Genomic DNA, 121,896 nt, shown 5'->3' on the forward strand with positions numbered 1-121,896 from the left:
TCCCTCGCCCCCCCCCCCAGACGCCCTGCTTTTCCTGAGGGATGCTAGCCCAGAGCGACATGGAAGAGAGAGACCCTCCTAGCGCCCACCCAGGCTGGGCCCCCTCAGCGGTCACATTCACGCAGGGCAGCCCTGGGCCTCAGTGGCCTGCTCTTGGCGGGGGTAGGGGAGGGGGGCATTAGGCAATAATAGCTCGTCCTGAGTTGAAGGGGGTACCACCCACATCACAGAACGAATCGGCAACGTTTTAAAATAAACCGGTGGGAACTCATGAGCGTGAGTGAGTGTCTCCGGGGGCAGAAGGGGTTAAGGCGCTGGCCTTGCATGTGCTGGCTGCCTGGGCACCTCCCGGGGTCACTTCTGTGCACACAGCCAGGAACCCACTCCCCAGCGCTGCTGGGCGTGGCCCCAACACCTCCCAGACAGAAAACAAAGGTTCTAGGCCCTGCCTGCTTGGAGCTTCCCAACGCTGATTCGGTCTTGGTAGTGGGGGCAGCTGGGGGGCAGGCGCTGTTTTTATCTGCAGTTCTCCAGGCCAGGCCCTGGGTGCTGAGAGAGGGTGAGACACTTCTCTGAGGTCCCACAGCGAATCGCCTGGTCTCAAATTCCAGGGTTCCCTTTGGCTTTTGTTTGTTTGGGGGCCACACCTGGAGGCGCTCAGGGCTTACTCAGGGCTACTCCTGGCTCTGCACTCAGGGGTCACTCCTGCTGGTGCCCTGGGGACCCGCTGGGGTCCTGGGGGATGGAACTGTGCGCAAGGCAAGCGCCTTATCTCTAGATGCTCAGCCCAACGCCTGGGTCCTGAACCCCCTGCTGAGTGGCTGGGGCAAGTGGATCGATTGGGCCAAGGGCAGCCTATCCCGAGAGGGACCTGGAACCAACCCCCACAAGGAAGCAGCAGGGCAGGGCGGGGTGTGGCGAGTGGGCCAGGAGACCACCTGCTTCAAGGTGGGCGGGGCGAATCAGGACCCCGCTGTCACCTGGGCCAAGGCGGGGGTGGGGGGCTGGGGACATGCTAGAAGATGAAGTGTGGGGGCTGGAGCAATAGCACAGCGGGTAGGGCATTTGCCTTGCACGCGGCCGACCTAGGTTCGATTCCAGCATCCCATATGGTCCCCTGAGCACCGCCAGGGGTGATTCCTGAGTGCAGAGCCAGGAATAACCCCTGTGCATCGCCAGCTGTGACCCAAAAAGAAAAAAAAAAAAAAGATGAAGTGTGGGGGCTGGAGCGATAGCACAGCGGGGAGGGTGTTTGCCTTGCATGTGGCCTACCCAGGTCCGATTCCCAGATCTCATATGGTCCCCTGAGCACTGCCAGGAGTAATTCCTGAGTGCAGAGCCAGGAGTAGCCCCTGTGCATCGCCGGGTGTGACCCAAAAGGCAAAAAAAAAAAAAAAAGGAGATGAAGTGTGGTGGGTGGGCTGCGGCCAGGGGCCTGGGGCAGAGGGAGCCTGGTCTGTCCCGTCCCGGCCTCCAGAGCACCGGGGCCACCGGGCTGACTCCAGGGAGGAGCAAGGACAGAGACCAGGCGTGGAGACCAGGAGAAGGTGCTGGAACGTGCTCCAGGAGCAGGGGGCGCCGAGTGCAGCTCACTCTGGCTGAGTCTGCGCTCTCCGGAGTCCCCGAGAGGAGACAAGGGGACATCTCTGCCACCCTCTCCCGGGAGGCATCTCAGCCCAGGGTAAGATCGACCCCAAGTCCCCGTCCTGCCGTGGCCACCACCTCGCCAGCATCTCCCCAGACGGGAGCCTGCTGAAATTTTCAGATACACCAGGTTGTTTTTAAATTTTTTCTTTTTACATTATCTGAAAACGCCAGGCCTTTTCGGAGTCAGGGTGGTGCACCCCCCACCTCCCCGTGTTCCCTGAAGCCCTGGCAGCCACCCCGACACGTTCCACGGCTGCCGCTGTGTAAACTCATCTACCGGCCTCTTCCCAGAGACTCGGAATTAAATCTCGAAAGACGTCAACTCGCCACAAAACTTTTTTGGAGACGGACTGCCCAGTTAGAGACTCTGGCTTCTCGGGAGCGACGTCTCCAGATTCTACAACACTAACATCCCAGTCGGAGCCTCGCCCCAGATTGGGTAGGAATGCAGCCAGCCCAGAGCGCCTAGCCAAAACACTAACAAAGAAGGCTTCCCCGCAACACAGTAACAGCGCAGTAAGAAAGTAACAGCTCAGCCCCTAAACGGGGACTTCGTGTCCCCATGGTGAAATGCAACAATTTTTACAAATTTTCTTTTACTGAAGTATTTTCGGTTGGTCCCGTTCGCCACTTAATGGTAACAAGCAATCTAAAATAAATCACTGTGGGCCTGCTGTGGGGGCAGGCTTGAGGGGTGCCTGGGAAAATGGGGACAACATGGAGGAAGGTGACAGTGAAGGTGGGATTGGGGTTGGGGCACTGAAAAACTGTAACAAGTCACCGTGAGCAACTTTGTAAATGTCGTGTTTAAATAAAGCTTAGGGGCTGGAGAGATAGCACAGCGGGGAGGGCGTTTGGGGCTGACCCAGGTTCGATTCCCAGCATCCCATAGGGTCCCCTGAGCACCGCCAGGAGTAATTCCTGAGTGTATGAGCCAGGAGTCAACCCTGAGCATCGCCGGATGTGACCCAAAAAGCAATATATATATATATATATATATATATATATATATATATATACATATATATATACATATATATATGTGTGTATATATATAAATAATTCAAGGGGCTGGAGTGATAGCACAGCGGGTAGGGCGTTTGCCTTGCACGCGGCCGACCCAGGTTCAATTCCCAGCATCCCATAGGGTCCCCTGAGCACCGCCAGGGGTAATTCCTGAGTGCAGAGCCAGGAGTGACCCCTGAGCATTGCCGGGTGTGACCCAAAAAGCAAAATAATAATAATAATAATAATAATAATAATAATAATAATAATAATAATTCAAAGTAAATAAAGTTTAAATAAAGGACAACCCTTCCCCACAAGACACCGGCTCTCGCATGGATGGTCTGCACCCCAGAATTCTTGGGGTGTGCGTGACTGGGCGTCTCGGATTCTCCCAGGGCACAGGCGCCAAGGGCTGGGAGGGTGGTGGGAGAGGGTGGCCAGGTCTGGAAGGCCGAGCCCCGGGTGTCCACTCCCCGCCCCACTGCGCGGTGTCTGGGCCCCGCGACCCTCTCCCGGGCGGGCGCAGGAAAGCTGCTCTCGCCGAGCGAGCAGGGGACCTGGCGCCGCTATCTCGGGCCCGGGAAGGCTGCCAGCTGCCACCCTGAGGAATTCCATGCGGGCGCCCAGCCCTGAGTCCCCCGGGCAGGTGAGATCAGTGGAGGCGAACTGCGGAAGGGAGAGCAGCCACATGACGTTGATCAAGGGAACGGCCACGGCTGGTCAGGGTCGCCCTCAGCGTCCACACAGCCTGGCCTTGGGATGAGGAAAGCGCGTTTCTGTTCTGGGCGTTTCTGGCAGGAGGCTCAGGGATTCTTCTCTCTGAAGAAAACGCCACCAAGCCCCTCCCTACTCTGGTCCCCCGGGAGCTCAGGGGCCCGGCCGACGTGACACACGTGCGTAGGCATCCGTTTCTCTCAGAAGACGAACCCTGGCCAAGCCCCGCAGGCCACTTTGGGGGACCAGGAGAGTGTGAGCAGCAGGACGCCGAGGGGCCATGACCCAGGGACCCCCACATCCCGGCCCCCTCGGCCCTGGGGGGTCCGTTCCACCTGCGCCATACATTTACATGGTGACACCAAGAAGGAGGCCCAGTGACTGAGGAAACCCGTATGCCACCTGGAAAGCCTCCGGCCTCCCACTACACAGGCAGCTAGCGGCTGGGGTTGAACATCCAAGCTGGCAGGCGCGCAGAGAGCCCTACAGGCTAGGCCTGGCGACCCCGAGCTCTCCACGGTGTCCGAGCGTGTGCGTGAAGATGACACCACACAACTGTGTAGAGTCGGTGGATTCCAGGATACTCACAGCCCCGTTACTTGATTTCAGAAATTGTTTTCGTTCTTTGGTTTGGTGTTTGGGGGCCACGACCCACCAGTGCTCGGGGCTTTCTCCCGGCTCTGCACCCAGAGATGCCTCCAGTCAGGGCTCAGGAAACCATACGGGGGGTGAGGGGTGGGGCAGAGATTGACCCTGGGTTGGTTGCAGGCAAGGCAAGGGCCCTACACTTGGTGCTAGAGTTCCAGGTCCTAGTACCGTGGTTTTAAATGGCAGGTCGAGACCTGTTATTTATTGTTTAGAAAGAGCATTTCTTTTTTTTTTTCCTTTTGGGTCACACCTGGCAATGCTCAGGGGTTATTCCTGGCTCTGCACTCAGGAATTACTCCTGGCAGTGCTCGGGGGAGCCTATGGGATGCTGGGAATTGAACCCAGGTTGGCCACATTGCAAGGTAAACGCCCTCCCCACTGTGTTATCGCTCCAGCTCCAAGAGCATTGATTTCTAGCGACCAAATTAAACGCAACACAACGTGAAACTTGAAATCCCGCCACAATACTAGCCTCACAGATGTGTTGAAAGATTTGACGCCACTGGCAAAGAAAACAAGGCAAAAACACAACCGGGATTACATCAGAAAATGCTTCTACTCAGTGAAAAAAAAAAACCTCCCGTGAACACAACAAAGGCCTCCATCTGAATGGGAAGAAAGGCTCGCACACCGTACTCAGATTTCATTCTCTTTTTATCATTTTTTTAAGCTTGGGTCATACCTGGCAATGCACAGGGGCTGCTCCTGGCTCTGTACTCAGGAATTACTCCTGGCTGTGCTCAGGGGACCCTATGGGATGCTGGGAATCGAACCCAGGTCGGCTGTGTGTAAGGCAAACGCTTGCTATGCTATGGCTGTGCTATGGCTCCAGCCCCACGCACACCGTACTCAGAACTAAGGGCTGGTACCCAAGATCTATAAGTCACTCACAAAACTCAGTAAAAAAACAATGAAACAACATCCGAATCCAAGAGCTAAGTCTTTTCACGGAGAAAGATGTACAGATGTTTAATGGCATGTGATAAGGTTGCTCATTATCACTTCTTATCGGGGAAATGCAAACACAGAGGCGGTATTTCCCGACACCTGTGAGAATGGCTGTCCCGGGAAAGGGGGAGAGCAGACATTAAGAAGCTAGTTTTGCATGTCGCTGACCCTGCCTGGCTTCCTGGCACCACACAGGGTCCCCTAGGACCTGCCAGGAGTGATCCCTGAGCACGGAGCCAGGAGGAAGCCCTGAGCACCACTGGATAGGGGCTCCTGTCCCCAAAAGAAACGTTTGTTTTTTCCTTGAGAATGGCCTCTCTCATGAGGCCTGAACTCACAAGTATTGTTGGTGATGTGGGGCAAGGAGCCTTCATATGCTGCTGGGACTGCAAAGTGGCCCTGCCCCTACGGTAGGAAGATTTCTTAACAAAGCACTGTAGCACTGACGTCTGTTGTTCATTGATTTGCTCGAGCGGGCACCAGTAACGTCTCCATTGTGAGACTTGTTGTTACTGTTTTTGGCATATTGAATACGCCACGGGTAGCTCGCCAGGCTCTGCCATGCGGGCAGGGTACTCTCGGTAGCTTGTCTGGCTCTCCGTGAGGGGCGAAGGAATCGAACCCGGGTCGGCCCCATGCAAGGCAAACACCCTACCTGCTGTGCTATTGCTCTAGTTGAAACTAGAACAACGATATGATCCAGTCATTACAATTCAATCCAAAGGACACAGAAATTTGAGTGAAAATAAACACACACACACACACACACACACACACACACACACACACACACACACATACACACACACCTATTTTCATCACAGCACGACTCACAATATCTGGGAACAACCCGAGCACCCCACGATGGGTAAATGGATCAAGAAGATGGGGTTCACACACGCAATGGGGGGCTACGCAGCTAGAAGCCAAGGTGAACCCTGCCTTTGGCTACCACGTGGACGGAAGCGGCGGGCAGGCCGGGAGGGGGCCACGCTGAGGAAATAAGTCAGAAGGATCAAGACAGACCAGCAGATGATCTCACTCGGTGGGAAAAATCAAAGCGACACAGCAAGAGAACAGACAGTAGCCAATGAAAACACCTCCCTAGACTGATGGAGCTGAGGTCACCCAGAGGGCTGGGAGTGCCCTCGGGGACTGGGGGGGTTGGGGAGGCTGGGGGGAATGGGGAGGGCGGGTGTCCTCAGACGGTGGTGGAGAGAGCAGGGCTGGTGGGTGGGTGTAGGGTGGAAACTCCGGATCCCTAAAGCACGTAAACACGTACAGTCTTGTAAGCGAACTTACCCCAATAAAAACAAGGAATCAGCGCCCCTGGCCATGCAAGGCGGCCTCCCTCTCTCCTTCCTGTGGCCCGCTGGCGATGTGGGCATCACTTTCATTCCCCTTCGGGCGTCTAAGCCCCTGTCAGAGCATGAAGCAGCCCTCTCCCCCGGGGGCGGCTCAGAAGCACCCCGGACAAAACCCCATGTTCCACACAGGAAGGACCTGGGACCCCCGGGGTCTCTCCTTGTCATTCCTAACACTTGGGGAAGGCACCTCTTCGGCCATCTGTGTGGACAGTCACCCCACCCCACGCCATCTCACGCACACCCTCCTCCTGCTCCCTCAAGATCTGCAAATTCACTGCCCCCCCCCCCCACCAAACTTGCTGGTGGCTTTCGAGTTATCAAGATATCTCCCTGTCTCCCATCCCCTGTGATTCTCATTCATGCCTTGTCCACAAAGCCACAGGTCAGACCAAAACCCTTGTCCGACCACCTTGCGTTGTGTGTGGCCTCCAGTTATCTCCTCTGCTCCTTTATGGATGACCAGAGAGGCTAAGAGACTTGGCCAACATCACACAGCCTGCAGGTGGCAGGACTGGAAGAGCACTGGGGTGGCAGAGGGATGGTACAGGAGTTAAGGCACTTGTCTTGAACGCACCAGACCTGGGTTCGATCCCCAGCACCCCAAGCAGTGTCCTGAGCTTGCCAACAGTGATCCCTGAGCACAGAACCAGGACTAACCATTGAACGTAGCTGGGTGTGGCCCCCAAAACCGAACTAAATGCAAATGGGAGAGAGCCGGGTGCTTCACTTCCCAGTGGGCTGCGCCCATAGCTTCTCCGCAAGGTGATGCAGAGCTTGGTTTCAGCCACGTGACTGTGACTTGTCGGACTGCCTTGAGGAGAATGTTCTAGAAGAGAACCTCTGGGTCAGAGACATAGCACAGCAGGTTGGGGCCTTGCCTTGCACACAGCTGACCCAGGTTCAATCTCGGGCACCCCCTAGGGTCCCCCCGAGCCTCACCAGGAGTGGCCCCGGAGTGCAGGGCCAGGAGGAGGCCCTGAGCACCACGGGGTGTGGCCCCCAAACAAAAACCCAGGAAAAGGAATCCTCCCCGCCCCTGGGTCCCCGCCAGCCCAAACGGTAAGAAGCACGAGCCTGCCTGCCTGCAGCCGACGCGCCTGCTACACGTCGTCGGAACTGTGTTTCAAAAAGGCTGGGTCGTCCCGGAAACCAGCAGAGCCAGAGAGGAAGACGCAGTTCCGTGGGGCTGCTTTGTCCTGGGAGCTGCAGACTGTCCCCTCTAGTGGCCCCGAAAGCAAACAGCTTCTGGAAAACGGCTCTTCGAGGCCTGGCACTGAGGACGCTAGTGGGGAGGGGTCTCGGCCGCCTCGTGGGCCCAGAGCACTGGGTGGCCGCCAGGCAGTGCTGCGGGCAGCGGCTGGGCACAGCGCCTCCTTCCACGCTGCCCGTGACTTTGGATCAGACGGCCCCATCTCCTTAGTTACTGCAGTTAACCACCCCGAACGCATGCGTGCCTGCCTGCACGCACAGGCACGCACACATGCGAGCGCACAAACACACACACACACACACACACACACACACACTTGAGCACACACACACGCACACACACACTTACAAGCACACACACACGAGAGCACACACACACACACATACACACACACACACGCACTTACAAGCACACACAGAAGTACTCGAGCACAAACACAAATAAACCCCGCCGGGGTCCACAAAACAGAGGCGGTGGCAAAGGCGTCTCATCTCCTCCACAGCCATGGTCTTCTCTGTGAAAGAATAAGTCAATTTTCTTGACCTTCACTTTTCAGTTCTGGCGTTCTTCGAGGGAAAAGAAACAGCCATTGGTTCATTTGCTGAAGCTTAAAACACGTTTCTTTTCTTCTTTTTTTTTTTTTTGAAATAAGTAGATTTTATTTAGAGGTTTCTGAGGGAAGGAGGAAGGGATAAGTGGGAGAGAGAATAGTGAAAATAACGCGCTCAAGAGAGAACGCGGGCTTCTCCAAGGGTGGAGGAAGCGCCTACACATAACCGAGCTTTAGACACAAAAGTATGAAAGCGTGAAAGTACACATCTCAAGAGGGGAGATGCGGGCAACACATGTGCTCGGGCAACACATGTGCTCGGCCACAAGGGCGCAAGCAGCACATGGGCTCAGGCAGCATATGTGCTTAAAACACGTTTCTAGGTCCCCAGAGAAGGCTGGGGCACTCAGCCCTTGGGTGGAAAGCTAGACTTCTTTTACTTCAATAAATTTTGATTGTTTGTCGTTTGTTTTTTGCTTTTTGGGTCACACCCAGCAATGCACAGGGGTTACTCCTGGCTCTGCACTCAGGAATTACTCCTTATTCCTGGCGGTGCTCGGGGAACCCTATGGGATGCTGGGAATTGAACCCGGGTCAACCGCGTGCAAGCCAAATGCCCTCCCTGCTGTGCTGTCACTCCAGCCCCCAAATCTGTTTGCTATTCCTTTGATTTTGGAGCCATACCAGCCACACTTGGGGGCTCCCTCCCGGAGTGCTCAGTGGATGCCACGGTGCTGGGCACCCAACCGGGGTGTCCCGTGTGCAAAGCCTGTGCTCCACGGAAACGGGACCTCCTGAGGGAATTCTCTGGATCGCTGAGGCGCGCCTGTGAAAGTGTGGGAAAGAGAGGAAAGGAGGGAAGAAGAGGGGAACACAGCCCAGCGCAGTGCTGGAACAGCCGGGCATGTGTGTGCATGAGCAGCCCGCGGCACTGGTACGGGCGACATGGTCGCGGAGAGCCAGCTGAGAGGTCAGAGAGGTCAGCACAGTGGAGGAGGCCGTGCGGGCAGCCAACCGGGGTCATTCCCTGGTATCCCACATAGTCCCCAAGCCCCTGGAGTGATCCCTGAACACAGCTGAGTGTGGCCCCCAAAGCAGTAAGATAATAGCACTGTAGCACTGCACTGCAGCACTGTCATCCCATTGTTCATTGATTTGCTCGAGCAGGCACCAGTAACGTCTCCATTGTGAGACTTGTTGTTACTGTTTTTGGCATATCGAGTACACCACGGGGAGCTTGCCAGGCTCTGCTGTGAGGGCGGGATACTCTCGGTAGCTTGCCAGGCTCTGCTGTGAGGGCGGGATACTCTCGGTAGCTTGCCAGGCTCTCCAAGACGAACGGAGGAATCGAACCCGGGTCGGCCGTGTGCAAGGCAAACACCCTAACGGCTGTTATTGTAATAAAAATTACCGCGGAGGGGAGTTGGACGGGGTCTCCCTGCATAACCCTGGCCTGGGAGGGCCCGCGGGGCACTGGGCGCCCACCACCTCCCTGGCAGCGGGTGGGCGGATAATGCGAGCACACGTGGTCACAGGAGTGTGGTGGCCCGACGCCTGCCCTCGTCTGCGGGCAGGACAGGACCGCCATGAGGTCCGGCCCGAGCCAGGTGGGCCGGGGGGGAAGGCCCAGGCCGTGCGGGCGGGTCCCTCTCCCACCCGAGGGGTGAGGGGCTCGTAACCGGCTGGGGTTGGTGTTGGAGAAACAGGAGTGTGTGTGGCTCAGCCTCGTGTCTCGGGACGGTGGCCTCCGTGGCCTGGGGAAGCATGACTGGCTGCGGGGCCGTGGCTCCCTGTGAAACCGTCGCTCGCCGTGGAACCACGGCAGCAGGGCCCGTGGGGATTCTCTGGGCTCCTCCCTCTCACGGCGCCTTCATCTCTGCGGGACTCATCCGTCTGAACCAGCCTCGTTGACAGTGGGGCGTGTTGCCCGGCTACCCAGAGGGCCTCAGGAACGGCTCCTGGTGGTGCTCTGGGGGCAGTGCTCCAGGGTCGTGCCAGCCTCAGGCAAAGCACATGCTGGGGATGGAGAGGGCAGACAGATACACGGGTGTCTGCCTCGCATGCAGCCAACTGGGGTTCGAGCCCCGGCACCCTGTATGGTCCTGTGCACCTCCAGAAGTGAATCCTGAGCACAGAGGCGGGAGTAGCCTCTGAGCACTGCTGGGGGGTGGCTCCCAAACAAAACAAAACAAAAGCCAAAAGAAACGAGGCTGGTGCTGTCCCTGCCATGCCAGCCTTGCCCCCCGCTAGTGGGCGCCACCAGCCTCGGGCTCCCCTGCGAGCCCCACTCTCCTGCCACGACGGACTCAAACACGGGCCGGGCCTGTGTGCGCAGGGGGCACCGCCAGCCTGCACAGGGACAATGACTTCACTGGTGTGACCCCCGGCCAGGAGGGCCCAGAGGGGCGACTGCGGAGCTGGGGTCTCCCGGTGAACAGATGGAGGCTTTGGGGCGCTGAGTCCGCAAGGGCCGCTGTGCCAAAAGGTGGTGTGCGTGTGGGCAGTCTGGAAGGCTGAGAAGCCAGAGAGTGTGTGTGTCTGTGGGTGTGAGAGTGTGTGTCTCTCTCTGTGTGTATGTGTGTGTCTGTGTGTCTGTGTGTGTCTGTGTGTTGTGCCTCTGTGTCTATGTGAGTGTGTGTCTGAGTGTGTCTGTGTGAGTGTGTCTATGTGTGTCAGTATGAGTGTGTGTCTGCTTATATGTATGTGTGTCTGTGTGTGTCTGTGGGTGTGAGAATGTATGTGTATGTTTCTCTGTGTGTCTGTACGAGTGTGTGTTTCTATGTCTGTGTATGTCTGTGTGTGTGAATCTGTGTCTGTTTCTGTGTCTGTGTGAGTGTGTGTCTGTGTGTGTCAGTGTGTCTCGGTGGATGTGAGAGTGTGTGTGTCTCTGTGTGTATATATGTCTGTATGTCTGTGTATGTGTGTGTCTCTCTGTGTGTCTGTTTGTGTGTGTGTATGTGTGAGTGCCTTGTGAATGTACGAATGTGTGTGTGTCTGTGTGTGAGTGTGTAAGTGAGTGTGGGGGGGCACTTCCTTCTGGACAGACGCCCGCTCATCCGAGATGTAAGCTGCTGGGCCATGAAAACAGCACAGCAAGGAGGGGAGCTGAGGGCACCCCAGGTGCCGAGATGTCAGGAGCACCCCCTAAGGAGCACTGGCAGGAAACGCTTGTCCTGCCCATTTCCCGGAAGAAGGGAGGAAAGAAGGAGGAGGTTGCGGGGCCTTGGCCAGAGGGCCAGCGTGAGAAGGGCCAGCCTGGCGCTGGGTGCGGGGGGAACCACGGGCCAGGCGGGGGTGGGCTGGACAGGGAGGGAGGCCGAGGGGCTTACGGGGATGGGGCGGGGCAGCAGGCGGCCCCAAGGGGCGGCCCTCACATTCGAGGTTCTCGGGCCTTCGCCACGACATAAATGAAGCACTGGATGTTCTTCAAAAGTTGCCTTCGGGGGGCTGGAGCGATAGCACAGCGGGTAGGGCGCTAGCCTTGCACGTAGCCGACCTGGGTTCGATTCCCAGCATCCCATATGGTCCCCTGAGCATGGCCAGGGGTAATTCCTGAGTGCAGAGCTAGGAGTAACCCCTGTGCATTGCCAGGTGTGACCCAAAAAGCAAAAAAAAAAAAAAAAAAAAAAAAGGTGCCTTTGGGATGGCCGCACCAGGCGGAAGTGAGTACGAAGCTTCCCAAAGAGGTTCACGCCTGGATCTGACTTAATTCACGTGGTCAGTAAGAGTCCAGGGGTCGTGAGTGTACACCGCGACGAGTCCGGCCAGGCGGGGCCGGGTGGAAGTGTGCCGGGTGCTCACCTGGGATGGGGCGCCCCACGCTGAGGTACTTTCGAGACACAGCCGCGGCTGGCCAGTGACCGCAGCGTCCAGCGGGTCCCCACTTACAGCAGAGGCGACTGGCGTTGCCGGCAGCCCCGGCGGGCATGGGGGCAGCTCCGGAGAAGACAGTCGGGGCCGGCCTGCAGCAAGGCCAGCAGCCATCCCTGGGCCGAATGTGACAGCTGGCCCGCTCACGCCTCAGACCCACACCTTCCTCCTGTGCGCTGGGTTCTGTCTGGGGGCCACACCAGGCTGTGCTCCTGCCGCTGCACTCGGGGATCACTCCTGGGAGGACTGGGGGGCATAGGGGGTGCCGGGGAGGGGACTCAGGTGAGCCATGTGCAAGGCGAGCATGTCCCTGCCGAACTAGCTCTCCGGGCCCCCTTCATGGTTTTATACCTGCCAGCTGGCCTGCGGGCGTGGCCTGCCCTCCCTGCAGCCCCGCAGATGCCTGGGCAGTCACGCCGGCACCTCTCTCTCCTTCCTCCCTCCCCCTCCCTCGGGGAAAGGCAGCATTTGAATTTGGGAGCCGATGGATTCGCCGTCAGTTTTCCACAATGCATCCCAGGTCCGTTATTTTGCTTCTCTTTTTAAGACGTGAGAGACCTTCCACGAGAAGTTTCTAGAATCTTTTTATTTCTCCCTTCCTTTCTAAGGAGTGTGGGTTGAAACGTTTCTTTAGTTTCTGGCATTTGCAATGAACGTATGTCATATGGCTCTTAAAAATATTGTGACTCATCCACCGGGAGAATTCATAAAACATGTAAGTATCGGTATAAAACAAAGATACTGTACTTATAAAGGATAAATAGTAAGAAATAAGCTGGAGGGGTGAGAGAGAGGGAGTACAGGCCTTGGGTAAGACAGGGTAAGGCCTTGCATGTGGCCAACCCCCAAAATGTTTTTTTTTGGGGGGGGCAACACGCAGTGGGCTGACTCCTGGTTCTGTGCCCTGTGGTCACTCCTGGCAGGGTGCAGGGGACCATATGGGGTCAAACCTGGGCTGGCCGAGTGCCAGGCAAGCAAGCGTCCTACCCATTGCATCATCTCTTTGGCCCCAGTTATGTCTTTTCTGTCTCCCTTTATGTATGTCTGTGTGTTTTTTTGCATGTCACAGCTCCCCAGATACCTGCAGATGCTCACTGCGGGTTCCTTTCTTCCCTTCTGCTTCCTGTCCTGACTCCTTCTCCCGGGTCATTCTTTTTTTTTTTTTTTTTTTTGCTTTTTGGGTCACACCCAGCGATGCACAGGGGTTACTCCTGGCTCCGAATTCAGGAATTGCTCCTGGCGCTGCTCAGGGGACCATATGAGATGCTGGGAATCAAACCCGGGTCGGCCACGTGCAAGGCTAATGCCCTCCCCGCTGTGCTATGGCTCCAGCTCACTGCCCCCACCCCGCCCCGCACCGGGTCATTCTCGCGCTTATTTTTATCTAGCTCTCACACCGTGCCCTTTCTTTAAATATCTGGTTGTCTCCTCTTCAGAATGACATGACAAGATGCTCTTTCCTGCCTCTCCCTGCCTCTCCCTCGCCCTCCCATCCGCCTGCCCCTCTGTGCATCCCTCCCGGAGAGCCTTATCAGCCTGAGCTGCACGGTGATCTGCCTCTGCCAGCGAGGTACTGTGTGACCTCGGGCACCCACCTGACCCCTCTGTGCTCCGCTTTCTTCCACGAGTCATTGCAAATCATACATGAATGAACTGGGCTGGAGAACAGTGTGTGTCTGTGGGGGGGTGGGGGGTGGGGGGGAGCTTGCCTTGCAGGCAGCTGACCTGAGTTGGATCCTCGGCATCCCACAGGGTCCCCCAAGCCCCGCCAGGGGTGATCTCTGAGCACAGAGCCGGGAGTAAAGCCCTGAGCACCTCGGGGTGTGGCCCTCGAGCCAAAAGAGAAATAACTAAGAATAAATGAATGACCGGGAACATTCCCGGCACGGAGCTCCTACTCGCCGCTTCCACTTACTGTCACGCTGATTTCTTGGCAGAGACCCTTGGGTTTTGCTGCAGAACTCCGAGCTGCCAACAAGTCAGAGACCTTCTCTTTGAGCCACTACATTTCGTAGGAGTTGGGGGGAGGGGGCACGAGTGAAAGCGGGGTGGGCGGGGGAGCCAATGAGGCTCAATCGGCTCCTTTGTGCTCTTATCCAGCCCCATCGTGTCCCCCTGTCACTGGCACAGCTGACGCTTATGAATTGTCTGGTGTCCCCAGTTCTGCCTTGCACAAGGTCTCCTGGGCCAGCCTTCCGCTCACATCATCTAAATCAGCTTCTCCTGGGTGCCCGTCGCTCCTCCACCCCCTGCCTACCCCTCCCCAACCCTCACACCTGGGAATTCTCTGAAAATCACACCCATCACTTTGGAAGTGCTTTTATGCACCTGGGCGGGGGGGGGGGGGGGAGGTCTGAGGGAGGAGCAAATCAGACCTGCTGAATGGACCATCTTTCACCCGACAGCACTGCCAGACGTGCCGCCAGGGCCCAGAGAGCTGAGCTCTCTGCAGCGTTGGCCCCGTAAGCTTGGACAAAACACAGGTGAGGGCGGGAGGGAGGGGGGGAAAGTGGTAGCCAAAGTGACTGGCTTGCCGAAAGGCTAATGCAGCCTCCCCGCCTGGGAAGGGTGCTGAACGCGAGAGGGTTTTAGGCAAAGGTTCAGGAAAGATGCTGCAAGTCGAGATAAAAATAAATCACCGGAGGAGAAAGATGTGAATCACTTCCAAGTCCCGACGTTCACCCGCGCATCTCGCATCTCTGACGGTAACCACCACGGGGTCATTCCTCCGTGACCCTTTGCCGGGCGGCACGGCACAGCGGCCCAAGGATGAACGCAGGCTACTCCTGCAAAAAGTCGTAAGTGGGACGTGCTAGGTGAATCACAAGCCCGCACCGGCTTATGATTCACCATCTCCAGCCCGTTTGTCACACGGAGGTGCTGGGTAGCAACTGGCCCGCAGCTTTGAGGATGGCGAGGGCGGAATTTGCAATTGGCAGCCCTGAGCTGCAAAGGCACCAGACAGGGAATAACAACTTCCATAGGTGAAACCGCCCGTCAAAGAAATAACTGCCCCGACCACAGGCTGGCGGGCCCCCTTCCTAATTAAGGAATTTGCTGAACCCGAATGAATGCAGGTCGCAGGAAAACGGCTCTGAACCGTGACCCGTTTCCCACCGTGCATCCAGCCGGAACAATAGAGCCCAGGAAGCACACAGAGAAGGGGGGTGTGGGGGGAGTTGAGCGGAAAGCTGGGGCGATGGGGCGGCAGAGGATCTGGGGGGGCCCTTGCACTGGACACCCCGGGTGCCCAGGGCCTGCGCCTTGTGGGTTCTCCCGGCAGGGCGGCAGCCTCGCTAGAGAACTTCTCCGAGGCCAGGAGACCCTGAGGCCCAAGCTTGGCCCTTTCCTTCCTGGCGCTGGCCGAGCCCCGCTGGGCAGAACCTGCGAGTGTGGGCCCAGGGACTGTGTGTGAGGCGCCACCCGGCATTCCTCGGGCTGACGCTGAGATGTGCATCTCTGCATTGCGGAAACGTACGCGTTTATGCCTCTGTGATGAGTGTATGTGTGTGTGTGTGTGTGTGTGAGAGAGAGAGAGAGAGAGAGAGAGAGAGAGACAGAGAGAGACAGAGACAGAGACAGAGAGAGACAGAGAGAGCTTTCAGGGGTCCGAGGCCACTCCTGGCTACACCTGGCCTAACTATGGGGGTCAGATGGCTCCGCTGGGGGAGAAGCACCCAGGCAGTGCTGGGGGGTGCTGGGAGGCCTGTCCCCAGCGGGTGACAGGGCTGGAACTTCAGGCCCACGCATTCCCCATGCCCGCCAGGCGCCCCGGCCCCAGGATGGGCGTGCAGACTCCAGGGAGCCATCAACTGCCGCTGACCTGGCTATCGGCCCTCCATTGTCCACTAAACCATACTCAGTCCTTTTGTTTGTGAACAGGGGTCACTCGTGGTGAGCTCAGAGGTGCCGGGCACCCAAAGCCCTGGCAACGGGAAGCATGTGCTCTACCACTCGTGTCCTCTCTCCAACGGGACATTTTTTAAAAAAATTTGTTTTTTGGCTACACCCAGCAGTGCTCAGGGCTCAGTCCTCGTTCTGGGCTCAGGGTCACTCCTGGAACTGCTCGGAGGACCAGATGTACAGGGACTGCACCCGGGCCGGCCCCGCCCTCTGCACCATCTCTCCAGCTCCCGACAATTTTTTTTTTTTGCCTTTTGGGTCATACCCGGCGATGCACAGGGGTTACTCCTGGCTCATGCACTCAGGAATTACTCCTGGCGATGCTCGGGGGACCATATGGGATGCTGGGAATCAAACCTGGGTCAGCCGCGTGCAAGGCAAACGCCCTACCCGCTGTGCTATCGCTCCAGCCCCGTCCCCGACAATTTTTAATGTTCTGAATCAAGGAACGCCCTACGCGGCTGCCTTGGGCCATGAAGCCGGCCCCGTCCTCTCGCCCCAGCTCTGCCCGCACAGGGAAGCCCTCGTCTCACACACTCGGGCCCTGGCGCACGGGGGCTGCGCAGCTCTCAGCAGGGACCACCGGGACAGCCGAGGTAGGACGGCAGGAGAACAGCACATGACAGCCGGCTCCCTGACACTCCGCCACCCCCCCCCCCCGCCCCCAGCTTGCCGGCTGAGGAAGCGCTGAGCCGGCTGTCTGCTCGTGCCCGCCCGCCCGTTTCTTCTGGCAGCGGGCAGGGTCAGACGGGAGTGCAGGCTGAGCCGCTGCAGCCCATGGGGGCTGTAGGGAGGGGGAAGGGGGGAGGGGAGCGGCGAGTCTCAGACTCCGAGGAGCAGCGAGAGGGCAGGAAAATCCCAGGCTGGAGGCCACCGCTGCCACTGGCCAGTGCTCTCTCTCGAGAGTCTGGCTGGCTCCATGGGCAGGTGTCGTGGGGTGGCGGGGACAGGGAGGGGGGTCTCCACTTCCTCCCCTTCCTAGGTGCTCTGAGCCCCTGTGTCGCACTGCCTCGACTCCTCCAGCAAGGCCCTGTAATCCCCGAGGAGAGAAAACCCTGCCTCGCCCTGCCCCAGTTTTTTGCAGAGGCATCAGAGCTTCCAAGAACAAGCCAGAGTGGCCCAGTTATGTGTGTGTGTGTGTGTGTGTGTGTGAGGGGGCGGGGGCTCCTCCACCCAGTCCTCCTCTGAACGCCTAGAGCGCCTGGGTGTGAGTGAGGAGAGCTGTCAGGTTAGAAAATGCTTTAGTGGGGGCTGGAGCAATAGCACAGCGGGTAGGGCGTTTGCCTTGCATGCGGCTAACCCGGGTTCTGGATTCGATTCCCAGCATCCCATAGGGTCCCCTGAGCACCACCAGGAGTAATTCCTGAGTGCATCGCCAGGTGTGACCCAAAAAGAAAAAAAAAAGCTTTAGTGGCCTGAAGCCCCCCTGAAGCCCCCCAGGCACGAAAAGCCGTGCTCAGTCCGGAGTCTCTCGCCTTGCGGCCCCAGATGTGCATTCTGGGGTGGTGCCTGCTGCGATACCCGCGATGTCCCGAGATGGCTGCGTGCAGACAGGAGGGAGCACCCCCACCTAGTGCCCTGCCCTGCCAGCGGGCACAGAGGGTAGACTCACTGGGACTCTGCCATCTCGGACAGTGGGGAGAGGTGCACTACGCAACGGCCACAGTGCGGGGGTGTTCGGACGGAAGTCACGCGGTCAGTGTGGCCCCGCCCACGTATCTGTGCCCCGCCCCCCGTGCCTCCCACACCCACACTCACCCTCACCCAGCAGCTCTTCTGAATCTACGTGCGGGGCCCCTGCAGGTGACGAGTGGATGAAACAGGGTCACAGTCGTGGCACAGAGGCACTGTCTGCGGGGGCGGGAGGTGGCCGGGAAGGAAAAGGCGCGCCCCCCTCCCCCCGCCACCCCTGGAAGGAGCTCGAGTGGGCGGGCAGGACAGCATCCTTTTCTGTGCTCACTAGCTCAGACGCCTCCCCCTCCCCACGGACAGAGACCCTGGTCCTCGGCACAGGGGCCCCAGATGCCGTCCAGGCCCGAGCACGGTCCGTGGGGGCAGCCGGTGGTCACTGCACAGCCCTCAGGACTGACCCGACCCCACCGGCACGCCCAAGGGCATCTTCTGGCTTGTTTGGGGGCCGCGCCTGGCGGTGCTGGGGGCTCACTCCTGGCTCAGGTCCCTCCTGGCAGGCCTTGGGGGCGGGGGGGCATAAATGATGTCGGAGACCAAACTGGGGTCCGCCTCACTCCTGGCCACTGCCTGACCACTGTGCTCTCTGGGCCTGCCAGCAGCTCCCACCGCCGGCCACCTCTCAGCTGTCCTGCGCCCCGGGGTGAAATCCTGTCCCTGTCCCACAGCCAACAGCACAGGCTCTTCCCAGAGGGGACCCACCTCGCACAGGCCTGTCTGCACAGCACCTTTCTCTGGCCCCGTTCTCAGAAGCGCCTCTAGGGGGCGCTGCACGGTCAGAGCCCCGGGGAGACAGCCCCGAGGGAGGGACAGGACCAGCTCCGGGAAACACAGCCTCGCACACACCTGGATGGCGGCCTGGCGACCTGCCTCAGAGGGACCGGGAAGCTGAAAGGTTTGCTCACGGCATTTGAGCCAACTCTGCAGTCATGTGCCGGTGCCGCCAGGGGAATCTGGCCCAGGGCTGACAAGATCGGTGCTGACTGTAGGGAAGGCTTCTCGCCCGCCACCGCACCAGCAGAGGCCCACCTGGGTCCCCCCGGGCACCTGGAGTCCTTCTTGCACCTCGGACACAGGTTAGGGCCACGTCCCCCATGAGCCACTTTCCTTTGTTTTAGTTTTTTTAATCAATAATAATAATTATTATTATTGTTGGACAGGAGCAATAGCACAGCGGGTAGGGCGTTTACCTTGCACGCGGCCGACCCAGGTTCAATTCCTCCGTCCCCCTCAAAGAGCCTGGCAAGGTGCCGGGAGTATCCCGCCTGCACAGCAGAGCCTGGCAAGCTCCCCATGGCATATTCGATATGCCAAAAACAGTAACAACAAGTTTCACAATGGAGATGTTACTGGTGCCCACCCGAGCAAATTGATGAACAACGGGGGGGATGGCAGTGCTACAGTGCTATTATTATTATTTTTGGGGGGCGGCTGGAGTGATAGCACAGCAGTTGGGCTTTCGCCTTTCGTGCGGCTAACCCATGTTCGATTCCTCCGCCCCTCTCGGAGAGCCCAGCAAGCTACTGAGAGTATGGAGCCCGCACAGCAGAGCCTGGCAAGCTACCCGTGCGTATTGGATATGCCAAAAACAGTAACAATAAGTCTCACATTGAGAGACGTTACTGGTGCCTGCTCAAACAAATCGATGAGCAACGGGATGACAGTGACAGTGATTATTATTATTTGCTTTTTGGCCACACCCGGCAATGCTCAGGGGTTCCTCCTAGCTCTGCACTCAGGAACTACTGCTAGAGGTGCTCGGGGAACCATACGGGATGCCAGGGTTCCAACCCAGGTGGGCCACAGGCAAGGCAAACGCCCTCCCCACTGTGCTATTGCTCCTGCCCGCCCACGTTCCGTTGCCACTTGTCCTTCCTGCGCTGAAGGCTCACAGACGTCTCTCCCTGGCTCCCAGCCTCACCCATGCTCACTCCCACCCACGCTGCCCACAGCCCAGCCCTATGCTTTTTTTTTTTCTCTTTGGGTCACACCCGGTGATGCACAGGGGTTACTCCTGACTCTGCACTCAGGAATTACTCCCGGCAGTGCTCGAAGGACCTTATGGGATGCTGGGAATCGAACCCGGGTCAGCTGCATGCCAGGCAAACGCCCTCCCCGCTGTGCTATGGCTCCAGTCCCACAGCCCTACGCTTTCGGTGTTGCATGCTGACTGTCTGCCTGTCGGTGTGCGGACTGCTGAGTCATCTCCTCTTCCTGGTGGTGCTGATGAATTCTGCCGCCAAAAAAGCCTCTGTCTAACCCGGGGCTCCCGAGCACCGCGTTTCTGCAGAGAGCGAATGTCTGCATGGCTCCAGGGTCTGTGCTCAGGAGCGGGAGCGAATGTCTGCATGGCTCCAGGGTCTGTGCTCAGGAGCGGGAGCGAATGTCTGCGTGGCTTCAGGGTCTGTGCTCAGGAGCGGGAGCGAATGTCTGCGTGGCTTCAGGGTCTGTGCTCAGGAGCGGGAGCGAATGTCTGCATGGCTTCAGGGTCTGTGCTCAGGAGCGCCCACTGGGTTCTGAGGGGATCTTACGATCCACGTTTTGGGAAACTGCCAAAGTGTTCTCGAAAGTGACTTCAGAGTTCCGCAGGCGCCCCCGCCCAGAGGGAGGCGTGTTCGAGTGTCCCCGCAGCCTCGTGGACACGCATGCGGCTCTGGGCGCAGCCGGCCGTGGGGTGCGGAGTGAGCGCTCGCGGTGGGTGGGATTCGCGTCGGCCTGATGGTTGGGTGTGGATCTTCTCGTGCCGGGGGTCGCTGCCTGCAGATCTCTCTTCGAGAAACACTGGCGCCTTTGCCACTGTTTGCAAGGGGCTGTGTCTGCCGTTTCATTACGGAGTCGGAAGACTCTGAACGCGGTCTTTGGTTAGTCACCACTTAACTTCTACTCCTTGCCTAAATTATAAGAAAACAGAAGTGAAGGGTCTGGGTGATCAACCCAGAAGAGCACTGGAGAGCATGCTCTGAGCGTGGAGAGCCCAGGTTTGAGCCCTGGTGCCCTGCGGTCCCCTTGGCACTGTCAGGAGGGTCCTCTGAGTAGCAAGCCAGGAGTACTCCCTGAGCACTATCTGGCACGGCCCCAGCCCAGACAAACCCAAACAAGTAAAACTGGAGAATATGAAACCTGGACTGTATATCTAGGTAAGTGGGTTAAATATTCAAAAGGGTGTTATGGGACTCTAACATGTCAGTGGTGTGTACGGAACAGATTTAAACAAATCACTTCACCTCTCTAGGTCTCAATCTCCTGATGCCGGGGCTCGGGGTCAGCTGGAGAACTTTCTGGAATCTGCCCTCAATCCCCCTCAAAGTTCACTGCCACACCAGCCCGGAACTAGTAGAATCGTGACAGAAGCTCAGGCCATTCCTGGGAGCGTAAGTCAGGCTGAGAGACAAGTCAAGTATGTGCAGCGTAGAATCGTCTGTACGTCTGTCTGTCTGTCTGCCTTGAGGCCACGCCGGTGAGCCCACCCCCCCTGCCAGTAGGTCCCTCTCATGCCATCCCACACGCGGCAGAGCACAGCTGGCGGACCCCAGTCCGTACCTGAACTTCTTTCCTGGTGGATTCACCTGCCCGTTCAACAGCTCCTCTGGTCTCACTTCCAACAGGCCCCACGGAAAATTCTCGATTCACCACACCTCTCCAGACATGCTCCCCTGCTGCCGGGCCCCTAGAGGGCCCCTAATTTCAGCAAATGGTCCCACCACCCTTGAGATACCAGGCAAAAACCATCGGGAGGTTCCTAATTGCCCTCGTCCCTCTGTAAGTTATCCAGGTGGTTTAAAGGCCTAATCACGTTTATCCCACGAGATAACCCCAAATCCAGCCTCTGACCCTTCCTCTTGGGGGCTGGAGCCATTGGATTCTCTGGGCCACTTTCCTCCAGTTCCTCTCTCCCTTGGCTTCCCCAGCCTGTTGGATCTCCCCAGACCCCTCTCACAGCATCCCCTGGGGACTTAAGCCAAATCATACCATTCCCTTGGTTAGAACTTTCAAAGACCTCCCATTTCGAGAGATGAATCCAAATTCTTTTTTTAAAAAAAAAGTAATTCCTGGGGGCTGGAATGATAGCACAGTGGGCAGGGCAGCGGCCGACCCGGGTTCGATTCCCAGCATCCCATATGGTCCTCTGAGCACCGCCAGGGGTGATTCCTGAGTGCAGATCCAGGAGTAACCCCTGTGCATTGCCAGGTGTGACCCAAAAAGCAAAAAAAAAAAAAAAGTAATTCCTTTTTACAATAGTGTTGCTACTTATGCTTTCAGAGTGCCAAGCTCCAGCACCTCCATCACCACGGAAGGGCTAAAAGCTCTCCACGACAGTCCCGTGTCCATCTAGTCCATCCCATCCCGCCCTGCTCACTTATACTGTCAGAGCTCAGGGGTTTGCTTCCATTCCCCGTGGCCCAGTCCTTGTTTGGCTTCTTCAGACACCACAGGTGAGTGAGATCCTTCTCCGTCTGACTGATTTTACTTAACACGATCCCCTCTAGTTTCATCCAAGTTGCAGCAGGACTCGGAATTTTGTCTTTGCTCACAGCCGAGTAATATTCCACCTTGTGTACAGGTACTGCAGAGCGTGCATCTGTCTGTCAGAGCACCTGGGCTGTTTCCAGCTCTTGGCCATAGTACACAGCATGGCGGTGAACATAGCATGCAGCTCTCTTCTCAGATTAATGTTCTGTGTTCTTTGGGGTACAGCCAAGGAAGGAGTCCCTGGGTCATATGGAGGCTCTGTTCTAGGTTTTCTGAGAAGTCTCCATAGAGGCTGACGCAGACACCATCCCCGACAACAGGGAATGAGGGTTCCTTCTTGCTGCATCCCTGCCAGCACTGGGAGTTCTGGGAGTTCTGACATAGGGAATTCTCACTGGCATGAGGTGGTATGTCCATGTTGTTTTCATTTGCACCTTCCTGATGCTGAGTGACAATAAACCCCCCCCTTTTTTTTTCAAATTCCCACTGGCCATCTGTCTTCTTTGAGGAAGTATCTATTTCTCTCCTCTCCTTATTTCTGGTGAGGCGGTTTGCTTTGCTGGTGCTGCTGAGTGCCCTGTGAGTGCTCCATGAGTGCTCTGTGAGTGCTCCGTGAGTGCTCTGTGAGTGCTCCGTGAGTGCCCTGTGACTGCTCCGTGACTGCTCCGTGAGTGCTCCGTGAGTGCCCTGTGAGTGCTCCGTGAGTGCTCCGTGAGTGCTCCGTGAGTGCTCTGTGAGTGCTCCGTGAGTGCTCTGTGTGTTTTGGGTATTAGCCCTTTGTCAGAGAGATGACGTGCAAATGTTTTCTCCTGTACAGTAAGGTATCTTATTTTACGTCCTCGTTTCCTTGCAGGGAAGAAACTTTTTGGTTTGGCGCATCCCCATTTGTTTTTATCTTCGTTGATGTCCTTTGCCAACAGAGCTGACGCGCCGACGACATCTCTGAAGTCCACGTCAGGGCACCTTCTGCCAGTGCCTTCCTCTGTGCACTTTGTGAATCCAGGATGAACACCAAGGTCTTTAACCCCGTCCTGAATGAGGTCTTGTGCACAGTGTGAAACGGGACCCGATTCTTTCCACTCCCCCCGCTCCACCCCTGCCCCACGTGGCTGGTCGGTTTCTCCAAGCCCATTCCTCGAAGAGGCCCCACCTGTTCCATGCGATACTCTTAGCGCCTCTGTCACTGATGGTCGATACCGCTGAGCACTTACATCGGGGCTCTCAGTTCCAGTCATCGGTCAGAGTCTGTTTCCCCTCTACCCGCACTGCTCTGATAACTGCAGCGAGGGCCAGAGATAGCACCGAGGGTGTGGCACTCGCCGTGGGCAGCTCCCGTGGCCGCGTGCCTGTTTCTAATTCCCAGTGTCACAGACGGTCCCTGAGCACCATGAGGGAGGACTCCCGAGCTCAGAGCAAGGAGCCGCCCCTGAGCAATGCCAGGTGTGGCCCAGCCCTCCCCCCCTACCCTTCCCCCCCCCCCCCCGCCCACGAATCCTGTATTCTGATGACCGTAGCCTTATAGTACCGTTTAAAGCCAGGGACTGCAGTGCCCGGGAGACGGCATAGAGGTTAAGGCGCGTGCCTTCCATGCAGTTATGGCCGTGAACCTGGTTCAAATCCCCACACTTCGTCCCCTAACAGAGAGTCAGGACTGGTCCCTGAGCTTTGCTCAGTGTGTGGGACTCCTCCCCTGCTCCCAGAAACTTCAAGATTAGCAGTGCCGCCCATCTTTTTTTTTTTTTCCCTCTCAGAATTACTTAGGAGTTTTGAGTTTTGTTCGTTCCAAAGTCTTATCAGAGCCTAGAAGGCTCAAGCAATCTGTTCCTGGCTTCTTTCCTCCTTTCTCTGACTTATAGCTCCAGTCCCACTTTGCTGACCTGCTCAATGTCCTTAAACATCCCCAGCATGCTCTACCTCCGGGCCTTTGCACCTGCTGCTTGTTGGTGGGGGATGTTCAGCACAGCTCACTCTCGTTCCATCTGAGTCTCTGTAAATGACACCACTTCCTTTTAAAGAAATCCCTTCTGATATATATAAAACCTTACAGTACTTGTACCACAAACCAGAATGATCAAAAGAGGAAAGAGAAAGAAAAAGGAGAGAAAGAGACAGAGAACTCTGATGTAGAAGTAGACTGGGGGATGGGGATGGAAGGAGGGAAACTGGGAACACTGGTGGTGGGAAATGTGCACTGGTGACAGGACGGGTGTCCAAACATTGTGTGACTGAAATCCAACTGTGAACAACCTTGTAATTGTTTAGCTCACAGTGATTTAATTAAAATTTTGAAAAAGAAAAAAATAACCAGCTCCCTTCTGCAACTCACTGTCCCCTGATTCTTTTCTGTTTGGTTTGGCTTGGGGGCCACACCCAGCTGTGCTCAGGGCTGACTCCTGGCTCTGTGCTCAGGGCTGACTCCTGGCGCTGCTGTGGTGCCAAGGATCAAACTAGGGTCAGCGTGTGTCAGGACATGCCTTAGCCCTGAATGTTCTATCTGCTCCCGCCCCTATGCTGGTGCTCCTTCCTGGACGTGTTCCCTCAGGCGGGGACGTCTCCGTGGGAGGGCCCCGAGTCTGACCCCCTGCCTGCACTGCCAGGCCGTGCCACCCAGCGCCAGACCGGCACGGCTGTGCACAGCCCCGCTTCAGAGAGGAAACACGCAGACACCGTCTGCATGCCGTACTCAGTGCAGGACAAAGACTGTCACCCCACGCGCCCTCCGTGAAACAGCTCGCTGACGGAGAATGCCGCTCTGGAGACAAAGGAGAGGAACGAAGGCCTTTCAGAGCGGCAGACTCGGCGGGCTGGGCCGGCCGCAGCCGGAAACCCCGGCCGGGAGCTCCTACTTCCCATTCAGCTCAGACGCGCGGACCTGCGGGGAGCAGCAGGGTGGGCGAGAGCGATTCAAGACGACCTCCGTGCTGTCTGTCCCACACTGGGACTCTCGGCAGTCATTTCCTTTACTGCTCTCTGCTCAGCACAACCCCCCACTCCCCTACACACATGCATGCACACACACACATGGACACATGTACATGTATACACAGGCACACACATACACATGTGCACATGCACACACATACACATGCACACACACGTACACATGCACAGGCACACACATGCACACCCCGCAAATGCACACATGCATGCACACATGCATGCACATGTGCCCACACAGGCATGCACACAAGCATGCACATGTGCCCACACAGGCACACACACACACATGCTTGCATAATCATATACATGTGCACACACCCACATACATGCACGCACACTTACATGTGCACATATATGCACAAATGCACATGTACACACGTACACACACGCACATACATGTGTACACACACTTATGGCAGCATCTTGAGGATGGGCCTCTCTACACGTTCTGACAGGCAAAGATCTCCGATACATGCGGTGGAGGAAAGAATCAGACACACACGAGCAACACTGTTCCCGTGTGGAGGAAAAGCAATGGCTGGAAGTCAGGGCGGGGCAGCCCCTGGGGCTTCGGCAGCCTTCGGGAGTGCTCCCCGTGCAGAGGCAGGAGAGGGCCCTGAGCTCTGCCGGAGTGCTCCCTAGGCAGAGGCGAGAGTCCTGAGCCCGCCAGGAGAGCTTGGCTGTGCCCCGTCATGTCCGGCCACGGGTTCCCCTGCAAGGCAGGCGTTGGGAGCGAGTGTCCGGGACAGGGACCCGCTACGCCCCGCGGCAGCCCCGCTCAAGCTCAGAAAGCCACGTCCCAGCACAGAGGAGACAGAGGCGGGCAGGTCTCCACACAGGCCCGGACCGGGCTGCCACCAGCGGGGGGCCTGGGCAGGGCTGGGGAGCACGTGCTTCCCGCAGGGCTCAGCGCTCTCGCCAGAGAGAGAAGGAGAAGCCCGAGGGCTGGGGGTGGCGTGGAGGGGCGGGGGGCTCCCGGGGCACCCGGACAGGCGGGGGCCGGGGCTGGTGGCGTGCCGGGCGGTCCCTGTGGCGGGTGGACCTAGAGCAAACAGAGGGGCGGGAGGACGGGCAGGGCGCGGCTGCGAGGAGCCGAGGGACGCGGGAGTGGCAGGCTAGCACGGGAGGGCACCTGCTCGCACACGGCCCACCAGGCTCCGTCCCCGACACCAGGTGGCCTCTGAGCACCCCAGGAGCGATCCCCGCGCAGAACAGTGGGAGCCGGGCCGTGTGGGGCAAGGGACCCAAACAGGCCACAGGGGAGAACGTCACTTCCCAGAGCAGCAGCAGCGGGGGCCTGGGCTGGGCGGACACGCGGGGCGGCTCACGGGGCGGCTCACGCCACACCACGACACATGGCCCTGGGCGGCCGCAGCCCCCAGGGCTCACACAGCTGCGGCCCGCAGAGCTGCCCTGGTCTGCCCCGACTCCCTCCCTGGCCCTGACCCGAGTGCTCCCAGAGCGCCCGCAACCCCCCCCCCCCCGCCGCCCCGGGCTGCTCAAGCCAGGCCACTCCCACCTTCCCTGTCTGCCTGCCGCCCCCAGACACACACTATACACACACACACACACACACACATTACATCATTACACACACCACACACACCCACTACACACATACACACACAAACACACTACACACACCACACACACACACTACACACATACACCCAAACACACATACTACACACAACACACATACCCACTAAACACATACACACTACACACACTACACATACAACACACACTACGCACAAACACACTATACACATACACACTACACACAACACACACTACACACAACATACATACTCACTACACACATACACACTACACACAACACACACTACACACACAACACACAAACACTACACACAACATGCACAAACACATACAACACACATACACACTACACACAAACACATATACTACACACAACACACACCACTATACACATACACACTATACACATACTATACACAACACACACTACACATATACACACTACACACATACATACTACACACATCACACAAGCACCTACACTACACACAACACACACCACTACACACATACACACTACACATAATGCACACAATGCACACACTAGACACAATACACACAAACACATACACTACACAGAACACACACCCACTACATACATACACACTACACACACTATACACACAACACACAACACACACTACACACACAATGTACACACTACATACATACTACACACAACATACTACACAAACTACACACACCACTATACACATACACACTATACACACTACACACAACACACCAACACACACTACACACAAGTACACAGTATACAACCACACACAGATACACTACATACTACACACAACATACACAAACACATAAACACACACTACACATGCACTATACACATACACTACACACACATACACAAATACACAAACTCAAACACACACAAAAGCACATGACATACAACACACATTACACACACACTACACACACACATACACAAACTGCAGCCTCGGGCCACTCTACACACGAGGAGCCCAGGAAGCAGCACCCCCCTCCCCAGGCGGCGTCTCTGCGTGTCCTCGTGTGTGCACACGCCACTCCTCACACGGCGTGGAGCTGGGCCTGGAGCGGCCGTCCTGAAGAGGGGGCAGGCGTGAGCTCCCAGCATGGTGGGGTCCGGTGGGGGACAGGGGAGAGCCTCTCCTATGGAGAGGCCCATGTGCACGGGCAGGAAGGCTGGGGCTGGGCGAGGCTCCCCCCTGTGGGACCCCGGGCCTCTCAGCCAGCCGGACGCCAGAGGGAGGCCTGGAACACTCTCCCGGCAGCCTGGGAGAAGCCAGTGGGGCCCACACCACACGGGCTTCCTGGCGCCCGCACCCTGGAATCCATTTCTGCCGGCGTGGCAAGGCCCCGGCCACACCCCTCATTTGTGGGGCCGCCTCCCCCGCCCCAAGGGGTGTGAGGGGCTCTGGCCACTACGCCACTCCTGCAGGTGGTCAGGCCCGTGCCCGCTCCGTCTGCCCACCGACCCCAACACCACCGGGGTCCAGAGGCACGGGAGGAAACACCTGGGGCACGTGGACAGAGGCAGGCAGGCTCTGGGGTCCCACGCGGGCCCCTGCACGCGGGGCTGTGGGTTCCCCGGCTGATGCAGTCCAACAGCCTGACAGGATGGTGAGCCGAGAGCCACCGTCAGAGAGGGCCAGGGAAGGAAGCCACGCGCCCACAGGCCACCCGCCCCCGGGGGCCTCCTGTCAGGGAGCATGCCGGCCAGTGACTCAGGACTGGCGGGAAGGCCAGGCCTCCCTGGGTCACTTCCATCACCGCCAGATGTGCCCCACCTAGCACCTGCCCCACCTAGCACCTGCCCCTAGCACCTGCCCCTCGGGAGCTCAGATCCCTGCAAACATGCCCCCTCCCCTGCTCTGGGCACTGAGGACACTCGTGTGCACATCTAGGATCCATGAACCACGTCTGAGTATATGATCATATGAATCTCGGAACCACAAACCACATCTGGATACACAAGCATGTGAACCTGGGAACCACCACTGCATCTGAATATATGATCACGTGAATCTAGGAACTATGGACCACGTCTGAATATATGATCATAGAATCTTGGAACCACAAGCCACGTCTGGATACGCAAACATGAATCTAGGAACCACGAACCAAGTGTGGAGACACAAGTACATGAATCTAGGACCATGAACCAAGTGTGGAGACACAACCATATGAATCTAGGAGCCATGAACCAAGTGTGGAGACACAACCATATGAACCTAGGAACCACGGGCCACATCTGAATATATGATTGTGTAAATCTAGGAACCATGAGCCACGTCTGAATATATGATTCAGATATCTGAATATATGATTCTGAATATACGATCGTGTGAACCAAGGAACCATGAACCATGTCTGAATATACAATCATACGAGTCTAGGAGCCATGAGCCATGTGTGGATACATGAACATACGTATCTCAGAACCACAAACCACATCTGGATACATGAATGTGCACCTAGGAACCACGAACCACATCTGAGTGCAAACCAGCCCCCTGAGGCTGCCCATCCTCGTCTGCACCGGGGAGACGATGCCACGGGGCCTTCCCGTCCTTCCCTCGCCTCCAGGCCCCTGGCGGTGGCTGCCCACCTGGCACCACGGTTCCGAGCTGGCGTGTCCTGTTCCATCGAGAGGGGGATCCCACGTCGTGAAGACCAACAGGCGTGATACTTCCGGTCATCCGCGCGCCTGACACTGAGTGGGAGCGTCTCCCTCCAGGAGGGGCTGGGCCACACTGCCCTCCACGCCACAGAGGGCACTGTTCTAAGTCCCACTGCTGGACGGTGTGACGGGGAGGCAGGTGGGGTCCGCTGTCCTTGATTCCTGTCCTCATCTGTACTTTCGGTTTGCTTGGGGGACGACCCCCGGCAGTGGGTTTCCTCCGGGCTCTGTGCTCAGGGTTCACTCCTGGCACTGGTCAGGGGACCGGCCACGTGCAGGCAAGCGCCTTCACTCCTCAACTGTCTCCCTGACCCGCTGGTCTGTACTTTGGGGGCAGCGGTTCCAGGCTAGCATGTGCTGGTGCACGCGTGTCTTCACAAGCCAAAGGCGGCGGCTCAGCGCCCGCACCCAGAAGGCAGGGGGTCTCGGTGGGCTTGCTTACGAGCACAGTGCCCGAGCTCGGTGCATGCAAGGGTGGGGTGGGAGGGGCGGGGGCAGGACGGGGGAGCAGGAGCACCTGGAGGGTGCCCGCCACAAGCCTGCGGGCGGCAGAGAAATTCCCCAAACAGCCGTCTGGGCTGCGCCCGGGAGAGCCGGAGGAGGCTGAGTCACGGGAAGAAAGTGGGGCAGGGGTTCCCGGCACCGTGGCGGGGGTCGGCAGGGGAGAGTGACAGGAGGCGGCGGTTCATGAGGGGCCTGGAGCGCTGGTGTCCAGCCTGGCCTAAGGGCAGGAGTGACCGGGGGGGGGGGTGTTGGCAGCCGGGGAGGGGCCTGGCCGCGTGTGCCTCGGTGAAGTCCCCCACGTGGGCAGGGTGGAGGGCGACGGGGCACCAGAGAGGGGCTGGACTCCGTGACTGACTTGGGCGGTGGCATCTGGGTGGCCACGGGGCTGGGGAGCAGGGCCAGGGAGTCGGGGTGAGCGCCCCAATCTGAGTGGCAAGGGAGGGGGTGGCATTTGGGATAAGAGGGGCGACTGGGTCAGAGGATCCCCCCTAAGCAGGCGGGAGGGGAGGCTGGAGCCGGGAACGGCAGGACCCAGCCCAGGGCTGCTGCGAGAGAAACACCATCGGGGGTCCCCATGACACAGGAAGGGGCCGAGCCAGGAGTGTGGGGGTACAGGGGCTCGGGGCTCGGACACCCTTCCCCCGGAGGGAAGGGGCAGCAGGGGAGGTGACTCTGAGGGCCCTGGAGAAGTGTCCGGAAGAATCCCGGCTCTTCTGGGAGTGCCCCCCGCCCCCCGCCCGCGTCATTTGAGGACCTGCAGCGACGAGTGCAGAGGGGCCCCTCGCACCCGCCCGCGCTGCCCTCGCCCGCCGACGTCACTTCTGCTTTAGATGTAGAGTGACGTCCAGTTCTGATCCAGGCTGGCGTCCGTGACACCACCCCCGCCTGCTGACCACGCCTGCGGGGGCGTCTCGTAACCCCCTTGTGGGTGTTTGGGGACCCTGATGTTTGGGGGGAAGCTCCGGTCGAGGGCACGAGGCTGTCCGACGTCCCTCGCTCTGGCTCTGCCCGACGTTCTCACAGGGACGCGGGGGCCACTGGTTCCGGGGACGAGGACTCGCAGTCAAGCTGTGGCGGCACCACGGCTGGGCTAGCGTGCTAGCGTGGCTGAGGCTGTCTGGCTCCTCCCAGGCCATGTTCCTCGACTGCCCCCTGCCCCTGGGGAGGGAGCCCCGTGTGAACCCCGTCCTGCCTGCCCGGCTCGAGGGAGCGTGTCCCCAGCGGGGAGAGCCTTCTCTCGGGCGTTCTCGTAAGAAAGCACAGGCCGCCCACCCTGTGGCCTGCCTGGAGGAGACCCTGGCGAGGAGGGGCTGGTGGAGAGTCCAGATGCCACATCACGAGGACGACGCGGTGGCAGGGGGCCGGCTCCCGCCCCCAGCCCCCACACTCCCCAGGAAGCGTCCGAGTAGAAGAGCAAAGCAAGCGTTCATCCCAGGAAGCGGGAGACGGGGCCCCCCGGAGACACTGGCAGCTCAGGTGCTGGCCCTGCACCACCCGGCGCTGGCTGGGCCCCCGCCCCTCCGGGAGTGAGCCCTGAGCACCACCCGTGGGCCTCCCCGACAGCAGCCAAAGAACAGAGACAAGAACAGAAGAACAATTCGCCCTGCAGGGCCTAAAGCACAAGGACAGTGTTCCAGAAAAATAGGAACACAGATGCCCCCAAAGGGAGGGGTGGGGTGAGAACACCCCGAACAGCGCTCGGCACCTCTGGTCTGGGCCTTGGGAGCACTTCAGTGTGGCACTTCCTGTCCCCTCTCCTGCACCTCCCCCAAAGTGGGCAGGGGTTCTGGGCTCCAACCCCCCGGGGCCAGCGGTTGCCATGGCAACTGTGCAGGGCACAGCGGAGGGCGGGAGGGGCGGCGTGGAGAGGGGAGGGGGCTCGTGCAGAGCCACACGAGGAGCCTCGGTCTTTCTCCCGGAGCCTCGGAGCAAGTCTGAGCTTGAACGTTCGTTCCAAGGCGCGGGCGTCTTCACAGAGACGGTCTCCGGGGCAGCGGCTCCTCTGGCCTTGCCCTCCCCGGGCCCAGGCTGGGTGGGCTTGGCTGGGAGGCCCTGCTGGGGGCGAGGTGGGGGGCGGGGGTCTTCTTGCCACTGTGCCGGGGGCCTAGCAGAGCGCCACGGTCTCAGCTGGGCCTGCCCGCCGTCCTGGCCCCGAGACTGCCTCCAAACCGGGGTGTCCGCTGGGTGCCCTTGGCAGGGCTCACTTCGGGGAACCTCAGAGCCTCCAGCTCCATCCAGGAAGCTGCAAATAACGCGCGTAGGAGGCGGCAGGGGGGAGGGGGGACGAAGCAGGAGCAGGGAGAGGAGGGGTGGCGTGGCACGAGGCCTCGGCACGTCTGTATCTGACGCACAGCAGCCCGTGGCCCAGACCACCACGGTGACACGGAACCCGGGAGAGAGCAGGAGTCGTGTTCAGGGGGTCGGGAGGGGTCTGGGCTGAGTGGGCGGGGAGCGGGAGCCTGAAAACCCACCGTCAACTACTGATGATGAGTGACCTTCAGAACGCAGGGTGGGCTGGTCTGTCACGGGGAGGGCTGTCCCCTCTGAAGGCAGGCCAGGGGGACCCCCGTCACCATCCCCCTCCGTCCGCCCCGCTGGTGTCCTGCTTAGGGCGGCTCACTTCTAAGTGAGGACGCAGCGGAAACCTCCTCCCGAGAGGCAGAACGGGGCAGAAGGCAGTGACGTGAAGAGCCAGGGACACGGAACGGGGGCGCCGGGCTTCTGGCACTGCTCCCCCACCCCCCCCTGCCCCCGTCAGCCAGGAGCCCCGCGGCAAGACTCACAACGTCACTCCGGGGTGGGCAGGCACGAGCCGTCGCCCCGGGAGCAGAAAAGAATGTCGTCATTTAACAGAACCCCGCCCTGCATCGCAGCCACGCGAGCTAGGACACAGCAGCAATGACCTGACCTGGCGCCGTGGACCACGAGCACAGATGCCCCCTGCCCGCCTGCTCCCATCCCCGGGGCCCCATCCTCCCGTCTCCCCCCCCCCCCCCCCCCGGGCTGGCTTTCTCTCTCACTCACGCTATCTCTGTTCCTTCTCCTCGCCTGGACTTTGAAGTGCCGCGGCGTCCTATAAACATTAACCTGCTTCTAGCACCGCAGCGCACACTGCTAACGGGGCTGCTGCCGCCCCCCGCCACGGCCCCGGGAACTCGGGGGAGCCTGGCTGGGATGTCGCCTCAACTGAGCATCACTGTCCTCAGCTCCTTCGGCACATCGTTTTGTTCCGGACTGTTCTCCAAAGACCCCCTCATCAGCCTCCTTTTAAAAAATATCCGATTTAAAGAGAAAGCATGTAAAATGCCAGTCGACTTGTAAACGGTCGAGCAAAAGTGACCCCTGGCCAAAGTCGGGGTCGAGTTGAACATTCGCGCCAATCAGCTTATAGGTAAAAACCTACTGCTCGGATAACACCTTCGCCGTCGCACAACTTGAGGATGAGACGCCGCATGTAACAGTGCCTCTGGTTATTCACTATTCATCTTCCGGCCACTCTTCCGAGTCTTCTTTCCTTCTTTTTTTTTTTTTTTCTGGGTCACACTCAATGGTGTTCAGGGCTTACTACTGGCTCTGCACTCAGGAATCACTCCTGGCAGTGCTCAGGGGACCCTCTGGGACGCCGGGGATCGAACCTGGGTCGGCTATGAGCAAGGAAAGCTCTCTCCCCACTGTACTATCCCTCCGCCTCCCACCCGTAACTTTTCTTTGTATAAAATATTTGTGTTGATCATTCACCAAGGTACCGAGACTTATTTGGCTAGTTGGCCCTTGTCAAACAAACAAACAAAATCCTTGGAAATCTACTTTGTTGAAGCAAACACGTGAAAATATACCCCACAATCACACCCAAGCCTATGACCATTCCCCTTTGGTTCCAGTGCCCCCGGGGGAGTGCATGGGGTGGGGCAGCGTCTCCAATCTGCAAAGAGGCTCAAATCCGGGTTTCTTAAACTTCTCCCATGCATGACCCCTTGGCGCCCAAGAAACTTTTTTTATGGGCGCCCAGGCACATAACACAGGTACACATGGCAGACACGTACTGGCAATAAATCACACCTTAAAACAAACTTCTCACAACCACAACGAGTCATTTAGGGGCTCGATGACGCTACAAACCCTCAAAGCCAGTCCCAACCCCAGCCGGTCCCTATGTATGGGGCGGGGCGGGGGGGGGGGGGCTCGTCCCTCCCTTGCTGCTTCCAAGAGGCTTTTCCGGTTCCTCCCTGGTGCTGACTGATTTCCCCCAAATTAAATTCACATGCGAGTGTGGCCTGGACTAATACCGAGAGCTTTCATCTCTGATGCTAGCTAAACTGCTGAAGCGATTTTGAGCTCTTGATTTTGTAAACCGGGAGTGTGCGGCTTCTCCCTCCCCGCCTCGCCCTGGATTCGGGGAGATCCTCAAGGAGTGAAACGGTGATACTTAAAAAAAAAAAAGAAAGAAGAAAGAAAGAACGAATTCCCTTCACCGTGCCCCCTGCGAAACGCTCAGGTGTTTTTCCTTGATTAGGAAACACGTTTGAACACTCGCCGGACTGCCTTGTGGTTAAGCCATCTCTGTGGCAGGCGGCCAAGATGTGGGCACACGTTGTCGGAAAACCGTTTCTGATTAGTTGACTTTCGAAACACCCAAACTGACCAGTTGTGGCCAACTGGATCACCTCTCAGATGAACTGGCCTTAGTCCCTGCAGACAACTCTTGGCTGTTTCTATGTGATCTGAGGAGCTGGCCGGGGCATACACACAAAGCCGTTATCATACAGTTTTTCTTAAATTGATCTCACGCAATGACTGAGGCACCTTATTGCTTTCCAGGGCACAGTCATTACTCTGCCTGCAACGGCTCCAGCTTCATAAACACGCCCTCCATTCTGCCAAAGGGACAATTAATTTTATTGATCCGAGGTGCGAGCAGTGACACACTTCACTTAGAAAACACAATGTATGGCCTCAAGTTATTTCTGAATAATTCATTAATATCCTTCCCACTCGGCCCCGTTCTCCAGTCCCTTCCTCTCGCCTGCCCTTTCTCCCTCCTCTCCTGTCTTCCTTTCCTTCCTCGGGCCTTGACGGAGCGCCTGCCTGGGCACTGCTCCGTTAGATATTGGGGGAATCGATGACAGATAAACTCTCGGTCCTCCGAGAGGCTCATGCGATCGACCTCAGAGTGCTGCTTCCTCGTTATTCCAAAGGTCGTTAGAAGAACGCACTCGCAGAATGTATGGGGAAGCACAAACACCACGAGCGTTCACGGGGTCAGAGAAAAGGTAAGGGACCGACCTTGAGCTGTGGCAGGGTGATCCTTCTTCCCTTGAGGCCCGGCTACACCGACACATGCTCCTCTCCCCCAGGAACCGGTGCTGGGGAGGCATAAAGAACCCCGTGTGGGAATGCAGCTCCGAACACCCGGTGGGCACGGCCAGCTGCAGCAGGAACTGCCTCCGAGAGGGGCGGGTGCCCACACCAGGCTTGGGGCCGCTTCTCCGGGCCTCTGGCCGAGCACGCTCCTGCAGAAAACCACAAATGCACAGGAAATTGGGGAAAATCAGATAAAGGCGAAGCATGAGGTGCCATGTGTACAGAGAGGAAACAGTTAAGAATTAACCCAAATTAATTTAAGGCTATATGCGCGCGGGGTGCAACGGTTTTGTTAATAAGTAGCTCGGGCATCGCTACAGGCGTTTCAGTCAAATGACTCAGGGTTTTCGGAGCCGTCGGGAGAGGGAGGGGGGAAGGGAGGGGTGTGAGGGAACCCCCACACCGCTGCGGGGAGGGCGGGAAGCAGGACACATCCAGGTTTCTCCCCGTGTCATCTGTCCGGCATCTATTGATCTCATCGGCAAACACTGGCTGACCACCGCGGTGGCAGCTGACGGTGTCCAGGGCCCGCCTGGGCCGTGAGAGTGTCCTGGGGCATCTCAGCAGCATGCAGCTGCCACAGAGAGTCAGTCAGGATACGGAGCAGAAGAAAGGCCCACTGAAGCTGAGTCTGCAGGGTCAGGCTAGTCTCGGTGGCTGGCTGGGGAACCTCAGGGAATGCCCGTCACCCAGGCCCTCAGCCTTCCCTTGGTCTGGGGCTGTCTCCCCTTTCCCGCCTTCCTCTCGGCAAGGAAGGCCTTGTCCACCTCTGCATCCTTATGCTCTGCCCGCTGGTGCCCTGGGCCAGCCCGACGGCGGACACGACGCCCTGGGGGGTCTGGCAATAAAAAATTCACACAAATCTCACAATTCTCATTTCCTCCCTGACCTTTTCTTTTTTTCTTTTTTGGGTCACACCTGGCGATGCACAGGGGTTACTACTGGCGGTGCTCGGGGGACCTACGGGATGCTGGGAATCGAACCTGGGTCAACCACAAGCAAGGCAAACGCCCTACCTGCTGTGCTATCGCTCCAGCCCCTCCTCCCCGATCTTGGCCTCTCACATGTGAATCCAAACTCCAAACCCTTCCAGATTCAGTCTTTTCCCAAGACCCACGGCTAGAGGACCCTCTGCCTGCCCTAGTGGGCTGCTGAGGTCCAGCCCGGGGGCTGCTGTCAGTGGACGGGAGTGGACACCCAGAGGGCCAGGTCTGGACGTCTAACCCACGGTGCTGGTAGTCTTCGAGGCACATGGTACTTGCCCCTAGAAGGTCGGCCCCCACTCTGGGGCAGATAATTCACCCTCTGTTGGGGAGTGGCACGAGGTTCCGGGTAAGCAAAATCAGGACAAAGATTGTGTGTAAACGCAAAGGAGGTGAAACGGCCGGGGAGGGGCCGATGCTCACGGAAAGTTCCAGAGAAGCTCTGTGGGAAGGTTGAGCGTCGTGCAGAGGGTGGGACTGACGGTCACTCTGCCCCACCAGAGCCACGCCCCCGCCCTGTCTGCTCAGCGCGTCCACCTCCTGGTCTGTGTGTGGCTCTTTTTTTTTTCCCAGGGCTTGCTGTGGTTCAGACACCACTGAAGATAAATTAATGATACAAGAAATATCAGAGCCTGTTTTATTTTCTTCCATTTCTTCCATTCCTTCCATAATTCACTGAGAGGGCAATAGGGAATGCAGGCTTAGAGAAAACAAATTAAAATATGACGAGTTGGGATTTCTTCTTTTTTTTTGTATTATTTTGCTTTATTATTTTGTTATTTTTATTTTTTTAATTTTTTTTTGAGTTGGGATTTCTGATACGAGATTCTTGGGGACCTCAGAGCTGGGGGAAATCCAAAGCTTCCCAGGAATGTCTGGAAAGTATGACCCCTGGGTTTATTCTGGAAAAACAAAAAACAAAACAAAACCAAAAAACCAGTCTTTCAAAGGTGAATGCTTTGTTAATTTTTTTTTGTCTCCACTTAACTCTTTTTTTTTTTTTTTTTGTTTTTTGGGTCACACCCGACGATGCTCAGGGGTTACTCCTGGCTCTGAACTCAGGAATCACCCCTGGTGGTGCTCAGGGGACCATATGGGATGCTGGGAATCGAACCTGGGTCGGCCTTGTGCAAGGCAAACGCCCTACCCATGCGCTATCGCTCCAGCCCCCAGTTAACTCTTCTTAATGGGAAAAGGTAGTTTAGGACTTGCCTACCACCGTTATTTCAGTGCCTTTAGCAAATATAACTCTCAAGAATAAATGAAAACTCCAGTTTGGTTTTCTGACTATATTACTGAGCCCTGTTAGAGGACCTGAGAGCTGGGTAACCCCAACAGACCGGACATTCCCAACTGTCCGGACCGACTGCTGGTGACTTTCAACATGGGAACTTCCAGGGAGGTGCAAGAATAAGTCCCACACTTCCTGACAAGCAGACAAAAATGTGTCGGGGAGAAACTTCTAGAGACTTCTAGAGACTAAAAGGCAATGTTTCCCGGGGCGCCCAGTAAGAGTTGGAGAAGGCAAATTCACTCGAGCCCTGCCAGGCCCCTCGGCCACCAGCCCCTCGGTCCCTTGTTTTCCTTCCCTCGGGCTGGCATCACGAAACAGGAAACTGGCATCACCGCACGCAGGAGGCTGCGAGCCCGGGCTGGGGCCAGGCTGGGGTTCCCTGTCCTGCCAGGAGACTGTCCTGGGCGGCCCTGGTGGCCTGTCCGGGGACACGTCTGTCTTCTCGAGGGGCCCCCGGCGAGTGGGGGTAGGTTCCGTCCCATCCTGAACTCCTGAGAGTGTGCAGGGCGAGGATTTGTCTCTGAGGGGCCGCGAGCACAGGCCGCCCTTCTGGGACGCTGCTCTCCGCCCCGACAGGAGGGACTTGGTGTAAACACACGCGGCTGCACAGAGCCTCCCGAGGGGCCCTCCCCGGACGAGGGGCACCTCCCTGAGCTTGGACGGTGACAGGGAGTGGTGACGCTGGAATGTCCGTGTTGTACCTTGGCTGGGGGTAGGGGTGGGGTTATGAACCAGCGACCGTCAGGGGCTTCAGATCAAGCTGGGTTCAGAGCAAGCTTGGGTTCCAAGCCAACGCCAACAGAAGGACGAGGCCAAGAAGAGAGGAAGTAAACCAGCTCTGGGCAGGCGGCAGCCTGAGCGGGCGCTTCCTGTTTGCTGACCAGCCTCGTTCTGCCACAGGGCCTTGCTCAGTGATGACAGGTCCTGGGGCCAGTGGTTCTCGCCACTTCACTGCAAGCCCGTTGCTGCCCTGGGTCCTGCTCCCCCTCCTCCCGGCCTCTCCCTATCAACCAACCCCTCAGCCGCCTCCCTGAGGGAAGGAGGGATGACAGTGGGGAAGAACACAGCCCGACCGCCTGCAGTGCCAATTCTAAAGACCATCCCCACTGAATTCTAGGAAGGGGCCGATCTCACAGACACCATCACCAAGTCCATGAGTCTCTGTTCTGTTTGGCTTTGGGGGCTACACCTGGCAGTGCTCAGGGCTTAGTCCTGGCTTTGTGCTCAGGGTTCATTCCTGGCGGGCTCAGGGGACCATATTGTGTGCCGGGGACAAGCCCGGGTCAGCCATGTGCAAAGCAAGTGCCCGTCTCGCAGTACTACTGCTCCAGCCCCTCATTCCTCTTTTAACTCTCTGACATGTTTTGTGAAAATAAACATTGCACTGACAGCTCATTTTATATTTTCTTGTGTTTTTGCTTTGTTGGAAATCTCTCCTCTCTCTCTCTCTCTCTCTCTCTCTCTCTCTTCCCCCCCTCCCTCTCTCTGTCTCTCTCTCTCCTCTCTTTTTGATGAACAGTCTTCCTGATTCTCTGAACTGCTTGTTCATATTTATTGTCAAATTTTCAACAAGTTGCCTTTTGAAAGTTGATTTATTGGGGCTGGAGAGATATGGAGAGATAGTACAGGGATAAGGCATTTGCTTTGCACATGGCTGACCTGGGTTCCATGCCTGGCAGCCCAGATGGTCCCCAGAATGCCACCAAAGGTGATTCCTGAGTGTAGAGCCAGGAGCAAGCAAGTCTTGAGCATTGCAGGTATGACCCCCCCAAACAAAAATAGTAATTTATTTATTTGGCTTATCTGTCAAATAACCTTCTGCTGGAGTGCATCGTCTGTAACTAGCAACAGTTTTACTTCTTTTCTGATTCAGTTTATATTTTTTCCTGTTTAACTGTTGTGGCAGGACTCCCAACACTGTTAAGAAATAGAGGAGAGAGAGAGAGAGAGAGAGAGAGAGAGAGAGACAGAGAGAGAGAGAGACAGAGAGAGAGAGAGAGACAGAGAGAGAGAGAGACAGAGAGAGAGAGAGAAAGAGAGAGAGAGAGAGAGGTGGGGGGTGATGGGAGGGAACCTGGGGACACTGGTGCTGGGAAATGTACACTGGTGGAGGGATGGGTGTTAGAACACTGTATGAACGAAACCCAATCATGAACGGCTTTGTAAGGGTCTATCTCACAGTGATTCAATAATGAAATCTTAAAAAAAAAAAATACCAGAAATAGAGGTGAGGGTGAGCAAGTGGGCTGATATTAGAGGAAGCGCCTGCAGTTCATCCCAGCTGAATGCAAGTCAGCTGAGGATTTGTTATACAGTCTTCTTAGGCAGAGATACATTCTTTCCATTTCTACTTTACCTAGAGCTGTGTGAACACAAAAAGGGCAGCAGTGGCGCTCTATCTCTCCCGCCGCCCGAGTTCAGTAGTCTCACACAGCTTCCCCCACCCCCCTGGGGAGGTCGATGACGATGGGCAGGTGAAGAAGGAACGAGGGCCAGGCTGGTTGGTCTCAGTTGCAGTTTATTCCGTTCCCATCTCCATTCTCCTCTGATTCTCCTCCTGCTTCTCCCCCGTGCTACTTCATTCTCCTTCTCCTCCTGGCTCTGGATCCATCCCCCTTCCCACTCTTACAGTTAAATCCCAAAGCCTGAGGGGTTGGGGCTCACACATAGGTATCACCATACAATCAGCGGATGTAAGGTCCTTCCCTCGGGGGAAGCTACTTCCAGGACAGATTCTTATCCAGCAAGACTGGCCTAAAGGCAAATATGGGTGTGTTTCTCCTCTCCTTGTCCAACAAACATAGAGACATTCATAAGGTTAATAATTTTGTATGAACACAGTAAGAGATACATTAAGCTTATAGAATTGCTCTCTTGGGGCCATCTCAATCTCAGACTACAGTGCTCAGGCCAGATTAATCTTTCCTATCCCTAGCAGGGTCCTGGTCTCATCGCTGCTTTTGGATCATGACAGCATTTGTCCATGACCAAGCTCTTAACTCATAGTTAAGAATTGTGGCGCTTTGGCCTGGCCCATTTCGATGCCAGGGTAGCTCACAGCTTGCCCTGGATCCATTCAGTCCCTCGTCGGGACCCTGCTTTTGGGGTGCTAGGAACTAAGGGCAACTGAGGCTTAAGTCAAGAAAGCAGATGCCTGGGAGGGAATAATATTCAAAGCCAATTAAATCCCAAGTTACAAAAGCATAATATTAACTGTCTTCCTGTGTCTATACAAAAATGACATTGGGGCCGGAGCGATAGCACAGCGGGTAGGGCGTTTGCCTTGCACGCAGCCGACCCGGGTTCGATCCCCGGCATCCCATATGGTCCCCCCAGCACCGCCAGGAGTAATTCCTGAGTGCAAAGCCAGGAGTAACCGCTGAGCATCGCTGGGTGTGACCCAAAAAGCAAAAAAAAAAAAAAAAAAGAAAAAAAGAATGAATGAATGAATGAATGAATGAAAAATACTGGCTCCCTAGGCGCAATGTTCTTCCAATATGTGCATATATCCTTTGGGACCACCTTTCAGAGGAGGAGCTCATTCCCAATACACCACAGTGAAGAGGCCAGACAGCAGCTGCTGAGGGAAGGTCACCAAGCCCACACTTGCTCCCTCTCGGGACACTTGCTCCAAGGGAAACCAGCTGCCATGGGGCAAGGACATTCGATGCCCGGGAAAGGCCCGGCGTGAGGGCAGCATGTGGGCAGCTGAGCCTGTGCCCTACGGCCTTCAGGCGAAGTGTGCTCAAAGGCAGCTTTTCCTATTGTCGGGTTTGGGCTTTTGTTTTGTTTCGTCTAAATCCCCAGTTTTATTTTTTTAATCATACTTACTATTTATGTGTTGGGGGGCCACACCCAGCAGTACTCAGGGCTTACTCTGGGTTCTACAGACTCAGGAATTACTCCTGACAGTGTTCGCAGGACCACACACATAGGATGCTGGCGACAAAACCCAAGTTGGCTACGCACAAGAAAAGCGCCTTGCCCACTGTGCTAGCTCTCCCACCTCCCTAAATTACCCATTACTGAATTACCCATTGCCCTTTGTCTTTTTTCTCCGATCTCCTGAGAGACTATGCAAGCTCGGTGTAGTGTTTTCCCTCCCGGACTCTCCCGTACTGTTCTTATCTTCAGGCCTCATGTTCGGGCACCAGATGTTGTACAAACATTAGGTTAGGCGGTCTCAGGTGCTGAAACAAGGAACGCGAGAGAAATTAATGTTCACGGAGGATCACAGACTCGCTCAGATCTTGTGACCAAGAGCAGCCTTTTCAGCCTCCTTTTATTTGCTGGCTTATTATAATAACGTCCAATGAAATTCAACAGTTTAAGAATATGTAAATTAACAGAGTCAGTCAGAAGACATAGACAGTTACAGAAATGGAAACATAGACAGTTAGAAAACATAGTTACAGAAACTGTAACGGTAACTGTCTGATGACTGGAGCACTTTGGCAGTTACTCATCTACCTCTCTCCAGGGACTAAGAGATCCTGAGTTTGCTCACTGTAGCAAAGAATCATCACAGTGACGACAAAGGAAGTGGTTGCTGACTATGGAAAAACCTGGACTGTGGAGTTTGTCCAGAAATGGCATGAAAGTGTTGTTTTGCTTGGAGACTAGTTGGTCTCCATCGACAAATGTCTCTGAATCAGGACTGGAACTGGAATATTACTTAACATGTGTAAACGCTGTCTAGGTAAACTCTGTACTACTTAATATGTATAAACTCTGTATGTGTAAACTCTGCATTATATAATGAGAAAGAATTTCTGTGGAAAAAGGTTAGAAATCATGTGTTAAAGCATAAAATATTATTTTGAGAAGAACAGAACTCAACAGAACTTAAGAACAGAACTTAAGTACATTTAAGGCTCACCTTCCTACTCTGGGGTCTCCAGAAATTTGGCCAAGAATTATTTCTGACGGTTTGAGTTTTCTCAAAGCAGCATTAAGGTAGTGCTGGGAAGATTTGTGAGGATGGGTGTTATTTAATACTGGCCATTCTGTGTTTGATTTTTAATTTTAAACAAAAAAAAGGGGAGATGTTGGTGCCTAACCAAATCACAAAGATGAGTCCTTGGACGCTGCCCTACACGCAGGAAGCAGAACCAGGACCCCACATTGCACTAAGTGGACGAGCCTAAGCTTGAGAGTCTGACTGATATGGAAAAGGCAAAACTGACCCTCTGTGGCCAGCAAATTCCCACAGCACAAAGCAGCAGCTTCCTCTTCTCACATATCTCAGACCTGGCTGGACTTTAGATGTAAACATTCCCTCCTATTCATCACAGACCCCAGGTGTGAGGAGCTTATGACAGTTACAGTTATAGTTACAGTTTCTGCAACTGACTGTTTTCTGTCTATGCTTCCTTTCTGTGACTATGTTTTCTAAGTATGTTAATTTACATACTCTTCAACTGCTGAATTTCATTGCACATTATTATAATAAGCCAGCAAATAAAAGGATGCTGAAAAGGCTGCTCTTGGTCACAAGATCTGAGCAAGTCCGTGATCCCCCATGAACATTAATTTCTCTAGCATTCCTTGTTTCAGCACCTCAGACCACCTAACTGAATGTTTGTACAACATTTAGTGCCCAAACGTGGGGCCCGAAGATAAGGACTGGTACAGGAGAAAACGAGAGGGAAAACATTGCAGCGAGCTTGCATAGCCTCTCAGCAGATTGGAGAAAAAAGACAAAGGGTAATGGGTAATTCAGTAATGTTGCAGCAGGATGCCTATATTGACATCCTGAACTCTCTAACAAAAGCAGCTGATCTGGCTTAGAAGGAACAAATAATGCGACGCCTCCTTGAGAGGGTACAAAGGTATTGCTATTGGTTCCAGCCCAGAAATAGAGATCAGTTCAACTCAGAACTGAGGGAAAAGGTAGAAAAAGAATTGTGTCATGCACATAAAAATGGAGACTTGATCTCAGCAGATGAATGGAGCGCGTGTAATTGTATTGCTGCTGCCCTGACTTCTTTACAATCTGACTCTGAGTCTGAGGAGCCTTCTCTCTCGCCTTCTCATACACCTCTCTCCATTGATCTGTCAATTTTTGAAGCAACTTACAGGGAAACTCCTGCGTTAGAGGAGGAGAGTAGGGACGAGTCTTTGATTCAGCCTACATTTTGTGCTAAGTCAGCGGCATCTATATTGCCTGGGGATTCGTAGCAGATTGATAATTCACCTGCCCGGTCTGAGTCTGACAGCTTTGGGTCAGATACAGAAACTCTGTGGCAAGAGAAGTGGTAACCCATCAAGAATTGAGGGCAGGGGGCTGGAGTGATTAGCACAATGGGTAGGGTGTTTGCCTTGTACACGGTCAACCCAGGTTTGATTCCCAGCATCCCATATGGTCCCCTGAGCACCGCTGGGGTAATTCCTGAGTGCAGAACCAGGAATTACCCCTGTGCGTCTCCAGGTGTGACTCAAAAAGCAAAAAAAAAAAACAAGGCAGTTAATAAAAAGTTAAATCAATTACTTAGACAGATGTGGTACCCTGAGGTGCACTGCCATACTAAAAGAGTCTGATGCCTGCCCGAGAGGGGCTCACTGATCCTGACCCTCTGGTAGCTCCTTTTCCTCCCTTATATCAGAATGGGGGAGAGGAATCTCTGCATTGCCGTTTTTTTTTTTTCTTTTTGGGTCACACCTGGCAATGCTTAGGGGTTACTCCTGGCTTTGCACTCAGGAGTTACTCCTGGTAGTGCTCTGGGAACCCTATGGGATGCTGGGAATCGAACCTGAGTCAGCCACATGCAAAGCAAACGCTCTACCCGCTGTGCTATCGCTCCAGCGCCTGTGTTGCCATTTGAAGTTTACTCCTGAGTTGCATCCTTTGATGCAAGAATCTGAAGCTCCTTTATATCAGGCAAAACTGAGCCAACAGCCTGCTCAAGTTTGTGGCTTTTCCAGTCGTTCGTAATCATCAAGTGCAAAGAAAATGGCAGGCGGGGGAATAAGAGCCTGTTCCCTTTAAGTTTCCTTCCTGGCTGAAGCAAGCAGTAGCCACCTATGTTGTTACTTCTAACTATGTGCTGGCTCTTCTCGAAAATTTTGCGGGAGCTAATACTCTACTCCCACTCGATTGGCAGACTCTTGCGAAGGCAGCGTTAGAAAATTCTCAATATGTACAATTCAAATCATGGTGGAGAGAGGAGGCTGAGAAATTTGCTAGGGCTAAGACACCAAAATATGTTGATACCACGGGGAACCGGATTTTAGGCACTGGCAAATGGGCTTCCTCGGGAGAACTTGGAGGCGAACATTCTGGAAGCCGTCGGTAAGACCTGTCTGAAGGCGTGGCGCTATCTTGAGACCTCTGCAAAACGTTCTACGCCACTCACTAAAACCCTTCAAGAAGCTAATGAGCTCTATACAGATTTTATCGCCAGACTCCAGGGCTCTCTTGAAAAGGCTACACCTGATGAGGCTCTTCGCGAAATGCTCGTGTTAACTTTGGCGGTGGAAAATGCTACAGCAGACTGCCGAGAAGCAATTCAGACCTCTAAGTTAATGGGCAAAAACTCTCTGGATGATTTTATCAGAGTGTGTAGGGAAGTGGGGACACCAGCCCATCAGGCGCAAATGATAGCTGCTGCTTTTAAGAAGGCTGATCGGGTGAAGCGTTACGGCTGCGGAGCTGTCGGACGTTTCAGAGGAGATTGTACTTGTGCTACATCTGGGGTAAGTAAAGAACCAGGCATTTGTAGACGGTGTGGAAAGGGGAAGCACTGGGCTGATGAATGTCGCTCAAAAAAGAATAAATTTAGAAATTTCCTAGATGAGCCATTGGGAAATGGGAGTTGGGCCTCGACCCAGGAAATTGTCAGTAGAACCTCAAGTTAAATTCGAAGGTTTTCCATCCCCTACGATGGTAATAATTGATAAACCTAAGAATATTGGCAAAGGGGCCGGAGCGATAGCACAGTGGGTAGGGCGTTTGCATTGCACACAGCTGACCCGGGTTTGATCCCATATGGTCCCCCAAGCACTGCCAGGAGCAATTCCTGAGTGCAGAGTCAGGAGTAACCCCTGAGCATCACTGGGTATGACCCAAAAAGAAAAAAAAAAAGAATATCGACAAAAAGCTATCTTATACTGCCTTATGAGAGCAGTGGAAGAAGTGTAGCTGCTGACATTTCAGCTTTACAGGATTTGTTTCTGACTCCTAATAAAATTTATAAAATCCCAGCTAATGTTTAAGGCCCCCTACCAAAAGGGACAGCAGGATTGGTCCTAGGGAGAAGTAGTATGACTTTGCGTGGTGTTAACGTAAAAGTAGGACTCATTGACAGTGAGTTTGTGAATGAAATCTCACTTATAGTCACTGTTCAAGCGGATATCAGAATATTCAAAGGGAAGCGCATTGCTCAACCGCTTTTGCTTTTGTGTATAATAGGGAAAAATACAGGTATGAAAAGAGAAGGTGATTTTGGAAGCACTAATGCAGAAATATTTTGGACAAAAAAGAGTACTGATAAGCCTACTTTAATTATGACCTTTAAGGATGGGACAAAATTGGAAGGTATGTTGGATTCAGGTGCTGATGTTACTGTTGGCACCTCTCATCACTGGCCTATGGTTTGGCAAAAGTGGTGTGTGGACGTTACTTTTTCTGGTATAGGTGTGGTCACTGACGTTCAGCAGAGTATGTGACCTCTTCATTGTAGTGCTGAAGACACGGCAGTCATCCAGCCATATATTGCTCCAATAGCTGTCACCCTATGGGGTGGAATTTGTTGCAAAAACTTGGTGTGAAATATATTAAAGAAAAAAAGATGTCTCAGCAATCGCCTTTTTGATTAGGGCCTCTACTCAGAGAACAGCTCTCCCAATAGTCTGGAAAAAGGTTCATCTTGTTTGGGTTGAGCAGTGGCCCTTGATGAAAGAAAAACTCGAGGCTTTGTATGAATTGGTTACAGTTTGAATTGGGACATATTGTTTTGAGCTCTAGTCCCTGGAATTCACCTGTATTTATTATTAAGGAAGAGATTGGTAAATGGTGAATGTTAACTGATTTAAGAAAAGTTAATGACTGCATGGAACCAATGGGCCCTTTACAAATGGGCCTGCCTAATTTGGCCATTATTCCAAAACAGTGGAATATTATTATAATTGATTTAAAAGATTGTTTTAAAAGATCGTTTCTATACCATCCCCTTAAGGGAAGAGGACAGAGAAAAATCTGCTCTTACTGTGCCTTCCTTAAATAATAAAACTCCTGCTAAAAGATATCACTGGACTGTTCTGCCTCAAGGGATGATGAGTAGTCCCACGATGTGTCAATATTCTGTTAATCAACCATTGGATATAATAAGGGTACAGTACCCTGAAGTCAAAATTATTCATTATATGGATGATATTTTAATTACTGCTGCACCTCAGATAAATTTGCAGAAAGTTTATGAAGCTGTAACTTATGAACTAGAGTCATGGGGTTTAAAAATTGCACAGGACAAAATTCAACATCAGGTTCCTTGGGAATTTTGGGGACAAATAATATGGGAGAGTAAAATTACGCCTCAACAGGTCCAAATTCAGAGAGATAAATTAAAAACTTTAAATGATTTTCAAAACTATTGGGAAATATAAATTGGCTACAGCCTTCTCTGGGCATTCCAACGTAGGCCCTACAAAATTTGTTTTGTATGATAGCACAGCAGTTGGACGTTCACCTTTCACACGGCTGACCCGAGTTCAATTCCTCCGCCCCTCTTGGAGAGCCCGGCAAGCTACCAAGAGTATCGAGCCCGAGCAGCAGAGCCTGGCAAGCTACCCGTGTGTATTGGATATGCCAAAAACAGTAACAATAAGTCTCTCAATGAGAGACGTTACTGGTGCCCGCTTGAACAAATCGATGAGCAACGGGATGACAGTGACATTAGAAGGTAATCCCTCTTTAAATAGCCCACGGCAACTTAGCCCAGAAGCTGAACAAGAATTAGAATTGATTGAGGAAATTGTTAATAAGGCTCAGCTAGACAGAACTGATTCTTCAGAAAATTTAAATCTAAAGAATGTGAATGTGTACTTCACATTCTCCTACTGGGATTTTGGTACAAGGAACTAATATTGTGGAATGGAGTTTTTCACGTAACAAGCCTACTAAAACACTGGCTACTTATATATATAAAATACCTCAAATAATTTTCAAAGGAAGAAAAAGAACTAGACAATTGATAGGGAGTGATCCTGCTGAAATTATCGTACCATTGACTGGTGAACAAATCCAAGCGCTATGGGAAATTGATGAGGATTGGCAAACTGCCTACACTAATTATTTGGGCACCAACAGTCTTTAAATGTTTTCAAGTGTACATAGGCTTACAAGTATTTCTAGGTTCTCAATGTGCCATATCATAGCTGGATCTGTGCCGGTTTCAGGGTGCTGTCCCCCAAGAGCTGGGTTTCCGTCCCCAGACGTCTTGAGTATAACTGAGCGGAAGCCCTCCATCAGAATCACCCAGTTAAATAAGTTCCTTCCTAGTTCCCAACCGACCAAAACAAAACTGGGAGCCACTTGTTGTTCAAAATGACCATGTCAGGGCTGGAGCGATAGTCCAGCAGGGAGTGTTTGCTTTGCGTGCGGCTGACCCAGGTCGGAGTCCCAGCATCCCTTATGGTCCCCCAAGCACCGCCAGGAGTAATTCCTGAGTGCAGAGCCAGGAGTCAGCCCTGTGCATCAGCAGGTGTGATCCAAAAAAGAAAAAGAAAAAAAAAGAAATGGTCATATCCTTAGGTCTCATTCCCCTGACCCTGAAAGAGCCTCCAATGTGGCACCATTGGGAAGGACGAGTAAAGAGAGGCTTCTAAAATCTCAGGGCTAGGACGAATGGAGACGTTACTGAGACCGCTCGAGAAAATAACCCACGAACGGGATGATGATGATGATGATGATGATGATGATGATGATGATGATGGCCATATCCTGGAATGCTGTGCGATGTTACAACAGACATCAGCTAGACTGGAGTATGCACAGTTCCTAAATGCTGACACTTTTTTTTTGGGGGGGAGGGGGAGGTGCATCCCTAGCAGTGCTCACTGGCTCTGCACTCAGGAAATCACTCCTGCTGGGGGTGCTTGGGGGACCATAAAGGGTGCCAGAGATGAAACACATCAGGCATGCACCCTATCCACTGTGCTATTACTCCAGTCCCTCAATATACTTTTTAAAAATCTCATTACATCGACCACTGAGCAAATCATAAGAATCTTGCAAACATTGGGGTGCTGGCACAATATATGGCTGATATGTGTTCTTTCCAAAAATTCTAGTTTTCATCTCAAACATCAAATCTTTACCATTAGCCACAAGAAAAAAAAAGTGGTTTCCCTTAAAGTGACCAGTTGATTTAATTTTCCTCCTCAAGCCCATGTTCTCTGTCAAACATGAATCTTGCTTGCTTGTCTCCGTCTCTTGGCTCCCCTTTCCCACTCTGGAGAAGCCCGCGTTCTCTTGAATGCACAGTGACTCTGTCCTCCAACGTCTAAGGGAGTTCATTCCATAAAAACTACCTTGCTGCACAGACACACACAGACACACACACACACACAGACACACAGACACACACACACACCCCAAATCCCCAATCCACAGGGCAACACTGTCAGTCGTTCCTGTAAAAGAGATATTTGGGGCTCAGGGGTAGTTTCAGGGGTGGCACCTCAAGGCCCGAACTAAAGCAAACGGCACCAGCCCCGTACCGGGAGCAGCTCTCCCTGGCTCCACATCGCTGGTCTCCCAGGCCTCCCAAGGCCCCCGAGCAATGGCTGCTTTACTCACGCCGAGACGAAGAAGGGCGGGTCCACTGCGGCAGTGACTGCAGCCCCTCCAGGGCCAGCGGGCCCCCAGCACCCCGGGCTGCAGGCGAAGCTTCCCTGCCTTCCCCAGCATCACAGCCAGAGCAGAAGGGCCGGTCACAGGAGCCATGGACACACCCTTGGGCAGAGCAAAGACGCACTCGTGAGTCTCACAGAGGGAAAACCATTCCTGACACGTTTGCTCTGGCCAGCGCAGACTCGGACTTCTCCACCACTCTGGGAAGAAACGCTCCAGGCCCGCAGCAGGCTCCCGGACAGCTGCTCGGGGGCTGAAAGCCTTGCCCGGCCCTGCCCTTTTTCCCCAGACGAACGTCGCTGGCCTGCTTCACACACACTTCCCCTTCTGTCCCCAAACAGCTAAAGGACGTGCGTGCAAGGGCCAAAACTGGATAAAATGAACACCCTCAGTGCTGCAGTGAGGACTCTGGCAGGGAGAGAGGCACAGCTGACAGTGCTCAGGAGACCATAGGGAGTGCCAGGATGGAACCCAAGTCAGCTGCATGCAAGGCCAGTGCCTTATTCTCTTACTATAGCTCCTGGCCATTGAGGACTTTTTACTTTTTTTAAACTTTTGGACCAAACCTGGCAATGCTCAGCGGTTACTCCTGGCTCAGGAGTCACTCAAGGCGGTGCTCAGGGGACCATATGGGATGCTGGAGATTGAACCTGGGTCGGCCTTGTGCAAGGCCAGCGCCCTCCCCCCCCCCCCCCAAGTATTATCACTTCCGCCCATCAAGGATGCTCTTAAGTGAAATGGTTTCTTTCCCGGCCCCAGGCACGGGTGAAAAGTATATGAATGGCGCCACCTAGTTGGATTCACTGCCTCAGTTCCTCACAAGGGGCTAACAGGTTCACAAACCATTTCTTATTGGGGATGGGGGGCGAAGGGGGGGCTCCTAAGCAGCGCTCAAGGGACCCAAAGGGTGACTCCGCCTGTAACCCTTGAGTCCTGCAGACACCCAGGGTCACCAGGACAACAGAGACCATATGGTAGGGGGTTGAGCTCAGTGCTAGCGCCTGCACCCCTGACCAGAGCCAACTCATTTCCTTATAGTGAAAAAATGTAAATATCCCTTAGCGTGACCTCCACAGACAGCCCTCCCCCAGATCAAGAGTGGGGCAATGGGGTGACGGGCGGCTTTGGGACCCGCAACTCTTGCTCCTGTCTTGCCAGGGGTCACCCATCCCTGGAAGCAGCCCCAGCCCAGCCAGTGTGCACTGGCCTTGAAGTGCTCAGAGCAAAACTACGCATCCAGGGCCTCTGCTGGTGGCACTGAGCTATGAACAGCCCCGTGGATCACCTGCGCGCTGGCTCCTACACTCACTTCATCCGGAAGGCACCCCAGAACCACCGAGGGGCTTCCCTCTGCTCCCAATAATTCCTCTTACTTTCTTTGGTGCCTTTCATCTGCTCCCGACTTCCCCGACTTCGGAGAGGAGAGAGAAGACAGCAGGGAGGGCACCTGCCTTGCAGGGACGCGGCTGGCCAGGGGCATTACCACCAGCATCCCTTATGGTCCCGGAGGCCGGCCAGGAGTGCTCCCTGAGTGCACCACCAGAAGTACCCCCTGGATGCACGGCCAAGGGTGCTCCCTGGGTGCACGGCCAAGAATGCTCCCTGAGTGCACGGCTGGGAGTGCTCCCTGGGTGCACGGCCAGAATGCTCCCTGAGTGCACGGCCGGCAGTGCTCCCTAGGTGCACAGCCAAGGGTGCTCCCTGAGCGCACGGCCAAAGTGATCCCAGAGCACCGCCCAGGTGTGGCCCCAAACCAAACACAGAGACAAAAGAATCCACGGGGAGACCGAACCGTGGGGCCCACGATCCCGGGGAGGAGAGTCAGTTGCAAGGGTGGGGTGGGCTACGTCTTAGGCTGGGAGCAAAACAGGGGGATCCCCGAAAACAGGCAGGCACGGGCTCCGCTCTCGGCGACTCACCGACGACCCCTGCAGGAGACACTCGGCCAAACCCTCGCACCCTCTAGCCCTTCGGGAGGCGACTCGACTGCCCGGCCCGGCCCAGCTTCCGCTTTCGACAACCGGGGCGTTTCCGGCGGGGGCGCGAGGCTTCCTGGGAAAGAGAGTCCCGCCGAGAAGGATTCTGGGAGTTGTAGTCCTCGCTCTCCTCGGCTCTCCTGCCCAGAGCGGTTTGTGAAAGCAGCGTGGATGTGTGCGTGCCTCTGCAAAAGGGGGCTGTCAGGACTTTTATCGCTGCGAGAAGGCTTTTTATTTGGTGAAGAGTGGGGGCCAGGTGGGGGAATGCGATTTGGAGGTCTTCATCAGTTGCATTGGCCAACCGTTTGGGGGCTTTTACAGTGGCATGCGACAATGTCTGAGACGCGGGGTGCAGGGGTGGATGGTGAGATGCCAGGATCGGGTACCGAGCTGGGCCCGTGGGGGGCCAGGAGTCAGAGGGCAGCGGGGAGACGCTGCTCTTCCCTGACCGTGTGGGGCTCTTGGTTTCCTGCGGAGGCGCCTGTGACCCCAATTTCATTTTAATCCGGTGTCTGTGGCCGCCAGCTGCACCATGCACAGTCGCGGCGGGGGTGGCAGGGATGGTGGGTGGGGGAGAAAGCAGTGACAGCCGCTGCAGGGAAAGGGGCAAGGGAGGCAGCCACCAGCTCTCGGGAGGGAGGAATCCTCGGTCTCTGCTGTGCGCCGCGTCGGGTCTGCAGATATTCGGGGCGATGAGGAGTTGGGTCACCCCTCCAAAAACTTAGGCTTCCTTGGGGCCGGAGCGATAGCACAACGGGTAGGGCGTTTGCCTTGCACGCAGCCGACCCGGGTTCAATCCCCGGTATCCCATATGGTCCCCCATGCACTGCCAAGAGGAATTCCTGAGTGCAAAGCCAGGAGTAACCCCTGAGCATCGCTGAGTGTGACCCAAAAAGAAAAAAAAAAACAACACTTAGGCTTCCTTAAGTGGACACGCCCTGATTCAAAGGACATTCAGGCACATGGTCACACAGCTCATACGCCCACCTCCTGACCACCTGCGCTGAATATGCAGCCCCGCCCGTCACACACTCCTTATCCCTTCCCCCAAAGGCCCCCGTGGTAAGCATCACTTAACTCCAAGCTAAGCCCAGAGTCGAGGGTGCTCGTCTTTTTTATCTAAGGGCCACCCACCCGCTCCTTTGCACTCTCTTCGGAAGCTTCAGCCTCTCTGCACCACCCATACCCGCAGGGCCTGTCCTGGTCGGCCTAGGAGCCTTCCTGCTGCCCTGGCACGGTGCGAGAGATGTTGAGAAATGGAGCTTGCGTGCAGGTAAGGCCTCTGCTAGTGTTCCGGAGCAGCGGTGTGGAGTGTGCTGGTGAGCCGACTCTCGAGAACCTGCCACAGCCGCTATACTTCGGCCATGATGAGCATGCCAGTGTTTGCCCACGACTGGAAAGTCAGACAAAGCCATCTGCGCCTCTCTGGTCATGAATGTCATCGGAGGGGCGGGGGAGCTGGCCCAAAGGGCTGGAGTGCTTAGTTTGAATGCCCCAGGCTCGAACCCTAGTACCCTGTGGTCTCCGGCGCCGCACCAGGAGCATGGAGTAGCCCTTGCACCACCTGGTGTGGCTCCCAAACAAAACAGGTTTGCCTTTCCACCTGCAGGGGGCGCTAGACGGGAGAAGAACAGAGGGCCTCCTCCTTCCTCCCATTCAGTGGTCACCCCTAGTAACTTCTAGAGAACCCCCTTATCCTCTGCCATCCCAGGAAAGCCGGCCAGACAGCTCAACTCTTGGTGTCTTGTGTCTGGGGGTGGCTGGTCAGTGAGAAAGATCAGTCACATGAATCACTGGTTAGAAACGTAATCAGGAGGTGGGCAGCTCATGCCAGGCTTTCCCAAGGTCCTGGGTTCGGTTCCCGGCACCGCGTGGCCCCAAGTGCTTGTGGGGTGGAGTGCAAAGCCAGGAGTAACCCCTGAGCATCTCTGGGTGTGACCCAAAAAGAAAAAAAAAAAACACAAGTGCTTGTGGAGTGGCCACTGCAGGGTCCAAGCAGCACTGCCCCACTGGGTCCCAGCACTGAATCATCCAGCCGAATAGGCTATCACCAGAAGTGACCCCCAGGACCCTGAGTACGGCTTGGGACCCCAACCCAATCCCCCCAAATTCCAAACTAATTTACTTTTTCTTTTTGGGGTCACACTGGTGATGCTCAGGGCTTACTGCCGGCTCTGCACTCAGGACTTACTCCCGGCCATGCTCAGGGGACCATATGGGCTGGAGGGGATCGACGCCCTACCCGCTGTACTATCATTCTTCTGGCCCCTCCCAAACTAATTTAGCCAGCAAACCAGTCACTCAGGATTACCTTTCCAGGACAGTTGTTCACTGGGGTCCATCAGACGAAAGTCACTCGCTGGCCAGTCTGTCCATCAGTGAGCCCGTCACTGAGAACGCTGAAGAGATGAGAGTATCACCATGAAGACCATCAGAACTCTGTGGCCACCAGAGGGCGCTTCAGCTGGGAACCAGACCCCAATCAGGTGTGTGTGTGTGTGTGGTGTGTGTAAAGTTATTGTCCCACTGACCCCCAGAGTTAACTCTGCACCCCTGCCTTGGCTCTCCCCCTTCCTGCCCTTCTGCTCCTCGGACCCTGCTCTCGCACACTTGCCTCTTCATCTTTTGTCTCATATTCTGTTTTCCAAGGTACCCAGCCTAGAACAACCCATTTTCTTGGAAATGTTGCCTTAATTTATTTTTTTAAATTTTAACTATAAGTCTCTCAGTGAGAGACGTTACTGGTGCCTGCTCGAACAAATCGATGAGAAACGGGATGACAGTGACAGTGAATTTTAAACGGGGAAAGTGAAGAGCTAAATACCCGAAAACTCATCAGAGTCATGCAAGATGCCCACCAGCCAGTGCCCAGGGTGCTGTTGACTCGGGGGGTGCACCCCAGATGTCTCCATGGGCACTTGCCCATGGATGATGAGAAGAGGTGGGCCCTGCTAAGGGCCTGGAAAGAGCTCCAGTGTCTCAAATGAGCGCCAGTCCCTGGCCTTACTCCTGACAAGCTGTGAGATGCCCATGTGCCTCAGTTTCCTTACTTGTAACATGGAGATAATAAAGGCCCAAGGACACTATGCTGAGCCCCCAATGATGCGCCTGGTGTGTGCTCAGTAAATGACAAGTTCGTATACAACAACCTTGCCTTCAGCTTTGGAATGTTCCAGAAGCCAGTTTCTCCCTATTTCAGTTTCACTATTACTTCCACTGTAGAATGGACGCCTCTGGAAGGCAGTGTGGGGCTTCGAGATCAACAGATGTGTCCACTCTGGAAGAAATGTCCTGAGACAGAATGGGAGTCAGGTCCCTTGGCTTGCATGCAGCCAGCCCCATCCTAGCCCGGGTCCCGTGGATGGTTCCCCGAGCACTTCCGGGGTCATTTGTGAGTACAGAGCCGTCATCCTAGCCTCTGATCACCAAAGTGTGGCTCAGTACCTCCCACCCCCCCAAAACGAAATGCCTCCAGCTCTCCTGCTTTACCCAGAGTAGGCCTTTGCCTCCCAGGATTTGCTTCCGACTCTGCACAGGATGTTTACTGGGCTGAAATGGGTCGCTCTGTAGTCATGAGGCTCCACTCCCCGGGTGGGGTTCTGGGGCCAGGGAGGCGCAATCAGGGGACCAGGTGGCCGGTGGACCTACAGTGCCACCACCAGGCCTGCAGAGGGCGCTTCAAGGCTGCAGCCGCCCTAGGGGACTCAGGCAAAGGCTGCGCTAGGCACAACCCGAGCAGAACCCTGGTTCGTTTGAGGCTTGGGTTTGTTTATTCATCGATACTGGGACCATCGCTGGCGGAGCTCAGGGAGTCTGGGCCCCCTGGGCCCCAGCTGGACCTGAAGGTTGGAGCTGTGGCAGCCTTGCCTCTCCCGCATGGGGGCTCCTGCTGATTCTTTTCAGCCGGATCAGTGGTTCAGGGCAAAGGTCCAAAGATGCTGTGCTGCTCAGGCCTGTGGTACTCTCCCCCTCCCCCGGGCCACCCCCACGGTGCCCAGGAACCGGTAGGACCTGGAGTTTAGGTGTATCTCTGGTGATGCTCGGGGGACCACGTGGTGCCACGGATAGAACTGGGTTGTGCAAGGCCTGAGTCTTAATCCCCATACTGTCTCTCCAGCTTCTCCTTCATGGGGCTTTGCATGGAGCTCGAAAGGTTGCCCTGGGGTAGAACACTTGCCTTGCATGTGACTGACCTGGGTTCAATCCTCAGTACCCCATGCTTGCCAGGAGTAAGCCCTGAGCACAGCTGGGTGTGTCTCCCACAAAGAAAAAAGTTCTACACAAGGTAATGGTTCAGTTTTTCTTTTTTCTTTTCCTTTTTTCTTTTTTTTGGTTTTTGGGTCACACCCGGCGATGCTCAGGGATTACTCCTGGCTTATGCACTCAGGAATTACTCCTGGCGGTGCTCAGGGGACCGCTGGGAATCGAACCCGGGTTGGCCGCGTGCAAGGCAAACGCCCTACCCGATGTGCTATCACTCCAGCCCCGGTAATGGTTCAGTTTTTCATAGAGGCTTTACGGTCATTTGAGATACCATCCAATTTGATAATCACTGAAATTATAGAAAATGTTCCATTCGTATTAAGTACCCACAGCCCCCCCACATATGTGTGCACATGTGTGCACACACAACATGCACACAGAACACATGCACGCATGCGAGCACAGATGCACGCACACACACATACACGCATGCACACTAGGGTTAGCTGCTTAGCTGGGTTGGAAAATCAAAACATCTTTGCTGGCCTCTGTTCTTTTGCCTCGAAAGCCTTGTGGTACTGTTTTAGTACCTTGGCCCTGTTTTAGTACCACTTCATTCATTTTTAATGAGATTTTAAAAATATATCTTATCCATTTACAGACATATTCTGCATTGGCTATAAAGAGAGGCGTTCCTGTGTCAGTGTGGAAATATCACTAACACAGGCTGTTAAGGGGAGCAAGGTAATAAGAACTAGTCCTATGACATACATTAAAGAAAACAAGTGAGGGGCTGGAGCAATAGCACAGCGGGTAGGGCGCTTGCCTTGCACGCGGCCAACCCAGGCTGACCCAGGTTCGAATCCCAGCATCCCATATGGTCCCCTGAGCACCGCCAGGGGTAATTCCTGAGTGTAGAACCAGGAGTAACCCCTGTGCATTGCTGGGTGTGACCCAAAAAGCAAAAAAAAAAAAAAAAAAAAAAAACAAGTGAATAAAAGCAGTAATAAGGAATAGTAAGTAATAGCAGTAAGTAACCTATATATCTATACAGATATAGAGCCATTCACTCTTCTACATATATATGTAGAAACATGTTTTGTAATATATAATTATGATAATCTTGTTCCTGTTAAAAACATATATATTTTGTATCTGTATGAAAATTTTCTGGAAGAATTTTTTTTTCTTTTTGGGTCACACCCGGCTATGCTCAGGGATTACTCCTGGCTTGGCACTCAGGAATCATTCCTGGCGGTGCTCGGGAGACCATATGGGATGCTGGGAATCAAACCCGGGTCTGCCGCATGCAAGGCAAACGACCTACCCGCTGTGCTATCACTCCAGCCCCCGGAAGAATATTTTTTCTGGGGCTGGAGTGATAGTACTGCGGGTAAGGCATTTGCCTTGCACACTGCCAGCCCGGGTTTGATTCCCAGCATCCCATATGGTCCCCTGAGCACTGCCAGGAGTAATTCCTGATGCAGAGCCAGGAGTAACCCCTGTGCATTGCTGGGTGTGACCCAAAAAGCAAAAGAAAAAATATATAAAAGAAAGAAAGAAAAAAGAAACTGTTAAGATAATTTTTTAAAATATTGGTTGTGGACCCAGACCGACAGGACAGGGAAGGGTCCGCCTATGCATGTAGCCAATTCATGTTCATTCCCTAATGCCACATACGGTTCCTCAGCACCACCAGGAGTGACCCCTGAGCACAGAGACAGGAGTTAGTCCTGAGCACAGAGACAGGAGTTAGTCCTGAGCACAGAGACTGGAGTTAGTCCTAAGCACCAGCAGTTGCGGCTCCAACACCCCCAAGACAAAACAACATAAATACTGGTTGTCCATTGAAAAGCACTCGAACGAGGGATAAGTAAGAACCACTAGCTGTGGGCACAAATATTCTTCAAAAATTTATTGATAGAAAGAGACAGATTCCAATTCCACACAGACACACAAAGGAGAGAGCTTGGAATGTGGAGTCCCCGAGGAATCTCCCTGCTCTTGCTTCGTCACTGCAATCTAGCACCATTGGTTCAGAAATCACAGACTGAGTTGCAACGGCTTCTCACATACAAAATACCTTAGAAAGATTATCGAACTATCTAGTAACAAAGTTCTCCCCAAAAAATTATTGAAAAAGTAATTGGGACTTTTTTTTTTTTTAATTGGGACTTTTTTCAAGTCCAAATGACATGAACGAAATGGCTCCAAAATGGATCCAATTCAAAGGGCCTGTTGGAAGGAATGGGGCTTAATTTATTCCGGGGGAAGACAGGGTCTGAACACAGCTGCGGCCCCTACCTCGCCACCAGACAGGAAGGGGAATTATCACACACAGAGCACACCTAAACCTAGTCTTAGAAAATACCTCCTAGACTATAAAAATACTAAATGGAATACAAAAATCTGCACACGCAGCAAGGAGATGACAGCAGACACATATTCCCGGTGTGCTCAGCTATCTTACACCACAATCATCGTGAACGTCAAGTACTGGTCTAATGGTTTCGGGTCTGATGGCTTCTGATCCTACATCTGACGGCCCCGAGAGTTTTGTGATCAGGCCAGACACACACTGAATTCTGGGTTTCTGGCAGATGTTACTGGAGGCACTGCTGAATAATTCTGGGTATTCAGCTGTTTTGCAAAGTGCTGGCATTGCCAGTGTAGCAGGTGACCTTTGGAGATCAGAGTCAGCAGGCTGCAGTGGCTCCTGGCACCGCCTGGCCCATTTGGGAAGTGTGTGTGGGGGGGAGGGGGGAGCTGTGAATGCAGCCACACCCAGTCACTTATGGATTTCCGGGGTGGCTTTCTGGTTACCAAACTGAGGTTGGTTGTGACTGGGACTCTAGAAGGCCATCGGACCAGAAACGTCTCAAATATTTACCACCTGGCCCTTCACCAAAATGAAAAAAAGAAAAAAGAAAAATCATGGCACCCCTCTATTAGACCCAGGGGTGGGGGCAGTTTTCACTGAACCAGGGCAGGGGAAAAAATGTCCCAGACGGGGTTTGGCTGAGGTTGACTGGTTCTGGGACAGGGACCAGGTCAGGTGTAATGGGCAGTGGACGGGCAGTGCTGGGGGCTGACACACTCTGCCCTCGTGGAAGCAACGTCCAGCGGGGCGCAGGCCTGGTCCTCCACGGACTGGCCCCAGTGTGCCAACGAACTCGTACCCTAGGGGGGGCCTGGTCCTTCTGGTTCCGCCCAAACCCCGCCGGCACTCCCTGCACAGTGTCTAGCCTCGAGAAATCACCCCCCGGGTACCCTCGGCGATGGGTGGGCCGACCGGGACCCTCTATCCTGGCACGGAAGCCCGCCGCCACCATCAAGCGCCAACCTCTCAGAACCCTTCCCGGTGGCACGCCTCGTGGTAGGTGGCACCGCCCCCGCCCAGGCTCTCGAACATGTCCCTCCGGACGAAGCGGAGGAAGTTCTCCAGGGGGCACATGGGCCTGGCGGAACGCTGGTGGTGGTCGCGGCAGAAGGTGGTGCTGAAGGTGACGTCGGCGCCGTCGTAGAGGACCCGCACCCCGTGCGCGCGCGGCTCGGCGCGGTCCTGCCACAGCTCCAGCACCAGCCTGGCGGCGAAGCGGGGGAACCTGGCTTCGGACAGCCCCAAGGCACTGAGGACGGGGGACAGCGTGACGTCGTGCGCCGAGTACAGGGCGAAGACCTCGTCCCGCGCGCCCTCGGCCAGGCGCTGCATGCGGCCGGCCGTCTGGTTGAGCAGCGGGTGGGCGCCCAGCAGCGCGTAGGCGCGGTACAGCCGCTTCTCGCGCCGGTCCTGCTCGTCCTCCAGCTGGTGCGCCTTGAGCACGCGGAAGTGGCCCAGGTCCAGGCAGCCGCTGCGCGTGCAGGGGAAGCTGACGTTGTGGCACAGGTGGCAGAGCATGGAGTCGATGGGGTTGGCGGCGCGCAGCTGCTTGGCCGGCACGTCCACGATGCGCGCCATGTCCCCGTAGGTGGCCTCCAGCCGGCGGTTCTTGAGGCGCAGCAGGTACTGGCGCCGCTGCTCCCGCTCCAGGTACTGGTTCCGCGCGGGGCAGTAGCAGCTGCCCGAGCAGAACAGGGCGCTGGGCTGGTGCCTGAAGTAGACCTTGCCCCAGTCGAAGTCGGGCAGCAGCCCGTAGAGCAGCGCAAGCCCGCTCTGCAGCGTGCGGCTCTTGCCCGTGCTCTCCAGGTAGAGCTGCGCGCCCGCCCAGCCGTCGGGGAGCAGGCGGTGCTTCTTCAGGTAGATGTCCCGCAGCAGCTGGCCGTTCTGCAGGTGCTGCACCACGCCTGCGGCCGAGAGAAGCCCGCGGGCAGGCTCACATGAGCTGGGGAGGGGAGGGGATGGCCAGGGCTCTTGGTGCTCAGAGCTGACTCCTGGCTCTGTGCTCAGGGCTCACTCCTGACCGGGGGGCCCCAGGGGACCCTCTATGGGGTGCTGGGGATGGAACCCAGGTGGGCTGCACGCCAGCCCAGCTCTCTACCCGCCCCTGGCTTGAGTTTGGGTGGGATGGGACACACCCACATACCCCGCACCCCGCACCCTGGCTGCTGGGGCTCAGGCCTCCACCCCGAGACCTCAAGGGTGGTGCAGGGCGCTGGAGGGCAGAGGAGCATCGTGCCCACCTCTGTGGTCACAGCCCGTCTCCTCGTCCCGGGCCACTTGCAGGCGCCAAGACCTCCACGTGGTGTGCTGTGGGATGGGGTTGGGGGGGGGGGGCAGGAGCGAGGGCTTGAACCCAGGGCCTCATGCGTGCAAAGCGAGTGCGGCACGGCAGAACCACCTCCCGGCCCTCTCCGCTGCCCACCGCACTCCCTGGGGGCATCCAGCCCCAGCTTAGTGTCTGCTCCCAGGGCTGAGCCCCCTTCCCGGCCCCGGGGAAGCCATGGGAACAACTTCCCTTGTGAGCCAGAAACGAAAAGCCCACAGGGGCATCTGTGAAGGGGGAGCAGAGTCCGGGGGATTCCTGGGTACGCTGGGCGTGACCAAACTGCACTCCCACCCCCTGCCCCAAATTCTCTGGGTCTGGCCCCAGTGGTCTACGGGCTCTTTTTCATCTGCCAAGGCCAAGCGCCACGCCCCTCTCGCCTCAGCTGAGGAAGGTGGGTACTACCGGGGAGCCGGAGCCTCAGAGCTAAGAAGGAGCAGGGCTGGCGGCCTTCACGCTCCTCCAGGCCCTGCTCACAGCACCCCCCCTCCCCCCGGGCGGTCACTGTCAGTCACTTCCCCTCCCCACCTCCCAGCTGCTTGACTTTCTCTGCAGAGACAAAAGCCTCGTCCACCCGGGGTGCATCCCTCCCTGTCACTCGCCTGGGCCTGCTGTCTCCTTCTCAAAGGAATGACCCCCGCCCTGCCCCCTTGGGCCCTGGGCCTCTAGAACTCAGTACGCACCGAGTCCAGCCCCGCGCTGGGCACTGGACACCCACGGGGCATTTACCTTCCCACCAGCCCTCTTTGCACCGGCCCACAGCCTGCAGTGACCCTAGAGGGTGCCCCCTGCTCTGCAGTGAAGCCAGCTCTCTCTCCCTCAGCTCCCCCAGCTGTGGGCCCCGCAGTCACCGGGGGCCGGGCTCGCTCAGCCCCGACACTCAGCAGCTGCAGAGCACCCTGACCCGAGCCGCTACCAGCCACCGGTCTCCTACCACGGCGGTGGGGAAGGGTCGCTGCGGCAATGGCTGTCACAGCAGTGATGCATTTCCAATCACACTTTAACTAGAGGCTGAAAGTGTGCAGCTGGGAATACGGGCACCCAAAGCCATCATTAGCGGTCCTGGGACTCTTGGTACTTCAATCGATACAGATGAAAAAGAGAATAAATTAGAGGTAACAGTGGCCTCACTGGGAGAGAAGGAGAGAATCGGAGCAATCGGGGTCTCTAGAATGACGCTGAGTTAGAAAGCCAGTGAGGCGGGGAGCTGGCCAGGCGGCGGTTTCGGGGGAGAATGCAAGGGTGCCTCCAGAGCAGTGTGCCCTGGGGAGGAGGGCGAGGAAGAGGAGGAGGAGGAGAGGAGGGGGGAGGGAGGAGGGGGAGGAGGGGGAGGAAGAAGAGGGAAGATGGGAAGAGGAGGAAAAGGTGGGGGAGGAAGAGGAGGAGGAGAAGGAAGAGGAGGAGGAGGGGAGGAGAGGGGGAAGAGGAGAAGGAGGGGGAGGAGAAGAGGGAAGATGGGGAGGAAGATGAGAAGGTGGGGGAGGAAGAGGAGGAGGAAGAGGAGGAGGCGGGGAGGAGGAGAAGGAGAAGGGGAAGAAGAGAAGGAGGGGAGAAGGAGAAGAGGGAAGATGGGGAGGAAGAGGAGGAGAAGGTGGGGGAGGAAGAGGAGGAGAAGGTGGGGGAGGAGGAGGAGGTGAAGGGGGGAGAAGGAAGAGGAGAGGGAGAAGAAAAAAGACAAAAAAGAGGAAACAAAAGAGAAGGAATAAGAGGAGGAGGAAGAGGAGGAGGAAGATGCAGATAAAGAAAGGAGAGTAGAGGAGCAGGGGCAGGATGGTACAGTGGTTAGGGCTTGCTTAGCAAAAGCCCGGCAGAGGTTTGCTTCCCAGCACCCTGGGATTCCCTGAGGTCCCAGCACTCCTGGGTGGCCTGAGCATCACTGAGCACCACTGTCTCCTCACGCCCTCCCAATGCCAATCAGGTTGGCTGAGGATCACAGTGGGGTCCCCCAGGCCATGAGCACTGCTTGGGAACCCCCCACCAACAGCACTGAAAAGGAAATGGAGAGAGAAAGAAAATTCAGCACGAGGGGATGGAGAGGGAGCACCGGGGTCATGGCGCTGGTCTTGCCCATGACACGCCCAGTTCGATCTCTGGCACGACACATAGGCCGGGACCCTCCCCCGGAGTGTGCCCAAGCACCGAGCCAACAGGAGCCCTGAACACAGCCAGGTGGGGCCCCCAAAGAAACACACAAACAAAGTAGGAATGAACGACACTGTCTTTCCATGCAGACCCCCGGAAAACAGCCACGGGCCCCAGAATCTCGCTATCGAAAGCCTGACCGGCACTACAAGCCTGCGTCTGTGCTGAGACCCGCACGGCCAAGGGAGGACCCCGAGCCAGACACGGCCCTGGGGCGAGCCCGGCACTGACCCTCGACCCCCCCCCCCGCCCCCGGCAACCCCGGAGCCGGAGAAGCGCACTGTTCCTCTCCCTCTTCCACCCAAGTCCGTGTCGCCTGCAGAGCGGGTGGCCCTGACCTTGGCCAGCGCGGCTCTGCTCAGGGTGACCTGGTCTTCCGGGGGCAGAGCCGAGGCCACGCCCAGAGCTCCACGGGGGCCAGTCCCGGTGTGTGCCTGGGCTCGGGCCAGGGTGGGCTGCAGGCCAGGTGAGCCCCTAACCCCTGCCCCATCTCTCTCGCTGCGTCCCCTTTTTTCTCCCACGAACAGGGTCGGCTTTTATAGGAGATCCCGGCTGGGGCAGTGCAGCGGGCCAGGGGCCTGCCCTGCACACAGCCGGCTACCATACAGCCTCACCCCTGCAAGGCTGAGCCACATTCCCGGCTGCAGTTCACAAGCGAATCTGTTTCGGAGGCCGTGGGGCGAGGCGGGCATCAGTGGTGGTGGGTCCCAAGGGTTCGGGAGACCGTGCAGAGCCGGGTATGGTAGCCGGCTGTATGGGGCCCCACCAGGGGTGATTCCTGAGCACAGAGCCAGGAGTAACCTCTGAGCATCACTAGGTGAGGCCCCCAAACAAACAAACAAATGAATAAACAAATGAACAAGAAGAACAGGAATATTCTCAACTTAAGGGGCCCGATGTTTGCAGAGACCCCATGGTGGGCTCTGAGCGACTGGGGATGCTGATTTCCCACCCCCCACAAGACCCCCGCATGCATGGCACCGTCTGCGAGGGGAGGGGGGAGGGGGGAGGAGGGGCCGGCCCACCTGTCTGCGTGAGCTCTCCCATCTCGCACAGCTGGTGGTTGGGGTACAGCGGCAGCGCGTGGAAGGGGCTTTCAAACGCCGCGCGGGGTCCTTTCGACATGTGGGCGACGAAAGCGTCCAGCTTGGGGTGGTAGGGCTTCCTGGGAAGACACACAGAGCTGGGTTAGCGCGCCCCTGGACGCCCCATCCTGGTCCAAGTCCAGCCTTCTGCGTCGCAGGCCTCACCCCTGCAAGGCTGAGCCACATTCCCGGCTGCGGTCAACAAGTGAATCTGTTTTTTTTGGGGGGGCGTGAGATGGGGCGGGCGTCGGTGGTGATGGATCCCATGGTGTTTGGGAGACCGTGCAGAGCCGGGGATGGAATCCGGGCCTCCTGCAGGCCACGCTCTGTCCTTCCACTCCCTCCGCGGCCTCCCGGGTCTGCGTGTCCTTTGCTCACCCACCCTCAGAGACCGTCACTTTTGCACTGTCCTGCATCACTGTCCCCCTAGACCCACAGCTCCCGGCCACGCCTGCCTGTGCCCCTAACCACTGCCCTTCACTGCTGGCCCCCAGTCTGCACCTCCCTCCCAGAAGGCCCTCTAGTCAGGCTCCTCCATCCTCTTCCCTTGCCCTGTCCCCAACGGCCATCTGCTGCCCGTTCCTGCAGTGTGACCCTCACCCCCGGCCAGGGCTTCCCCACGCCTCCCTCCTGCACCCAGCAGCACCCTGGCTCAGGCACCTTTGTCCTGATGGGCCACAGCTCCATCCCTCCCACCTCCCCCCTGCCCCCCGCCAGAGGGGCGCTGGTCTGTCACCACTCGCTCTCCTTGTCACCATCTTCGCCTCTCCTGGTCCTGGCCCACTGGGGTTCGGGGGACCCCAGCCCTCTCCATGCTCGGGCCCAGCAGCCGGCCCCCTTCCGTTTGTCCCACACCCCAGTTCTTTATACTTCCAGCATTTTCTGTACACTGAGCCTCCGCTGGGGAAATCTACCCCAACCTTTCTAGAAACCTTAACTTTCCAGCCTCAGGAAAGTCTCCCTTGAGGAAAACGAACTGAGTGGCTGAGGCAATGGTCCAGCGGGCAAGGTGCCCGCCTTTCCCGGACCCGGGTTTGATCTGGCACCGCACACGGCCCCCAGGGCGTTGCCAGCAGTGATTCCAGAGCGCAGAGCCAGGAGGAAGCCCCGAGAACCACTGGGTAAGGCCAGACCGTCAACCTCCCTGGCGACCCCCGGCAAAATGAACGGATTCCCACAGCCGGGGGGACGCTAGTGCCCACCCATAGGCTGCTCTGCATCTTGCACCTTCCATACCGTGCTCCCTGCACAGGGTAACGAGAAACCAAAACGCAATCTGTAAATGGAACCCGATTCTCCTGACATTTGTCACGACTCTCATGTGGAAAATCAAGATAGAATTTCTCTCTCTCCTCACGACTATAGAATTTCCTTGGGCAAGGAAATGACCTATAAATACATACACATTCTCTCTCTCTCTCTCTCTCTCTCTCTCTGAATAATGAAATGACCTATAAATAAACATACCTTCTCCTGGAATAACAACATGGGCTGGGATGCAGAGACATCTTAAAGAACAGAAGCGGGCAGGGTGCTAATGGCCCGTGGCACCACACTGGCCTGGGAAGCAGGAAGAGCACCCACCCGAGGCAGCCCCCAGCTGCCTGTGTCCCAGTGCGCTGTGACTGCGGCTGTGTCCCAGCCAGGTGCTGCTTTTCGAATGCCTGACAACAAGCGTTTGTTATCTTTCGGGGACATAAAGCCGAATAAAACAATCCCTCCTGGAGAAAACAAAAGAACACTAATCCGGGACAGGAGCCTGGAAGGAATCAGCCTGGACCTTTGGGGAATTATGACTTTCCTAAAATAGAGAGAGAGAGAGATATGTTATTCCCCCCCACCCCCGGAGGTGAAAAGACATAGTTTTTTGCAAAACTGGGAAATAAAACTCCCAGACTGACAATGAGGCTGCCAAAGCAAACCCACACGAAGACCCCCATCACCTGGTGTCCAGGTGGAGCGGTGGTGGGTGGGGGATGGAGGGGCCTTCCCAGGGGGCCATCTCTGAGATCCTGAGAAGTTACCCCCTCTCATTTGAGAAGCGACATGTCACTGCTGTAAGTGGCAGTGTTGGCTGAAATAGCCAGAGTTTCTTGGCACCAAACTGCTTCTTAATTAATACATGCATCCCCCTCCCCCGCCCCCGTTTTGGTGGGGGAGGGGCACTGAACACACCCAGCAGGGCCCAGCCTCAGCCGGGTTCAAGCGACCACATGGTGCCAGGGCTCCAGCCAGGGTCTCCTGCATGCCAGGACAGTGCCTTCACCCCAGTCCTCTCTGCAGCCCTGGTGTGTGTATTTTTAACTCCTCATGAAAAATGGCTCCTGTTTGGGAAAGAGAAAGACTAATAGGTCACAGAGCGTGGGGCCAGAGCAATAGAACAGCAGGCCGGGCATTTGCTTTGCACACGGCTGACTCAGGTTTGATCCCATGAGTCTCAGGTTTGATCCCACGAGCCCACCGGGGTGATTCCTGAGCGCAGAGCCAGGAGTAAGCCCTGAACACCGCCAGATGTGGCCCCAGAGCAAAAAATAGAAAGGGAAAAAAAAAGACCAGAACAGATAACGGTTCACCTGTTTCACAGGCAGTGGACCAAGCCGCTGAGGTACCCTGACCAGGAGAGGGGGCAGGGAGGACCCTCCAGGACACAGCTAGCAAGTGCCCCATGCTTAGCTGCTCTGTGAAACCTTGGGACTTCCACAGTCCACAGCATTGAATGTGGCAGGTTGATGAAAATACCCCCCCATGCCCCTACCCCCGTTTTCAGATTTAGGGACTCGGGAGAAAGGATTTTGAGATGGACCAAGACATAATGAACAAAGACACTGGTGAACGTGCGTAGATAAGTCTTGGGAAAATGAGACCAGATTTGAAATTCGGTTTCCTGGTGGCACCAGGCACATGTTTCAAGGCTTGTGCCACTGTCTTTTTTGTTTTGTTTTGGGTCACACCTGACGATACACAGGGGTTACTCCTGGCTCTGCACTCAGGAGTTACTCTTGGCGCTTCTCAGGGGACCATATGGGATGCTGGGAATAGAACCCAGGTTGGCCACGTGCAAGGAAAACGCCCTATCTGATGTGCTATCACTCCAGCCCAATGGCCACTGTCTTGAACAGTATCAATTCATAATCTTTCCATCATCAAGGACAGCACTGGGGAGCAGCCGTACTGGACACTGGAAGCAAGACATGCTAAGTCAGCCCTGCTGTTCACTGTCAGCAAGGGCCACTCTTATGATCGGTAAAAAATATCTAAGAGAAGGGCTGGAGCTAATGTCATCTAATCATCAGCAATATGAAATGGTTCCTTTGTAATGGGTTGGACTTTGGGGGGACCATAATAGGGTTAAAGTTTGTAGCGACGTGTAATTTCTGGCTGTACTTTCCCTGGACTTTATACAGAAATTCAAAGCCGCGAGGCCGCTGCCATGGCCGCGCAACCTATTGTCATTTAATCATCACCAATATGAAATGGTTCCTTTTTAACGGGTCGGACTTTGGTGGGAAATCCTAACAAGAATAGTAAATCTTGTGCTGAAATATTGAAGGCTACCAAAGTGGTAGCCATCTCTATAGACTGAACTAAGCCATATCCCCACGCCGGATGAGAAGAAATATCCTTCTTTCTCGGGAAGAAACGCGGCGTGGCGTTAACCATAGTATGATGTCCATTAAGCTGACACGGACCTGGTGGCGTGGGAATGGGATACAAGGGAATAAATTATTATGTACTTGGAACAGCGGGACGCTGGTGGAATCTCGAGCCGGGGCCAATACCAGCGTATTACTTTTGGTTCCAGAAACTGCTTGCAGACATTCTACCAGACTATCAACTAAGCCAGAGCCCCACGCCGGCTGATGACGGGAAATAACCATTTTTTTTGGTTGGTTTTCCCTTTGTCAGGCAGCGTGGTGATTACTAAACAGGCGTGATCTCGGTGGCGCGGGACGAGGGGGGAAAAAAAATAGAAAAGTTATGTAACAAACAGTGGGACTTAATATCTCTACATTCTCAGCAATGGAGAGCCATCAAATGCTTCCTTGACAGTGGGACTGTCTTCTCTTTTCTGGGGGGAAACACTAGCAACAATAGTGAGTTATGTGTTGAAACATGGACTGTAACCAAGATAAAGTGTAAACGAAGTGAAACTTATCACGTACAAGGGCGGGGACGGGGGGGCGGGAGGGGGCGGGAGGTATAATGGGGTGGTTGGTGATGGAATATGGGCATGGGTGAAGGGAAGGGTGTTTGAGTATTGTATAACTGACATAATCCTGAGAACTATGTAACCCTCCACATGGTGATTCAATAAAATTTAAATTAAAAAAAAAAAAAAGAGAAGGGCTGGAGCAATAGCACAGCGGGTAGGGCGTTTGCCTTGTGTACGGCCGACCCGGGTTCGATTCCCAGCATCCCATATGGTCCCCTGAGCACTGCCAGGGGTGATTCCTGAGTGCAGAGCCAGGAGTAATCCCTATTACATATATATATATAAAACATATATATACACACATATATGTATATATATGCATATATATATACATATATATATGAGAAACATCACAAGACCAGAGTGATAATGCAGCAGGGCCTTGGCCTTCCATGCAGCCAACCCAGGTTCAAGCCCCGGCCTCCCCTGTGGTCCCCTGAGCCCCAGCAGGAGTGATCCCCGAGTCCAGAGCCAGGAGTAAGCCCTGAGCGCAGTTGAGTGTGGCCCCAACCCCCTCTCCTTCCCAGCCCCTGCCAAAAGTAAAGCATTCTGAATTCAAAAATCAAACTAACAGATCTAGAGAGAATACATGAGGGAAGGACCATGGATGGGGACTCTGCAGTCACCAGATCACCATAGCAACGCTGCCAGGGGGCTCTGAGAGAGGAATGACCAGTCGGCAGGATAGGGAAGGCCCCTGCCGAGGCAATGGCAAAAGCCGACCTTGCAGAATAGAGGGGAAACAGGAGCTAAGGCCTGAAAGACCCTCACCCACCTACAGCCACAGACCCCAGGAGCTCCTGCAGAAACAAAAGGCCAGGAGAGGAGTTTCAAAGACCATCACCACTCCCAACGCCCCCGGTAACCTCCTTAGCAACAGACTTTGACCTAGGTAGAAGCCCCACGTGGCGGCAGGTTGGAGAAACCCTATAAAGGCCACATTGAGGGGTGCTGGAGCAATAGCACAGCGGGTAGGGCGTTTGCCTTGCACGCGGCTGACCCAGGTTCGATTCCCAGCATCCCATATGGTCCCCTGAGCACCGCCAGGGGTGATTCTTGAGTGCAGAGCCAGGAATAACCTCTGTGCATCGCCGGGTGTAACCCAAAAAGCAAAAAAATAAAAATAAAAATAAAAAATAAAGGCCACCTTGAGTGAAGGAAGTGCGTTCATATGCTGCCTGCCGGAGCCCGTGTGTTGCTTGCGCCCACGTGGCCGAGCACATGCGGTGCCTGAGCACATGTGTCACCCACATATCTTCTCTTGAGATGTGGACTTTCATGCTTTCCTGTCTAATGCTGGGGTGTGTGCAGGGGCTCTCTCTGCCCTTGGAGAAGCCGGGCCCTCTCTTGAGCACGCTACTCTCCACTCTCTCCCACCTTCTCTTCCTCCTTCCCTTCAAAACTCTGCAAATAAAATCTACTTACTTCTCTGCTTGTCTACTCCTGAAATTCCTTTCTGCAAGGTGAGACAAGAACCCAGTAACCCTGGGGCCTGGATGGCAGAGGCGGATGGGGAGAAAGTGACCGTCTTTCTGCTAGGACCCTGCTTCACATAAGTCACCCGTGGGGCCCATTCTTGACATCATCATGCCAAGAATGTTCCAGAACATTCTAGAACGGGCCACCACACCTCCGAGATGTGAAGGGCTGGCTCCAAGGAGAAACGTTCCCCAGGCCTTGGGAGGCACCAGTCCTGGGGCTTAAATCTGTTAGGGCCCCTAGAAGGGCGTGTGTGGGCAGCGAGGCCGGTGCTTCTCCCTGAGGCCCTGGCCACCAGGTCCCGAGACTTGGATGCACGATGCGTGGCGGTTGCTGAGTCCAGGTGCTTGGAGGTGGGGGCGGGGCGGGGGGCGGAGGCACTTGGGTGGGCAGATGAGCTCCAGAATGCCAGGGTGCCAGGAACAAGGCTCACCTGCTGGGCACCTTCTCTGGAAACAACCCAAACAGGGGCCCAGGAATCTTCCAGAATAGCAGGGGCGGTCATGGGGGGGGGGCAGTGCCCTGGTCTGAGCCCAACCCCTCACATCCTCTTCTGTGGGAGCCACAAGTCCAGCTGGAGGAGCGGAAGCAGGCCAGCCCGCAGGGCTGAGACATGGCTCTGTCCTCACTGAGGCCACCCTAGGTCATCCCACCCCCGCCCCCAGCCCTGCTGGCAAGGGCCGGAGAGGGCCCACAGGTGTGAGACTGGAGCCCAGCTGTGCCATGGAGCAAAGGCAGTTCCCTCTCCACCCCTGCACAGCCCCGCCCTGTACCCCCCCACCCTGCATCCACATCTTCCTGGGAGTGATCCAGAAACTCAAGGGTTAACTGCCAACACAGCAGGTGGGTGTCATGAGGGGCCTGAGGAGGCTACACAGTAAGCCAAATGACAGAGGCACAGATCTGAAAGGTGAGAGGGGAGAGCAAGAGCCCCCCCTCCACCCCCCGTCCCCCCCCCCCCCCCCCCCGTCCCCCGCCACAGGCCACAGGAAGGAACATCCCTCCATCCAACACAGGACCAAAGATGCAGATTCCCGCCAGCCGAGAGCTCCGGGGCCTCGGCAGGAAATGAAAACTGCAGGACAGCTTCTTGGTTATGGAAACTGCAGGACAGCTTATTGGTTATGGAAACTGCAGGAAAGCTTCTTGGTTATGGAAACTGCAGGACAGCTTCATGGTTATGGAAACTGCAGGACAGCTTCTTGGTTATGGAAACTGCAGGACAGCTTCTTGGTTCCGTTCTGGAACAGGGCGCCAAGGAAGCGGTGATCAAACTCCCGTCGCCGTCCGCTGCTATTGATTTCCTCATTTACAATTTTGGTTAGCTGATCATGGTTCGCCCAGCCGTGATCAACGGGTGATTACGAGCTGGGTGTTCGGGGGTCGCTCCCAGCAGTGTGCCAGGGAACATGCGTGCCAGGGACCCGGACTGGGTTTCTGGCGTGCGCAGCCCACAGGGCTCTCTCCCACCCTGCAATCAGTTGGTGCTGTTGGTGTTTGTGCCATACCCACTCACAGCTCAGGGCTGCTCCCTGGCCCTGCACTCAGGAATCACTCCCGGCAGTGCTCAGGAAACGGTTATAAGGTGCCGGGGATTGGCCTTAGCTCCTGCTCCATCTTTCAGCCCCGCAACCCCAGAGGCAGGCCTGGTTCCACCAACTGCCCCTGCGGGGACCAGAACCAATTTGCCGAGTGCCGGCCTTCCCCCTGGCCTCCTGTCCCTCCTCTCCAGGGCCCCACCGGAGGTGTCCCGTGGCCCCAGGCACGCTGGCCTGGGCCTGGCTTGACACTTGATGGCCAGCTGTACCTTTAATCTGAGCCAGGCCGTTTCCCTGTGCACGAGTCAGCTCCACTCTCCCCATTCAAGGGACCTTCGTCCTTTGAAGGTCTGGGTCAGGCTGGATCAGGCCGGCCCACGCTCCCGTGAAGAATGCACAGGCGGGCGGGGAGACACGCAGGAGCTCACGGCCAGTCCTCGGCTCTGCAGCGCTGCCCGGGCCTCTGAGCACTGGGCCAGACAGGTCCCTTCCCCAGCGTGGTCTGGGGTGCAGGGGAGAGGGGATGAGGGAGGGGAGGGCTATGGAGGGGAGTGCAGAGGGGCGGGGGAGAGGGTAAGACGGGAGCCCAAGTGCAGCCTGCCTTTTCTCCAGCTCTGCAGTTACGAGTGGACATTTTCACCCCCAGCATCTCGCTGTTCCCTCACTGTTCCCCCACCCACTGCGTCACCTCACTTTGAAGAGAGGAGACTGAGCCTGGGAGGGGGGGAGGGGAAGGCCCCGGCCTGAGCCTGAGCAGGACAGAGCTCAGGGCACCGTGGCCAGTCTCAGTGCTTGTGTCCCTACCATGTGGTCACACACCAGCATCCCTGACCTGCAAAGGCCCTGTGCCACCATGCGGGGGTGGGGGGGGGCCCGGGCATGAGGCCAGCAGCCTGGCACACGGGTCCTACTCGGCCTGGGACTCGCCCACTCTCCTGAGACTCTCAGTCTGGGGTGCAGATGACAGAAATCTGTTATTGTTGCTGCTGCTGATTTTTGGGGGAGGTGATGCTCAGGGGTGAGTCCTGGCCCTTCACTCAGATCACTTCTGGCGGTGCCCAGGGGACCCTATGGGGCGCTGGGGACGGAACCCAGGTCAGCCACACGCAAAGCAAGAGCCTTACCTGCTGTACTATCTCTTCAGCCCCCAAAACTTTCTCTCTTTTTTTTTTTCCTCACTTTTTGGGTCACACCTGGTGATGCTCAAGGGTTACTCCTGGCTCTGCACTCAGGAATTACCCCTGTGCTTGGGGGAGCCTATGGGATGCCGGGGATCAAACCTAGGTCAGCTGTGTATAAATGCCCTACACACTATAGCATGGCACTGCCCCCCCCCAAAAAAAAATAAAATTAAGAAAAAAATGTAATTGAGGGACCGAATGGCAGTGCAGGAGGTCAGGCAACTGCCTGCCAAGTGGCCAGAGTAGCAGATGCCGGCCGGACCCTGAGCACTGCATAGGGTCGGTCTCCTGAGCGCTGCCAGGGGTCTTTGTTTGGGTTTATTCCATTTTTGAGCCACACCTGGGAGTAAGCTCAGGGTTTGCTGTAAGTTTACTCAGAGTAAACTTAGTCTCTGCTCTGTGTTCAGAGATCACTCCTGGCAGGCTCAGGGGGTCGTGCGGGGTGCCAGGAGTCAAACTGGGCTGGGCCATGTGTCGGTCGCATGCCCGGCCTGCTGTACTCTCTCCAGCCCAGCTCGGACACTCTTTTTTTTTTTTTTTTTTTTTTTTGCTTTTTGGATCATACCCGGCAGGGTTACTCCTGGTGGTGTTTGGGGAGCCATATGGGATCCTGGGAATCGAACTCTGGTCGGCCACATGCAAGGCAAACACCCTACCTGCTGTGCTGTCACTCCAGCCCAGCAGGGTCAGTCTTGAGCACAGAATCAGAAATAACCCCTGACCACCACCAAGTGTGACCACCCAAATACATATATACATATATATACATACACATAATACAAACACATATGCATACATACACACATAATACAAATACAAATATATATATACATGGCCAACATCCAGAGACTATAAAACCAAGCTCCCAGAATCTTATAGCCTAGTTCTCCCTCTCAGAGAACCTGGCAAGCTACCGAGAGTTTCTTGCCCACATGGGAGAGCCTGGCAAGCTCCCCATGGCGTATTCATATGCCAAATACAGTAACAATGACGGTTCTCATTCTCCTGATCCTGAAAGAGCCTCCAATGCAGCACCATTGGGAAGGACGAGTAAAGAGAGGCTGCTAAAATCTCAAGGTTAGGACGAATGGAGACGTTGCTGGGCCCGCTCGAGCAAATCGACGATCAACAGGATGACAGTGATACAGTGATACATACATACACACATAAATATACACACAAATCAATCTCTTTTTCTAAGGTGCAATGTACCTGTCAGCCACCAGAGTGCAGTCGATTTCCGGGCGCTTGGTTTTGGGGATGACATAGAGTGGGTACCTGTCCCCGTGGCGGATAAACACGTGCACAGAGACCAGCTTGAAGTGGTGCGGGGCATGGCCTGGGAGGAGAGTCGCCGATTAGTGAGCACCCAGGAAGCGTCAATCCTCGGGGAATGTGTGGAAGTGGAGGAGCAGGGGAGCAGGTGGGAGAGGAAGAGGGCCGTGCCAAGGAGCGCTGATGAGGTGCCGGAACCCCAGCAGCCTCGGGGAGGCCAGTGACATGTGGGCATGGCACCTACCAACCGGGGAGACACAGAGTGAGCCCAGAGCTGAGGGCTCCTGCTCAGAGCTCTACCAGGGCAGGCCCCCGACAATGAGACACGCCTCGTTCCCGGGCACGCCTCTGGGCAGCCCAGCTCCCAGGAGAGGCCAGGGTCCCTTCACTGCCCGCGCCGGTGATCTGAGGAAGTCCCCGAGCCGACTCAGAAGCAAGGGGCCACTGAGGGTGGGTCCCGAGTCCCCAGGCTGCCTTCCACCCTCTGCCGTACACAGGGAATCCTCCTGAGACCCCTCCCGCCACCTGCAGCTTCTCGCCTTCCCCTCCCCTCCTCCCCCTTCCCCTGATAAAGACTCTACTGAATCCGGCCATCTTCCCACTCGTCCTTTGCTTCCAATCTTGGCTGAGAATAAGAACCTGAGTGTCTGCGTCTGCTATAACAATATGTTTCTCTGAGTCCTGCCAGGAGTGACCCCCGAGCACTGAGCTGGGAGTAAACCCTGAGCACTGCTGGGTGTGGCCCAAAAACCAAAACAAGAATCATTTACTTTTTAAAAAATGCAGGGGTCAGGGGGCTGGAGCGATAGCACAACGGGTAGGGCATTTTTCCTTGTGCGCGGCTGACCGGGGTTCGATTCCCAGCATCCCATATGGTACCCTGAGCACCACCAGGGGTAATTCCTGAGTACAGAACCAGGAGTAACCCCTGTGCATCACCAGGTGTGACCCAAAAAGAAAACAAAAAAAGACAAACAAAAAGCAGGGGCCAGAGAGACAGTACAGGAGGTAGGGTGCTTGCCTTGCACATGGCCAACCCGAGTTCGAACCCCGGCATCCCATACAGTCCCCCAAGCACCATTAACAATAATTCCTGGGGCTGGAGCAATAGCACAGCGGGTAGGGCGCTTGCCTTGCACGCGGCCAACCCAGGCTGACCCAGGTTCGAATCCCAGCATCCCATATGGTCCCCTGAGCACCGCCAGGGGTAATTCCTGAGTGTAGAACCAGGAGTAACCCCTGTGCATTGCTGGGTGTGACCCAAAAAGAAAAAAAAAAAAAACAATAATTCCTGAGTGTGGAGCCAGGAGTAAGCCCTAAGCATCATTGGGTATGTCCCCTCGACATTTAAAAATTAAAAAAAATATATTTAAAAACATGCAAATGATACGAGTCAGGGCGTGGGAGGCCTGGGGAGCCCCGTGTTACACAGAGCGGCCCCTTACCCCTCTGTCCCGGCAGCCACAGTGCAGAGGGTGCTCTGGGCACTCCAATATGACGGGTGAGGCATCTCGGGCCCAGGGACTCCCCCGAGCTCAGCCTCAAGGCCAGGGCAGGAAGTACCTCATCCGCAGTGCTGAGCAGCTTGGGAAGAACAAGAACAAAAACTGCAAAGTTCCTGCAGACTGGGAGGCCAGACCTACATCCCACGGGATGCTCCGTCACCAGACCTACCTCCCGTGGTATATTAGGCACCACACCTACCTCTCATGGTGTGTTTGGCGACCAGACCTACCTCCTGTGGTGTATTAGGCACCATACCTACCTCTCGTGGTGTGTTCGGCGACCAGACCTACCTCCTGTGGCATGCTCAGTCCCCAGACCTACCTTCTGTGGGGCACTCCCCCACCAGACCTACCTCCCGTGGTGTGCTCGACCACCAGACCTACCTCCCGTGGCGCACTTGGCCACCAGATCTACCTCCCTTAGGGCAGTTGGCCCCAGACCTACCTCCCTTGAGACATTAGGCCACCAGACCTACCTCCGTCAGGGCACTCGGCCACCAGACCTACCTTCCATGCTGCGCTCGGCCACACTGGGTGTGTTGCAATACAGAAGGGCTTCATACACGGGATCCAGCACGGGGGGCTCCGTCACGGGGTCGGGCAGGATTCGCTTTCGGCTTTTGCTGCTCACCGCATTCTTAGCTGAGGACAGGGGGATCAGGTGGACTGCGAGGGAAGCAAAGTGGGTCAGGACCCCGTGGGCCTCACAGGCCGGCAGGAGAGGCCTGCGTCTACACCCTCACGATTAGGGTGGGCTCCAGAGCCGCAAGAGGTCAGCTGCACACTCAAGAACTGTTGCTCTTTTGTTTTGACTTGCTTCACAATATTTTGGAGGGTGGGGGGGACACAGCTGGTGGTACCCAGGGCATTCGCCTGGCTCTGTGCTGAGGGTTTACTCCTGGCGGTGCTCAAGGGACCAAGTGTTGTGTTGGGGATCGATCCCCCATGAGTAAAGCAAGTACTTTCCCCTTCTCTTCTACCTCTTCCTCGGCCACCAGACCCACCTCCGTGCTGTGCTCGGCCACCGGCTCCCCCCTTCTGCAAAACGCATCGGTTGACAGTACGTTAATAACCAAATGAATCCTGATCAATAGACTATAAACTAATAATACTCATTTGCTATTAGTAGATTAATAATAATCATCCATTAGAAGTGGCTGTAAGTCCATCTTCTGGGTTGGCAGGGCTCTATTTTTCCAGCATCAAAGACTTTCTGGAGGTCTTTGTATAAACGCTGTGTTCCTGGCACCCGCCCCTGAGAAGAGACACAGAAAGGGGCTCTAATTGAACTTCTAGAGTATTTATTTTTGCAGGGGGGGGTGACACCCCAAGCAGTGCTCAGGGGCCACTCCTGATAGTGGCCTGGGGTAGCCTGGGGTGGAGTGAAGTGCTGGAGATCAAACCTGGACGCCCCGAACGCAAACATGTGTTTCAGCCCTTCGCGGCCTCTCCCCGGGCTCTGCTTAAGCTAAAAGCCTTATTAGTCAACATCATCTAGACCTGCCAACATTTGAACGATACCAAAAGAGGGTCCAATCATTCATCCAGATCCCTTTAGATCCCCAATTTCATCTACAAAATCTCCCACATAAATATTTATAATGTGCCTCTGGCAAACAGGTGATATAAATGAAGGTAAAAGCCGTGAAAGCCACTGAGAGAGAAATATGTGCAACATATGAGTCAGTACCCAGAGTGTACCAGGGGCTTCTGAAAGCAAAGTCAGTGAAGAGAGGAGCAGGCTCAGGGGCCGGAGAGATGGCACAGGGGGTGGGGCTCCTGCCTTGCACGAGGCCCGCCAGGTTCGATCCCCGGCATCCCATATGGTCCTCTGAGCCCCTTGAGAGTAATCCCTGAGTGCAGAGCCAGGAATAAGCCAGGAGTATGGCCAGCTGTGGGTCAAAACACAGCAAAGAGAGGAGCAGATTAATTAGAGACACACCGAGGGCAAACAAACACAGGAGAAGATGTCCCACAATGTGCATCACTGTATCACTGTCATTCCCTGACCTTCGATTGTCTTGAGTGGGCACCAGTAACGTCTCCATTCGTCCTAGCCCTGAGACTTTAGCAGCCTCTCTTGACTCATTCTTTCCAGCAGTGCCGCACTGGAGGCTCTCTCAGGGTCAGGGGGATTGAGACCCATCATTGTTACTGTATTTGGCATATCGAATACGCCACAGAGAGCTTGCCAGGCTCTGCGGTATTCTTTACAATGCGCATATGTAAAGAAAAAAACAGGAAATCATGTTTGGAATACTAGTATTACAGGGGTCACTGGCAGGGGTGCAGGGCCCCCCCCCCCCAGACTCACACTGCAAGTCACGGCAGTGCCACGTGGACGCCTTCTCCAAGATTTGTCCCTCATCTACGTGTCCCCGTACTGGAATCTACTCTCCAAAGAAGACCAGTTCCCAAAGGTCAGGATATGAGGGCGAGGGGAAGGGGAGAGGGAGGGTGTAGAAGGATACAGGGGGCAGAGCCTTGCAGGAAGGACACCCCTGCTCCATCCCTGGCACCACGGGGTGGGGGACGGGGGAATGAAAGATATCAGTTTGCATGCAAGGCCTGTGAATGAGGAGGTTTCGCCGCTGCATGGCTGTGTTTGGGAACGGAAAGCAGAGATAAATATTGAGAATTCGTCATCACTTGCCAGACCCAACGTTGCCGTGTGGAATATTCCTCCACGGCTTAAAAGCCTGGGAAAGAAGTGAAGATAAATGAAGTGACTAAACGGAGTCACTGGATACTTGGCTAATCCCCTTTGTGTGGAGAAGAAAGCAGTTATGGGCAAGGCATGCACAGGCATTGTCTGGCGTGCAGATGCAGGACAACCGTGGACACGGGCCCGCCACCCGGCTGCGCTGTCTCCTCGGCGGCAGGGGTGGCGCGAGGGGTAATTTTATTTAGTTTTTCTATAAATATCTGTTGTCTCCCATACCCACATTCCTATTTCTGAGTATCTACTTACTGAGAGCATGTGCACCCTCCATGCTACACGAATGGAAACACGTATGTGATTCCACAGGCGCGGACAGACCCGGCTTTCCAACAATAAGCATGTTGTCACGCATGACTGGGCTGGAACAATGCTCGGGGAGACAGGGCTGTCCCTTTACAGACTCAACACCGACCCTTGCGGGCTCCCAGGAATATTTCCTGCCTCAGCAGCTGGAAGGCGTCGGGACTGCTGACCCCGCTCGGGTCCCCGGATGATGGCCCCGAGGCCCAGATGGAGGCAGAGCAGATGTGCCAGGGCTGTGCACTCCTGACCCGGGCCCCAGTGCTCCCTGCAGGCTGGCAGCAGAAGCGTCTCATTCGCCTCTTGCTGCAGAGCACACAGGAGCGCAAACCTCTTTTCTAAATAGTGACCGGTCCCTTGGCGGAGGTGCCAAAGAGTGGAACTGTCCAATAATCCCTAGTGTTTTGAGGAGTGTCCATATTCTTTTCCAGAAGGACGGGGCCAGTGGACCTGCCCGGTAGCAGTGACCAAGGGGCCCACGTCCCTGCACCCCTGCCCGCACCAGTGGCCCCGTTCCTGGTGAGAAGAGCCAGTCTCAGTGGTGTGAGATGACGCCTCGTTGTTGTCTGGGTTCGCATGTCCCTGAGAAGTGAGGCAGAGCATTTTTTCATAGGCCTTTTAACCATTTGTGTGTGTTGTGTGTGTGTGTGTGTGTGTTTAAGATTTCATTACTGAGTCACTGTGATCTTTACAAAGCTGTTCAAGATTAGGCTTCAGTCAGTGTCCCAACACCCATCCCCCCACCAGTGCACCTTTCCCAGCGCCCGGGTCCCCAGGTTCCCTCCCATCACCTCACCCTCCAGCCTGCCTCTCTCTCTCTCTCTCTCTCTCTCTCTCTCTGTCGCTCTCTCTCTCTCTTTCACCGCCCCACCCCCACATTTTGGTCACTGTGATTTGTAGTACAGATACTGAATGGTTATCCAGAATATCCCTTTACCTACTTTGAACCCTCAGCTCTTGTCCAGCGTGATCATTCCCAGCTGTTCTTGTCATAATAACATAACAGCTGGTCCCTTCTCTCTCTTACTGACCCTCAGCCCCACACACACTCGTGGTTGATTCCAGCCACTCACCAGTCCTCCTAGATCCTGTTTGCCCCGGCCATAAATATGTCTTCTACTATGTGTGTGTGTGTGTGTGTGTGTGTGTGTGTGTGTGTGTGTGTGTAGCACTGTAGCACTGTTGTCCCATTGTTCATTGGGACAGAGGGACAAGGAATCGAACCCAGGTCGGCTGCGTGCAAGGCAAATGCTCTACTCACTGAGCATTTGAGTAGGCAAATGCTCTACTCACTCGCTCCAGTCCGTCTGTATATATGTGTGTGTGTGTGTGTGTGTGTGTGTATGTGTGTATATGCATATATATATCATATATATATATAATATACCACAAATATATATATATATATAATATACCACAAATGAGGGCTGGAGCACAGCAGTAGGGCATTAGCCTCTCACACGGCCGGCCTGTGTTTGATTCCTTCGCCCCTCTCGGAGAGCCTGGCAGGCTACCAAGAGTATTGCACCTGCATGGCAGAGCCTGGCAAGCTACCCGTGGCGTATTGGATATGCCAAAAACAGTAACAGTAAGTCTCACAATGAGAGACGTTACTGGTGCCCGCTCGAACAAATTGATGAGCAACAGGATGACAGTGACAGTGACCACAAATGAATGCAGTCATTCTATATCTGTCCCTCTCCTGCTGACTCATTTCACTCAGCATGATACTCTCTATGTCATTTACAGGCAAATTTCACGACTTCACTTTCCCTAACAGCTGAGTAGTATTCCACTGTGTAGGAGTGCCCCAGTTTCCCTATCTGTGCATCAGTTCTCGGGTGTATGTCTTCTTTAAGGAAGTTTCCTCCCCCTATTTCCCGATGGGGCCTCCAGCCACGCCATGAGCCCATCTGCCTCTGGAGGGCAGGGCTGGTGGGCACACCTGGCAGTGCCGGGGGCCATCCTGGCCCTGTGCTCTGTGCTTGGGGCTCCACAGTAGGCGCCAAGGACTCAGACTCCAGCGGGGGTGCAAGGCAAGCACTCAGCTCCCGTCCCGCCTCTGCTCTCTGCCCCCGTCTGCGTGTCGCTGCCCTTGTGGCTCATGACCCATTTGTGGTGGCATCTGCAGGTTCCCAACACTCCCCCCACACACACACACACACTCATTCACAGGGCCTGGCCTGTGTCCCTGTCACATGTCTATCTCTAGCGAGGCCATGCCCAGCTGTGCTCAGGGCTCACTCCTCATGATGCTTAGGGGACCATCTGCGGCGTCACAGATGGAACCCGGATCAACGGCACGCAAGGCCAGCGTCCCCCGCTGTCCCCGCTCTCTGGCCTCTTTCATGTTCCTCGTCTGCCCCCCGCCAGGGCCGGCGCCCACCGGTGCTGACACAGCGAGGACAGTTCTGGGCCGGGCAGCGCGCTTCTGAGACCCCCGGTGGGCCTCCTCCCGCGGGGACACCACGGGAGGACACCACCAGGCCAGGCTGATGGGGACCGGCCACCATCTACCCACAAAGACACCCTCCCTGGCACGACACCAGCTCACAGGAAGTCCCCTCCTTGTCCTTCACCGAAGTGAGTCTCTGCAGTCACCGGACCTCCACCCCCTCCCCCAGCTGAGACTCTGCAGAGAGTGCAGTTCCCCCGGGCCCCATCCCCTCTTCTGCTGTGGGTCTGAGTTCCCAGTATCCCCTGCACACTTCCTTTGCACCTGCTCTGGTTGCTCTCCCGCACGCATCCACACACACACACACACACACACACACACACACAAACACACATACACACACACACACACACCCCAAGACCGTGGTCAGTATAGACTGACCCTTCTGGGGCTGATGAACACCAAAATAAACAAGAGGACCTGGAAAGGCTAAGGCGGGTCCGCAAGGCCAGGCCTCCAAGCCGGGACCACCAGCGTGTGACGGCAGCCTTGGCGCGCCTCAGACTCCCCCTGCAAATGCCCGTGTCTGGGCCCACCCTCCCACTGGACACGGCACTCTGCGAGGGACACACTAGGCACTCACTTTCAGGTTTTGGAAACTGGAGTTTTGGGAACACGAAGGTGTTTGTTTGCTGGTTTTGCTTTATTTGGGGGGATGGGAGGAATGGAAGGGTTGGGGGGCCACGCCCAGCGGCACTCCCAGGCTCTGTGCTCCGGCTCAACCCTGGGTAGTACTTGGGGACCCTCTGTGGTGCTGGGGGGGTTGAACCAGGGTCTGAGGGATGCAAGGCGAGAGCCTTCAGCCCCACCCTCGTCCCCAAAACTATTGATTTGGAGGGAGGGAGAGGTGGGCCACACCAGGGAGGCGCCAGGGATGGAACCCGGGGCCGCCACCTGGAACAACATTCGCCGCTGCTCTCTCTCTGGAACGTGCGTCCTTCCGTGGCTCTCTGGGCCCTCTCGCCCCTGCCCAGGCCCCCACTGGCCACAGCACACGCCACCCCCAGGGCACGCGGCCCGGCCGGCAGCGGCGCCAGCTGGTCTCATCGACCGACTTCCCTGGATTCTGTTTGAGGGTGTTTGGGGCCAGCTGCGTGTTCCTGGGTGACAGCGGGAGCTGGGTCGGAATCATGAATAACTCATTGAGGATTAAATGAAAATTTCCGCCCAGTAGCGTGGAGGCCTGCAGGACAGCCCCGGGACATGCCGCACTGCTGGAGGGGGCCCGGCCGCCCCGCCCCACACAGGTCACTCCCTGGCCGGGCTCCGTCTCTGAAAGCCCACTCCCAGCAGCCAGGAGTGCCGTCCCCGCCTCAGTCCTTGGCTGAAAGCCGCCCACCTGTCAAGGATCAAGCCTGGCTGGGGCTGGAGAGAAACTGCAGGGGTCGCTGACTTTGCACACGGTCCCTCTGTTTGGTCCCCGGCTCCGAGAACCGGATGAGGTGCCAGGGATCGAACTGGCTGTGTGCATGCCCAGCACCTACCCACTATACTACAGCTCCAACCTTGAACCTCCTACTTTTGGTGGGGGGCCTCCCATACAGTGCTCAGGGGGTCCAGGGACCCCTCCTGACCCTTCTTGGCCCACCGGGCAGGTGGCTCGGTGCAGAGACCCAGGAAGGCAGGGCTGCACCTGGCGACGCTCCAGGAACCATGCAGAGCCCGGGATGGAACAGGCCCCGCTGCATGCAAGGCAAGTGCCCATCACCTGCGGATGACCTCTCTGGTCCAAAGCTTCTGCTCTCCACAGAGCAGCGTGCCCGGTCTGCACACAAGCCGCCCGCCCGGCACAATGCCAGCTCACAGGAAGCCCCTTCCTTGTCCCTCACCGAAGCCAGTCTCTGCAGTCACTGGACGGGCACCAGAGCAGCTCCGCCTCCTCCCCTGCTGAGACTCTCCAGAGAGTGCAGTTCCCCTGGTCCCATCCCCTCTTCCCAGTACCCCCTGCACACTTCCCCCCACTCCCACACACACACACACACAAGACCCCGGCCAGTATAGACTGACCCTTCTGGTGCTGACGAACACAAAAATAAATAAAGAGGACCTGCAGCGAGCCGGGGCATTAGTACAGCGGGAAGGGCGTTTGCCTTACACGTGGCCGGCCTGGGTTTGACCTCAGCATCCCATAGGGTCCCACATCACCACGGGGAATGGATCCCGAGTGCAGAGCCAGGTGTGGCCCCAAACCAAAAAAAAAAAAAAAAGAAACGAAAATGACCTGGAGAGATAGTCCCAGGGTAAGGCGCTTGCCTTGCATGTGGCTGACCCCAGTGCCCTCCGCCTCCAGGCACACATGCACGGTGAGGAGACGCTGGCACGGGGAGGAAATAAATGGGTGCAGGTGAGCACCAGGAACCTCTGTGTCCACCCGTGGCCGTGGGTACGGCTCTGTCCCAGAGGGACGAGAGACATTAATACCTTGTCCAAAGTTTAGGAGGCGTTTCAGAGTGTTCTCAGCTAAGTAGCGCCAAGGGGTTGAAAGCACAAAATGGTTCTCCTCCTTCTCCTTCTCCTTCTCCTTCTCCTTCTCCTTCTCCTTCTCCCTCTCCTTCTCCCTCTCCTTCTCCCTCTTCTTCTCCCTCTTCTTCTCCTTCTCCTTCTCCTTCTCCTTCTCCTCCTCCTCTCCTCCCCCCCCCACCTCTTCCTCCTCTTCTTCCTTTGTCTCCTTTTCCTTATTTTTGTTTTAGGGTCATATCCAGAGGTTCTCAGGGCTTCCTCCTGGCTCTGTGCTCAGAGATCACTTTTGCTGAAACTTGGGGGAACCTACAGTGCCGGAGATCAGCCCAGGTCAGCTGTCTTCGAGTCAAGCACTACCCACTGCACAGATGTTTTGACCGCTTGTATCTGTTTGTTTGGAGGCCACACTTGGTAGTGCTCAGGGATGACCCCTGGCTCTATCCCGACTCCATGTAGTACTTGGGGGACCATATGTGGTGCTGGGGATTAAAGCAAGGTTGGGTGTATGCAAGGCAAATATTTCAACCCCAGTTCCCCCCCCTCTCTCTGTCTCTCTGTTTCTCTCTCTGTCTCTGTCTCTCTCTCTGGCCCACAAAATATTTATTTATTTATTTATTTATTTATTTATTTTGCTTTTTGGGTCACACCCGGCAATGCACAGGGGTCACTCCTGGCTCTGCACTCAGGAATCACCCCTGGCGGTGCTCAGGGGACCATATGGGATGCTAGGAATTTAACCCGGGTTGGCCGTGTGCAAGACAAATGCCTACCCGCTGTGCTATCGGTCCAGCCCCCCCACAAAATGGTTTTTAATAACAGCTATTCTCACAGTGCAAATCTTTAGCATTATTTAGAATGAAAGTATTTCAAGAAACTGAGCTGCACCTTAATCCTGCTTGCATTTTTTCCCCCTTTCCACCTCAGTCCCCACCACAGAGGCATTTAGGGAGCCATGCAGGGTCCCAAACACTTTCTGGAGCAAGAAGAAGAAACGCTTCTCTACACAACCCGATTGTCAACGAACAGACTGATTTCTGAGTTTCTCCTCTTCAAAACGCTGAAAAAAACAAAACTATACCGACAAGACTTAACAAAACCGCGCGATGGTTTCTGAAATCGAAACTGCACTGTTTTTCCCAAAGCATAAGCAAACCGAGTTCTAACATGACAGCCTCAGATATACCGCCTGGAATAATTACATTTGCTAATTGGATATTTGAATATTAGTCAAAAGGGGGGCGGAATTCATCTATTTGAAGGTTTGAAGGTACGAATGCAATTATGTTACTCAAGCAAACAACTCGCTATTCAAGTTCATGCCATATCTTACCCCATAAAAATTAGCCACCTACAAAGCAACTACATTCATGAGAACAACCCAAGGCCGTTTCCACAGAAAAGTACGGAGACCCCAGTCCGACGGTTTACCTAGAAGGAGAAGAGCGGGAAGAGGGTCCATATCTCCTTCGCGTCTTCCCGAGTCCCTCTGCCTCCGAGAGGGGAAAAAAAAAAAAAAAAAAGCTCAGTGGCAGGCAGGCTCACGTACCCTGCAAAATTTTCCTTAAAACGCGATGGCTGGAAACGGCGCTCTGCAAACAGAAGGTACTTTGAGCCGAGTTACATAAGCCAAACACACAGGCCGATTCAGCGGGGTGGAAAACCTCACGCAGGAGAAACGCCGCTCACACAAGCACTCACATTCCCACGGGGGGACCTGACGGCCTCTGGGAACGAAAGTTAGAGGGGAATGTGACCCAACGGGGAGGGGGGGCCCGTGGAGAAACTCGAATGGAAAGTGGCAAGCAATGAAACGACGGAGAGTCTTTCTTTGGGGGGCGGGGTGCAGGGGAGCCCCCCAGACAGTGTTCAGGGGTCTCCACACCCGTGAGGCTCAGCAATTGTGCGGAAATCTGAGCTTCCACACTTCAGTATGACGCGACAGCCAGCAGTGCTTGGGGAGCCGAGGGGCCAGACCCAGGGGCCTGGCATGTGCCCTTGAGCCCGGAGCGGTCTCCCTGGCGCCGTGAAAGAATCTTTCTTATTCTGAGCAACCGCCGGCAGTGCTCAGAGATCACTCTGGGTGGGACTCTGGAGAGAGTATGTGGTGCTGGGAACGGAACCAGGGCCAGCCGCACGCAAGGCGAGTGCCTTGACCCCTCCACTCTCTCTCTCCGATACCTGAGTGACAGAGTTTTAACATCGCTTGGGGCTAAGATGCCTTTGGGGGAGGAGAAGGCCGCATCTGGCGGGGCCTGGGGCTCGCTCCTGGCCCCGCACTCAGGACTCACTCCTGACAGAGCTCGTTTTGCTGTCGAGCGGCCCCGAGAATCGAACCCAAGCCGACCACAGGCAAGGCAAGCGGCCTGCCTTCTCTGCAACCCCTCCGGCCATGGGGGGCCTCTCTTGGCCGCTCCCTACGCCCACCTTCTCCCCAGGTTTTCCTTTCCTAAGGGCTGAAATGAGCAGCTGCCATCCTGGGGGCAAGAGAGCAGCAGACGTGTGTGTGGGCACAGCTGCGGGCGAGCCCAGGCGTGCGGCCCGCAAGCCCCCGCGTCTGAAGTCCAGGTCTCCTCAGCCTCAGCCGGGCTCCTGCATGGCCACCAGCCTTGCTGCAGTGACCCGGGACTCATCGGCCAGCTCAGCTCACACACATTCCTGAAATACCCATGTGGGAAGGGCGCGGCGGGGTCCCGGCGTCCAGCGGGGAGAGCGGCCACAGTCAGAGAACAGACGGTCTCAGAGAGGGGCAGTCGCAGCACCAGGCAGAGGGTGGGTGCAAGGAGGGGATGCAGGGACGGTGCCTGAAGGAGAAGAGGGACCCAGAGCGGTACGGGGGGGGGGGGGGCGGGAGACAGAGGGGGCAAGGGGAGGCAGGATCTGCCCCCGGAGAAGAGGCTGGCCCTTGAGGACAAAGCCAACCAACCGCAGGCCACTGGCTGGAGCTCGGGGCCAGCTCGGGGACACGTCTGTGTTCATGGACGGCTGATCTCGACAGAGCAGAAGGACGGACAGACGAACAGACTCTGGGCCCGGCTGAGCCCCGCTGCCTGAATGGGTCCGTCTGGGCTGGTCCCGAGGTTGGTGCACTGGCTGGAACTGACGTGCGACCCCTCCCATCACGTGACAGCTGCTGGGGTGACCTGATCGCCTCCCCCACCCCAGCCACTCCAGCTGCAGAGGTCAGAGGACAGATAATGAGGCCCCAGCCCCGAAACCTCCTCTCTGCTCTGCGGCCACACAAGGAGGTCACAGGGCAGCATGGTGGCCCCTAGCCCCACCCCGCGCAGCTCCAAGGCCAGAGAGACGGAAGAGTGGTGGAGCACGTGCCCTGCCTGCAGCCAGCTTACGTCTGACCCCCGGCATCACATCTGATCTCCTCAGCACCCCCAGGAGTGATCCCTGAGCACAGAGACAGGGGCAAGCCCTGAGCACTGCTGGGTGTGGGCCCCAAAAACCAAAATAGGAAAAAAAATAGTTTAGGGCCAGAGCGATAGTACAGCAAGTGCGGTGACTCCCTTGCACGCGGCTGACTGGCTGACCCGGGCTTGGTCCCCACAGCCCACCTGCCCCCTGCACGCCGCCAGGAGTAATTCCTGAGTACAGCGTCAGGAGTAACTTCTGAGCACCGCCGGGTGTGGTCCGAAGGAACAGACCAAGAAAGCCCCTCCGTGAATAACCAGTTCAGGGGGGTGTGCAGAGGCCAGAATGATGCTCGGAGCTCCGTGAGCCCTGCACCTCAAAGAAAACTCCGTGGCTCAGGGCTGGAGCGATAGCACAGCGGGTAGGGCGTTTGCCTTGCACACAGCCGACGCAGGTTTGATTCCCGGCATCCCATATGGTCCCCTGAGCACTGCCAGGGGTGGTTCCTGAGTGCAGAGCCAGGAGTAACCCCTGTGCATTGCCAGGTGTGACCCCCCCCCAAAAAAAAAAACCCAAAAAAAAGAAAAGAAAACTCCGTGGCTCTTGGAGTGGCTCACGACGACCACCGCCACATTTCCCACCAGCCACAGAAGAACTTGTCATCTTTGGGGGGTGTCAGCAGTGTCCCTAGAAACCTCACTGGGGTGGCCCCCCAACAGACAATCTCATTATAACAGGTTAGAGCCAGAGAGATAGTACAGGGGTTAAGTCACTGGCCTTGCTTGCACGCAGCTGTCCCGGGTTCAATCCTGAGCACTGCAATACAGTCCCCCAGCAACCCCAGGAATGATCCCTGAGCACAGAGCCAGGAGTCAGCCCCCAGCACCCACCAGGTGTGACCCCCACCTCGGAATGCAAAGGAAGAGGCTGTGGCCACGGTGATGAATACAATTTTCATTGAGAGGAGAAAAAACATGACTATTTGAAGTCTACTGGGTCCTCTCCCGGAGGGATCCTCTTTTTTTGGGGGGAGCCCGCTCCCCACACCACTGCCCCCTCCCCCCAGTGGCCCCGGGCACACTCACAGAACTGCAGGCTGAGGCTCACGAAGGCCAGCAGGGCAGCCAGGGCCAGCAGCAGCAAGAAGCGACTGCGGAAAAGCATCCTCCTTCCTTCTAGCTGCCCTTCATGGCTTCACCTCCAGCCGGGAAGAATTCATCCTGTAAACAAAGCGGGGACAATCAACATGTGTGCAGAAGCGGCCCCCGCAGTGGTCGGCTGCGCGTAATCCGATTAGCCCGGCGCTCTGGCGGGGAAGCCTGGATCCTTGGGAGTGGGGGGCGCCGAGCCAGCACTGTGGTTTGCAGGCTGTGCCCCTAGGAAGGCCCCCGCCCCCCCCATCACCCCAAGAAGGTGCCCTTGAAATGTACGTGCGGAAGCCCGCACTGGGGGAATAACGCTTCCTAGATCAGATCTGGATGGGGAGGGAGAGACTTTGCAAACGTGACCTCCGTGACCTCCGAGAGGAAGGGGGCCGGCGGGACACTCACAGTGACCGCCACTAAGGTCTTCAGAAGGAGGAGCGACCGCTGCTTCGGACCCCCAAAGCTGACTCCCCAGCCCCCCGTTTCCACTGAAACGACCCTCTGGCCTTCTTCTGCTTGAATTGCTGACCAGAATGTCCGTCACTGCAAGGCGGCCCATGGGGACAGCTCTGGGGACAGGCAGCCACCCAGGGATAATTTTCTTCCTAGGCTGCTTACAAGCGTCTTCGTCCCTCTCCTGGATCCGTGAGCCAATGACAGCTACATCCGGAGATCTCCCGGGGACCAGAAGCAGCAAGAGTCACGGAGGGGGGCCTGAGGTTACTTCATTTACACCCCTAAGATGGGCAGACGGGGCCCAGCTCAGAAGCCACCTAACTCTGACCCTGAGCCCTAGCCCCGAAGGCTCGGGATGAGACACAAAACAAGATCTGGGCAGTGTGGTATTCCCTGGCCCCCGTGATGGTCTCTTCCGGGTGTCTGCACACCGTCCCAGCTGGGCCCTGGCCTGGAAAGAGAATTGCTCTCGACACTTCTCACACCGGGGCAGAGGAGACAGGACGGCAGAAAGGCTGACGACTCAGGTTCGATTCCCGGCACCGCATATGGTCGGCCCGCACCGTGTGGCCCCCAAAAAACAAAACCAAAACAAAGAAAGAGGCTCCCACACAAGCTCATCTGGCCCTGCTGCTTCCAGCATGGAGGCCACCAGTAGGATAGATGGAACATGGGACCACCTGGAACAGAAGGCAGTACGCAACCGAGGCCTTGTCCAACAACCAGCCTGCAATCAGCACAGGCGTGGGCATGGGCAGCAGAGACCATCCACGGTGCCCGGAAGATGGACTGAGCGCGAGAGTCAGCTCAGACTCAAGGGAACCATATTGGACCACCCACGGCCGGCCCCTGGTCAGTTTGGCCAGCCCGCCAACAATCACAAGTAAATATGGTTGCTGTTGCAGTCACTGAATTTGGATTTTATTTACCTATTTATTTATTTATTGCTTTTGGGTCACACCCGGTGATGCACAGGGGTTACTCCTGGCTCCTGGTTATTCCTACTCAGGAGTTACTCCTGGCGGTACTCAGGAGACCATATGGGATGCTGGGAATCGAACTCGGGTTGGCTGCATGCAAGGAAGGCAAACGCCCTCCCTGCTGTACTATCGCTCCAGCCCCACTGATTTTTTTAATAGAAAGCCAAGGTTAATGGGAGGTTAGAGATGGGGTTCAAGCAGCAGAACACATTCCTAGCACGTGGGAGGCATTCCCAGGCGCCCACATGGCCTCTGAGCACCGCTGGCTGAAGACCATGTCCCACCCCCCTCGCATGTGACAACAACGAAACGTTCACTGACATGTCTGGCACCCGGAGCGGGGTTTCAAGCCAGATGTTCATCGCCGCATCTAGCCTGCATTTCTGAGTGTGCTGAGTGGATGAGCGGAGTGCTCCGGAGGGAAGGGGCTACATTCAGTTCCAGGCTGGGGATGCTGAGGCTCTGTTAGGTCGACCAGATGGCTGGGATCCTGGGACTCCCGCACCGCTTCCTGTTTGGGGGTTACTAATCGGTTCTGAGCATGTGGTGCTTTTCACTGCTTAACACAACCTAAGCAGGGGATCCCTGCCTTTCCCTGGCCTCCCTCTGGGCTCCTGGTTCCTCTCACAGTGGACATTCCCCAGGGGCCCAGAAAGCCAGGCAGTACAGGGGTTAGGTGCCTGCCTTGCATACAGCCAGCCCCAGTTCAAATTATCGGCATCACGTTTGGTCCCTTGAACCACGCCAGGGGTGATCCTTGAGCACAGAACCAGGAATAAGCCTTTGAGCATAGCAGGGTGTGGCTCCCAAGTCCCCCCAAAAGGGGCTCTCCTTGGGCAGTCTCAATATACATGCCGGTCATAGCCTCCAAGCTCAGGACCAGCCTGGTGTGACTGACGGGGACCCGGGATTGGTCAGAGTGACAGGACTTTGGCCCGAAAGAAAGGGAGTCACTGCACGGAAGGTCACGGGGTGACCTGGGGAGTGCCTGAGAACCCACATGACAGGCCCTGCGGATCCGGACAGAGGAGAAGCCTCTGGGCCCTCTCCCTGATTGAACAGACAACACCCTTAGAACTTAGTCAAGCAACGGCAACCCACCCGTCTCTGGGGCAAAGGGTCTCTTCGGAGAAGGACCCACTAAGGAAACGACGACTGGAGGGATCGCCCGGGATGGGAGATGCGTGCTGAGAGTAGACCAAGGACCAAACACGATGCTCTCTTAGCATCTGTATTGCAAGCCACAATGCCCAAAATTAGAGAGAGAGGAAGAAGGATGGTACCTGCCACAGAGGCAGGGGGTGGGGTGGGGTGGGGGTGGCGGGTGGGACACTGGGAACAAGGGTGGTAGAAAACGGGCACTGGTGGAGGGATGGATGCTCGAGCATTGTGTGCCTGAAACACAATCACGCAACTTTGTAACTGTATTTCAAGGTGATCCAATAAAACTTCTTTAAAAAAAAAAAAAAGAAAGAAAAAACAAATAAAAAGGATGTCTTTTTTTTTTTTTTTTTGCTTTTTGGATCACACCCGGCGATGCACAGGGGTCACTCCTGGCTCTGCACTCAGGAATTCCCCTGGCGGTGCTCAGGGATGCCGGGAATCGAACCCGGGTCAGCTGCGTGCAAGGCTACCCCTCCAGCCCCTAAAAAGGATCTCTCTCTCTCCCTGGAATCCTGCTGCAGGAGACCCCTCCCACCACCCGGGCCCTTCCCTGCCTCCCTTTTCCTTTTCCCTTTTCCTAAAAAAAAATCTTTTCTGAATTCAGCCATTTGACCTCCAGTCCAGTCCTCGCTCCCCGTGTTGACTGCTTCAAGACGAGCACCTGGGCGCCGGCCCACAGGGCAGAGGACGGGAGGACGCGGCCACCTCTGTGGCCTGGCCCGGCTCCTGCGCCGCGTGGGCCTCCCCGGGGCTGACTCAGCTGCTCCCCAATGCAGGCTTCCAGCCTGGAACGCGTGTGTCAGCTTCTGCTCCCAGCCCAGAGGAAGATTCCCGGCAGGCAGCTGGGGCCGAGTACCCCAGGCCAGCCAGCCCTTGCTCCTTCCCACTTCCCCCTGTTTCTCCCTGTTCCCAGAGATGGGCCTTCCTTCCATCCCAGGGCTCTTTTTTTTTTTTTTTTTTTTTGCTTTTTGGGTCACACCCGGCAATGCACAGGGGTCACTCCTGGCTCTGCACTCAGAAATTACTCCTGGCGGTGCTCAGGGGACCATATGGGATGCTGGGAATCGAACCCGGGTCAGCCGTGTGCAAGGCAAATGCCCTACCCGCTGTGCTATTGCTCCAGTACCCTAGGGCACTTTCTGGGAAGAGGGAAGACGGGATTCTGCCTTCAGAGGGGTGCACACCCCTGGGGTCTGAGACACAGGAGAGATGGTCTGCATTCCCAGCCCCCCGAGAACACCCAAAAGCAGCTCCCCCAGAGAGCAAAGGCCCGGGAAGTCACAGCCACAGGCTAGACGAGGCACCGTGTCGTGGCACCCCAGGGCCGGACTCCACTCAAATTCTAGCATCTTCCGTGGAAAAAGTGGTCTCAGCCCAATTGGGCGCCACAAGCAAACTGAATCCTTGGAAATGAGTCTGTGAGTGAACTGTAGAGACAGTACAGCAGGGACAAGCTGCCTTGCAGATGGCTGACCCAGGCTCGATCCCCAGCACCCTGCTTGGGCCCCTGAGCCCCGCCAGCTGTGATTCCTGAGTGCGTAGTAGCCAGGAGTAAGTCCTGAGAACCACCAGGCTTGGCCCCACAAGGAAGGAAGGAAGGAAGGAAGGAAGGAAGGAAGGAAGGAAGGAAGGAAGGAAGGAAGGAAGGAAGGAAGGAAGGAAGGAAGGAAGGAAGGAAGGAAGGAAGGAAGGAAGGAAGGAAGGAAGGAAGGAAGGAAGAAAGGAAGGAAGGAAGGAGAGAGAGAAAAAGAAAGAAAGAAAGAAAGAAAGAAAGAAAGAAAGAAAGAAAGAAAGAAAGAAAGAAAGAAAGAAAGAAAGAAAGAAAGAAAGAAAGAAAGAAAGAAAGAAAGAAAAAGAAAGAAAGAAAGAAAGAAAGAAAGACCATCAACAGTTTGGGGCCTGCGCCATAGGACAGTGGGTACAGTACTTGCCTCATATGCAGCCAACCTGGGTTCGATCCCCGGCATCCCATATGGTCCCCCATGCACCGTCAGGAGTAATTCCTGAGTCAGAGCCAGGAGTAACCCCTGAGCATCGCCAGGTGTGCCCCACCCCCAAATAAATTAAAGGAAAAAATGTTTAAAAAATAAAAAAGAAGAAGAACAAAACAAGAGTCTAATCAGCCTTCCCCTGCAACAACACCCAGGTTAATGTTCATGTATGCAGAAAACTCCAGGCCAAGACAATTTGGAGAAATTGTTTAGAATCTTCTCCCAAGAGCCATTCTCTGCTTTTTCCTCTCTTGAGCTTGTATTTTTCTCTCTTCCTCTCCCCACACCTCACATTTCTCTAAATAAAATGATTATGCGTCAACTAAAATAAAAAGAAATGTAAATAAAGAAAAAAGTGAAGAGAAAAGCAACTGAGCAAAGGTTTCTGTCCCAGCGGGCCGTGACCTGCTGTGTGACCCTGTGGGAGACAGAGTGGTCTCTGGTTCCCTTCAAAGGACAGAATTGAGGGTTTTCAACAAGACCACAACCGCTGGGAGGGGGAAATGTGCATTCAATTATCTCTCTTCTGTGTCGTTTCAATTAAAATACCGTCACCAGGAATAGAAGGACAGAGTTAAGGGAAAACGCTGTTGGTGGACCCTCTACTTAGGGGCTGGGGAGGAGGGGCTAAGAAAACACAATATTGTCATTAAAAGAAACCTCCCCCTCTATAATTGTGAACCAGATATATGCCAGGCCAAGGCGACAGCTCCCTGGCTACAGGGATCCCTCCTCAGAGTCACCTCAAAGTGAAGTTTCATGGCAAAATCACAGAGAGGCTTGGCGAAGAATAAAAGGATGGGAAGGGCTACAGAGACACACGGATGCTTCTGGATGCTTCCGGATGCTTCCAGAGTCTTAGAAAAGCAGCGGGACAGGCACCCTGCGATGAGAAATGATTCACATTCCAGGGACCTCCAGTCGATTCGCAGGCTAACAGGGAAAAAGGACTCGCTTTTTAGCCCCTTTATTTGAAACAAGCTCTTTTGAAGCCAGGGAGATGGTTTGTAGCGGCGCTGAGGCGCTTGCTGTGCACGCAGCCTATACCAGCCTGGCCCCTGGCCCCAGAGAGGGTCCTCCAAGGACCGCCAGAGTCACCCTGTGCACAGAGCCAGGAACAGTCCCCGGGCATTGCTGGATATGGCACAACCCCCACCCCGCCGCCGCCACCACCAAAAAAATTTATTTTTCCTGAGAGCCAGTGTGTGCCAGCAAGCAGCCAGCACACAGCGGACACCGGTCAGCGGACAGCTTCTGCCATGTGGCATTCACAGCAGAAAGGTCTGGAAATTTCTACGGGAGAAATGGTCTGGGATGAACGCCAGGGGCGAGGGGCAGGACGGGTCAGATGTGAGTTCTCCCCGAGCACCACTTTTAGGGTTAGCCCTCAGGACGGACCGCAGCGCTGCTGGGGAGGGACCCCCAAGATAAAACAGAACTGTTGGGACTTGGGGTGACCCCAGACTCAGGGCCTTGCAGCTAGGCACTTGCTCTCCCACTCGGAGCCCTATTTTCTTTTTTTCTTTTGCTTTTTGGGTCACACCCGGCAATGCATAGGGGTTACTCCTGGCTCTGCACTCAGGAACCACCCCTGGCGGTGCTCAGGGGACCATATGGGATGCTGGGAAATCGAACCCGGGTCGGCCACGTGCAAGGCAAATGCCCTACCCGCTGTGCTATTGCTCCAGCCCCTCGGAGCCCTATTTTTAAGGGGCCTGGGGGGCCACCCCTGGCTGTGCTTCAAGCTCACTCCTGGTTCTGATCTCAGGGATTCTCTAGGGTGTCAGAGATCAAACCCAGGTCAGTGAAGTGCCTGGCAAGAGCTTAGCCCCCTGTGCTATCTTTCCGACGCCGTGGCTTATCACTCGCTATGTTTTACAAGTTCCTACAAGCCTCTCCATTTTTGTGGGGGGCAGGCAGGGTTTGGGGGGTCATACCCGGTGACGCTCAGGGGTTACCTCTGGCTCTGTACTCAGGAATTACTCCTGGTGGTGATCAGGGGACCATACGGGATGCCGGGATGGCACCTGGGTCGGCTGCGTGCAAGACAAATGCCCTACGCCCTCCCCTCTGAACTATGGCCCCAGCCCTGGTCTCTCCCTTGGGCTGTTTGTGTTTGGGGTTCCCCCCACCAGCTTGACAAAGGATAAATTGTCAGGACAGGGACTGCTCCCCAGGGCCAAAACCAAGTGGGGAAGAAGGAACCCATGTAGCCCGGACCCTCGTGTCTACCCAGCCTCGTCAGGTTTTCTTCCCTTCCCCTGACATTTGGGGAGAAGTCTGTGTTCATCCAACTTCGCCGCTTTGCTCTTTCTGAGGCTCTGCAAAGAATGCCATCTGAAACTGGCATTCTTATTATAGCATGGCACGAGCCGCCCGGAGTCCCTCAGCAGGAAAAGAACAGGCAGTTGGCACTGCCCCCAAGGACAGTTAGAAGGAAACAAAGACAGCTTCTTCTTTGGATTTTGCAAGCAAACTGTGTCAATTAAAAGGTTCTTCCAACATCAGGGAAGAGCTCGGAGGATTAATGAGGCCAGGTTGCAAAACAGGAAAGATGGGTGGCATGCCCTGGGGGAGCGGGCGGGGCTGGGGAACCCAATTTTTTTTTCAAGGTCAAAGAGCTTTTAAGGTGTCCAGGCTGGAGCCATAGCACAGCGGGGAGGGCATTTGCCTTGCACGCGGCCGACCCGGGTTCGATCCCCGGCATCCCATATGGTCCCCCAAGCACTGCCAGGAGGAATTCCTGAGTGCAAAGTGCAAAGCCAGAAGTAACCCCTGAGCATCGCTGTGTGTGACCCAAAAAGAAAAAAAAAAGAGCTTTTAAGGTGCCAAAGGAGACCTCAGCACTACAGGTCTCGCCAGGTTTTCTTGCACAACTTGCGAGCTGCTCACCCACTCGAGACGCTACCTGGCACGGCCACACATGGGCACTGTGGTCCAAGGCTACAATGGTCTGTGCCCGCAATCCAGCACCTCAGCAACCGGGGCTTTCAGGAGGGCTGTTAAACTCGGGAGTTTTATTTGTTTTGTTTTGTTTTGTTTTGGGGGGAGGCACCCCAGCAGCGCTCAAGGTTACTCCTGGCTCTGCACTTGGGGATCACTCCTGGCGGTGCTCCGGGATGCTGGGGACAGAACCCGGGTCCCCCACGAGCAAGGCAAACACCCTGCCGCTGTAGTATCACACCAGGCCCCTGCTAAACTCTTTGGTCCTTCCCCCCCTTCCCCTGGTGAATCGGTGTGAGAACTGGGGCTCACACAGTTGATGGTGGGGCCCCCGAGTTCTTGGTTGTGTGTCAGAGATCTCAAAAGCCTGTGCCCTGGGCTTACCCTCGGCACAAGGGGTGATGCCAGGGACGGGCTCTGGGTCCCGTGCCACCCAGGCGGGTGCTGCAGCGCGGAGCCCTGCCAGGCTCCTGATGGACACTCTGACCCTTGAGCTCTGAGGACACTCAGGGCCCACTGCCAGCCCCCGCCCGGACGGTGGCATGAGGAAGCCCCCGGGTGTCACGAGCAGGGCTGGGGCCAGAGGGCAGGCACTCGCCGCCCCTGTAAAGGCCTTTAGGAAACTGATTCTGGCTTGTGGGAGGCTGGCGGCGTGGTGGGGGGGGGGGGCGCAGGACAGAATGAGTGTTCGTCCACATGGACACAGTTAAGTGTGGCCAACCGCTGAGGATGGCGGGGGCAGGGTGGGACACAGGTGACCTCTAGGTGACCTGGGGGTGCTCTCACTCAGACCCCGAGCACAGGGAGCCCGTGGGGAGCAGGAGGGCGCGTCTGCACGGTCCTTGGAAAGACACAAAAGGGGCTGGAGAGGAGGCAGCACATTGAGGACGCTTGCCTGGCACACGGCCAGCCGGGTCGATCCCCAGATGGTCCATCCCCCCTCAACGCAGAGCAAAAGAACTAAAACTACCTCGTCTCGCTGATGACATATTATGTTCAGAAAACCCTGAAGATAACATCAAAAGTGAATAGAACTCATAATAAATGAATTCCGTCAAGGTATCGGAGACTTCATGTACTAACACCTATTGCATTTCTTTTATGTGTGGGGTGGACTCACTCTGCAGTGCTCCACGGATACGCCTGGCTCTCTGCTCGAGGGCCTGTATGTGGGGATTCGAACCGGGGTCGTTTGTCTGCAAGGCAAACACCTTAACCTCTGAATTAGCTCTACAGTCCCTAATCGGGTGCACTTCTAAACATCCATGCCAAACTATCAGAAACACAAATTTTTTAAAAAATCATCCTACTGGGGGCTGGAGTGATAGCACAGCGGGTAGGGCGTTTGCCTTGCACGCGGCCGACCCGGGTTCAAATCCCAGCATCCCATATGGTCCCCTGAGCACCGCCAGGAGTAGTTCCTGAGTGCATGAACCAGGAGTGACCCCTGTGCATTGCTGGGTGTGACCAAAAAAAAGGAAAAAAAAAAGAGATACACAGTTTACAAAGTTGTTCATAATTTGAGTCTCAGTCATACAATGTCCCAACACCCATCCCTTCACCAATGTACATTTCCCACCACCAAAGTCTCCACTTTCCCTCCCCACTCCCAAAGCCTGCCTCCACGGCAGGCACTCCTTCCCTCTCTCTCTGATTGACTTTTTTAAATAAAAAAAATCAGAACTGGGAATGTGGCTCAGAAATAAAGGATTTGCCTGGCACGAGTGAGGCCCTGGGTTTGATTTCTGGGAATGCCAAAGAAAAAAAAAAAAACCCTAAAAACAAACCAACAAAAACCCCCACAGATGAAAGAAATGGAACAGAGCGCTCAGCGGCCAGCCCACATATGTGTCATCAATTAACTTACAACAAAGGCGCCAAAAGACATGAAATAGGGGAAGGACAGTCTATTCAACAAATGGTAAAAACTGGACACCACATGGCACAGAATAAACTGGACTCCTACCCTTTACCAGACACAAAAATAAACTCGAAAAGCACTAAAGACATGAATGCATTTAGGGCCTGAGGCCACGGGCTTCCTGGGGAAAAAGCAGAGAAGTAAAGTTCCTTGATGTCAGTCTCAGCGAGGAGTTTTTAAGGTTTGAAACTCAAAGCAAAAGTCAGTGACGAGGGCTTCAATCAAAACTAAAATGCTTCTGTGTAGCAAAAAAAGATAATAATCAACAATATGTAAAGGTAACCAATAGAATGGGAGAGAATATTTGCAAATTATATATCAGTTGGGGCCAGAGCAACAGCACAGTGGGGAGGGCATTCGCCTTGCACACAACCAACGTGGGTTTGATCCCCAGCATCAAATATGGTCCCCTGAATCCCACCAGGAGTGATTCCTGAGTGCAGAGGCATGAGTAACCCTGAGCATCGCTGCGTGTGGCCCCCAAAAACAAACAAATAAAATTATGTAACAGTCAAGGGGTCAATGTGCAAATAAATGAAAGAAAAAGAAAAGTCATGCATCAGGAGATGGGGGGAGAGAGAGGGAAAGAGAGAGGAGAGAGAGAAGAGAGAGGGGAAGAGAGAGATAGGAGAGAGAGACAGAGAGAGAGGGAGAAAGAGAGGGAGTGAGAGAAGAGAGGGGGAGAGAGAGATAGGAGAGAGAGAGGGAGAGAAAGAAGGAGAGAGAGAGAGGGAGAGAGAGAGGGGGGGAGAGAGAGAGAGAGAGAGGGAGTTCTTATTGAAAATGGGCACTGAGGACCAGGGATGAATCTTAGCAGGAGGAGTGCTTGCCTTACATGTGTGACATCACCAAAGAATAATAAAACCCAAGGTGGGCAGAGGACCGCAGTGACATTTTTCCAAAGAAAACATTCAATGGGCCAGCATGAGATAATGCTCGACACCATGAATCATCAGGGAAAAGCGAATTAAAATCATGATCACCTCACACCTACTAGCTATTCTGTTGGGAGAGTATAAAACCAAGAGACTTCTTAGGATGGAGAGAAGACCTCTGCTGGTGGGGAGGCAGCCAGTATTAAATAAGTAGCATGAACATCTGTCTGAAATTCTGAAATAGAGCTCCCTTAAGATCCAGATACTGAGTATTTATCCAAAGAAAATAAAAATACAATGGAGGCCAGAGTTATGCACAGCGAGGGGGGTGTTTGCCTTGCATGCAGCCAACCTGGGTTCAATCCCTGGCACCCCAAATTGGTTCTCCAAGTCCTACCAGGAGTGCTCCCTGAGCACTGCTGAATGTGGGAAGGAAAGAAAGAAGAAGAAGGAGGAGGAGGTGGGGAAAGGGAAGGAAGGAAGGAAGGAAGGAAGGAAGGAAGGAAGGAAGGAAGGAAGGAAGGAAGGAAGGAAGGAAGGGAGGGAGGGAGGGAGGGAGGGAGGGAGGGAGGAAGGAAGGGAGGGAGGGAGGAACAGAGGGAGGGAAGGAGGGAGGGAGGGAGAGAGGGAGGGAGGGAGGAGGGGAGGGGGAGGGAGAAAAGATAAGACACAGATTCCAGTGCTAAGATGTAGTACTTCTAGTGCTAATCTGTGGGTATATAACCATGATGGCCACAGATAACAATTTTTGTCTTTATTTGGGGAACACGCACAGCTGTGCTCAGGGTTCACTCCCAGCAGGGCTTTGGGGTGTCAGGGATCAAATTTAAGTCAGCTCCATGCAAGGCAAGTGCCGGGCCCACCTTACCTCTCCAGCCCCCAGTTAACTATTCTGTATCACGTAGTTGAAAGCTACTGAGGGAAGATCTTCAAATTTCTCATCACAGGGAGCAAAATGTAACTATGTGAAGTGGTGGATGTTACATCACAGTAACCACTTTGCAATGTATACATACATGAAATCACTCTCCACCTCTTAAGCAATCACAGTGCTAGATGACCACACATCTCAAGGACAATGGGGAAAGAGGCTAGAAGACATTGAGCAAATACAATGTGTGTGTTACAAAGTACAAAATACCCGCAAGAGAAAGGCCAACCGCATGTTTCAGAAGCCAGGACTCCCCAAATCTGTGGAGCAGGCAGTCTACCCCATCCTTTCACCCCATCCTTGGAACCATTGTCCTAGACCCAAACTCGACTGTTTTTGTACAGAAAACAATAATCTATTGTTGTCATTGAAATTTGGGGGTTTATTTGTTGCCGCAACTTAACATGAACCCTAACCCTGATGAATACTTTTCCAAATGTGTAAGTTTTAACTAAAGATAAGTAAACTAATATCTTTGGAACACCTGAGTCATCATAACTCCATTCCAAAAACTATTTTTTCCTTCTTGGGTCACACCTGGTGATGCACAGGGGTTACTCCTGGCTCTGCACTCAGGAATTACTTCTGGCGGTGCTCAGGGGACCATATGGGATGCTGGGGATCGAACCCAGGTTGGCCGCGTGCAAGGCAAACACCCTACCCGCTGTGCTATCGTTCCAGCCCCAACTATTTTTTTCTTTCATGGGTATATTTCCCGGTGTATCTACCTGGAATGAGGGTGTAGCAAAAAAAAGAGAAAAGAGAGATAAATGAGCAACTCTTTAGTCTGTACTATTATCATAAAATAGTTTCTTTCTTTTGGGGAGCAGGCCACACCCACCAGTGCTCAGGCCTGCTCCTGGTTCTGTGATCAAAGGTCACACCTGTTGGGACTGTATCAGGTGAAAACATTTTAACAAAGTGAACAACAGGAGCACAAAAGCTATAGGCCACGGCAGTAGGCAGATGTGTGCAGAGAGAACATCTGGCCTGAGGTCAATATCCAAAAGAAATGCAGAACCCACATCCATCCAAAACACACACACACACACACACACACACACACACACACACACACACACACACACACACACACTAAGCAGCCCAATAAGAAAATAGCAAAAGGCCTGAATTGACACTTCTTCAAGGAAAGCGGACAGATGAGCACAGACCCATGAAAACAATCTCCAAGGCAATAAGCACTGGAAATGCAAACCCAGACCACAGGGCAGAGCCGCTCATGGCAGGGGAGCAGGAGTGCATCGTCAGCGGGGATGTGAAATGCTGTGCTTCTGTGGAGTGCGGCCGAGAGACGCCCTTCGAAAATAAAAATAGGGGGCTGGAGCGATAGTACAGCCGGTAGACAGCTTGCCGTGAATGTGGCCGACCCAGGTTCGATCCTCAGCATCCCATATGGTGCCCTGAGCACTGGCGGGAATATTTCCTAAGTGCAGAGCCAGAAGTAATCCCTGAGCATCACTAGATGTGGCCCCCAAAACAAAAATAACTAAATAATAAAAATGGATGAGCCAAAGAGATAGTATAGCAGGTAGGACGCTGGCCTTGCACACAGTCAGCCCAGCTTCCACCCCTGGCACCACAGATGGTCCCCTGAGCCCCACCAGGAGTGATGCCTGAGTACAGAGCCAGGAGTAAGCCCTGAGCACTCCCGGTGTGAGCCCAAGCCAAAGCAAAATGAAAATGGAAATTCCACATCAGAACATTTCCCCCTGGTTAGCTGTCAGAAGACACGCCATTTTCCACCACCTGGAAAACTTCCTCCCTCGGCTCCCCTAAAGCCCAGGGCACCCTGAAAAGGACTCCTCAGACAGTCAGTGATGTTGATGATTCCCTGAAGGCCAAGGCAGTGAGAAAAACCAACCATTTCCTTCAGGCCCCAAATGAAAACAATCCTTGTGGGTGAAAGAAAGCATGAATAAGCCCCGAACTGTCTGAGTCACTCAGAGAACTCGCGGGTTCCAAAGGGCTTAGCTGAAAGCTAACATCAAATACACGGTTGACACTGCAGATTAATGAAATGCCAAGACCCTACTTGGAGGTCATGGCATGCCATTAAGAGTGGGGACGGGGGCTGGAGCGATAGCACAGCGGGTAGGGCGTTTGCCTTGCACACGGCCAACCCAGGTTCTATTCCCAGCATCTTATATGGTCCCCCGAGCACAGCCAGGGGTAATTAGTGCAGAGCCAGGAGTAACCCCTGTGCATAGCCAGGTGTGACCCCCCCCCCAAAAAAAAATCGTCAAGAGTGGGGACTGATGGGGCTGGAGCGATAGTACGGCAGACAGGGGCTTGCCTTGCACACGGTCAATGTGGGTTCAATCTCCAGCACCCCATGGAATCCCCTGAACACAGAACCAGGAGTAAACCCTGAGCATCGCTGGGGGTGGGTGACCCCAAACCCAAAAATAAACAAGACGGGGATTGGAGTGATAATGCAACAGGGAAGACGCTTGCCTGGCATATGGCTGAGCACATAAACGGTCCCCCATGTCCCACCAGGAGGAAGCCCTGAGCACGGCCGGTGTGGCCCAAGACCTATAGATATGAAGTCGTGTCTTTGGGGGCAAAATGGATATAACGTGAAGTGATGATGCTCAATGCAATAAGAGTGAGAGGCGTGCTCTAGACAGTTTCGAACACAGATGGGCTGTGAGCACCTGAAGCAAAGGAAAGCAGAACCCAGAAAACGGTCTCCTAGACCAGGTGGAAATCCTGGCGACTCTCAGAGGGAAGCGAGGGGTTAAGCGGGGAGGGGTGAATAGCGGGGTGTTTCGTGGCAGGGCACACTGGAATTTGGCGGGTGGCAATGTGGAGAATTATAAAGAAAGGCGTGAGCCCCTGAGCCCTCGAACCTCCATCATATCATAACCCGTGTTAAATCCAAGGTAAACAGTTACAAAGAAGTTCTACAAATAACCAGGTAATAAGGGCCTTGGGGCATTTCAAAGAGAAAAGAACTTTTTATATGTGTAAGAGAGGCTTCTATTTCCCAGAAACTTAGTTGTTCTTAGAATGGGCAAGAAAAACCAGTGATGGTGCCCACGGCCACCTCATCTCATTTGCACTGTAGCACTGTCATCCCGTTGATCATTGATTTGCTCGAGCGGGCACCAGTTGTTATGCAGACTTGTTACTGTGCTATCGCTCCAGTCCACTAACTGTGTGAGCGCCATGGCCAGGAACATGTGTGAGCCCTGGTCTGCATGACAGCAGCAATAAAGGGAAGGGATGGGAAGAGGGAGGGAAGAAAGAAAAAGGAAGGAAGGAAGGACGAGAAGGAGGAAGGAGGGAAGGAGGGAAGGAGGAAGGAGGTCGGAAGGAGGGAAGAAAAGGAGAGAACGAGGGAGGAAGGAAGAACAAAGGAAGGAAGGGAGCGAGAAAGGAAGGAATGGAGAGAGAAAGGAAGGGAGAGGAAGGAAGGGGCTGGAGCGATAGCACAGCAGGGAGGGCGTTTGCCTTGCACATGGTCGACCCGGGTTCAATTTCCAGCATCCCATATGGTCCCCCAAGCACCGCCAGGAGTAATTTCTGAGTGCAAAGCCAGTAGTAACCCCTCTGCATTCCCAGGTGTGACCCAAAAAGCAAAAAAAAAAAAAAAGTGGCTTCCTAACTGGTTTCCTAACTCTAGGAAAAACGCCTGGATTTATTTATTTATTTATTTATTTATTTATTTATTTATTTATTTATTTATTTAGGCCCGGGGAGTGACAACCATCAGTGCTCAGGGACTATTCCTGGCTCTGTGCTCAGGAGTGACCCCTGGTGGCGCTCAGGGGAACAGAAGTGAAGCCGGGTCAGGATGGGGTGCACACAAGCTGTGTATCTCTCCTGAACCTGATTGGAGATTTGTTCTTTGGCACTGAGGATGGAGCCCAGAGCCCCACACATGCCACGCAAGTGCTCTCCCCCAGAGCCACTCCGCCCGCTGCTGCTGGGATCCTCACGGGGCTCCCATCAAGTCTGTAGTCGCCTGGGGTAGTATAGAGATTTTGACAATATGCACTCTTCAGACCACGAGCCTGTCCCACTGACCTAAGTCCTGGATTCCTTCTATGCAGCCGACAGTTTTCAGCAAGAGTGCTTACCCTTCCTAGGTTAATTTTTTTCTTTCTTTCTTTTTCTTCTCTCCTTCCTTCCTTCTTTTGTCTCCCTTCCTTCCTCTCTTCCTTCCTCTCTCCCTTCCTTCCTTTATCCTTCCTTCCCACCTCCCTCTCTCCTTCCTTCCCTCTCTCTTATTTCCTTTTTCCTTCCTTCTTCCTTCCTTCTCTCCTTCCTTGCTTCCTCCCTCTCGTCCTTCCTTCCTTTCTCTTTCTTTCTTCCCTCCCTCTTCCCATCCCTTCCCTTTATTGCTCCTGTCATGCAGACCAGGGCTCACACATGTTCCTGGCCATGGCGCTCACACAGTTAGTTGTGGTGCTCTTATACTCGGCCACAGTGCTCATCGAGGTTTGCACTCACTTTAGCTGCAGGCCTTGCATATGTGCTCACCAGGGCTCACACCTCCTGTGGCGCGCGCACTCACACACACACACACACACACACACACACACCGCTGCAGTGTGGCCAGGAACTGCTGGTGGTTGGGGGATCACAGACCATGCCCTCATCATCCTCCCGCTAGATGAGATGATATGGTGCTGGCTTCAGGGCACAGCAGAGGCGACAGGGAAAGAGGAGCTGGACGCCTGAAGCCAGGCACAGGGCTGCCAACGTACTGAAAATGCCCCTGGAAATCTACCTTTAGCAGAAAGTGTCCCCTCATTGCACCCAAGGCTACTGTAGCCTCTCCGGTCATTCCAGTGCCCGCCCCCAGGGGGCAGTATCGCCCACTTTGTGGAAGACTTCCGGACGCTGCCTGAGGGGTGAGCCCCCTGATCTCCAACATCAAGACTTCAGGTTTGTTTGGGGTCCCGTCCAGGGACAGGCCAGCGACTGTCCCCCAAGGACACGCCTTCCATTTCTCTTCCCTCTGACTTGTCGGCCTTTGGGAAGCAAGGGGAGAGACGGTCTCAGACAAAGGCCCACCTGTGGTCTGGGAGACAGACCCCCAGCAACTGGCTTAGGAAAATAATAGACCAGGGAAAGGAAAGTGCAAACCTGTAAGTGCCTGCATGGGAAAGAGCCCCCAAGGGCTACGGAACTCACGGCACAAACTTGCATTCTGCAGGGGGTCGGTGTTTGGTGTTCAGGGCTTACACCTGGCTCTGCACGCAGGGGTCACCCCTGGCTCGGAGGGCCATAAGCGATGCTGGGAATAAAACCAGGTGAGCCATGTGCCCAGCAAGCGCCTACCCACTGTACTATCTCTCCATCCCCATGTCCACGCTTACGTTTTAGTAGACGTGCACAGATGGATTTTGGGGCGGGGGGAGGCTGAACAGAAGCATGTATTTGTGAGTATTGGGGGGCGGATCCGAAGTGTTTCTTAGACTTGTGGGCTCCTCCAGCGGTGCCCAGGGGATGGTGTGGTCCTGGGAGTAGAACTGGGTTGACAGTATGCACGGCGGGCACCTGAACCCCTGCTCTCTCTGCGGCCCGCAGCACAATGTTCACGGTGACACACACACGCACGCCTCACCTTTCAGACGGGAGCTCCTACACGCTGGTGAGTGGCCCCTGCACGACAGCGTGGCAGGGAAGGGCTGGACAGTGCCCATTAAGACAACGGACATGCACCCGCTGCCCAAGAACTCACGTTCTGGGTGTCTGTCCTCAAAGGGGCTAATTCATGCATACACAGCAGCAACGGAAATCATCATCAGAATATGAACCAATGAGGGGCCGGAGACATAGCACAGTGGGGAGGGCGTTTGCCCTGCATGCGGCTAACTCGGGGTTCGATCCCTGGCATCCCATCTGGCCCCCTGAGCCCACCAGGAGTGATTCCTTGAGTGCAGGGCCAAGAGTATGTCCTGAGAATCACTGGGTGTGAGCCAAAAACCTCAAAAATATAAAGAACTACTTTCTGGGACCAAAGAAATAGCCCAGTGGGCTGAGGTGTTGGCCTTGCACACAGCCAGCTCTGGTACAACCCCTGACACTACTTCATACGTTTCCCCAGACATGACCAGAAATAACCCCTGAGCACAGAGCCAGGAGTAAGCCCTGAGCACCTCTGGGTGTGCCCTCAAAACAGAGAAACAGGAGGCACCGGCCCCTCCCACCGCTGCCGAGATGTGACCCCGGGGGCCGCACGTGAGTGTGGCTCCTCCGCAGCTGCACGAGCGTGAATCCAGACCAGCTGAGCCAACTTCAACATGGGCAGCTCCTTGCAGATTGTCTCCAGCCAGAGAACTAAGCCGCGACCCCATGCCCGCCCAGGAGGGGAAAGGTATTTCTCTCTCTCGCCTGTCCCTTCCCGGGGATGAAGGGTGTGTGGACCGCCATATTATGACGTCCACAGATGGGGTTTACAAGCTTGCAACAATCGAATATCCGGAAGAAATCTCCCTGGACTTAGTTGTTAAAGTACAGAAATACAAAACCACGCGACCTCATTTCTCTTCACAACAGGTCTGACTCTAGTGGGGTGCTCCTAATAATGGTGAGGTTTGTGTTGAAATATTGAATGTAACCAAAGTAAATAGAAAGTAAAGTGAAATTTATCAGTTACAACGCGGGGGAGGTGCGGGGGGGGTGGGATGGGAGGTGTACTGTGGGTTATTTTTTTTTTGTCTTCGGTGGTGGGATATGGGCACTGGTGAAGGGATGGTTGTTTCACCATTGTATGACTAAGACTTAAGCCTGAAAGCACTGTAATTTTCCACATGGTGATTCAATAAAATAAAATTAAAAATAAATAAATAAAACTTCAAATAAAGGCAAAGAAAAAAACCAGAGAAAAAAACCAGAAGAGATGAATGATACTGTGTCAGCAAATTAGACACAGCGAAATCGCACGTCGGTCAAGCAGAGGGCATTTCAAGAAAGTGTGGAAAGAGCTGGGAAAGGCCCAAAAGGAGACAGGCCCCTCCTAACGCTGGCAGAGGCGCTGCTGGGGGCTCCTCCAGACTCTCTCATCTGCGCAACACTTTGTTTTTACAACGTGACGTGGGCAAATACCCAGAAGAATCTGATTATGAGTGACAGCGGGGGGAAAAGCTGGATGGAAAAGGGAAAACAAACACGCTCTATAACTCGGCCTGGAGTTTGGACTCAACCATACACTACAAACCAGATAAGCTCCCAAACGGAATAAAGTGGTTCGAGACAGGGGTGAGATGTGTTGTTGAATATTTTTGGAATTGTGAACTTACTGCTATTTTTATTTATGCATTTGTTTTGGCGGTGCTAAAAGATTTATGGCTATTTTTAAAAATGAATGGGCGGAGGGGTGGGCGGTGATGTTCAGTGTGAGGGTATAGGCTCTGCCTGCAAGCCGCCTGAGTTCTATTCCCAACACCCCCCACCCTAAATTTGAAATAAATAAAAGGGGGTAGGAGGGGAGGGAGAAGAGTCTTAGGACTCTTCTTTTGTCGTTTATAATCTTCTGAATTTACCAAATTGTCTTAAGCAAACATGTCTCATTTTTTCAAATCAGGGGGAAAGCAAAGCTGTTTAATACATGTATTTTCTTTTCTTTTTGGGTCACACCTAATGATGCTCAGAGGTTACTTCTGGCTCTGCACTCAGGAATTACTTCTGGCGATGCTCGGGAGACCATATGGGACGCAAGACAAATGCCCTCTCCGGTGTACTATCACTCCAGCCCCCATATAAATGATTTTTTTAAGAGCATAATGAAGCAGAAGTCACAAGGCAGGTTCATGATAAATTAAGAGACCGGGGTTGTTGAAAGGGCGCCCCCTTCAGGGCCTGAGAGATAGCACAGCCGAGAGGGCACCTGCAGGGCACACTATGGACCGGGGTTCCATCCCTAGCATCCCATACGGTCCCCCAAGTCCACCAGGGGTGAGCCCTGAGCGCAAAGCCAGAAGTAAGCCCAGAGCACCCTCGGGTGTGCCCCCCAAACAAAAACAAAACAAAGGGTGCCCCTCTTTCAAAACGCAGTACAAATGAGTTTTGACTTGACGCGTCAGAGAGATAAAACTCAATTTACCACTGGAACCCCCCTGCCCCCCTCAGCAAAGATGTGTCCCTAGAGGGACGCCGAGAGGAAGGCAGAGAGGATGAGAGGCAGGACTCTGCTGGGACGGGCCAAGAGGGCTTCTGGGAAGAGGGGGAAACTGCTGGAAATCAAAGGGGGTGGAGGGAGGACCCAGCCCAGGCGCCCCAGGGAGGGTCGGGAGCCTGGCGGCGAAGCAGAGCTGACTCAGCCGAGGGCTGGGTGGAGGGTGGGGCCGGCGTCAGGCTACTTCCTGCGGGAGCCGAGGGTAGTCCAAGAAGGTTCCAGCACAGGCCCGAGCTGCGGGGAAGGTGGCGCAGAAACTGTAACTAGGGAAGGAGCAGTAGCACAGCGGGGAGGGCGTTTGCCCGGCATGTGGCTGACCCGAGTTCAATCCCTACATCCCATATGATCCCCCGAGCACTGCCAGGAGTGATTCCAGAGTGCAGAGCCAGGAGTAACCCCTGAGCATTACCAAGTGTGGCCCAAAAAAGCGAAAGAAAGAAAGAAAGAAAGAAAGAAAGAAAGAAAGAAAGAAAGAAAGAAAGAAAGAAAGAAAGAAAGAAAGAAAGAAAGAAAGAAAGAAAGAAAGAAAGAAAGAAAGAAAGAGAGGGAGAGAAAGAAAGAAGGAAGGAAAGAAAGAAAAAGAAAGAAAGAAAGAAAGAAAGAAAGAAAGAAAGAAAGAAAGAAAGAAAGAAAGAAAGAAAGAAAGAAAGAAAGAAAGAAAGAAAGAAAGAAAGAAAGAAAGAGGGGCTGGAGCAATAGCACAGCGGGTAGGGCGTTTGCCTTGCAAGCGGCCGACCCGGGTTCGATTCCCAGCATCCCATATGGTCCCCCGAGCACCACCAGGAGTGATTCCTGAGTGCAGAGCCAGGAGTAACCCCTGTGCATCTCCGGGTGTGACCCAAAAAGCAAAAAAATAAATAAATAAAGAAAAGAAAGAAAGAAAGAAAAAGAAATAGCATTTGCCACAAGGAGCCAGGCAGGGCAAGAGAAGGTTGGTTGGTTGGTTGGCTGGTTTGGGGGCCACACGAGGCGTTGCTCAGAGCTTATTCCCAGGGGACCATACGGGATGTCTGCCACAGCCACGTGCCCTAAACGTCGTGCTATGTCTCCGGTTCGTGCCTATATGTTCGTCCCCCCCCCCCCCCCCGGGGCCAGTGAGAAGACAGATCCCCTTGAACTCCTGGTGACCTAGCCAGTAGGTTTTCCCAAGGCCAGAGTATCCGACCAAGTGGGGTTTATGCATCTGACGGTGCCAGTCTAGAATGGCATCCCCAAGGGGGCAGGGTCAGGAGCACCGCCTGGCCCTGAGATCCAAGCCTTTTCCTCCTAAGCTTCTTCCTCCCTCTGAGTCCTGGTTTCTGCTGCTCTGGGGAGAGTCAGGATTCACACACACACACACACACACACACACACACACACACACACACACACACACACACACACACACACACACACACACACACACACACACACACACACACACACACACACACACACACACACACACACACACACACACACACACACACACACACACACACACACACACACACACACACACACACACACACACACACACACACACAGCGCACCGCCAAGAATGAGCAAACAGAGCCAGAGAGATAGTACTTGCCTCAGGGAGGGAACGTGCCTTGCACATGACCCGCCCAGATTCCATCTCAGAGCACCACCAGAAGTTATTCCTGAGCACAGAACCAGGAGTAACCCCTGAGCATCTCTAGGTGTGACCCCCCCCAAAAAAAAATTAACAAACAAAAAGGAATAAGCAAACAGGGCTGCAGTAGGTTGCACGGTGGATTTGACGCCCAGCACCCCAAAAGGTCCCCTGACACTGCCAAGAGTGACCCCTGAGCATCACCAGGTGTGGCCCAAAACCAAACCATAAATACATAAAAGAAAGTGCAAGTAAATCCCAAATCCCTGCTTCCTGGGGCTGGAGCAATAGTACAGCGGGTAGGGCGTTTGCCTTGCACGCGGCCGACCCGGGTTCGATTCCCAGCATCCCATATGGTCCTCTGAGCACTGCCAGGAGTCATTCCTGAGTGCAGAGGCAGGAGTAACCCCTGTGCATCGCCGGGTGTGACCCAAAAAGCCAAAAACAAAAAAACCACAAATTCCTGCCTCCTGGGGCTGACCCTCCAGCCGAATGGGAAGCCAGCGGAGAGGGAGGACAGCAGGAGGGCGTCTGCCTTGCACTCGGCTGACCTGGGCTCAACTCCCCACCCCACATACAGTCCCCGAGCCCGCCAAGGAGGGGATCCTTAGCCTTGAGCACTGCCTGGTGGCCCCCAAATAAAGAAATAAACGTGTTCGCTGCAAAATGGGAAGATGCCCGTTGCGGGGTGAGGGAGGGACGAGGGTGAGCACGTAGGGCAGTGACAAGCCCGTAACTTGCCTTTTGGTGGGGAACGAGGTGCCCCTGGCTCATCCCCGGGCCCACCTCCTTGCACTGTTCTGCACTGCCCATGCCCTTGGCACTGTCCAGGCCGCCGGGCACAGACGAAGGGCATCGTGCCAGGCTCAGTCTCTGCTTGCGGTTCCCGGGGAGACAAGCGCGAAGGTCTGGCGGCCCCCAGGGCTCTGCATTCCCGGGGTGTGCCCCCCTAGCGGACAGCGCCCCCTCAGGGACGCCAGCATGAACGGTGCTGCTCTGTGGGCGCCACGGGGCCAGCTGTCTTGCCGTGAGCAGGGTTAAGGAGGGCACACACCCCACCCAGGACACCGTCGTGCCCGCCGCGGAGCCCCACCCGTGAGGCTCCACGAAAGAGCCCGTTGGCACACGCACGGCCACCGCGGAATGACAGCCCTGGCTCTCCCGCCAACTCCAGGCTGGCGTGTGGTGCCAGCCTCTATTTTTACAGGCTGAGTAATGCCCAGGCAAAGGGCCAGAGACGCGTCGGAGACAGAGCGACGGGGCGAGCGAGGTGACGGCATGGTGTCCTACGTGGCCTCCGACAGCCCCACAGCCAAGCCCTCCCCCCGGGCTCAGAGCCCTCAGCTGTGGCCCTCCCCCGCTGAGGGGGGGGAAGGGGGGGGCTGGCCCAGAGCCTGGGGGCCTGGTTAACTCCTGCCTGTCCACAGCTCAGCGACCACCTCCCACCGCCACAATGGGAGGACAGAAGCGTTTTCCCCCGCCCCCCCCCCCCCGCTCCAAAGGTGGGCGAATCCCCCAAAACTGGATTCTCCTGCCCGCCTAGTCAGCCTCACACTCACGCAGCTTCTGGGCCTCCCCCAAACACCACCACCCACCCACCCCCGCCAGGGATGAATAAGCGGGGGTGAGGGGCACAGAAGGTCATCCTAAAGGATGCCTGGATGCAGAAACTGCCACAGAACCTTCCGGCAAACTCCACAAGAACAAAGCGAGGCCACCCAGCCAATGGAGGTGGGCTGAGAACAAACAGCAGGATGTGGGGGGAGTAGGTCCCAAAGGACTCGCGTGGGAGCAGAGGTCACTCGCGGTGTCCTCGGCAGATGCGGATGTGGGCTGGGCTGGGGGGCTGAAGAGTCTCCCCAACTCCCTGCTGGCCGTTTCTCCCAGGGTCACCTCCAGCCCTCAAGCTCGTCCTCAGCAGCTGTGCAGACCACGCCCCAGGTCAGGGAGGGGTCGTCCCTGTCCCGCAGGATGCTTTGACCCCCGCGCCCAAAAGGTGGGGAGAGGAGCAGGGATTTAAACCAGATGAGCTGGGAATACGGGCTATTTCGGGCGACAGCCTTCTTAGCACGTTGTTTGCTTCCAAGGCAGACGCCCGCCGCCGTTGCCCTCTCTATTCGTTCTCGCTTCCTCGCTAAGAGATTGCTGATTTTGCGGGGACACGCGGGCAGAGACAGCTGATCCTGAAATCCACCCCCTGGTCCTCCAGGGGCGGGGCCGCCTCCGCCCGCCTCCTTTGTGGCACGTGACACAGCAGCAGCCAATGGAGGGTGAGGAGTAGTAACTGACCAGGAACCTACCTGCGCCACGCCCCTCCTCTGCAGCAGATTGACCTAAAGGAGAGCGAGCCGCTGGATGAAAAGTCTGGGTCTCTGAATCACCTCTGGTTCTCTGAAGCAAAACTCCCACGCTCAGGGAGAGGCACGGAGGGCTTGGCGTGCGCAAACGCTAAATGTCTAAACAAAAGAAAGACGAGAGAGAGAGAGAGAGAGAGAGAGAGAGAGAGAGAGAGAGAGAGAAACAAAAACCATAAATGCCTATTCAGAGTCGTTAAAGTTGTCCACTCAGCTGTTCTGGCAGCGATGACCCCAACAGCCCTTTTAACTGCAAGTGCTCATGGGACATGACTTGTCAAGGGCAGAAAGTTTGCTAATGTTTGGGGTGGGGATGACTGTTGAAGTCTGATTTGCTAATGAAAGGTGCTTGGGGCTGGAAGGACGGTCCACAGGGTAAAGCGCCCAAATGCACCACTCACTGCACCGCGTGAGTTGCCCAGGCCACACTGGGTCGCTCCAGAGCCCCGGGCCAGGTACCGAAGTGAGTTCTGCGAGGTGTGGCCCCCCCAAACAACAAACACCAAAAGGCACCAAAGTACCACTGTGACCCAGGGATGTCGCTCCCAACAGAGAGTCCACCCAGCATGCGTGGGACCCTGGGTTCCATCCCCAGCACGACAGACATAAACCGGAATAAAATGAAAGGTACCGTGGGGCTGGCTCATCCTTCCTGCAGCAGCCCTTCTGGCTGACACATAAAAAGGCCCAGGAAATCACACACGTGTCAGCGCAGACACACTCGGTCACTGAGCCCCAGGCCGGCCAGCACTAATATTCAGGTGGCCTGGAGAAGGAAAATCAAGCAGTGTGTCCACGCCAGTTTGGTCAGATCTGCTGTTTCTTGCGGCCAAATACACAGCAGGTAGGACGCTTTCCTTACACGCGGCTAGGACCCTTTCCTTACACTCGGCTGACCCAGGTCCGATCCCCAGCATCCCTGGGGTCCCTGAACCCTGTCAGGAGGGGTCCCTGAGCACAGAGCCAGGAGTAAACCCTAGCACTGCTGGATGTGGTCCAAAAACAAACCAGCAAACCTTAAACACTTAGCAGCCACTGAGCCATTCCCCGAACCTTCTCTAGGGTCTCTCTCAGAGCCCCTGGTGCTAAGGGCGGCTGTTTCAGAGAGGAGCTGGGTGCGGTGTCTGTCCGCAGCTGCCCGTCCCGCTGGGGAGCTGGGCCCACGAGCAAACAGTTCCAGTGCCGTGGGCAGAGACACTAGGATGACGCGCCACGGCCCGGGGGAGTCTGCTCACTGGGCAGTGGGCGGGCACTGAGGCAAGGAGTCCCCCACTTCCCTTCTGCCCTTCAGAAGCAAACACTCCCCCGGCTACAAAGCAAGTGGAAGAATGCGCGAGGCTCAGCCAAGCCAACTGCAATTACTTACTGTGCGCCCTCTTTACACACCATCAATCAATGCAGCTGTTCGGAGATAATCAGCAGTCATTAGAGCAAGATGCACACCAACGGAAAATCAAAAAGCATATGCTGCTCACTGAGAAATGCTGGAAATTATGTAAACCGGGGATTGAGGGAGGAGGGCGCTTAGATTTCCCTGCCTGCTGACGTTAGCCAGCTCCTGAAACGTACTCTCACAAAGAAGACACAGTAATTATTTTCACCTTGACGACAGAGCATGAAAAAAAAAAAAAAGAAACATCATCCATCTAACACCACGACTTCTGACCATCAATGGCCCAGCTTTGATTTTCCAGGTCTGTGTTTCCATTAGCCACTAGGATGGAGACAGACAAGTCGGCGACAAGAGACAACTGGTCTGGGAAATCCAGAAGCAACCAAGACAGGAGAAGGAAGAGCCCCGAGGGACGGGCGGGGAGAGTGGAGGGAAGGTTTGGCTCCATTCTGCCCAGCAGCGTACAGATAACAGAGATTATAAATGGCTTGGGGGGGTTGCAGGGGATGAATGAAAGGGCAGAATGTGCCCCTGCCTTATTTCCCAAGTGTGAGACAAATATGATAACAAAGAAAAATACTCATTGAGACCCTCCTTGACTTGAAAGATAATAAAAGCAAGGGGGGGGGGCAGGAGGGGGGTCCCAGGAAGGGGCTCCCCAGGTTTCTGGGCTGCAGCCGCTGCTCAGCAGGCTGCAGGCCAGGAAAGCGTGGACAAGTACAAACCACCCAAGCGTGGGTTTCCGTGCAGCAAGCCCAGGAAGGAGATCTCTCCAGGCCTCAGCCCCTGGCAGGAGGCCAGTGCCACGTCCTCAAGGCAGGTGAGGTGGCACGAGGCACCAAGGCTGGGCTCTTCTGCGGGGTGCGTGGAGCCGGTGAGGGCGAGACCTTCCTCCCCAGGGCCAGCTACGAAAGCAGGACTCTCAGCTCAGTCTCCTGGAGATCTGTGGGCACGGGATGCCCTATCTGCTGTGGGCATGGGATGCCCTGGATGCTGTGGGCACAGGACGCCCTGGCTGCTGCGGGCACGGGATGCCCTGTCAGCTGCGGGCACGGGATGCCCTGTCAGCTGCGGGCACCGGATGCCCTGTCTGCTGCGGGCATGGGATGCCCTATCTGCTGCAGGCACCGGATGCCCTGTCTGCTGCAAATTGGTCCCCACTCTGGGCCATTCACTCCTCCCTCCGATAGCTGGGTCGCCAGTGGTCCTGGGAGCTTCTGCGGCTGCAGGAAGGTTCGTCGGGACCAAGAAGAGTTTGCGGGAGTCGGGAGGCTGCAGCCTCTGATCCGGCTTCCCGAGACCGACCCGTAGCCAAGGGGGATGAGGCAGAGTCAGGCACTGTGGGGAAGGGTAGGACACAGGGCTGGCCTGGGCGACACGTGGCCCAGCCAAGGTGCTGAGGTCACATCACCCCGGAGCCCAGCTCCCGCCATGGTCACCACTGATTATGGGCCATGTGGCAGCCACTTGCAGCCACATCTCAGGGCCCTGGGGTGTATCTGGAAGGAATGAATATACGGTAGCAGCAGAAGGAATGAATATACGGTAATAGTAAAAGGAATGGGGGCCTGGAGCCATAGCACAGCGGGTAGGGCATTTGCCTGGCGCACAGCTGACCTGGGTTCGATTCCCAGCATCCCATATGGTCCCCCGAGCACCACCAGGAGTAATTCCTGAGTGCAGAGCCAGGAGTAACCCCCGAGCATCGCCGGGTGTGACCCAAAAATAGCAAAAAAAAAAAAAAAAAAACAGCAGAAGGAATGAATAGAATGAATATACGGTAATAGCAGAAGGAATGAATACATGGTAGCAGCAGCTCAGGCCAGACAGCAGTGCAGAGGGGAAGATGCTTGTCCCGTGCCAACCTGGTGCTTCCCGAGCACCACCAGGAGCGAGTCCCGCACGCTGAGCCAGGAGAAGCCCTGAGCACTGAAAAGCGTCCCCCGAATGAGATGCTAATGAGGTTAATCGTGTTTAAGTGGGAAACACGAGTCATCGTGTTCTAAGTCCTTGTCACAAAGAGCCTGTCAGCTTGAAGGCACGGCCAGGAGGTGGATATGATCATTCCACTCAGCGTTAGAAACCGGGAAACTGAGGCACACCGCAGTTAAGAAACAACGGTGCAGACGAGAAAGGAGTGGACTCCCCGCCCAGGCTGACCTCCAGGCCCACCCTCTCCTGCTGCATGGCGCTGGGCACGCACCCCCACGCAGCCCTCACGCAGGAGGGGACCTTCGACAAGAACCTGCGACACCCAGAAGCCCTCGGAAACCCTGCCAGGGTTGAGCCTCTGCTCTTGGCTTGTTCAAGGACACCGAGACCCACCGAGGCCTGAGCACCAAAGAGAAGCCACTCGAAAGCGACTTTGGAACCACAGGACTCCCGTGTTCAGACTACCGGGTTTCGAGGTATGTCTCTGCTCAGAAGATCTAAATCCGGAGGGGCCTGTTATACGGGGATCACCGTGATGAGTGCCCCCCGAAACAGCAGCTCCAATGTTTAGAACCCTCGCCATGCTATCCTCGGCAGAATCCTATACCTGCCTTTACTTCTTTTCTGTTGGGTTTGATTTTGACTTGGGGCCACACCCGGCAGTGCTCAGGGCTTCCTCAGGCTCTGTGTGCAGGGCTCACGCCTGGCCGTGCTCCGGGGCCCACAGGCGACGTGGGGGATCGAACCTGGGTCGGCCACATGCAGGCCAGCCCCTTCCCCACTGCTCTGCTGCTCAGGCCCCGCACATTTGTACTCGTTTGAAAAGACCCTGGACACCTTCGCCCACACGCTAGGAACCACTTCTAAAGCTGACTTGTTGGTTTCTAGCTCCCCATGATGTTTTTTTTTTTTATAATTTTTTTGGGGGTCACACCCGGCAATGCTCAGGGGTTACTCCTGGCTTTGCACTCAGGAATTACCCCTGGCGGTGCTCAGGGGACCGTATGGGATGCTGGGAATCAAACCCGGGTAGGGTGCGAGCAAGGCAAATGCCCTACCCGCTGTGCTATCGCTCCAGCCTCCCCATGATTGTTTTAAGCCTCCAGAGTTTTCTATCCAACCTTAATAACTTGGCCTGATTCACCTCACAGCTTCTTTCATTTCAGGGGCACGGAGTTAATAAGGCCATGAAGGTGGTTTTTTTTTTTTTTTTTTTCACTTCTCACTTCAGGTTCTCTTTATTCGCGGGTGGCTAGACTGCAGGGCCAGGGCTTCCTTTCAGTTCATAATTAAAAGGTCCCGCATGACAAGCCATTCTGCAAAGGCCAGAAGTTTGGGGCTGGATTGCAGAACACAGGTGGTCTTAGGCGGGGTGGGTGGGGGGAGCTGCGGTTTTGCCCGCTGGAAAGACACACAGCTCCAAAATGACAGAGGGATCAGCATAGAAATAGTGTCGGTGACCACCGGCCTGGACGGGAGGGGACTGCAGAGGTGAGGAGGGAGAGAGTGAGCCACGCAGGGCCATTGGTTATCATCTCCGCCTGGAATTCAAAGTTCTGGCTTCGCTGCCACGGCTGTTGGCTGTGACCGAGGAAGCCGGTCACAGTGGGCCAAGGCAGAAAGCAGAGGGCTGCCCGGGCCTCTCCGGCCATGCTGGGGGAAGTGACTTCTCCGTTCCCATGGCTGGTTGGAGCATGGAGGGGGGAGGGCAGCTGGTGAAGGGATGGGGGAGGGAGGAGATGCAGGGGTGACCCAGGCTGCAGGAAACTAGCAGAAATGGGCAGAATTGGCCTCCTGGGGCCCCCTCCCCCGCCCCACACTCACACCAAGACCTCCCTCAAGCTCTTTCTTCCAGAGCCTTTTAATTATTCGCTTCCTGGAGGCGGCTTCTTGTTCTTTGCAGATGGGTGGTTCCTCCCCGAAGCTCCTGCAAACAGCTGAGAAGTTTCCGGGCCAAAGACTCTGCCCCTGTTCCCTCTCCAGCTGTGGCTACTCAGTCCCCCTCAGCCTCTCTGTGTCCAGGGCTGACCCCAGGCCAGTGGGGCTCCCGACACCCTTTGGGAAGAGGCTCAACCTCACTCAGAAATGCAACCTGGCTCGGCGCTCTCTGGTTCGCTAAGTCCCGCTGGCTTCCCCGGGGCCCCCTAGGAACTAGGGCTGTCCTTAGAGCCCTCCATCCAGACACCCTCTATGGCTCTGCTCCCAAAGGTGACAGGCCCCACCCCAGAGGCCAGAGCAATCTTACGGCAGGTCAGGCACCGTACCTGCCTAGCACACGGTCGACCCAGGTTCAATCCCCGGCATCCTCTGAGTACCACCACCCAGAGTGATCCTGAGTGCAGGGCCAGAAATAATCCCTGAGCATCGTCAGGTGTGGCTCAAAAACTGGAAAACAGGGACCGGAGAGATAGCACAGTGGGTAGGGCGTTTGCCTTGCACTCGGCCGACCCGGGTTCGATCCCCGGCATCCCATATGGTCCCCCAAGCACTGCCAGGAGCAATTCCTGAGTGCAAAGCCAGGAGGAGTAACCCCTGAGCATCGCTGGGTGTGACCCAAAAAAAAAGCAAAAAAAAAAAAAAAGAAAAACAACTGGAAAACAAAACAAAAAAAAATCCCAAACCAAAAAAAAAAAAAAAAAGATGACACCCCTCCGTCCTTACAAAAATATGGGCACACATCCTTAACCAACAACCAACAACCACATCTCAGGCAGGTTCTGGGGGCCAAGCCCCTCACCACCAGGGCCGCAGAAATCCCATCCTTGTCCCTCTCCCTCACAGCAATCTGTCTGTCTGTCTGTCTCCTTTACCCCTCTCGCTCTTCCTCACACAGACATTAATTAAACCTCTTCTAGAAACAGATTAGGCCCGGGGAATTCTGGGTAAGAGCCATCGCTGCAGACAGAGACATCTGGGCAGGTGAGATAAGCCCCTGAGGGCGGCTGCCCACCTTCAAGTGACATTCCGCATTCCTGCCTCCCCACGAGCCCCCTGCAGAGAGGGGCCGGGTGCTCCGCGGGGCCAGCCTCTAACAGGAGCAGGAAGGCTCCTCTGGGCCCCTCAGCTCAGGGGGTCTCAGCCAGCTCCACCCATCACCAACACAGCCCCCACCCGCCCTTCCCACAGAGCTGTGTCAGAGGGGCGCTCTCGAGGGGGGCCAGGGCCCAGGGGCTCCAGGCACCTCCCTGCAGGTGTGAGGCCCCGAGTTCAGTCCCCACCCCCACACTCTTGCCGCCAGCAAGGTCCTGGCAGCTCAGTGTGAAGCCACCTGCAGCCCCGAGACGAAAGGGGTGCAGCCCCCCACATGCACCAGGGCCAGACTTGCAAGGGCAAGTCCCAGCCCCCGGTTCCCCTTCCCACCCCGCCCCAATCACCATAAAAACAGGACGAAGAGGAGGGGGAGAAGAGGGAACAAAGAAGGGGGGCACGCTCCACAGGAGCAGCTGCAGGGGGCAGTGCCCCTGGGTGACGTGCAGAGTGAAGCCGCCAGCAGGGCCCCTCTCCAAGGGAACGACGCTGAGATCTGTCCCAGGGAGTCTGGGGGGGGCGGGCAAGAGGGGAGGGTGGGGGGTGGGGGGTTCAAACCACAGCCTCAGCCCCAGGAGCCCCCAGTCTGGAATGGGGACAGTGGTGGGCCTTTGTGCAAAGGCGAGGGAACCGTGCTGCAGAGCCTGACCCCTGACCCCACGCCCAGAGCTCTGGGCCCCACGGACCCCAGTGGGCTTGCCGGACTGCAGGGTGCTGGAAGGGTGGGCTGGAAACTGGGCTGCTGGACAGAACGCATGTGCGTGGCCTCAGATGGGGTTCAAGCGGGACCCCCACTTCTGCGGCCCCTTTGCGGTGGCAGGAGGTCCAGTCCAGAGCCACACACTGGGCCTGGACCCCAGCTCTTCGCCAGCACACAAAGGCCCCACCCCTGGACTCACCCCTGCAGGGGCCGCTAGAGACTGCCCAGCCCTGCCTGGACCACCAGTAACATCCCCAGGCACCAGGAAGAGAGCCTAGGGATGTCCACGGGGGCCCATGGCCTCCTGGGGGGAGGGGCTGGTGACCCCCCCACCACACACACACACACACACACACACACACACACACACACACACACACACACACACCGTGCGACCTGGCTAACTAATCATTAACTATTGTTCGGCGGTGAACACAGGCTAAGCTGATTCTGACTCAAGCCGATCAAGAGCCTTGGCAGGCTCACAGAGTGGACGTCCTGTCCCTGCTGGCCCCTGGCCCCCGGCCACCTCCAGGGCACCCGGGCAGGTGGGCCGCTCAGGAGCTGGCCCCTAAAAGACAAGAGCCCACTACAGATCCTCTCTCGGGCCAGAGAAATGGAACTGTGGGCAGGGCGCCTGCCTCGCACACTGCTAGCCCTGGCTTAATCCCCTGCACCCCATAGGGTCCCCCGAGTGCCACCAGGAGTGACCTCTGAGCACAGAGCCAGGAGTAAGCCCTGAGCAGTGCTGGGGGTGGCCCCCAAGCAAGCAACTACCCAAATCAGACCAAGCCAAGTTCTTTCTCAGAAACAGGCTGTTTGGCGCTGGGGGCGGGGCCAGGCAGGGCCTGCGGGTCCCCTCTGGGCCTTCACGGAGCCCACTGGGAGTCTCCTGCCCGGGCACTGCAGCCTCTGAGGCAGGGCGGCAAGGCTGGAAAGGGCACGAACACCCCTGAGTGGGGAAAACCTCCCAAGGTCACGGGCCCTGCACCCCACACTGCCACATTACACTCCCTCCCACCCCACTCCTGAGTTTACTTTCTGTTTTACAGGAGCACAACCAGCTGGCTGTGGGGCCACCAACGTCTCGCCTGGCATTACCAGGCTGGCATCTGGTGCCAAGGCTCACGCCCAGGCAGCTTCTCGGGTGCTGGGTGGTGCTCAGTGGTGCCCTTTGCTCAGACTCCAGCCCCGGGGTTTACTTCATGCATGCAAAACCTGACAACAGCCTGCTTCCTCCAGGAGCCCCTGTCAGCGCTGACACCCCCCTGACACCCCCCCTGGCCGCACCCCCCCTGACCGCACAACCCCTGGCTGCACACCCCCTGACTACACACCATCCAGGCCGCACAATCCCTGGCCACACACACACACACACACACACACACACACACCCTGGCTGCACAGCCCCCTGACCGCAAACCCCCCTGGCTGCACAAACCCCTGGCTGCAAACTCTCCTGGCCGCACACCGTCCTGCGCCTCCAGCCGCAGCCACAGGTAGGCCAGGCCAGGACTGGCCGCGAGAACCACCTGCACCCCGCAAAAGGGCTGTGGGGGGGGGACAAAGCCAGCTGCTTGGATAGGTCTCGCTGGGCGCCAAGTTCACGAGCAAGAGAGACGCTGCGGGCTGGGGGGCAGGGGGCACCTGCTTCAGGGCTGTCACCCCGCGCCCCTCCGCGCCTCGGGCTCGGGGGTGGTGCCAGCACCCTGAGAAGTTGCGGTTGCCGCCGCCGCTGCTGCCCTCTTACCTGCCCAGGTAGGGGGCGGGGGAGTCCCGGGAGCTGGAGACCTGGTGGGCCGCGGGCGGCAGGGGTGCGGGGCGGGGGGGGGGGTGCTGGAGCGGGGCGGCTGGAGGGGCGGGGACGCGAGGGGAGCCGCGGGGCGAGAGGCGGAGAAGCTAGGCTAGGCGGTGGCCCGGGTCGGGAGGAGGGGGACGAGGGTTGGGGGAGCCCAAGGCGAGCACCTCGGGAAGCATCAGAGCAGGGGGGCGGGGGCGGGTTCGCCGGGCGCGCGGGACCCCAGAGCAACAGCTTCGAGGCTGGGTGCCCCCCTCCCGGGGCTGGGCAGCTCCCCCTGCTCCTGCCCCTGCCCCCCGTCGGCCCCCGGCCCTTCACCCCGCGCCCGGGACCCCCGCCCTCCGCGCCCACCCCGGCCCGGCCCGGCCCGCGCTCACCCCGGGGTCCGGCCGCGGCTCGGGCTCGGCACTCGCCTGCTGCTCCGCCCGCCGCGGGGGAGGCGCGGGCGGCGCGCTCGGGCCGGGGCAGCGCGCGGCCCCGCAGCGCCCCCTGCCGGCCGCGCTGAGACCCGCGGGCGGGGGGAACCCCGCGCATCGCCCCCGCCGCCCGCCCCGCGCCACGGAGCATCCCCGAGGCCCCCATCCCGCCTCGGGGCCCCCCGCACTGAGCCCGGCGCCGTGTGTATTGGTGGGTCGTTTCTCGGCCGTGTGGGGCCAGTGCGGGGGCCGGGGGGACCATCCGACGGACCACGGCCTTTGACTCTCTGTGTCACTGACACGCAGATGCCACCTACCCCACCGGCCAACTGCAGCCCCTCTGTCCCCTGGCCCCTGCGTGTCCTGTTCTTTGACCATTCAGCGTCCAAATTTGCACGACCTGCCCTTTCCCCCTAGGACCGGTGATGCCCGGTCCTCCTGAGCCCCAAGTGTCCCCAAGTGAAGACACCCCCATCTCCCTCGCCCTCCCCCCACCCCCTTAGCACTGTCTCGGGGCCTCCAGCTGGTTCTGGGCACCCCTCTGCCTCCAGCTCTCCTTCCAATTGGCCTCTCGCGCTCCCGCTTGCGGCTGTCCCCTGTCCCCTTCATGGGTCGCTGGGGCACTGCCTGCTGCCGTGGCAGCCACCCCTTCACAGTGGCCTCAACAAGAAGGCACTTGTTCCTCGGTGTCAGTGGGAGGCTGATTTCCTTCCAGGGCTCACAGACATCAAGGAGGCCGACCTGGCTACTTTCCCCTGCAAGCTGGGGAGGGGGGTGGGGGGAAGCGAGGGAGAGCTCACAGCAAGGAAGTCACATGTGGCTGACCCCAGCAGTCTCTGGCACAGCATCGGATGCCCTGGAACCTGGGGTAAGCCCTGAGCATGCTGGGTGTAGCCCCCCACCCACCCCAAAGAGAAAGCTATACTGGCGGCACCCTAGAGGCGTGGAGGCCATTGCAAGGCGGCCGAGAAGGGCAGGGGAAGGCGCTGCCAGCCCTCACGAGAGAAGATCCAGCAGGGACACTGCACAGAGCGATCCCCCGCTCCAGCCTGAGGCCATCTCAGGTGGGGACTCGGTCCTGCTCTGATGACCAAGTGCCCGGGAGTGTCGTCAGGCACAGCTGACAGCCGCCCAGCGAGCTGCTGGCGTGCAATGGCCACAGTCCTGGGGGGTAATGAGGAAATGCTCGCCCACCCAACTTTGTTTAAAACAAAAAAGAAGCTTAAAGTAGGAAGCCCTCTGTCTTACTTTGGACCCCTTAAGGAGAACCCCCAAAAGCTGGAATCCCCATCCCTATTTTCTTTCCCCTTCCCTTCGATAGTCTCTAAATTCTCCCACTGATCTCTGGTCTCCAGTGCCCTGCTTTTAGTCCTGACAGCTTCAGCACCTGCTGGAGCACTGGAGTGTGGTGTCGCGGCGCAAAGGCACTTAGACCAGCTCAACGGCGTGGCGGCCTTTGAGATGCGGGACCCCTCTGAGGGGCCCAGAAAACCACTGAGATGAAGAACCCCAGGCCCAGGGCCTGGCTGCACCCCGGGATTGACGTTGATGGGCCCCACTGGTGACTTATGTGAAGTGGGGAGGAGAAAGACGGTCACTTTCTCCCCATCTACTTCTGCCACCCAGGACCCAGGGTTACTGGGTTCTTGTCTTGTCTCAAAGAAAAGAATTTCAGGAGTAGATGAGCAATGAAGTAAAAAGACAGATTTCATTTGGAGGTTTTTAAAGGGGGAGGAGGAAGCAAAAAGCAAGAGAGAGAGAGAGAGAGAGAGAGAGAGAGAGAGAGAGAGTAATACACTCAAGAGAGATCAAGAGAGAGCATGGGCCTCCCCAAAGACAGAGAAGCCCCTACAACACCCCAGCATCAGATAGTAAAGTCCACATCTCAAGAGGGGAGATGCGGGGACACATGTGCTCAGATGCCACGTGTGCAAGCAGCACATGTGCTCGACGGCACATGCGCATCCTCCCTTTGCTAAAGGTGGCTTTTGTAGGGATTTTCCAGTCGACCCCACATGGGGCTTTCTACCTAGGTAAGAGTCCGTTGCTAGGGTTGTTGCTAAGTGGGTAGAATAGGATGTGGCCTTTGAAACTCCTTTTCTTGACCTTTGGTCTTGCTGGATCTTCTCTTGGAGGATGGGTCCAGCCTTCTCTGGTCTGGGCTAGCTGAGGGTTAATTGGATTAAAGATAGGAATTGAGAGTTCTCCAGTAATTTCCTTTAGGCTCTTTCTATAGGGAGGGGTCCAGTTTCCTCAGGGTGTGTTGCTGGAGAAAGTCTTATCAGATCTTGCTTTCA

At 55.6% G+C, this 121,896-nt stretch overlaps 2 protein-coding genes and 1 long non-coding RNA gene across 9 annotated transcripts in view; 1 reads left to right on the forward strand and 2 right to left on the reverse strand.

The window, feature by feature from the left end:
- The window catches only part of ZBTB38 (zinc finger and BTB domain containing 38), a 135,435-nt gene extending 84,217 nt beyond the window's left edge, over positions 1 to 51,218 (reverse strand). The window contains exons 1-3 of the mRNA XM_055129452.1: positions 51,129 to 51,218; positions 49,156 to 49,311; positions 35,004 to 35,230 (exon numbers count right to left, since the gene is read on the reverse strand). The gene's annotated coding sequence lies outside the window, so the exon portion shown is untranslated. The remainder of the gene's footprint in view (positions 1 to 35,003; positions 35,231 to 49,155; positions 49,312 to 51,128) is intronic.
- On the forward strand, positions 14,407 to 23,478 carry LOC129402530 (uncharacterized). The gene is made up of 4 exons (XR_008628685.1): positions 14,407 to 14,760; positions 20,787 to 21,011; positions 21,815 to 21,987; positions 22,878 to 23,478. It is a non-coding gene; the product is annotated as an uncharacterized LOC129402530 (long non-coding RNA).
- A 6,341-nt stretch (positions 51,219 to 57,559) lies between the features above and the next one.
- Positions 57,560 to 119,655, reverse strand: PXYLP1 (2-phosphoxylose phosphatase 1). Of its 7 annotated transcripts, none has more exons than XM_055127523.1 (8): positions 119,561 to 119,594; positions 110,965 to 111,099; positions 110,280 to 110,435; positions 86,892 to 87,026; positions 75,017 to 75,175; positions 72,942 to 73,068; positions 63,259 to 63,398; positions 57,560 to 59,672 (listed from the first exon to the last, which is right to left on the reverse strand). In XM_055127523.1, exons 4-8 carry the CDS (start codon positions 86,968 to 86,970, stop codon positions 58,735 to 58,737), a joined length of 1,443 nt encoding a protein of 480 aa, XP_054983498.1. In that variant the 5' UTR covers positions 86,971 to 87,026; positions 110,280 to 110,435; positions 110,965 to 111,099; positions 119,561 to 119,594; the 3' UTR covers positions 57,560 to 58,734. The 7 variants fall into 7 exon arrangements, with proteins under 7 accessions (XP_054983498.1, XP_054983499.1, XP_054983496.1 ...); XM_055127524.1 differs by lacking the exon at positions 119,561 to 119,594 and adding an exon at positions 119,136 to 119,543; XM_055127521.1 differs by lacking the exon at positions 110,965 to 111,099 and having other exon boundaries at positions 119,561 to 119,655.
- Between the last annotated feature and the right edge of the window lie 2,241 nt (positions 119,656 to 121,896).

Source organism: Sorex araneus, chromosome 2 (assembly GCF_027595985.1).
Source record: "Sorex araneus isolate mSorAra2 chromosome 2, mSorAra2.pri, whole genome shotgun sequence".
Classification (NCBI taxonomy): domain Eukaryota; kingdom Metazoa; phylum Chordata; class Mammalia; order Eulipotyphla; family Soricidae; genus Sorex; species Sorex araneus.

Bases quoted from the DNA above. Each gene is read 5' to 3' on its own strand.
- PXYLP1 (XM_055127521.1), bottom strand. From the start codon at position 86,970: ATGCTTTTCCGCAGTCGCTTCTTGCTGCTGCTGGCCCTGGCTGCCCTG. The intron at 75,176-86,891 runs GTGAGTGTGCCC...CTTCCCTCGCAG, and splicing joins GAGCCTCAGCCTGCAGTTCT to TCCACCTGATCCCCCTGTCC. The intron at 63,399-72,941 runs GTACATTGCACC...GTGTCTTCCCAG, and splicing joins TGCACTCTGGTGGCTGACAG to GAAGCCCTACCACCCCAAGC.